Genomic DNA, 144179 nt, shown 5'->3' on the forward strand with positions numbered 1-144179 from the left:
GGTGCCGCCATAGCGGGCACCAGACACTAGAAATTCTCAAGTTTCACACATTCAACCCGAAATCCCGACTATCACCAGAGGCTATCTGCTCACATATCATATAGGCAGTCATCCATAAAAATATGCTACGAACGCACTCGTGGCCTCGGAATTCCCACCGGAGGTCTCGTTGACCGAGTCAACCCCCGATACCTCAAAACAAACTTCCCAACCCAAGTTCCAAAATGCCCCAGAGTGCATTGGGAATTTAACCGAATATACCCATGATGTGGCGTGATTTTACGCCACTATCGATGTTTTTTAACTATAAGTTTTACTTGTTTTTAAGCAAGTCTATGTCATTTTACGTAGTTTTTGTCATGTTGCAGGTAATACGAGGTCCCTAGAGCCTAAGTATGGAAAACAAGCAAAAAAGTTGCAAAAACTGGAAATAACTGGAGGTTCTGGAAATTATTGGCGAAATATTGCTCTGCGCGGTCGCGCAGTAAGTTCATGCGTTCGCGGTCACGCGCGTCCGTGACTCTGCGCGAACGCGCAGTAAGTTCACGCGTTCGCGGTCACGCACGTTCGTGACTCTGCGCGATCGCGATACTTCTTCACGTGTTTGCGATACACAAACGAAGCAATTGCACGCGATCGCGCAGTGACGTGGCGCGATCGCACTGAAGGTTTTTCGGGAATTTTCAACCAGAACCTGGGATTTGACGATTTCTTCCATTCCAGTTCATATAAATAGAAAGTTAGGGCAAAACATCAGATATCTTTGGCTCTACACAAGTTCTTGGAGGCTAGGGTTTCACACCAACACATTGGAGGAGAAGATTGGAAGCACTTTAATGAGATATTCTTAATCCTTTCTTCAATTTCTTGTTTGGTATTGAATATTTATGTGTGTAGTATTTCATTTCAATACTTGAACCATGTTTATGGAAGTATATATTGTTTAAGTTTGGATTGAATCTCTTGTTTTGCTTATGTGTTGAATGATTTTATTCCTAATGAAGTGAGTTATTGTTTCTTTAATAAATCTCATTTTGAATGATTCTTAAGGGAGTAGCTAACCCTAAGACTTGCCCATTTATTTCGGTTTAAACTTGGAAGAGGCAAACTCGGGATTGGGAAAGATTAATTAACAAGAATTTGGGGCGTTAACCGTCATCTAATGGAAATCTACCTAGGGATAGGCGACACCACTTGTAGCCATATTCGGGTGTTCTTAATGCTCCTAATTGCTTTAGGGATATTCAATTAGGTAGTCTAGTTAGTCTTCGGAAGAAGCTAATCTAGAGTCATTATCCGAGGCTAAGTAATATAAACTCACCATTATTTGTAAATCATGAAGTACATTGGATCGTTACTTGAGGGTAGTTTCCCTTGTTTCCATGCTTGTGGCCATTGATCATTTTACTTGCTTTCTAGGGTAGTTTACATTTTTGCATTAGCTATAATTTTCTCTCAAACAAAACCAAAATATTATCCATCGTTTGGCTTTAGCTATTGTTAGTGATAATTCCTAATCTGCTTAAATCACCTACATATTGTTCTCTGTGAGATTCGACCCCAACCTTGTTGGGTTACTATATTTGACAACGTCCGCGTTATACCATTAATAGGTGTAATTTGAGCGTATCAATTTTTGGCGCCGTTGCCGGGGAACAATTGGTGTATTTTGGCTAATCTAGGAAATAAGCTAACTTGCTTTGAACCGAACCCGTAAATATTTGTGTAGTTGCTTTCTGTGTGTTATTTTATTTTATTTTAAAAAAAAATGGCATCTTGGAATGAAAATGGGTTTGATGGTTGTAATCCATATTTTGATGACCCATGTCCATATTGTGGAGGACCCCACTTTTGGCAAGATTGTGAATATGCTCCCGGGAGAGAGATGTGTGCACCGTCTCATTCCTATGATAAGAGTGTTTGTAATATATGTGGTGGTCAAGGTGGACATTGGGGTGATTGTCCCAATTATTTTGTTTCCCCTCCCCCAAGTTGTTCTAACGAAAATGCTAGCTGTGATTTTGAGTTTGACAGGGACAACAACATGACAAATGAAGGACAAAGTGCCGGACATGAAGGCATTATGGCAATGCTCCAAACATACTTAGATCGAGAAGCTAAAATGGAGGAAGAGCGAAAGCTCCTCCAACAATCCATTTTAAAAAATGGAGAAGCCATAAAAAGAATGAATGAGTCATTTGAGGATGCCAGTTCCTCAATTGTCATGGAAATGTCGACTCCTCAAAATGAAATGGTTGAAGAAGAGATTTCAAGTTTACAAGATGAACCCGAAAATTCTTGTGACCACGACGAGAGTTGTGAAATTGAAGAAATGGTTCAACTTGAAGAAAATGAGCTAAGTCATAAAGAAGAAATCTCCAATTCTCGAAAAGAGGAAATTGAGGAAATGTTGAATGGCATTATGGCGAGAAATGAAAAATATGGGAAGATTGTGGCCAATTGGTGGGAAGTAGTTCAACATGGAGATGATGAAACTATCCAAAACAGGGATTTCACCATGATAGGATTTTTACAAGCTTTGGATGATTCTCACCATGAAGAAAAACATGACAAAGAGGAAATTTTGAGCCAAGATTGGCTAATGAATCAAGCTCAACAACTTGAAGCCTATGGAAATCACCGTGAAGGCTTTTCACGGATGATGGAAGAATATCGGAAAATGCATGTTGAGCAAAGTCAAGAAATAGAGTCACTTGAAATTGCTATCCAAAAATTGGAGGCCGAATTGAATGCAATGATTGAGGAATGTAACACTCAATATCAAAAGGCCATGGATAGTAGTTTTAAGTTGGTTTCCAATGAAGAAGTGGTCACTATTGATTTTCAAGAGCTAATGATAAATTACCAACCAACAAATCCAAAAATAGTGACTGATGCCAAGATTGAAGAAATGATACTAGAGTTGCATAGAAAAGTTCATGAAATGATTTTTGAAGACGCTAGTTCATTTTTTGGTGAAGATGCCAACACTCATGCAAATTGGGAATTTGAGCGCGCTGGACCACATTCTAACCATTTTTCAACATTGTGCTTGGTTGATGATATGGAAGTTGAACTAACCGAGCCAATAGAGAATTTTGGATATGAAGAAGAAAGCGTTTTTATTTTAAAGTTTGCTATGCCAAGAAGACAAAATGGCATTCCTCACTCAAAGGCCAAAAAGTGCAAAATGAGACATCCGAGAGTTGGCCTCTTTGTTTTTCTGCCACCGCCCCATGAGCGTCATCATAATCTTGATTCAAAGTTGGGGCGCAAATTCATATGCTCCAAATGGCTAGAAAAGCGGTACTTAAACTCAAAAAATGTCTTCATCATCCAGTGTTGCCCAAGTACCCTTGATTGAATACTATGACACCACCACCTTCCAGTCAGCAAAATGTTCGAAGCTATATGATAGACTGCTGGGAAAGAGCTTCATTGAAGAGAGGGGCTTTGTAACAGAAAATTTGGAAGAAAAGATGCCTGAGTTCTATGGAAGGTTGGTAACAAGCGGCTGGATACGCTTTGCAGATGAACCAATCAGGGCATATCATACCCTGGTGCGGGAATTCTACGCAAATGCTGCAGAGGCAGACATTACACATAGAGCAATTGTCAAAGTCAGAGGTGTGGATGTCCTGTGCAATGCCTCAAGAATAAATGCCTATTACAATCTCCAGGATGGTGACAACAGCGAGATGGCACAGATGTACGAAAACCTGCGGCAACAATGGTTTGTGACCCACCTTCACGGTGGGGAACAACCAAAGTGGCTAAACACAATGCAGAAAAGGATTGACTCTGCAGAGTTCACTGCTGAAGCCAAAACTTGTCTTGATATTGTCACATCCAGGGTGCTGCGTTCAAAACATGATTCAGAGGTGCCACTTGAGAGGGCTAAAGTAATTTGTGCTGTGATGGAAGGATTGCCTGTTGACGTGGGGAGGCTCATTATGCAGGAAATCCGGGAGGTGGTGCTTGAACGGACTAAGAGCTTATTCTTCCCATCATTGATCACTTACTTGTGCTCCACTGATGGAGTACCCACAAGACCAGGCGACAAAGAAAAAGGGCCTGGTGGACCGATTTATCCGTTGAAAAAGAGAGGGCCCCGTAATGTACAGAAGAAAAGGAAGATTGATATAACAGCCTCATCATTTGAGCAGTTCACATCTACTGCATCAGATTCTATTGGTGGGGCATCTGCTCCTCCCATGGCTATACCAATCTTGCCACCACTGCAAGAAGCCGCCAGGCCTTTCCAATATATCTCCACCTAGGTCCATGGGGTGGACAATCGGATTCAGCAGCTAGTGGCTAGTCTCCCTTCGGGCCCACATGGAGAAGGCACATCTACAGCTCTCTCTGTTCCTATTGGTCCGACATTAGCAGGTGTGGTAGAGGACATGAAGCATATGAAAGAAAATCAGGGAAAGATAGAGAGGAGGCAGAAAAAGGCAAGAGAGCACGCCAAGAAGCAAAGCAAATTTCTGAACAAAATGATGAGCATTCTGAGGAGTGTATGCGGAGCACAACATGAAAAGGAGGAAAATGAGGACGATTTTGTCCTGCCAGAGCCCAGCAGCTCCAGTTCAGAGGGTGAGCAGAGATGACCATAGCACGCAGTGCTAGGAGGTATGAAAAAAAAAAGTTTTTCTGTGTTGATGTACTGCAGTGAGGACACTGCAAGTTTTTTAGTTAGGGGTAGGAACCTCCTCGGCTTTTCTTTGCCAAAGTTCTTTTCCTGAGGGGGGTTTTTATTTGTTGAAACTGGCATGTTTAGGATGTTACTTAGGTTGAATAGAGTAATTTTGTTTTATTTGGTACTACTTGGCAACTAATGGCATGTATTGTGTTTTGTTGAAATTTTTAGACCCCTCAAAATTTTGAAAAATGCATACTTAGAACAGTTATTGTCTGACATGATTGATTCTTTATATGACATTTGTGTGTGATGAATTACTACTTAGAAGGTCACAAGTGTAAAAATTATTGTCCTTATGCCGATGTGTGTGTGAGTTGTTAGTTTGATTCTGTTTATGCATGTATAATCTAGAACTTGCCCGGTTGGTCTTGTATGAAATCCGAAAGTTAGTTTGGTTGTGAGATGATCTTAGGCTTTCTTTGTTGAAATAGTCACTTTGCCTAAATAAGCCTTACCAAAAGTGTTAAATACCCTTAGTTTCCCTTTTGAGCCTTTTTGACCTTTTTCTTGGCTAGCCAATTATGAAACCTTACCCTTTGTGAAATTAATCCATCTTCGCACTCGTTCCCTCCTTGATGCTACTAGTTAGATGAGGCAAAATGCCTAAGTTGGGGGTGAACTAAATGTGGAGTACATGTTAAAAACATAAGTTGGGGGGTGGTGGAGTTTGCTAGTGGAGATTCGATGTGGTAGTTGCGTATATATATATATATAAAATAAAATAAAAAAAATCAAAAAATTGTTGTAAAAAAAGATTTGTAAGTTGGTTAGGAGTAAAACCACATCGAGGTTGAAAACTGAAAGAAAATAAAGGGGTGAAAAGAAAAGAGGCGAATTAAGGTGACAAGATGTTATAGTGTTCAAGGAGGGTGAGTCACTAATATCCAAAAAGTATCCGACCCGTCCCTAAACCTACATTAAAAGCCGAAACAAGTCCTAATGTGATCACAACCGAACGAGCCTAGGATGAGAACATAGAAAATAAGGGCAAGCCTATGGTATTTGCATGTGTACATATGAATTTCTTTGTGAGTGTGAGTGTTTTTCTCTTCTCTTTCATCTTCGTCCCATTCTTGTCGTATATATGTGTGTTGGGACATTCTTTGGTCTATGTGAGGGCATAAGGATGAAAATTGAACAAAAGAAAGTGACAGCCTAAAGTAGCGTTTGTGTGCACCATAATATGTTCGATAATATGATGTCATTCATTGAAGCTTCATGGTTAGTCGTAGTGTTCTTGAGTTGTGTATGTTGCTTTAAAACAGAAATTGGGGTGGTCCTTGGAAGAAAAACATGCATGCCGGTAGTTCAGAGGCATAACCAATGTAGACATTGTTATTCTATAATATCTAGGTGTTAGATTGAGTCGTGGTTTGTATGGCTTGCTTGAGGACAAGCAAATACTTTAAGTTGGGGGTGTTGATGTGGCGTGATTTTACGCCACTATCGATGCTTTTTAACTATAAGTTTTACTTGTTTTTAAGCAAGTCAATGTCATTTTATGTAGTTTTTGTCATGTTTCAGGTAATACGAGGTCCCTAGAGCCTAAGTATGGAAAACAAGCAAAAAAGTTGCAAAAAGTGGAAATAACTGGAGGTTCTGGAAATTATTGGCGAAATATTGCTCTGCGCGGTCGCGCAGTAAGTTCACGCTTTCGCGGTCACGCGCGTCCGTGACTCTGCGCGAACGCGCAGTAAGTTCACGCGTTCGCGGTCACGCGCGATCGCGATACTTCTTCACGCGTTTGCGATACATAAACGAAGCAATTGCACGCGATCGCGCAGTGACGTGGCGCGATCGCACTGAAGGTTTTTCGGGAATTTTCAACCAGAACCTAGGATTTGACGATTTCTTCCATTCCAGTTCATATAAATAGAAAGTTAGGGCAAAACATCAGATATCTTTGGCTCTACACAAGTTCTTGGAGGCTAGGGTTTCACACCAACACATTGGAGGAGAAGATTGGAAGCACTTTAATGAGATATTCTTAATCCTTTCTTCAATTTCTTGTTTGGTATTGAATATTTATGTGTGTAGTATTTCATTTCAATACTTGAACCTTGTTTATGGAAGTATATATTGTTTAAGTTTGGATTGAATCTCTTGTTTTGCTTATGTGTTGAATGATTTTATTCCTAATGAAGTGAGTTATTGTTTCTTTAATAAATCTCATTTTGAATGATTCTTAAGGGAGTAGCTAACCCTAAGACTTGCCCATTTATTTCGGTTTAAACTTGGAAGAGGCAAACTCGGGATTGGGAAAGATTAATTAACAAGAATTTGGGGCGTTAACCCTCATCTAATGGAAATCAACCTAGGGATAGGCGACACCACTTGTAGCCATATTCGGGTGTTCTTAATGCTCCTAATTGCTTTAGGGATATTCAATTAGGTAGTCTAGTTAGTCTTCGGAAGAAGCTAATCTAGAGTCATTATCCGAGGCTAAGTAATATAAACTCACCATTATTTGTAAATCATGAAGTACATTGGATCGTTACTTGAGCGTAGTTTCCCTTGTATCCATGCTTGTGGCCATTGATCATTTTACTTGCTTTTTAGGTTAGTTTACATTTTTGCATTAGCTATAATTTTCTCTCAAACAAAACCAAAATATTATCCATCGTTTGGCTTTAGCTATTGTTAGTGATAATTCCTAATCTGCTTAAATCACCTACATATTGTTCTCTGTGGGATTCGACCCCAACCTTGTTGGGTTACTATATTTGACAACGTCCGCGTTATACCATTAATAGGTGTAATTTGAGCGTATCAACCCACAAGTTCTAAAACACCATCCAGACCTCTCAGAATTGACGGATTCTCGAAAAAGTTATGTTTACCCAAATGTCAACTTTGAGTCAACTCTTTTACGCTTTAAGCCCAAATTTTCCAAAAAGTTACTCAAATCATATCCAAAGACCTCGAGAAGCGTGTGAACGGTCCACTCAGGTCAAATGTGAGCTAAACAAGCTCGGGATAGGGTCGAAAGTGTCGAAAGGACTATAATGACCAAACAAATCGTTACAATTACAGAGGTCTAGGGTTATGATTTCCCTAATTATTGGAATCCCTTTTGCTACGTTAACTACAATCTCTCTATTTATTCTTTACGGATCATGAGAACTTGATTTACCATAATTCTCTCTCGAGTAATCACAATAATTTACTGGACGTATTCTCTCGAAGTACTCTAGCTAGAAATTTCTCACTGCTCACTATGACCACGTCAAAGCTTTGCTATCTCTAATCCCGCTTTTAAAACCACAGTATTGATCTCTCATATACTTAGGAGTGATGTTATACAACAACAACCTAAATATGCATTCTTTCTCAAGAAACTCAAAATAAATAGGCACGGTCAATCGATGGCTATTCAATCAACTGAAATAAGCATGTAATTGAACAAGTAGAAAAATTCAATGGTTTAATTATATAAAAACATAACAAGAATTCATCCTACAAAAGGTTCCATCAAAACCCTAGATAAGGAATCTAGCTACTCATAATATTTTTAAGAATATAGCATAGAATTCCATAACAAACAAGTAAACGAATCAAAAAAATTGGAACTTTAAGACGAATCCCATCGCTTCCACTCTGTGCTTGTTCTTGCCTCCAAAATAATAAGTTCATGTTTTGTCGCCGTCCTCTGGGCGTCCCTCCTCCCCTCAAAAATGCATCTTTAGGGGTTTATATATGACCTAGGTTGTGTAGGAGATTATTCAAGCCCATCCAAAGCCTGACAGGAAAAAATGAAGTCACACACCTGTGGGCTTGCTAAGCGAGCACGGTTGACGAGCACCTCTTCGCCATGATTCGGCAAGTTGCACGCTATGGAGGACTCTTTTGGCATGAATTTTCTAATTTGTTTTGCTGCCAATAGCCTGGCTCGTGAGGAAAGCAAATTGGCCTATTTCCGTTCACTTCTATTATTATTGCTTCGATTTCGTGGAAAGTCATTCCTTTATAGCTCTTTCCATCCAAAACACTTCCTGCATACATAAAACAAGTAATAAGCTCAAATTAACCAAATAATACATAAACCGCACAACTATAGTCAAGATATGAGGCGATAATTTACTTGAAATATAGATTTTTTAGCCGAATATTAGTTGCCATTGTACCAGAGGAGTGGGCAGCGGAGGCATTCATTAAAGGATTAAAACCCAAAAAGTTTGAGTGCTTCTTTGAAATTGAAGGAGAACTTGCTATAATTCCGTGCGACAACTTGGGTAGATGTTCACTAGGTCGCTGGGTAGGAATCGGTATCAAGATAAATCAAAGAGAGATGCTGATTCTGATTTAAGATTGTTGAAGGACAGATATCCAACTTATGGCTTCCCAGAAAGGTCCTATTCGAGGTCAGAACAAAGTCGGAGTGGCCAATATGAGAAGTCTGGTTTTGACGAAAGTAGTAATCGCGGCCAAGATAGCAAGGGATTGCAAACGAAGACCTGAATAGGGATGCAACATTCAACAGTGTTGAGAATCCAAGTTTCTCGCAATACTGCTTTAACATTGTGGTCGGGTTGGTTGCAACTATCAAAAATATTGGTGATACAAGATGGCCCAAACCTATCAAGTCAGAAGGACCCGAATTCAGTTTGTGATTTTCACAGTACTCATGGGCATGGGACCACTGATTGTCGATATGTCAGGTATGAAGTTGCGCAGTTGTTAAAGAATGATCATTTAAGGGAGTTCTTGGGTGATAGAGCCAAGAATAACTATAGCAAGAACAGGGATTCAAGCAAGCAGCTGGATCAAATTGAGTCGAATCATGTGATCAACATGATAATAAGCGAGTTGCAGGGACAACCTTTGTAATGAAGAGGACTAATTTGTCAATAACTCAGGAAAAAAGATCCCAGAATTTTGTTCCAGATGAAGCAATCATATCCATCGACGAGGAAGTGAATGACGTCACTTTACCGTATAATGACACATTGGTAATTTCTGTAACAAATAATTATTTTCAAGTTAAAAATATTTTGATTGATCCAGGTCGCTCGGCAAACATCATCCGTTGGAGGGTCGTAGAGCAACTGGCGATGCTGGGCAAGCTTATACCTTCCACAAGGGTTCTTAATGGATTTAACATGGCTAGCGAAAAGATGAAAGGAGAGATCGTGCTGTCAGTTAATATGGAAGGAATGATCAAACAAATAAGGTTCTATGCCATAGATAGTGACATGAGATATAATGCTATATTTGAGAGACCTTAGGTTCATGATACGAAGGCAGTGCCTTCAACGTTGCATTTGCTTCTTAAATTTTTAACTCCGGAAGGGGATCGATCAAATTCGGGGTGAGCAATCAGCAGCTAAGGAAATGTTCTCCATTGAAGCACCTGAGAAAGAAAAGGAGAAACCTTTACAGGTAAAGATATCGTTGTGGAGGAGAAAAAAGAGAGATCCAAAAACAAATAGCAGTTAAAGGAAATTAGGCCAGCGGATATTAAAGCCACAGATTCGCATATGTTACACCTCATAGCTTTGTACGTTAAGATTCGTTCAATGATAGTTGTCCTAGTCTTGGACACCGGAGTTAACTTCAAGGTTATATGAGATTATACATGCCTATCTTATATTTATGAGGGTTTAAGTTCATGTTTAGCAAGTTATGGAAGGATTGGAGAACAAGCGAACCAAAGAAATTAAGTGTCACAACCCAGCCCCGTGGGCCATGACTAGTGCCCGAGCTGGACACCCATATGTACCTATCAAACATAATAGAACTGGTACTATAGGTCCTCAATCAATCACATCGTAATAACATACGCAATCCAACGAGGCTGCCACCGTATATATAATTATACTACGCAAGCCGACAAGGCTGCCACTACATATCAGTATATTACGCAAGCCGACAAGGCTGCCACTACGAAATGATAATATATGCAAGCCGGCAAGGCTGCTAAAATGACAGAACATCCACAATAACTATATAGACACAACTGATCAAATCTGTATACAACCCACATACATGTCAACAGACCTCTAAGAGTTTCAACAGTGAAATATGACGGGACAGGGCCCCGTCGTACCCTTAGACAAACATATATATATATATATATACATCATAAGGTCTGTACCAAAATCTAGGCTCCGGAACAACGGAGCTCTCCAAGACAGCTGAAAGGGAATCCTAAGCTGGGGGACCACCAAATCGAGCGTCTGTACCTGCGGGCATGAAACGCAGCCCCCTCGAAAAAAGGTGGTCAGTACGGAATATGTAATGAGTATATAAAGCATGAAATACCGTAAAAAGGATCATAACTGAAATAGGGGGTACAGAAAACAAGTACAATGTCAAGAATACCAAAACAATTGCCCTTTTGAAACATAAATCATGCATGTCAATATTATATATCATACCCGGCCCATTATGGGACTCGGTGAACATGGTCACCACCCAGTCTTTGGCGCCATAACAAAGCATAACTCCATAAACACATCATAACGCCATAACATAACATAACTCCATAAACACATCATAACGCCATAACACAGCATAACTCCATCATATATATATATATATATATATATATCATATTCCAGCCCTCTAGTGAGGGACTCGGTGAACAATGCAGTGAAACTGTGCACGATAACATACCCGGCCCGGGACTCGGTGAAAGACATATTGAGGCATGCACGAGCAGAGTTGTGAGCAACCATATGCAATTTAAAACATTATCATGACTCAAGCAGAATAAGAAGAAGGGATTTACACCTGAGTATCAATAGCGACAATCATATCAAATATCCCTCGAACGTCATCATAAATAATATCAAAAGAGCCTTAGGAACCATAGACATATGTTAATATAGTATGAAACAGCTTATAGAAGACAACGACATCAGTTATCGTAGAGTTTCGAGGAATAGGAGCTTATAGATATCGACTATTATCCACGTATAGGAAACTGGAGAGGGAAGCTCAATCACTTAAGAGTTATAACATCAAGAAGTGAATAAGAATCATGAATCACACTCAAGACTTATGAATAGGATTACCCCAAAGCTCATATAATTCATCACTTAAATCTAAGACATGCCAAAAGAAAAAAGGGACAGCTTCACATACCTGTTAACGAATAATCGCAAACCCGTTCGCTTCGACGTCCCTTTATCCTATTTAATATAAAAGTATCGCTATCGTTAGTACTATACTTTCTAGTTCATAATTCCGCAGCTCGTCACTTATAGAACTTATTCTTTAACTCATACTTTCTCGTTTAGGGTTTTTCATTAGCTAAGGACTTAACGAAAATCGGGCAGCATTTCCCCTATATATTCGCCTAACCCGAATTTTAAATTATTCTCCTGTTATCACAGAAATACCAACAATAGAGATATACATACAAAATTCTTACAATTCAGCCCATAATAATTCTAACAACCCAGCAACCTTTCTGAATCCATTTCAACCCACAATCTCATATAACAACAATTTTATGCATTTTCTTACTTCCAATTTCGTCCAATCCAATTTTAATAATTCCATTACAACACTATTAACACAATTACACCACAAAATAAGAAAATCTTACCTAAATTTTCTCGGAGGAATTTCTACGCTCAAATGGTCCAATTTTACAATTTCTTCTTCCCCAACTTAATATCAAATGTTGCTATCACCTCCTTGAACTTGTAATGCACTTGGAACTTGATCAAAACATTCAAGAATCAAAAAATTTCTTCAACACCATGGCTGGCCGAGAGCAGCCATGGATGATTTGTGATTTTTTAAGCTAATTTTCTTGAAAATGAAATCAAAGTGTAAGTTTGCTCACTATTATTCATATATATAGGCTTGTTTATAGGGTGACACATGCCCCCTCCCTTGTGACTCACTAATCCACTTCTTGAATACATATATTTTTTATTTAATACGGGTGGGGCCCACTATAGTAATTAGGCTTAATTTATTTTAATTAATTCGTAATTCTCACTTAGTAATATAATCACAATTAATTAGTCCCTAATCTCTAATAATATTTCTATGCTAAATGAAATTTATAAACAATTTATGTTTTAATTAAAAATTGAAAATTAAAGTTTCCTATTTCGTATCCGAAAATGATCCCGTCTTTAACTTGAGTCGATTCTCTTGCGAATAACTCAACGTATCAAAATACGGGCTATAACATCCTTCCCCCCTTTAGAACATTCATCTTCGAATGTTTAATTGGTCCCGTAAGGTTTTATAAGAATTTGGGGAAGTCTCCCTTATCGTTATAACATATAGTATCCTCGGTCAATCAATATAATCAAGTGAGGACTTTAAGTTACCTGTAGGCGTAGGGAACAAGTAAGGGTACTTATCCTTCATCTCCTCCTTGGCTTCCCAGGTCATCTTTTCTCTATTGTTGTTTCGCCATAATACTTTGACGGAAGCCACGTCCTTAGTTCGCAACCTCCTGATCTGCCGATCAAGTATGGCTATAGGCTGCTCCTCGTAGGATACCTCCTCTGTCAGCTGGACATCATCTACAGGAAATACTCTGGAAGGATCGCCTATACATTTGCGAAGCATTGACACGTGAAAGACTGGATGTACTGCTTTAAAATCAGACGGTAGGTCCAACTCGTAGGCAACCTGGCCTACCGTACGGATAATCTGATAAGGCCCAATGTACCTCGGGCTTAGCTTCCCTTTCTTGCCGAATCTCATGACACCCTTCAAAGGTGATACCTTTAAGAACACCCAATCACCCACCCGAAATTCTAAGTGTCGACGTCGATTATCTGCATATGATTTCTGTCGACTCTGGGGTGCCAGTAATCTCTCCTGAATAAGCTTCACTTTATCGACAGCTTGCTGAACCATGCCTGGGCCTATTAATTTAGTCTCACCAACATCAAACCAGCCAATAGTTGACCTACACTTCCTCCCATACAAGGCTTCATACGGTGCCATCTGAATACTCGAATGGTAGCTATTATTATAAGAAAACTCGATAAGTGGTAAATGATCATCCCAGCTACCTTTGAAATCAATAATATAGGCCCTTAACATATCTTGTAGTGTCTGAATAGTATGCTCGGCCCTTCCATCAGTCTAACGGTGGAATGCTATGCTAAGACTCACTTGTGTCCCCAAATCCCTCCTGGAAGGATCTCCAGAAGTTAGCTGTAAACTGAGCTCCTCTGTCGAAAATAATAGCTGTGGGGATCCCGTGAAGTCTCACTATCTCCTTGAGGTATAACTTAGCATAGTCCTCAGTACTACTTCTATCCCGATAATTTAGTTCAAACCATTTTTCACCTTTCCTTGTCATACCCACGTTGTTGTTACTGAATTTTTACCCTTCTTATCAAGTACACGCTTGGTCTCATTCTTAACATACCAATATTCGTAGATTGCATAACTATTCTTGTACAACTTGTATAAAGTATATCCAATCTTAGTCATAGTCCTTCCTTCTCCTGGTTCATCCTGCTTTGCATATCTTATTTGTACTAAAGCTCAGTTGCGGTCTATCTTGTCATGCTCCTTTCCCTTCCTTTATTCACCATTTGATTTTCTTATATCCTACTATAGGAGATTTCCTATCCTTTCTCGTTTGCTACTGATAAGTTACAATATCATTAGCAAGTAACCCCATTGCCAACGTCTTAACCTTTAATCCAGTATTACATTGCTATCCCTTATAATATCTCTTAAGTTACTCGTTATCATTTTCTTGTCGTTTCTTCCTTTTTATAAGCATCCACTTTATAATGTCGTATTTTCTCGAATCTTTACCAATAATTCTCAGCACTGTCTCAAATACCATCCTGAATTCTATCCATTGATTGTTGGCTTTCAGATCTTATTAACTTGTTTCGGCAAGAGATCCCACCTGAAATTTAAGTATCCATATCAAATATATTGTAGTCTCAATTGTTCCCATCTTATACCTGTATTTCTTTTTGTCCGCTTCCCCCCTTAACGGTGTACCTATACCAGTATCCGTTTATATTCCGCTCTATGTCCCTATCTCTAATCTCAACTTCACTCGATCCTTTTTCCCTATTTACTTGGTATATTGTACCATACTCACGTCTTTCTCTATAACTTATAACTTGATTATCCACGTACGAAACCTTAATCAAAGTCAGGAAGCGACGAGAACCTTTCGATGTATAGTACAAAATCGTATTTGATAATTTGTACTCGAGTAATGTAATCAATGTAGCAATTCACCCAAGGCCACATTCCACTTACTCCAATCCATAATTAACTATTACTTGTAGTCATTCCAAATTCTCAATTAGCTAGCGTTTATATTATGATGATAAGTATCCAAGGCTCTCTTGTAAAATTATTTTTATCCCAACTTGTATCGTATGTTTCCTATAATAAATTTACCTAGCATTATTTGTTCCTCCGGCTTACAGTCCTTGTCCTTCATGGATTTCACTGTTTCCGAGGTAAAGTCATGTATATGCAGCACTCCTTTATGTCTTATGCTCTTTACTTTTGTTGTGTACCCAACACTGACTTCTAACTTACTTAAAATCATATCAAGTTTGTCTTAATAGTGGTCTTGTCTTATCACTTTGTCTCCGCATTGCACCTTTAAGTTCGTAGCTATATTTTTCCCTTTTATTTATACTCGTACTCAATTAATTACGTCTGTCTTGGGTGCTTCCTTTAGTATTCCTTTCATTTCTCCAGTCCATGTCCATCTTTTATTTTGTGCACGAGGAATTTCATGCTACTCCTGTATCCTTCGGAAAACACTACTTCTACATAACCCCTTTTTCATTATCAAAACATATTCTATTCATCCTTATTTGTTTTTATCATACCAGTCATTTCTGGCATTCATTCTGTCTCGTTGCTCATCTTCCCTTAGTTCGGTCTTTCACAATTCTGTCGCTTATATTGCTCATTTTCTCAGCTATACACGTCATAACACATCGCTACACTGTAATCCCACTCGCTTTCTTCTTATCTTATTTCTTCTATTAACTCCTTCTCTTCCTATGCTCGCTTTCACTTTCGTTACCACTTGATCTCTATTCTGAACTTTCCCTATAAGACTTGTAGGTCTTTCTTATTCGTTCTATGCCCTGCCTTTCCATTTCATATTTCCCTTTATACCTTAGTCGCATAGATCACGTCATATCTTTTAGTCACTTCCTCACCGGGCTTTACTCATTCTTATAACAATCCTCCAAACCACCATAAGAAGGGGAACTAGAATCCGACTAGCATCACGGGGCTCCTAATGCTTGATTTACATAGTTTACTTCTAGATTTGTTCTTGGGTCGTGAGCGAACCATTTAGTTCATAAATTACTTACTGTATGCTTCATACTCTTCGAATAAAAGTGAAACTTAACTGCTAGACGTTTTTGTTCTTCAACACGAGCTTTTTCTGAGGTAAAATGCGGCTGGAAAGTATCTGGTCCGTTCAAATGAATTCCAAACTTTGCTACTCATATTTGCTTCTTCGAAATCAAATTTTCCAAATAGGAATGATGCCCCTTACGGTTGACATGGAGGGTATCTCTTAAAGCCTTACTCCAACATGATAAATTTACCATATCAATGTCTACCTTATATTTACTATTATTATCAATTCAACCGTTAACTTTATTTCTCGAAGTCAGACGTACTTGTGACTTAGTTAAACCTTATCGTTATTGTTGACACGACCTTTCAAAAATATTACGAACTTATATGTCATTCTCTTTTTATTTCTAAGAAAATTTTGGCAGAGATTCCCCTGTATTTCTTGTTATCTCGAAACCTGCACGCAAGAAATACCAACAATACCTGACAGGGCCAACATATATACGCATATATCATATCGTATCATAGCCACACAGGGCTCCCAATTTCCAGTAAAAAGTATAAAGGTGTCGGAACTTACCTCACATATCGCACCTCGAGACGTACCTGATCCTTTAACGATCTGTCCTGTTATACCTTCCTATCTACCTCCCCTTCCCTTCTTTAACTGCAGGTTCGAAACATACCTGCAGCATTCATACTATGTCTAACATATATCCTACTTACAGTTACTGATTCCTTTAGCTTCTTCTGTGCAGACTTTCTAACTGCACTTATCTACAATATATATACATTCCGCCCATTTCTTTGCTATACTTACCATAACTCACCATAATGATTGCCAGTTTTCCATTTCGTATATACAAATTCTCATTACGTAACCTTGATATCCAACTTTCACCTGTACGTACAACTATTTTCCATCTTAGATTTTAAAATTCCCCATGGTGATAGGAACTCCTTGGTCGCTGTTACTTATAAATACTTGGTTGTCGGCTCCTTTGATTTCCGCTCGCCGCTATTAGGTAATAATCTATAGAAAATGCACATACATAGGAAATTTCAATAAAGTGTCATATACCTGTAGTCGATCGGTCTCTAGTCGTATCTGGTGATCTAGAAGGTGAAGTGTGCTCCTCGTCATCATTTGCCCGCCATCTACTCATCTGGCCTTCATCACCTTCCTCATCGGACTCCGGGCAATGTAGATAACCAGGTAACTCCTGGGTTACCGATGACCAGGATAGGGGGCTGGAGTAATCTGTAACGCTTACCGGGGTAGCCGGTCTAACGTGGTGTCTTGCCATAGGAGCAACTGGTACGACCTCGGGGACCGCCTCCCTAGATATCAAAAAATCTGGAGGAATTGTCGCTGGGTCCTCCGATGGGTCAGTCTCGATAGAATAACTGAAGCTCCTCCTGCTCGGTCCTGGAGCCTAGGTCCTGCATTTACCCTAGGGGCCTTCTTAGCACCCCCACTATCTGAAGCTGGCCTCTTCATCTTTCGCAATTCTGCACCTACCTACAGGAAAAGAGGTCAGAAACAATCTTTCCTAGACTCTGGCTCTATCGCACGATCTAAGACAGAAGGAAAGATAATATCCTAAATGTAATGTAGCTTCCTATTTATAGATGTGGTGCACAACACACCGATAATAAAGACTTTACTAGACACGGTCTGTAGACACTCCGAGGATGAACTGCTCTGGTACCACTTTTGTCACGACCCAGCCCTGTGGGCCATGACTAGTGCCCGAGCTGGACAACCATATGTACCTGTCAAACATAATCAGACTGATGCTATAGGTCCTCAATCAATCACATCGTAATAACATATGCAAGCCAACGAGCCTGCCACTGTATATATCATATATACTACGCAAGCCGACAAGGCTGCCACTACATATCAGTATATTACGCAAGCCGACAAGGCTGCCACTACGAAACGATAATATATGCAAGCCGACAAGGCTGCTACAACGACAGAACATCCACAATAACTATATAGACACAGCTGATCAAATATGTATACAACCCACATACATGTCTACAGACCTCTAAGAGTTTCAACAGTGAAATATGACAGGACAGGGCCCCGTCGTACCCTTAGACAAACATATATATATATATATACATCAGAAGGTCTGTACCAAAATCTAGGCTCCGGAACAACGGAGCTCTCCAAGACATCAGAAAGGGAATCCTAAGTTGGGGGACCACCAAATCGAGCGTCTGTACCTGCAGGCATGAAACGCAGCCCCCCACCCCTCCCCGAAGAAAAGGGGTCAGTACGGAATATGTACTGAGTATATAAATCATGAAATGCAGTAAAAAGGATCATAACTGAAATAGGGGGTATAGAAAACAAGTACAATGTCCAGAATACCAAAACACTTGCCCTTTTGAAGTATAAATCATGCATGTCCATATCATATATCATACCCAGCCCATTATGTGACTCGGTGAACATGGTCGCCACCCCGTCTTTGGCGTCATAACACAGCATAACTCCATAAACACATCATAACGCCATAACACAGCATAACTCCATCATATATATATATATATATATATCATATTCCGTCCCTCTAGTGAGGGACTCAGTGAACAATGCAGTGAAACTGTACAGGATAACATACCCGGCCCGGCACTCAGTGAAAGACATATTAAGGCATGCACGAGCAGAATAGTGAGCAACCATATGCAATTTAAAACATTATCAAGACTGAAACAAAATAAGAAGAAGGGATTTACACGTGAGTATCAATAGCGACAATCATATCAAATATCCCTCGAACGTCATCATAAATAATATCCAAAGAGCCTTAGGAACCATAGACATATGTCAATATAGTATGAAACAGCTTATAGAAGTCAAGGACATCAGTTATCGTAGAGTTTCTAGGAATAGGAGCTTATATATATCGACTATTATCCACGTATAGGAAACTGGAGAGGGAAGCTCAATCACTTAAGAGTTATAACATCAAGAAGTGAACAAGAATCATGAATCAAACTCAAGACTTATGAATAGGATTACCCCAAAACTCATATCATTCATCACTTAAATCTAAGACATGCCAAAAGAAAGAAGGGACAGATTTACATACCTGTTAACAACTAATCGCAAACCCGTTTGCTTCGTCGCCCCTTTAGCCTATTTAATATAAAAGTAACGCTATCGTTAGTACTATACTTTCTAGTTCGTAATTCCGCAGCTCATCGCTTATAGAACTTATTCTTTAACTCATACTTTCTCGTTTAGGGTTTTTCATTAGTTAAGGACTTAACGAAAATCGGGCAGCATTTCCCCTACATATTCGCCTAACCCGAATTTTCAATTATTCTCCTGTTATCACAGAAATACCAACAATAGAGATATACATACAAAATTCTTACAATTCAGCCCATAACAATTCTAACAACCCAACAACTTTTCTGAATCCATTTCAACCCATAATCTCATATAACAACAATTTTATGCATTTTCTTACTTCCAATTTCGTCCAATCCAATTTTAATAATTCCATTACAACACTATTAACACAATTACACCACAAAATAAGAAAATCTTACCTAAATTTTCTCTGAGGAATTTCTACGCTCAAATGGTCCAATTTTACAATTTCTTCTTCCCCAACTTAATATCAAATGTTGCTATCACCTCCTTGAACTTGTAATGCACTTGGAACTTGATCAAAACATTCAAGAATCAAAATTTTTCTTCAACACCATGGCTGGCCGAGAGCAGCCATGGATGATTTGTGATTTTTCTTAAGCTAATTTTCTTGAAAATGAAATCAAAGTGTAAGTTTGCTCACTATTATTCATATATATAGGCTTGTTTATAGGGTGACATGTGCCCCCTCCCTTGTGACTCACTAATCCACTTCTTGAATATATTTCTTTATTTAATACGGGTGGGGCCCTCTATAGTAATTAGGATTAATTAATTTTAATTAATCCCTAATTCTTACTTAGTATATAATCACAATTAATTAGTCCCTAATCTCTAATAATATTTCTATGCTAAATAAAATTTATAAAAAATTTATGTTTTAATTAAAAATTGAAAATTAAAGGTTCCTATTACGTATCCGAAAATGATACCGTCTTTAACTTGAGTCGATTCTCTTGCGAATAACTCGACGTATCAAAATACGGGTTATAACATCAAGTTTGTTAAGACTTTGGGAAAACTTGACAGAATTTGAGATGGGATTTCGGGTCCAACTGGAGAGAGGTATATCTCCTAGCATATGAGGAGTTATGGGGTGAATCAACTATCCAAATTGAAGTTCATTGAGTCTAGTTTTCAACGCAATAAAATGTTTGTCGATACAACATCGAGTAGGAAGTTATGGGCGTTTCAAGACAGACTATTTGAGTAGTGCATTTTGACTGTTCCGTGAAACTTGACGGTACAACTTGACGGCCGTCAAGTAACTTGATGGTCTTTCAAGTGAACCATCAATATTGAGGCAATGGAAGAGGACTGTATTTGTGTAAAGTGATTCAAGCATGATTTGATCCTCATTTCTTCATTCCATCAGACCCGTAACACTCCTAAAGCTCTCCAAATATCCCCGTATCAAATTAAGTAAAGATTAACCTAGAAATCCTAAACTAGTTCGTATAGTGATAGCTATTGTTGCCATTTAATTTTTGGATGTTAAGCTTGAAAGAAGGGTTTGGATTTAGAGTTTCTAGACCAGAAAAGGTATGTTCTTCATCTTAAATTTGATATTAAGTTGTTTTTGGAAGATTTTAATGGTTTAAAGTAAAGGAAAACATAGCATAAAGGTCGTAGGTGGATATATTGGTGTTGTTGGCTTATGGACGGATTTTCGAAGAAATTTTGGATGGATTTATATACGTTTATAATGTAGTATCTTAATTACGTTGTTGTTGATGTTGTTATTGATGTTTGAGAACTGTTGTGGAATTGCTTCGGAGTAGATAATATTAGGGAAATGTTGTCCAAATTCTGTTAACTTATTAACTAGTTGAGTTTGAGCATTTAAGTGTTCATATAGCCTGATTGTTGTATGAATTATCTTGCATGTAGATTTATAGGGTCGGAAGGTAAATTTTGAGTAGCTAAGTGAGCGGTGAGGTATGTTAAGGTTGCCCCTTTCTTTCTTATGGCATGATCTTATTAATACAAACCCACACAAATGATATCCATAATGTCCTTATTCCTAGAAATACTAGAAGCTTATGTTTCTTGATATTCTTATGACATTGTTGATCTTTACCCCATTGCTATTGATCTTGTTTATTGATGTTGATCTCATCCTATGGTCATTGATTCCTTTAAGGTGAGACAAGTCGACGATGAAAGTTTTGTAATGGTAATCAGAAGTATAATGACCTTACATCACTCTGATAGGGCTGTAATGTATATATATATATATATATATATATATATATATATATGCCATGCTAAGGGGAAAGGTTAGGACGCATCCAGAAGTGAACTAAGGTCAAATAGCCAGGAAGCAATCTTAAGGACCCGAAATTGTGCTTAAGGATTTTATGAAATCATATAGGTTCTAACGGGTAATGGATAATCATAAGGAGGGTGTAGAATTGCTTTGCAAGTTATAGTGTTTATGTTGATGGTAGTTACCACTCGTCTACGGCCAGTCGAGAAACTATCTATCCTTATTTACCAGTGAGTTAAGGCCGATTAAGCAGTTACCATTGATCAGTCGGGCAGTTACGACATGCGCTCTACCATCGGGAGATAATCGGATGGATAATTACCACCGAGCTGCGGGCGGTTGGGCAGTTACCACTGATCAGTTGGGCAGATAGCACCATGATAATAAGTAGGTCAGGGCCACAGTATTGTACATAGATGTAGTTAAGCAGATAGGAGTATAGAGAGACATACATGCTAGATTCTTATTGGTAAGTTAGAAGTGCCATGTCAACTCTTATTCTTTTTCTTTACAGTATATGTTTATTATGTTATATTTTTACCTTAAATAGTACATTATTCATACTGACGTCTTTTTGTTTGTGGACGCTGCGTTTATGCCCGTAGGTATAGGCAGACGAGACGAGGACCCTCCACAGTAGGCTGCCTCCAGGTACCAGTTTTGATTGGTGAGCTCCACTTCTTCCTAGAGCATTGCCAAGTCAGGGATTATATATGTATTTTTGTGTCATGGGTATGTCAGGGGCCCTGGCCCGACTTATATACTTTTTTCATGTTCTTAGAGACCTTGCAGACAGTTTCCTGTATACATATTAGTTATGTCTTGTCAGTTGATATGTCGGCCTCGTGGGCCCATTGTGTTTGCGTGTATATATATATATACATATATTGGTTTGCTAGTTACTGAGACGTATGTTGGCCCAGATGGCCAAGTGTTTACTTATACATGGTAATATGTTCATAGATAGTTTGGCTCGCTCAACCCTAGTAAGGTGTCGGGTGCCAATCACGCCTCACCAAGGTTGGGGTATGAAAGCATGAGGAAAAGGTCGCAGGTCCCAAAAAAACAAATCGAGGAAGAGGATTCCCTTTGTTTGTAGTATCGGATGACTTAGATGCTAAAAAATCGACTATAGAGGAACTGGAACAGGTTGTCTTGTTCGTGCAATGGCCCGTAAAAAAGGTAGATCTGGGCACCAAATTATTTTTGGAGCTCAAATGTAAATTAATTGAATTTCTTAAGGCTAATGTCGATTGCTTTGCGTGGTCCCATTTAGAGATGACAAGTATCTCGCCGGAAGTTACAACTCACAAGCTCAGCTTGGACCTAAGGTTTTCTCCGTTGAAACAAAAAAAGGAGACCTATTGCAGAGCATAAAAACAGGTTTGTCAAAGAAGATGTAACCAAGTTATCGAATATAGGATCAATTAGGGAGGTAGAGTATCCCTAATGGTTAGAAAATGTATTGGTAGTACTACCAAAAAAAGGGAATAAGTTAAGAATGTGTAGAGATTTAAAAATTTAAGTAAAGCATTCCGAAGGATTCATTTCCTTTACCGCACATCGATCGAATGATTAATGCCACGGCCGGGCACAACATGCTGAGTTTTCATGTCGACTATAGTTCATTTTTTTCATATATAATTCGTATACCCTTCGTTTTATTTCATTTTCTCCACTTCCCCTGACCTCCAATATTCTAGGAAACTCTCTCCAACACTATGTAATCAATTCCTAAGAAACATCAAGGATCAAAAAGAGAAGATTAAGTGTTTAAAGGGTCTAAATTGATCATGGAAGCATGTTTCTCCTCTTGGTAGGGGTTTTGGAGGATACTTCAAGGTGAACCACTTTTGGAATTGATGTGTTCTTCAGTTTTGAGGTAAGATTTTATCTTAACTCCATGTTTATGAGTTTATATAATGGTTATGCTAGGTTTGGAGGGAAAGGAGTTGGAAGAAAGGTTCAAACTTGAATTTAAGTATATGTTAAGATGCAATCTAACTTGAGTCATGTTGTAAAAGTGTTTTTAAGCTAAAACCTTCTTGTAAGAATAATAGTTGGTGTTGAGATTGTATTGAGGATGTTATACTCAGTATAACTGGAAGAAAAAAGTGTATAAGTGTTGTATACAAAGCATATATTGGGCTGTTTTGATGTAAATCTTGGGGTGAGTAGTGATGTGGAATTAAAGAGACTTATATGAGGTTTCTGTTATGTTCTTGGCTGCTAGGTGTACTATAGTGACTAAGGAGATTGGAATACTTGCCCGACAATTTCATTATGGGTTTTTGTTGATGACTTGAGGTATGTTAAGGCTAACTTTCCTTCTTTTAGCAAGATCCTCAAGAAAGGAACATAAATGTAACGCTACTCCATAATAATTCTATTTTTAGAAGCTAGGGATGTTCCATGTTGATTCATGTTCTAGAATGTTGTTTTCCGTAAGACATTCTTTAGATTCAGTATGATTCATAGAGTCACTTGTTAATGAAAATGTTATCTCATAACAATGTTTAGAGGTGTAATGACCTTACGTCACTCCAACAGATTCAGGATATACTCTTATCATATTCATGCATTGCAATATATATATGGGGAAGGTAACGACGTTATATACACACTACCACTTGATCAGCTGGTCACATGATGATGTTGATGATGATGCCAATAGAAGCCGATATGACATGATGGGATGCCCACAGAGGCTTGACGGGCATTTTATATGCATATATATATGTATGACCCCCATACATGCATGCATAGTATTTATGCATATCATTGGCCCGCAGAGGCAGTTCAAACATACATGTTGCATTTAGTTTATCTTATGTACTTTTATGTCTCTTTCATGTTACTTTCATGCCTTGCATACTCATTACTATCTCCATACTGACGTCCCTTTTCTGGGGGCGCCGCATTTCATGCCCGCAAGTTCAAGTAGATAGGTTGATGATCCGCCCCTGTACGTTGCTGTTCAGCAGATATTAGAGCAATCCTCTTGTTCCCGAGTTTCTGTTGTGTTTTTGGTATGTTATACTTTTGTGTGCATACGGGTATAGCGGGGCCCTGTCCAGACCTTATTATGACATATTTTGCAGTAGAGGTTTGTAGACATTCATGGTTTAGTTAGACATTGTATGGCCCCCTCGGTCTATATTTTTGCTACATAGTATTTCACGATAGCCTTGTCAGCTTGTACAGTTTTGTCCAGCATAGTTCTATAGTATGTCTTTTAAGGCTCATCCCCTTTTCAACATATTTCTGTCACGACCCAGCTAGGGGCCGTGACGGGTACCCGGGGCTAACCACCGAGCACCTCTCCTGCCATCACTTATTAAGCTTATTTAGCAATCATTTATCCGGTTCATGCTTAATTTATAATAAAATCCATTTTCATTTAGAAACGAAATGCTTTTATACGTACGAGCCCTTAGGCTAGCAAAATAATATACGCACACACATATATATATATATATATATATATATATATATATATATATATATACATAATGACCATGCCATAAAAACACACAACCCACGTCGAATTTCTACGAGCCTCTAAGAGATGACATCTACAACTGTACACAAAAGAATCATCATAGGAACCTACGAGACAATGGAGGGCTTCCAATCAGCTAGCAGCCTCTAAGAATCCAGAGCAAGATCTCCTCCCTGTCTACCTGTAGGCATGAACACAGCGTCCATAGAAAAAGGACGTCAGTACGAATATTGTACTGAGTATGTAAGGCAAGAATGAAATAAACAAACATAATAGAAAGATCATGAGTCATGGGACAAACATATAACCTGCACACATGTCATAGGAAATCGTATTACTATCATATTTCACATTTTACACAATCATAGTACATATGTTATCACATCCCATACATCATCACGTACGTCCTCATATACATCATCACATCGTAATCTGTATCGTTACCCGCGTCCGGGTAACCCTCATATGCCGCCCACTAGTGGTGATCATTCCCGGCCCTCTCGGCTCGCTGCGATTAGCGGTGACATGCCCGGCCATATAGGCGCGGTGGAATCGTACGCAGCCCGCATTAGTGGTGACATGCCCGACCATATAGGCACGGTGGAATCTTATCATCACAATATCAATCATAACACGTCATTAGTATACATCTCAAGCCATAGCATCCTGTTATCATTTCTTAGTGTTCCATGTATCCCATAGTGTTACAAGTTAGCATTACTTATCATCTTATTGTCATAACATACAATAGCATTAAGAGCATTCATTAGGCTTTAAGACAACCACACTATGTCGGGGTGACGTAAGGTCGTGAACCCCTGATTGTATTATGGACATTTACGAGTATCATGCCTCGCCTTGAAGGGAATAAAACATAAGGCAAGTGTTAACAATAATAACATCATTAGCATTGTATGAACATCATGCCACAATTTCTCGAGTCTCTAGACTCTAGCTCGTTGTCATCACTATCATGCTCATAGGGGATTTAATATATAGAAGGACTCTGAAGCTTTATCTTATAGAAGGATTTGTGGAAAGCTTGAAGGATTCATGCCTTTTGAAAGAAGAGTTAAGCCTCACATACCTTTGTCGTTTAAGAAATTTAGCGTTTGCTTATTCTCCTTCAATGTCACGCCTCTACCCTCAAAAAGAGGATTCGTACGGTCGTTAGTTAACCAACTATAACAACGCACTACTATTTCTAGAGAAAATTGGGCACCACTTCCTTTGTTTATACTACTTTTCCCGTATTCCATATCAACTCCCAATCACCCACAATAACAATCACAATATAGCAAATCACAATTATCATTCATGTACAATGGCCATGATCCACCATTTCTCTTCATTTTTCCCACGTTTTTGGTTTTGGGTTCGCTATTGTATTTTCCCATGTATCACACTTATCTCATGGTCTACATGTCATTTATAACATATTCATACTCACAACACACTAACATTCATGATTCAATTCAACTACCACTCACTCATGACACTATTCACTCTTGAATGACCCATTTGCTATGTTCTTCTACAATTCGGGTATCTTAACCTTCCAATACCTTAAACAACATAAAATGGTCATGAAACTTACCTTGGATAATGGTTGAACAAGTCTTGAGTAGAGTTTCTCATCTAGCTACAAAACCATATCTCACCTCTTTTGGTTTTCTTTGAGGAGGATGAACTTTACTTGGGTTTCACACTCTTGTTTTCATGAACTTGGTGTGGTTGGTCATGGATTCCCTTTGAATCTTAGTGAATGAGGGATAAGGAATGTTCTAGAGTTTTATTGACGAGAGGAGAGGGGAGATGAAATGAAAAATGAATGAAAAAGATCCCTTACACTTAAATTTAAAAGCTGCCAGACCATGTTATACGGACCAACATACGGTCCGTACTATTTATACGGATCATATGTATGGCCGTACATTTGGTCCAGAATGTTATCTTCATTTTGGCCAATTATACGGTCCAACATACGGCCAGTATAATTTAAACAGACCGTATGTTTGGCCGTATAATGCCAAGTGAAGCAACTTCCGTTTTCGTCGACTCGTTTGATCTCCGATCCTTATGGAACCTTCTTAACACTTGTTTAACACTTCAATACCCATCTAAAGGACGTTATTTCTTATCCCTAAGACCTCATTATGCCATCACCAAATCGTTGCTTGTTATTCTTATCCGATACACCACGTATGATTCATTTTCCTTAGCAACTTTCTTTCCTTGCATTGTATGCCTTTAGAATCTCGTCGAGGGTCATCTAATACTCTTTATTGCTCGTCAAAACATTTCATACGCTACGCTCTTGGTTAGCTTATTCACTGTACATATACGGGGGATTTTCCAAGGTGTAACATTCTCCCCCCTTTTGGAACATTCGTCCTCGAATGTTAAACACTCGACATTCTACAAAAATTTCGCCAGAGTTTCCCCTTTAACTTGGCACTACCAACCTGTCGCAACAACCCATAATATCATTGCCTCACAGGGCTACATCACAATACCATCATATCTATGGCCTCACACGACTAAAAACATAAAGATAAAGCATACATAGGACTTTGACTAAGTGCGGATACTTGGACCTCATCTTCTCTTCTGCCTCCCAAGTCATTTCTTCCCGATTGTTGTTTTTCCATAGGACTTTGACTGAAGCTACCTCTTTATTTCGAAGCTTTCGCACTTTCTATCCAAGATGGAAATAGGCACCTCTTCATAAGTTAGCCCTTCTGTTATCTGCACATCGTCTATCGGGACAATCTTTGTGGGATCTCCAACACACTTGCGGAGCATCGAAACATGAAATACTGGATGAACTGATTCTAGCTCCGAAGGCAATTCCAATTCATATGCTACATGTCCCACCTTGCGAATGATTTTGTAGGGTCCGATGTACCTAGGACTTAGCTTCCCCTTCTTCCCAAATCTCATTACCCCTTTCATTGGTGACACTTTCAAAAATACCCAATCGTTAGTTTGAAATTCCAAGTCTCGCTGGCGGTTATCCGCGTAAGACTTTTGGCGACTTTGGGCTGTTAACAACCGATCTCGAATCACCTTGACCTTTTCTACTGCTTGTTGGATCAGTTCAGGGCCCACTAATTGTGCTTCTCCTATTTCGAACCATCCAATTGGAGATCTACATTTCCTTCCATATAACGCTTCATACGGAGCCATTTGTATACTAGAATGGTAGCTGTTGTTATATGCAAACTCAATTAATGGCAAATGATCAACCCAGCTACCACCGAAATCCAACACACACGCCCGTAGCATATCTTCTATGGTTTGAATGGTATGCTCGTCCTGCCCGTCAGTTTGTGGATGAAATGTCGTGCTAAACTTCACTTGTGTGCCCAAACCTTCTTGAAAAGACTTCCAGAACTTAGCTGTAAACTGTGTTCCTCTATCCGTGATAATGGACAATGGAATACCATGGAGTCGCATTATTTCCTTGAGATACAGCCTTGCATAGTCTTCTGCTGAGTACGTGGTTCTAACTGGAAGAAAATAGGCTGCTTTTGTCAATCTATCAACGATCACCCATATAGAATCATATTTACCATGAGAATGAGGTAATCCCACGATGAAATCCATGTTAATCACTTCCCATTTCCAAGTGGGTATTTCTATCGTTTGCAATAAGCCTCCTGGCTTTTGATGTTCCACTTTTACTTGTTGGCAATTTGGACATTGTGCTACAAATTCTGCTATGTCTCTCTTCATGCCATCCCACCAATACATCATCTTGAGATCATGATACATCTTGGTTGAACCCGGGCAAATAGAATATCGAGAGCAATGTGCTTCTTCTAGAATTCGTCGGCACAATTCCGCCACAGTCGGCACACACAACCTACCTCGGTATCTAAGAATTCCATCACTAGAAACTTCAAACGGAGACTTTTCCTTTCCATGCGATGCGTCTCTATAAAAACATAACTGAGGATCTTCATACTGCCGTTCCTTCACTTCCAGATCCAAGGACGAAATTTTGGAATCTTTGATACTAATACTGCATCACCTGAATCAATTACACGCACACCAAGATTAGCCAATCGATGAAGTTCTTGAACCATCTCTTTCCTTTCCGGAGGGATTTCACATAAATTGCCCATTAATCGACGGCTAAGTGCATCGGCTACTACATTCCCCTTCCAGGGGTGGTATAAAATGTTCACATCATAATCTTTTAATAATTCTAACCACCGCCTCTGCCGCAGGTTCAACTCCCTTTGCTTGAAAATGTACTGGAGGCTCTTGTGATCTGTATAGATATCAACATGCACACCATACAAATAATGCCTCCATATTTTCATGGCATGAATAACCGCAGCCAATTCAAGATCATGCGTCGGATAGTTCTTTTCATGTTTCCGCAATTGTCTCGAAGCATATGCAATAACTTTATCATGCTGCATCAACACGCATCCTATTCCCACACCGGAAGCATCACAATACACAACGTAGCCATCTGGCCCTTCTGGAAGTGTTAAGACTGGAGCTGAGGTCAATCTGTTTTTCAACTCTTGGAAACTACGTTCACAAGCGTCATTCCATTGGAATTTATCCGACTTCTGGGTTAACTTCGTCAATGGGGCTGAAATGGATGAAAAGCCCTCTACAAACCTTCTATAATAGCCTGCTAAACCCAGAAAACTACGAACTTCTGTAGGTGTCGTAGGCCTTGGCCAAGTCTTCACTGCTTCCATTTTCTGAGTGTCGACTCGAATACCGTCATTGGAAATAACATGGCCTAGAAATGTCACAGAATTCAGCCAAAACTCGCATTTCAAAAATTTTACATATAGCTCCCGGGCTCGAAGAATACCAAGAACGATCCTCAAATGATCTGCATGTTCCGATTCCGTGCGAGAATATACCAGAATATCATCAATAAATACAATCACAAATAGTTCCAAGAGAGGCCTAAATACGTTGTTCATCAAATTCATAAATACAGCCGGAGCATTAGTCAACCCGAATGACATCACTAGGAATTCATAGTGGCCATATCTCGTTCTGAAGGCTATTTTTGGAATATCCGCTTCCCTAACTAACACTTGATGGTAGCCCGACATCAAATCTATTTTTGAAAACCACTTGGCACCTTGCAATTGATCGAATAAATCATCAATCCTTGGAAAAGGGCATCTGTTCTTTATCGTCACTTTGTTCAATTGCCTGTAGTCGATACACATTCAAAGAGATCCGTCTTTCTTTCTCACAAACAAGACTGGTGCTCCCCACGGCGATGAACTGGGTCTAATGAATCCCTTCTCGAGCAAGTCTTTCAGCTGCACCTTTAGCTCTTTTAATTCTGCCGGAGCCATTCGATAAGGAGGAATAGAAACAGGTTTTGTGTCCGGCAATACATCAATAGCGAAATCAATTTCCCTTTCTGGTGGAAGACCTGGAAGTTCATCTGGAAATACGTCTGGAAACTCATTCACCACCGGGACTGACTGAAAAATTGGTGGCTTTGCCTCGGTATCATGAACCCCAACTAACTGGTAAATATATACCTTGGCTATCATCTTTCTTGCCTTGAGGTAGGAAATAAACCTACCTTTCGGAGATGCTGTATTACCCTGCCATTCAAGCACGGGCTCTCCCGGAAATTGGAATCGAACCACTTTTGTACGACAATCAACATTTGCATAACACGAGGCCAACCAATCCATACCCATGATTACATCGAAATCTACCATTTCCAGCTCCATCAAATCAGCCTTGGTCTGTCGATCGCATATCACAATAACACAATTTTTGTACACTTGTCTTGCTATCACAGGATCACCAACTGGAGTGAGTACCTCAAAGGGTTTAATTGACTCGGATTTTACCCCGATATAACCAGCAACGTATGAAGTAATATAAGAAAATGTAGAACCTGGATCTATCAATGCATACACATCACGGGAGAATATAGACAATATACCTGTGACTACATCCGGAGATAACTCGAGATCTTATCGTCCCGCTAAAGCATATACACGGGGCTGAGTGGCACCCGAAGTAGATGCTACCCCTCGGCCTCTGCCTCGGCCTGCTGTCATCTGGGAAGTCTGCCCTGTGCGGCGTGCTGATGAGGAACCCGCTACTGAGCCTGTGGGCTGAACCCCACCTCTACCATACCGTGAGGGACAATCTCGCATCAAATGTTAGGTCTGCCCACAAACATAACAACCATCGGTGTCCTGACGACATGGCCCTGAATGTAATTTGCGGCACTGACTACATCGTGGAACTGGCGGTCGTCTCTGACTGTAATCACCCCCAAACTGAGAACCCGGAGCTCTCGAGCTCTGACCCTGTCCCAACGGAAAAGAGCGATCAAATCCCCTGTCCGCGAACCGGGGAGGTGCACTAGTCACTGACTGGCCTGAATGTCGGGAATAAGCCTACCTCGATCCCCCTCTATAATCACCACCTGTGCCCTAAGATCTAGCCCTTTTGTTTTGCCTCCTATCACTGTCGTGATCGCCCCTTTGTTGTCGTTGTCGCCTCTCTAAATTCTGAGCATGGGCCTGTATCCTGGAAATGTCCATTCTGTCTTGCAAAGAAGCCGTCAGACAATCTTTAAATAAATGCGGTCCTAGACCACTCACAAATCTATGTACCCGATCTCCCATGTCGGCCACCATAGTCGGAGCATATCTAGCCAAAGAATTGAATTGCATGTTATACTCCCGGGCACTCATGTTTCCCTGTCTCAAATTCAGAAATCTATCCGCTGTAGCTCGGTGGACCTCGGGTGGCAAATAGTGGCGAATGAAAGCATCTACGAACTCTTGCCAAACTGGAAGAGGCGTATTCTCCCCTCTTGATAACACCCAATTATTATACCATAACACCGCCACATCCCGGAGTCTATAGGATGCCAACTCCACGGATTCTGTTTCGGAGGCATGGACAATCTTCAATGTCCTCAATATTTCATCAATAAAACCTTGTGGGTCTTCCTCCGGCTTTGACCCAAAGAATTCCGGGGGATTTAGACTCATAAAATAACGGGCCTTTGTACTTGCTGCCCGGTCACTTGAACCCACATTTTGTCATTGTGCTTGCGCGGCAACTAATTGGGTCAATAACTGAATAGCCTCGGTCATTTGTTGACCCGAAGCAGCCGGCGGAGGAATTATAGCTGGGGCTCCTCCTTGCTCTTCCACATTAGGCGGGGTAGAAGAAGTATTTGACAAGGCCTCGTTGAGCGATTCGCCTTCTTCTATATTCATCGGAGGCTCTCTTTCTACCCGCCTCTTTCTTGTAGGCTTGCCCTTCTGGGCGGCTATAGCTTTTCCCTTTGGCGGCATTCTGAAATCATAACACACTATTAGGGACGATAACATCTTATACACGGCTCTATCGCACGATCTCATAGAAGAAAGATGGTCATTTTTCCTAAATTCCCGGTAGCCCCTTGTTTATTGATGTGGTGCGCTACACACCATAAACAAGACTCTACTAGACACGGCTCGTAGACACTTCCTAGGACCGAACTGCTCTGATACCACTTTTGTCACGACCCAGCTAGGGGCCGTGACGAGTACCCAGGGCTAACCACCGAGCACCGCTCATGCCATCACTTATTAAGCTTATTTAGCAATCATTTATCTGGTTCATGCTTAATTTATAATAAAATCCATTTTCATTTAGAAACGAAATGCTTTTATACGTACGAGCCCTTAGGCTAGCAAAATAATACACACACACACACACACACACACACACACACACACACACATATATATATATATATATATACATAATGACCATGCCATAAAACCACACGACCCACGTCGAGTATCTACGAGCCTCTAAGAGATGACATCTACAACTGTAGACAAAAGAATCATCATAGGCACCTCCGGGACAATGGAGGGCTTCCAATCAGCTAGCAGCCTCTAAGAATCCGGAGCAAGATCTCCTCCCTGTCTACCTGTGGGCATGAACACAGCGTCCATAGAAAAAGGACGTCAGTACGAATATTGTACTGAGTATGTAAGGCCGGAATGAAATAAACAAACTTAATAGAAAGATCATGAGTTATGGGACAAACATATAACCTGGACACATGTCATAGGAAATCGTATTACTATCATATTTCGCATTTTACACAATCATATTACACATGTTATCACATCCCATACATCATCACGTACGTCCTCATATACATCATCACATCGTAATCTGTATCGTTACCCGCGTCCGGGTAACCCTCATATGCCGCCCACTAGTGGTGATCATGCCCGGCCCTCTCGGCTCGCTGCGATTAGCGGTGACATGCCCGGCCATATAGGCGCGGTGGAATCATACACAGCCCGCATTAGCGGTGACATGCCCGGCCATATAGGCACGGTGGAATCTTATCATCACAACATCAATCATAACACGTCATTATTATACATCTCAAGCCATAGCATCCTGTTATCATTTCTTAGTGTTCTATGTATCCCATAGTGTTACAAGTTAGCATTACTTATCATCTTATTGTCATAACATACAATAGCATTAAGAGAATTCATTAGGATTTAAGACAACCATACTATGTCAGGGTGACGTAAGGTCGTGAACCCCCGATTGTATTATGGCCATTTACGAGTATCATGCCTCGCCTTGAAGGGAATAAAACATAAGGAGAGTGTTAACAATAATAACATCATTAGCATTGTAGGAACATCATGCCACAATTTCTTGAGTCTCTAGACTCTAGCTGATTGTCATCACTATCATGCTCATAGGGGATTTAATATATAGAAGGACTCTGAAGCTTCATCTTATAGAAGGATTTGTGGAAAGCTTGAAGGATTCATGCCTTTTGAAAGAAGAGTTATGCCTCACATACCTTTGTCATTTAAGAATTTTAGTGTTTGCTTATTCTCCTTCAATGTCACGCCTCTACCTTCAAAAAGAGGATTCGTACAGTCGTTAGTTAACCAACTATAAGAACACACTACTATTTCTAGAGAAAATTGGGCAGCACTTCCTTTGTTTATACTACTTTTCCCGTATTTCATATCAACTCCCAATCACCCACAATAACAACCACAATATAGCAAATCACAATTATCATTCATATACAATGGCCATGATCCACTATTTCTCTTCATTTTTCCCCTCATTTATGGTTTTGGGTTCGCTATCGTATTTTCCCATGTATCACACTTATCTCATGGTCTACATGTCATTTATAACATATTCATACTCACAACACACTAACATTCATGATTCAATTCAACTACCACTCACTCATGACACTATTCACTCTTGAATGACCCGTTTGCTATGTTCTTCTACAATTTGGGTATCTTAACCTTCCAATACCTTAAAAAACATAAAATGGTCATGAAACATACCTTGGATGATGGTTGAACAAGTCTTGAGTGGAGTTTCTCGTCTAGCAACAAAACCCTATCTCACCTCTTTTGGATTTCTTTGAGGAGGATGAACTTTACTTGGGTTTCACACTCTTGTTTTCATGAACTTGGTGTGGTTGATCACGGATTCCCTTTGAATATTAGTGAATGAGAGATAAGGAATGTTCTAGAGTTTTCTTGAAGAGAGGAGAGGGGAGATGAAATGAAAAATGAATGAAAAAAATCACTTACACTTAAATATAAAAGCTGCCCGACCATGTTATACGGACCAACATACGGTCCGTACTATTTATACGGACCGTATGTATGGGCGTACATTTGGTACAGAATGTTATATTCATTTTGGCCAATTATACGGTCCAACATACGGCCAGTATAATTTATACGGACCGTATGTTTGGCCGTATAATGCCAACTGAAGCGACTTCCGTTTTTGTCGACTCGTTTGATCTCCGATCCTTATGGAACTTTCTTAACACTTGTTTAACACTTCAATACCCATCTAAAGGATGTTATTGCTTATCCCTAAGACCTCATTATTCCATCACCAAATCTTTGCTTGTTATTCTTATCCAATACACCACGTATGATTCATTTTCCTTAGCAACTTTCTTTCCTTGCACTGTATGCCTTTAGAATCTCGTCGAGGGTCATCTAATACTCTTTATTGCTCGTCAAAACATCACATACACTACGCTCTTGGTTATATTATTCACTGTACATATACGGGGGATTTTCCAAAGTCTAACAATTTCTCATATGATCTAGCAGATTTTCATCTGATGACCATCGTGGTCCACCCTTTTATGATTATGATATGAAAGCATGATTAGCGGTGTTGTGTAAGTAGGGTCCGGGTTCCCGTGATGACCCTCCGGTTTGAGTCGTGACAAACTTGATGTCAAAGTAGTTACATCCTAGAGTTGTCTAAAGGTCGTGTCTAGCAGAGTCTTGTTTATGGTGTGTTGTACACCACACTTATAAACAAGAGGCTACAGGTCATTTAGGAAGACTGTCCTTCTTTCTTATCTTAGATCGTCCGTTAGAGCCATACGTAAATGATTTCTTTTCTAATAACGTACTATGATTTCAGTGATGCCTGTGACGAGGAGAGATTCAGCTGGCCAGAGAGGCAGGGCTGCGACAGCTGAGGGTACCATTTGGGTGCCACCTATAGATAAGGGCCAGGGTGAGTCCGATAGTGGGCCCCATCTCAGTCTTCTCATAGAATTTTCATCCCAGCGGATCCCAGAGGGGCTGCAACTACAGCGCCCCCCCCCCCCCCCCAAAGTTCATCCACATGATGCATCAGGCCAGGAGATGCGAGATGCTATTCGGTTATTGACTCAATTAGTGGCCGCTCAGTCCTAGTGTCAAGGTACTGGTTATGTTGACAGGGTTGTTAGTGACAAGGTTCGAGACTTTATCAATTTGGAGCCTCCAATATTCTTTGGATCAAAACCAGATGAGGACCCGCAGAATTTTATAAATCGGATGCTGATGACACTGAGGGTAATGCATCTTTTGGATACTAAGTCAGTAGAGTTGGCTTCCTACCGTTACGAGATGATGTTGTACATTGGTATGAGACTTGGGAGTTTTCTAGAGGGGCTAATGCACCTCCAACAGTATGGTAGGAGTTCACTGAGGCCTTCTTTCGACATTATTTGCCAGCAGAGGCCCGACAGGCTCGAGTCGATAGATTTATAAATTTATGCTAGGGGAATATGAGAGTGTGGGAGTACAGTCTTATTTTTAACTCACTAACTAGGTATGCTCCCATGATTGTAGCTGAGATGGAGGATCGCGTACACCAATTTGTGAAAGCAACAGCAGTGAGCTGATCGAGAGTGTGATAGAGGTCAGACCAAGGGAGTAAGATCTTCTAAGTCTTATGGTGAGTGCGGAGGTGGTCATAGACAGTAGTTCCCTGGGCGTTCAAGCCTATTCAGTGGCTAGTGCGCCTTAACATTTTCCCTGGCTGAGGTTTGACTGACCTACTTATTCTAGGCCAGCCAGAGCTCCAGGGCTTCCAATTCCCAGTTTAGAGGTGATTCTATCCAGATGTGGCCATCTCTACCACGATACGCTTAGTATGGTAAGTTTCGCAGTGGACAATTCCGTTTGGGTTCAGATGTGTGTTATACCTGCGGTCAACCGGGCCACATTATGCGAGATTGTTCGTCGAGATGTGGTGGAGGTGTAGTTCAACTGCCAGGATCTGCAGCTAATTTTTCATCATTGGTACGCCCTACGGGGCAAGGCTCGCAGATATCAGCTGGTCGTGGTAGAGGCAGAGATAGAGCGTCCAGTTCGAGCAGTCCTCAGAACCGCATTTATGCTTTGGTTGGTCGACAAGATCAGAGGGTTATTGTTACACCTCAGACTTTTAGAGCATGTGCATGCCACGTACTTCACCATATTAATGGATTATTGGAAACAACCCATGAAGTTTTAGGAGGTACAAGCCATGGGAAGTACGTAACAATGAAGCACAAGATGAATTATGATCTCTTAAGTCGTAACCGAGAAGGAAAACCTTGGAACCAAAATGAAATTACCATTATCAAGTATGATTAAAGATAAATATCACGTATGGAGAGTTTCAGAAGATTCCGGGACCAAGAAAATCAAAAAAAATAAGTTTGTCGAAAATTTGAAAAAAGTTGGCAGAATTTTGGGTCAACTTTGGAGGGGTATATCTCCAGGTATATTAGGAGTTTTAAGGTGTTTCAAAAGCCTAAAATGAATTTCGTCAAGTCTAGTTTCCAACGCAATAAAATTCTCGTCAAAACTACTTTGGAGTAGGGAGTTATGGCCATTTTAATATAACCCATCCAAGCTGCCAAATGGCTTCCGCGGGTCCCACTTGGGAAAGTCGGTTGAACCGACTTATAAGGGGTATAAAAACCCAATCGACCCCAGTTTTTCATCATTTTACACACACATGTGTCCTAGAAACCTCCTAACACATCTGCCAAACATTTATAGCCCATAAAATCAAGAATTTAACAAGATTACACCAAACTAGTCCATGAAAGATGATTGTTCTTGCTTCTACTTGATGTTGTTGTGAGTTTGGTCTTGAAGAAAGTTAGTGTTACTAAATTTCTTCAAGTATAAGGTATGTTCTTAAACCTATCTCTTATGTTGAGTTAATTTGAAGGTTGAGCAAGTCTTAAAAGTGAAAATAGTTATGGAGGAAAGGTCATAAAGTGTTGTGTTGTAGTTGTTGAGTTGTGGACTGCTTTGAGCATGTTGTAGCCACGTTGTTGGGCGGATTACGAAGTATATGGATAGTATCTAATGTTGTTGGTGTGTTGATGAGATTATGCTCCTTGATTGGGAAGAAAAGAAGTGTATATTATTGTTGTATGTTGATAAACATCGCGTGGGATGTTTTATGGAATATTTTGGTATTGATGATGATGTTGTTGATATTAGTATTGCTATTGTTGTTATTTTGTTGGTATTGTGATTTTGGGCTAGGGATATACACAGGGGAGAAACTGCCGAATTTCGGCAGATTTTAAAAGGAATTAATTTGAAGGCTTAAGACAAGAATTTGATCATAAGCCTAACAATAGTATGACTGGTTTTATATGTAGATTTATGAGACCACGAATGGTCTTATGTAGATTGCAAGACGGGAAGTACGTTTGAAAGTCGAGAAATAAGCTTCCGGATATGTTAAGGTTGTTCCTTCTTTTCTTTGGCATGATTTCTACTATTGAGCCACCTTTGACTATTCGCACCAGGATGTTCTATTCATGAAGATTATACTCAGGTTACCATAGCCCTAGTGTAATAATTAACTCCAGTTAAGGACAGGTATAGGAATAGTTGGGTTATATAAGATGATAGAATGACAAAAGGAATTACTAGTGTACATGTTGTTTATAGGCTATTATGTTGCCTTTAAGTTATCATTATATGTTTGTATATGCCTGGCCTATGAGCCATGGAGTTGTTGCCTGGCTTATAGGCCCTGGTGTTGTTGCCTGGCCTATGAGTAATGGAGTTGATTATACCCGAATTACGGGTTATGGAGTTGTTCCCTGAACTACGGGTCATGGAGTTGCTTATACCTGACCTACGGGTCATAGAGTTGATTATACCTGGCCTGTGAGTCAAGGAGTCATCTATTCCTAACCTTCGAGTCCCAGAGATATATTTATAGAGTTATGTTATCTATGCCTGACCTTCGAGTCACGGAGTTATATCTATAGAATTATGCTATCTTGCCTCAGATGAGAGGCAACCCAGGTAGAGTACCTCCAGATGCTTTCTTGAGATATCCAGAGTACAGTTTGTTATTTCATTTCGGTTGTTATCTTGCCTTACATACTCAATACATTGTTTCGTACTGACGTCCCTTCTTATGGACGCTGCGTTCATGCCCATAGGTAGAAAGGTAGATGGATCTGATCCATAGGAGCTTCATCAGTGGAATCTCAAGAGTGCTCCACTTGCTTCGGAGCTGCAGTCTATTGGTATCGGTCTTCATGGTCACTTGTATTCTATGTAGTGGCTCGTGGACACGTGTGTACAGTTAGATGTTCCATAACCTTACAGGGTCATATCATTGTATAATCTTAGATTGACTTGTTTCTCATCTTAAATCGTGCGGTAGAGCTAAATTATAGGATGTGATATCCCTGATTCTAATCCTAAATGTTTTGATTGTGGATGAGCAGTTGATTATGCCGCTATAAGGTAATTGATGGGAATTGAAATTGTTACTCCGAAAGGAATGTTTCCTGCCTTATTAATATTGATAGACTTTGATATGAGAACTCGAGCTAGATGTTACGAGTATTTGTGATCTCCCTGTGAAGCATTGGATGTGTTTTCTGGGCTTTGTGCCGGAATGAGGCTGTAAGAAGTATAGAGGAAACTCTGTCAAAATTTTTACAAATTGAATTGTTTGAATTCCTATGCTATAGAGAAAGAATGAAGGAAAAATGTGACAATCAGATGTTTGATAAGTCATGATTGAATGAACAATTATGAGATGTTTTCAAAGAGAAGTTTTAGAATGATTATAATTTAATTTAAGGGGAGAACCCTGGAGGGGGAAAATGATTACTAATTAAAGGAGTTGGAATGAGTGCATTCGAGATTTCGGAAAATTGAGATTTATGAAAGATAGAGGGAAAGTTGACACTAAGAATTCAAATGCAGTATTACGATTTATAGATTGGTGAGTAAGAGATAACGAAAAGATATTGATAAGGGGAAAGGAAGTTAACGAATAGGGGAAAGTTTTACTGTTAGAGTTTATATATATATATACACATAAGGTCAGGACGGGTTGATGACAGGCACACAGGCTTGTTTATCAGACTTTTCTATATGATGTGGGTTTACAATGGGATTTGTAAGTCACCAGTCATTCAACTTCAAGAGGATTCTGAGTATTTGATAGTTGGTACTATTTGAGAATCATTATGGCCAAGTTAGTTTGGGTATTAATGGCGACCTTGAACTCAAGAATGAGAAATGGATAGCCCTTGATGAAAAGCCCTCGTTGCTACAAGCTAAGTGGGGCCCACACACCGGAGTTTTATAAATGACATATGAAGAGAAATATGAGTAGTACATGGAAATTTGAGCGAGTCCTAAGAAGGACCCTTAAGCCAAATATGGGCATAAGCCCTCCAAAAGAACGATTTAAGGAAACATTTTCGGATAATCTGACTTGGAGAGGCCAAACCGATATTATAAGTTTGGAATTTCGAAAAACACCAAGAATGAAAGTTGTAGATAATTGAAATATATTTCCAACCATAAGTCGGGGGCCCTCACACGATGTCAGGATAAAGATTTATGATCTTTTTACTGAACGAACGGGCAGGCAGCGAAAGAGGCCTGCGCGAACGCGCCCAAGTCCCACGCGAACGCGCTGGGCAATTATTATGTTGGTCTGGGCAGACCCCAGAACCTTATAAAAAGGGGATTATCCCCTTATTTCCTCATCCAATATCCTAAAACCTTCTTCAAAATTCTGGAGAATTCCCCCCCAATTCCCAAGACCAAATTTTGAGCCCAAATCAGGTATAATTCTCGAATTCTGGTCCAGACAGCGTATAGTTGCGACTACAAAATTGTGTATTGAGGCGTTGTGGCTTATGTTCAAGGTGGAGGAGTGAAGATATAGCATTTTTAGCGAGGGAAAGATGAATCTCTTTCTATTTGTGTTAATACCGGTTTATTTACGAAGAAAGCGTGGTTAAATAATTGTATACTGAGTTGATTAGTTATGGAAGTTGGAAAACAGCGTGTGGGCTGTTCTATGGAATACTTTGGAGTTGGAAATGATGCTATTGATGTTGGTATTGTTATTGTTGTTGTTGGTTGTTGAATTGAGAATCCGGGCTAGGCATATAAACAGGGGAGATGCTGCCCGATTTCGGCAAAATATAGAATAGTTTGATTTGAAACTTGGAATAAGTGTGCGATAAAGAGGCTAACGTTAGTGTAAATCCTCTTAAATGTAGACTTGCTAGGTCGGACGAATAAGCGTAGCTAATAAGAGATGGAATAGGTATGTTAAGGCTCGGCCCCTTTCTTTCAAAGGCATGACTCCTATATTGTGATACCATAAATGTTTCCATAATATCCCTAGTGTCAAAGTTGGAAGTTCTTGACTCAAAGGAATGGCTCCTTTTTCTAATAATCCATAAATGTTTTCTAAATGCCCGTATTTTCCAAACCAAAGGTTTATGATTATGTGAACTCTTATGATAACAACGATGAGCATGTTTTCCCATGATGACAATGATGCCAAAGAGGAGAATATTTCTACGATGACTATGATGTGAACGATTTCATGTCTAAAGGATTCCAATTTATGATTTCAATGACGATATGAGAATATTGAGCTATTTCCTGATCCTCAACCTTATTCTTTGATAATGACTATTCTTTCAAAAGACTTCAAAGTAGTATATGAATTGATGCCTCATGAGATTTATGATCTTATTCTATGTTCTCTTAATGCTATTCTTAATTGATAGTCTCACCTTATAATAATTGTTCCTTTAAGGTGAGACAAAGCGATGATGATTATTCCATAAAATAATCGAAGGTTACGGACCTTACGTCACTCCGATAGAGACATAACTTTCCTTGGGCTCTCCTGCATGCTTCTTATATGATATATGTATATGATACATGAACATAATATATGTACGTTATATATGAACATGATACATGTATATGTATATGGGAAAGAGGGCCAGAGCGCTATAGACGCGTAACCACCTGATCAGTTGGTACTATATAACATGATATCATCCCGGACGTGAGATGCCCGGACGCGGGACATATGTGGCTAAATGGATCGGAGCTGACGCCTCGGTAACATGATATGTTCTATTTTATGTATACATGAACAAGAAATGTTTTTCAATGAAAGTTAAGCATGCATGGCATCCGCCCTAAGAGGCACTCATATGTACAGGTTACTTTTTTATCTTACGATATGCTCTATATTTCCTTTATGTTATTATTCATGACATGTATCCCTCATATGTTATTATTCATGCCTTACATACTCGGTACATTACTCATACTGACGTCCCTTCTTGTGGACGGTACAATCATGCCCGCAGGATCAGGTAGCTAGTCGGACGATTCATAGTAGTAGGACCTCCCCTCAGCGGCAGTCGGTACGCTCCATTGATCCGGAGCTTCAGTCCATTTGGTATGCCATCTTGTTCCGTACATATATGGGTACGGCAGGGCCTTGTCCTGTCCTTTCTACAGTTTGTATTCTATAGAGGTATGTAGACAGCGATATGTAGTCGTGTTGTTATGCAGCCTCGTCGGCACTTATTTTGTTGTATAGTGTATATGTAGCGGCCAAATTGACTCGCGTTGTTACTCTCAGCATTTGTGTTTATATGTATGTGTTGGCCGTGAATTCCCGATACGGTGTCTCTTATGTTGATTGTTCAGGAGACAGTTCAGCTCAGTTACAGATTATGTATGGGCCCAGGACAGTCAGTAACAAGTAAATGGAAGCATAGGAGTGCTTGGCCAGTAGTGGTTGGGTACTTGTCACGGCTCATCGGTTAAAGTCGTGACAAGAGTGGTATTAGAGCACTTCGTCTTATGGATTGTATACAGACCGTGTCCGGTAGAGTGCTGTTTATGGGTGTGTAGCCGGCCATACTTATAAACAGGAGGCTGCAGGGGATTTAGGAATCATTGGCCTTTCTTTCTATCTTAGAAAGTGCGATAGAGCCAGAGTCTAGGAAAGATCGCTTCTAATCCTTTTCCTGCCGGTAAGTACAAAATGACGAGAGATGAAGTGATCAGCTTCAGATAGTGGGGATGCTAAGAAGGCCCCTAGAGTATCTCCAGGACCCTAGGCTCCAGGACCGAGCAGAAGGAGTCTCAGTTATTCTATTGAGACTAATCCCTCAGAGGACCCAGCGACGATTCCTCCAGGGTTGTTGACTCCCAGGGAGGAGGACCCCCCAAAGGACAGCTATGACACAGATCCGTCCGAGTATTCGTCTAGGACACCGAAGGAGGAGATTCCCGAGGCCATACTAGCTGCTCCTATGGCAGAGCACTACGTCATACCAGCCTCCCCGTTGAGTTTTACGGATTACTCCAGCCCCCTATCCTGGTCGTCGGTAAACCAGGAATTGCCCAGTTATCTATATCCCTCGGATTCAGATGAGAGAGATGCCGAAGGCCAGACGAGCAGATGGTGGGTAAACGATGATGAGGAGCACACTTCACCTTATAGTCCACCAGATCAGACTAGAGACCGATCGACTACAGGTATATGAGCCTTTATTGGAATTTTCTATGTATGTGTATTTGCTGTAAGATTATTACTTAATAGCAACGAGCGGAAATCCAAGGACCGATAACCAAGTATTTATAAGTAACGGCGATCAATATGTTTTCTCCACCATCGGGAATCTTGAAATCTAGGATGAAAGGTAGTCATACACATAGGTGAAAGCTGAATATTGAGGATTGGAAAGGCTAAAATAGTAATTGTATAATCAGAAGAGTAAAAGACCCTTTCTAATTCGGAGGGAGATGCGTTACGAGAATGTTTTGGAATTTGTCAAGGATTCAACTTGCTCTAGATAATATGATGAAGGTGATGCAGTAAGGTCGATGCAATCATGCCAGCATTAACGTACCGGATTTCATCAGAGTTTCAAGGTTAAGCGTGTTGGGGTGAGAGAAACCCTAGGATGGGTGACCCCCTGGGAAGTGTATTAAAAGTCCTATAAATTCAAACATAAGAGACAAATGAGAAGCTAGAGTGACCTAAGGGAAATTAGAGTGTGCAGAGTGGTTGGAAACCTTAAGAGGTCGCGTGGGACGAGGCAGACTAGACTGGTAAAGAGAAAGAAGGCGCATCACAGCTCTAGAACTAGGATGAGGTTAAGTAGCGTTTGGGAATACCTTGTAAGCGAGGCGTTAGAAATATATATATATATATATATATATATATATATATATATATATATATATATATATATATATATATATATATATATATATATATATATATATGTGTGTATGATATCCCGTATGCGGCTGTATCAACGGGTAGGTGTAGCCCAGCAACCGACGTTGTGGTATATTGAAGGCATTGATCGAACAAGCTAATGAAGTGCAAGTGACGGAAGAACGTTACCAGATAAGCTGATGTTACTTTCACTACAGGTAAGGCTTGGAAAGTTCTAATGCAATGGCATCTGGAACGGACAGAAAGTGAATATATGGAAGGTAAGGAGATCAAAATGTCAAAAGTAAGAAATATGAGTGAGTGGAGCCTCCAAGAGAGACGATAGGCAAAGCACGAGACTATTTGGGTAAAAATTCGAAGGTAGGCATGTGAAAAGGATAAAATGTGGTAGTATGGAATAAAAGAGGAATGTGTGGGGTTCGAGAACCGAATTCGATAAGTGGGGCTAAAAGGATAGTGACCACGACAAGGAATGTGAAGTACGAGAAAGAATGATTAGGCCTTGCAACGATGCTAAGAGATTTCCAACTCTCAAAAGATATATTTATAAAGGGATAAATATGTAGCCATATTGATATGGTTGCCTCGGACATGGAGAAGCTTTCCTAAAAAGATGACTTAAGAATAGAACAGATTTGCACATTTAAAGGAATGTCTCACGAACTTCAGGGTCGATATTGTAAATAACAAGAGGAGAAGGGCGCTCAGGAAGGAAGGATCCTAAGGAAGGTTAAGGATGAAAATTGGGAAGGTATACTAACGGGTTGATCGAAAAAAAAGGAGAGCATTTAGCAGCAAAGTAACTGGAAATCTTTAACGATGAGAGTAAGAAGGATACTTTAACGAGTTGGCAGTAGGAAACCGATCAATCACTAAGATAAGAATGAGGATGATGGGGTGACCCATGGGATTAGAATACTAATGATATGAGGCAAGAACTTCCGTAAAGACCGAGGGGTTCTATTATAAAGGAAATAAAATGAAATTTAAGGAACGTGCATGGAAGAGAAGACAACCTGACCGTGACAGCAGAAGGACGGATAAAGGCTCGATGAACGAGGATGAAGAGAGTGCACATTGTAAGAATTCCGTGCTAAGAGCAAGAAGTAGCAAGACACTCGGAAAACATGAATGCGCAGCTGCAACACAAATGCGTAGGTATGAAGAATTATAAGTAAGTGAGCTAAATAGGCGAAAGGACTATTAGTGGATGGAAGGGTATGGAAATATTGACAAGAAAGACGATATAGACATAAATGGAAGAAGAACTCAGGGTAAGCAGTTTTAGATATGTTATGAGCAAAGTCGGGAAGAAAGACGGGGAGTAAGGTATAATCGAAGACTTCATAAAAGGACGTGGTGAATCTCGATGTCCCCATTAACTTGTGGGTCCAGGACACCATTAGTCATAAAAGACAGAAGTATGAAAAGACGAAAAAGAAGGCATCGGAATTGGATACCCTTACGAGTATTCCAATTGAACACAAGAGTGTAACTAGCAAAAATGAGAAATAAGGCAGACCATACGATGACAGAACCTCGACCTTGAGAAGGCCGTGAAGGGCGGCAGATAATTGTCGAAGACGTTGGATATTCGAAAGCTATTGGTGTATTAGGACCTCCTTAATAAGGGGGGAAGAACATATTGGACTTGAAAGGAATTATGACATTCTTATGCTCCAGAAGGAGAAATTTATTAGCTCGGGGCCAGAGTTCGAAACACATCGGCATATCAGGAAGGTATCAGAAAGAAGCAGAAACGAATTGACAATAAGTGTACCATGAGGCAGACATAGGAAGAAATTATGGAAGACACCGTAAAAGAATGCTTCAAGCCAATATGAACTACGATATTTCTAGACCTTGATTTGAATCCCTCGCATCAGGTAAAATTGTGCCGTACCTAAGTATGTAGTGATATGCCTAAAAGGGTAGTAAAGAGAGCAAGAACAGGTTCCAAGTCATATTCACAAGGATGACAGATCCAAGGATGACAACAAAAGGGGATTTTACACCGGAAGGGATAATAATTGTAACAAATGCAACAAATATTAGTAGTTTGGTAATTTTCTGAGGAAAGGAAGAACACTGCTTTTGTGGATGGAAATAAAAGAGTTCACCGGATATTAGAAAACACTTCATGGATCGCTAATTATACAGAATATGAGAGTATATGCTATGGAATTATATGAACAATCAACGTGAAGCTATGCCCAACTATCATTGCAAAAAGGTCATTTCAGAAAGCCAATAAGGAATAACGACAGATGAAGTGATCGCCGGTACAAAGAAATCGAAGCTAGATATATATATATATATATATATATGTTGTAAGAGAGTTGTAGTGGAGTGAGAATTGACGTAATCCTATGCTTCTGGGTTTGTATCGCGAGATTTGGGAGTAGGAAGCTAACAAAAAAGTTATGGCAAGAGCCCCAAGGATTTAGCTTGAACTCGGATTATATGTTTTCCATAAGTACAATGGTATTCAGAAGGATAGTAAAGGGTGAAGAACCACTATGTATATATGTACTTTGGATCGATAGAAGTGGTCTTGGAAAGGAACTGGGAGGAATAGTTTAAGAAACACAGCCATTATGCCCACTAGCGACAAGGTCATGTTGGATAAACACTCGGAATGTAAGGGTAAGAGAGATGGTGACAAGGATGTAAGGACTAATGAAGCTGACCAATGAACTACAAGGAGTCAGTACAGTGTATATCCAAGACCAACAGATATCAAAGAGAGTAGCCCGAGATGGTACCGAAGGGATAAACGCAGAAAGGGCACTGTATATGAGAAAGGTAGTGGGTCATTAACAAGGAAACAAGGAGCGAGAAAAAGAGAAATACTTATGGGCCGATGAATAGTTATGACACGATAAGTCAAGACTAAAATAATGGAGAAAAAATGAGAGCGAGATGCGAGTTAATTTTCGACCATGTACATGAAGACAAAGAAGTAAAAGAAGCTGACTGAAGGCAATGAAAGAGTTAAGGGAAGATAAGAAGAGACTGAACCAAGTTATAGTCTAAACAAACGGTAATCAGACCCTAAGGGAAGAATAACGGTTCTAAGGAATAACATATGGTGTTGTGGGTTGGAAATACTGCAACATTCGAGGGCGAATGTTTCTAAAGGTGGAAGGATGTTACACCCTGTAGTTTCTGGACATTGAGATTCGTTAGGTATTAGCTACTCAATTGCAGACATCAGAGTTATTGTCGAGAAGATACAAGACCATAGGTGCTTGTGTTATGATTATAAGAGTCCGAGTTCGCGTAACAGGTTATAGGAGGATTGGAAAACCAGTGAACTAAGGAGATTAAGCTTCTGAGGCTTGAAGGAAAATTAGGCAAGGTTTGGTACGGAAATTTTGGTCAAACTGGAAGAAAGAATATGTTTTAGTATATTAAGAGTTTTGAAGTGAAGCAAAAGTCTAAAGTGAAGTTCGTGAAGTCTAGTATTCAATGCAACAAACCGCTCCTCAATAGGACATCGGTGTAAGGATATAAGGACGTTACAAGTCGGGCTGGCAAACCAGGGAAATGGTCTGCGCGAACGCACAGAAGGCCAAGGGCCAACACAGCGCGAACGCTCCACTACGAGGCGCGAACGCGCTGAGCAATTTTGAGGCCCGGGTTTGGGATGAAGGTTATACTATAAGAATGTAATAATAACCTATATATGACATTTGGAGACCATATGGGGTGAATTGGTTCATATGAGACTTGATGAAAAGCCCTCGTTGCTGCATGCTAAGTGGGGCCCACACACCGGAGTTTTATAAATGACATATGAAGAGATATATGAGTAGTACATGGAAAGTTGAGAAAGTCCTAAGAAGGATCCTTAAGCCAAATATGGGCATAAGCCCTCCAAAAGGACGATTTAAGGAAATATTTTCGGATGATCTAACTTGGAGGGGCCAAAATGATATTATAAGTTTGGAATTTGGAAGCACACTAAGAATGAAAGTTGTAGGTAATTGAAATATATCTCCAATCATAGGTCGTGGGATCTCACACGATGTCGAGATCAAGAGTTATGCTCTTTTTACTGAACGAACGTCCAGGCAGCGAAATAAGCCTACGCAAACCAAGACCCACGCGAACGCGCTGGGCAATTATTATGTTGGTCTGGGCAGACCCCAAAACCTTATAAAAAGGGTCCTATCCCCTTATTTCCTCATCCAACATCCTAAAACCTTCTCCAAAATTCTGGAGAATTCCCCCCAATTCCCAAGACCAAATTTTGAATCCAAATCAGGTATAATTCCCGAATTCCGGTCCAGACAGCGTATAGTTGCGACAACAAAATTGTGTATTGAGGCGTTGTGGCTTACGTTAAAGGTGTAGGAGTGAAGATATAGCATTATTATCGAGGTAAATGTATGAATCTCTTTCTATTTGTGTTAATACCAGTTTATTTACGAAGAAAACGTGGTTAAATAATTGTATACTGAGTTGATTAGTTATGGACGTTGGAAAACAGTGTGTGGGATGTTCAATGGAATACTTTGGAGTTGGAAATGATGCTATTGATGTTGGTATCATTATTGTTGTTGTTGGTTGTTAAATTGAGAATTCGGACTAGGCATATAAACAGGGGAGATGCTGCTCGATTTTCGGCAAAATATATAATAGTTTGATTTGAAACATGGAATAAGTGTGCGATAAAGAGGCTAACGTTAGTGTAAATCCTCTTATATGTAGACTTGCGAGCTCGGATGAATAAGCGTAGCTAATAAGAGGTGGAATAGGTATGTTAAGGCTCGCCCCCTTTCTTTCAAAGGCATGACCCCTATATTGTGATACCATAAATGTTTCCATAATATTCCTAGTGTCAAAGTTGGAAGTCCTTGACTCAAAGGAATGGCTCCTTTTTCTAATAATCCATACATGTTTTCTAAATTCCTGTATTTTCCAAACCAAATGTTTATGATTATGTGAACTCTTATGATAACGATGATGAGCATGTTTTCCCATGATGACAATGATGCCAAAGAGGAGAATATTTCTACGATGACTATGATGAGAACGATTTCATGTCTAAAGGATTCCAATTTATGATTTCAATGACGATGTGAGAATATTGAGCTATTTCCTAATCCTCAACCTTATTCTTTGATAGTGACTCTGCTTTCAAAAGACTTCAAAGTAGTATATGAATTGACGCCTCATGAGATTTATGATCTTATTCTATGTTCTCTTAATGCTATTCTTCATTGATAGTCTCACCTTATAACAATTGTTCCTTCAAGGTTAGACAAAGCGATGATGATTATTCCATAAAATAATCGGAGGTTACCGACCTTACGTCACTCCGATAGAGACATAACTTTCCTTGGGCTCTCCTGCATGCTGCTTATATGATATATGTATATGATACATGAACATGATATATGTACGTGATACATGAACATGATACATGCATATGTATATGGGAAATAGGGCCAGAGCGCTATAGACGTGTAACCACCTGATCAGTTGGTACTATATAACATGATATCATCCCGGACGCGAGATGCCCGGACGCGGGACATATGTGGCTAAATGGATCGGAGCCGACGCCTCAGTAACATGATATGTTCTATTTTATGTATACATGAACAAGAAATGTTTTTCAAATAAAGTTAAGCATGCATGGCATCCGCCCTAAGAGGCACTCATATGTACAGGTTACTTTTTTATCTTACGATATGCTCTATATTTCCTTTATGTTATTATTCATGCTATGTATCCCTCATATGTTATTATTCATGCCTTACATACTCGGTACATTACTCGTACTGACGTCCCTTCTTGTGGACGCTGCGATCATGCCAGCAGGATCAGGTAGCCAGTCGGACGATTCACAGTAGTAGGACCTACCCTCAACGGCAGTCGGTACGCTCCATTGATCCGGAGCTTCAGTCCGTTTGGTATGCCATCTTGTTACGTACATATATGGGTACAACAGGGCCTTGTCCTGTCCTTTCTACAGTTTGTATTCTATAGAGGTATGTAGACAGCGATATGTAGTCGTATTGTTATGCAGCCTCGTCGGCACTTATTTTGTTGTATAGTATATATGTAGCGGCCAAATCGACTCGCGCTGTTACTCTCAGCATTTGTGTTTATATGTATGTGTTGGTCGTGAATTCCCGATACGGTGTCTCTTATGTTGATCGTTCGGGAGACAATTCAGCTCAGTCACATATTGTGTATGGGCCCAGGACAGTCAGTAAGAAGTTAATACAAGCATAGGAGTGCTTGGCCAGTAGTGGTCGGGTACTTGTCACGGCTCATCGGTTAGGGTCATGACATATATATATATATATATATATATATATATATATATATATATATATATATATATATATATATATATCTAGGAGGTACACACCTCATTGTCACATCACAGGCCACTCCCTCACCCCCTGTCAAGTGTGCCTTTCTCATGTATACACTCTAATATCATAGGTCACCCCTGGACCACTCATAGGCCACACCTGCACCCCCTGTCAAGCGTGCCTTTCACATGTACAACGTAATATCACAGGTCACAACCTCACTCCCTGTCAAGTGTGCCCTTCACTGTACCCCTGGGAACTGAAAGTGAATGCATAGTGCCAGTAGAACTGAACGACAAGATTCTTAAAACAATAAAATGATAGTTTGCCTCTCATAGGCCTTACTGGACTCATACTACTAGGACAAGAAATCACAAGGTCTGAATATGGGGAAATACCATAGCCGGGGTACGGGAACATCAAAACTGTATTTCTCTTAGTAATTATAAAAATAGAGTAATATGGAAACTCTTTTACTCGTTTATCGGTTCATATCATAGGATCATGCCAAAAAAAGAAGGAATAACGTTAACATACCTAGAGATAAATTCAATCGTCCAACTCTTATTCCGTGAACTCGTAAGTCTACAATTAAGATAACATAGGCCTTAATTAGGCTATTCACCTTACTCACTAATCATCATAATTACAAAAGAGCTTAACAACTATAGACAAAATATTCCTCAATCATCTCTTGACATAACCCCAAAAGCACTATTTAACCTTTCATTGACTTATCACTTTCATAGCTATCTTCTCTTCACATGAACCACCAAAACTCTTAGTAAATAACTTAAATACACGGGTAGAAATCATTTACATACCTTGAGGGGTCGAGAATCCCACGAATCACTTTAACTTCAACTTCCTAAGTTTCCTATTCTCTGAGAAACAACCTTCTTCTTCACAAGCTCGGGTTTATGGGGTCCGGGTCTTGTCAAATCTTCACTACTATGCCATAAATATTGGGAGAGAAAAATATTAGGGTTTTCTGATCTCGGAATGAGAGAAATAAGACATAAATTCGTGGACCACGTATTTATACTCGGAGAATTAAATGCTTCAGTGGTCCGATTCGACGTGCTCGTCGACCTGCGCCTGCTGAATGAAGGGCTACGGAACCCTATCGACGATGCACAATGACGGCCCGTTGACAAGCTCGACGACTCGTCGATCTTGACTGGTGTCTGTAGACTTTTCTAATTCGGTTCAGGTCGCATCGATTCTTTCACTTTTAACCCTGTAAATCTCCAGGAATTCCTGCTGTTACCATTGCACACGGGTAAGACACTTTCTATCTCCAAAACTCAAGCTCGAGTCTCAAATCCCAAGGCATACCTAACTAAGAAATCATAAGTTCTACCACTACGAAGACGAGGGGTGTAACATTCTTTCCCCTTTAGGAACATTCGTCCGCGAATGCTCGAACAATCCTGGGTTATAAACATTTCGGCATTTCGTCCCCTGTACTTATATCAATTCGTCCTGTACACAACAACCCAAAATTATGCCTCACAAGGCCACATACTATTACATACGATGCTAGGGCCTCACACGACCAATCACGATAACTGAAAGGAAATAATACCTTAGAAAAGTGATGCCTCCGACTGCACCCCCTGTACTACTGGGAACAGATGCGGGTACTAAATTTAACGGAGGCTACATCTTTGGTTCGCAATCGACGGACCTGCCTGTCCAATATAGCCACTGGATACTCTTCGTATGATAACTGTTCGGTCACCTGAATATCATTCACTGTACAACTCTTGAAGGATCTCCGATACACTTAAGAAGCATAGATACATGAAATACTGGATGCACCGACTCTAACTCCGAAGGAAATTCCAACTCATATGCCACTGTACCCACTATACGAATGATCTTATATGGCCCAATATATCAAGGGCTCAGCTTACCCTTCTTACCAAACCTCATCACTCCCTTCATAGGCAAAACTTTCAGGAATACCCAATCGCCCATCTTGAACTCTAGCTTACGTCGCCGATTATCCGCTTAGGATTTCTATTGACTCTGAGCTATTAGCAATCTCTCTCTAATCATCTTCACCTTATCAACCGCTCGCTAAATTAATTCTAGGCCTACTAACTGATTTTCCCCAACATCAAACCATCCTATGGGTGATCTACACCTCCGCCCATATAAGGCCTCATAAGGAGCCATTTGAATACTGGAATGGTAACTGTTGTTATATGCGAACTCGATAAGAGGCAAATGATCCTCCCAATTTCCCTATAAGACAAGCGTACAAGCACTAAGCATATCCTCAAGGGTCTGTATAGTACGCTCTGCTTGATCGTCTGTCTGTGGGTGAAATGCGGTGCTGAGACTCACCTGGGTCCCCAATCCCTGCTGGAAAGACTTTCAGAATCTGGCTGTCAACTGTGCTCCCCTATCTGAAATAATAGTTGAAGGAACACCATGGAGTCATACAATCTCCTTAAGATAAAGCCTCGCATAATCCTTGACTGCATAAATAGTTCTGACAGGTAGAAAGTGAGCTGACTTTGTGAGCCTATCAACTATGACCCATATCGAATCACACTTTTGCTGAGTACGGGGAAACCCTGTAATAAAGTCCATATTAATTACCTCCCACTTCCATGTCAGAATCTCCATAGCCTGCAATAGACCTCCAGGTTTCTGGTGCTCTATTTTAACTTGCTGACAACTTGGACACTGATCGACAAATTCTGCTATATCTCTTTTCATACCATCCCACCAATAAACTTCCCTAAGATCATGGTACATCTTTGTTGAGCCTGGATGAATAGAATAGCGGGAGTAATGTGCCTCTCCCATAATCTGCTGCCTATCCTGCAACACTAGGGACACACAATCTACCTTGATATCTGAGTGCCCCATCACCTGTGATTACAAAGGGTGTCTTTTCTTTCTGAGGTTCTGTATCTCGGTAATGAACTAGAATATGATCCTCGTACTGACGCTCCTTTATCTCAACTACCAAGGATGATATCGTTGTGTCTTGAACAGTAACCCCTGCATCACCTGAATCTATCAATCGAACTCTGAGGCTAGCCAATCGATGAACCTCACGAACCATTTCTCTTCTCTCTGGCGATACGTGAGACAAGCTACCCATAGATTTATGACTGAGAGCATCGGCTACAACATTAGCCTTCCCGGGATGATACAGAATATCCACATCATAATCTTTTAACTTCTCCAACCATCGCCTCTGTCGCAAGTTCAAATCCCTCTGCGAAAAGATATACTGGAGACTCTTATGATCTGTATAAATATCAACATGGGCACCGTACAAGTAGTGCCTCCATATATTCAAGGCATGAATCACTGCTGCCAACTCAAGATCGTGGGTTGGATAATTCTTCTCGTGCTTCTTCAACTGCCTAGAAGCATGGGCGACAACTTTACCGTGTTGCATCAATACACAACCCAATCCAACACCTGAAGCATCACAATATACCACATAGCTATTTGCTCCTTCTGGAAGAGTCAAAACTGGTGCGGAAGTTAACTTATCCTTCAACATCTGAAAGTTCTACTCACAAGCGTCCGTCCATTGGAACTTAACTGATTTCTGAGTCAATTTGGTCAATGGGGCTTAAAGAGAGAAAAATCCTTCTACAAACCTTCTATAGTAACCTGCCAAGCCCAAGAAACTACGTATCTCCGTTGGTGCCGTGGGCCTTGGCCAATTCTTCACAGCCTCAATCTTCTGGGCATCCACTCTAACGTTTTCTTCTGAAATAATGTGACCCAGAAAAGCCACAGAGTTCAACCAGAACTCACACTTAGAAAACTTGGCATACCACTCTTTACCTCGAAGAATCCCCAGCACTGTCCGCATATGTTCTGCATGATCGGCCTCTGACGGCGAATAGACCAGAATATCATCGATGAACACAATCACGAACAAATCTAAAAAGGGACTGAATACACGATTCATCAAGTCCATGAATACAGTCAGGGTATTAGTTAGCCCGAACGACATAACACGGAACTCATAGTGGCCATATCTAGTCCGGAATGCCGTCTTCGGAATGTCTTCTTCCTTCACCCTAACCTTGTGGTATACTGACCTTAAGTCTATCTTCGAGAAATACTTGGCGCCTTGCAACTGATCAAATAAATCATCAATCCTCAGGAGCGGATACTTATTCTTTACAGTCACTTTATTCAACTGCCTATAATCAATACACATTCGCAAAGAACCATCTTTCTTTCTCACAAATAACACTGGGGCTCCCCACGGTGATGTACTAGGCCTAATAAATCCCTTCTCAAGCAAATCTTTCAACTGCTCCTTCAATTCCATCAACTCCGCAGGTGCCATCCTATGAGGAGGAATAGATATTGGCTGAGTGCCTGGCAATAGGTCAATAGTAAAATCGATCTCCCTCTCTGGGGGAATGCCTGGAAGCTCATCTGGAAATACTTCTGGAAACTCATTAACCACAGGAACAGACTGGAAAGTTGGCGACTCTGCTTGCACATCTTGAACTCGAACTAGGTGAAAAATATACCCTTTTCTGATCATCTTCTCCGCCTTAAGGTAGGAAATAAACCTGCCCCTCGGTGAAGCAGCATTACCCTTCCACTCTAGGACTGGCTCGCCGGGAAACTGAAATTGAACAATCTTTGTTCTGCAATCAACATTAGCATAACAGGAAGCCAACCAATCCATTCCCATAATAACGTCGAAATCTATCATATCTAGCTCAATCAAATCCGCTACAGTGTGGCGATCATAAATTATAACAACACAGTCCCGGTATACTCGCCTAGCTATAATCGGATCGCCAACTGGTGTAGACACCTCAAATGGTTTAATCGACTCGGGCTCTATCCCAAACTTACCAGCGACAAATGGAGTAACATATGATAAAGTGGAACCTGGATCAATCAGTGCATAAACATCATCGGAGGAAGCTGATAATATACCTATAACAACATCAGGAGACGTCTCACGGTCCTGTCTTCCAGCCAATGCATACACGCGGTGCTGAGGACCGCTAGAGCTGGACGCTCCACTCCTCCCTCTACTTCATCCTATCGGTGACTGAAAAGCTTGTCCCGAAGGGCGCACTGCAGAAGAAGAAGAACCAGGTATAGACCCTGCAGGCTGAACAGTGGCCATGCCACCACCGAATGGATAATTCCTCATCATATGACATGATCGGCCACAAGAATAACAGGCATTCGATCCCAATAAGCACTCCCGACATGTAACCAACCACATTGGGCACACTGTGGTAAGGGTGGCCTCATATGTCCTGACTCTGGTCTGTACTGGGAGCCTGATACTCAAGAACTCTGGGCCGCTCTGGAATAAGAAGACCGATCAAACCTCGGGCCTGAAAACCGCGAAGGTGCACTCCCTACCGAATGATATGAATACTGGGAATGCTGCTGCCTCTGTCCTCCCCTGCACTCACTTCCAATGTCGAAAGATTTATCCCTCTTACCATGGCCTCGCTCACGGTCATGCTCTGCCCCCCTCTGACGTTTGCGATCTTCCAAATTCTGTGCATATGCCTGTATACGGGAGATATCCATGTCTTGCTGTAATGTAGCAGTCGTACAAGCATCTACCAAATGTGGCCCTAAACTAGCCACAAAACGGTAAACTCTATCCTCCGTCTCAGCCACCATGGCTAGGGCATATCTAGCTATAGAATCAAAATACACACAATACTCTTGGACACTCATGCTGCCCTGCTCAATATGTAGAAATTTGTCTGCTCGGGCTCGCCAAACCTCAGGAGGCAAATAATGGTGGTTAAAAGCATCTGCGAACTCTCGCCAAACAGCCGGAGGAGCATTCTCTCCTCTAGATAACTCCCAAGTCGGATACCACTGCACTGCAATATCACACAGTCTAGACGAAGCTAACTCCACCGACTCAACCTCACTTGAATGCATAACCCTCAAAGTCCTCTGCATACCATCAATGTAATCCTGGGGATCCATATTCTGCTTTATCACTAAAAATTCTGGAGGATCTAACTCAAGGAAAGTCTTAACCCTCAAACTACCAGCTCCCTGCCGCTGAACCTGAGCGACTACTAAACATTGACTGAACGACATCCTGCACATCCTGGCCTAGTGCATTTGGCTGAGGAACATGGTGGGTGCTGGAGACGGTGTATGCGATGTCTCAGATAGGCTCTCACTCTGAATCTCATCCTGAGCCCTAGTGGCCTGCCGAGTACGGCTAGTGGCCTCTCCTGTGGCTTTCTTGCCTTTCTGGGCAGCTGTAGCTTTCTTGGGAGGCATTGCTGAAATCATAGCAATTTATCAGAAAGCGAACGCCTAACACATGGCTCTATCATACAATCTTAGAGAGAAAGAATGACATCACCCTAAATGTCATGTATCCTCCTGCTTATAAGTGTGGTGCACAACATGCCCATAAACAAGAGTCTACTAGACACGGTCTGTAGACAACCCTAGGACGGAACTGCACTGATACCACTTCTGTCACGACCCAACCCGATGAGCCGTGACGGGAGTCTGACCTCTAGCGACCAACAACCTCTAAATACTAATCTGAAACATGCTAAACATCAATAGCCCATAAATGGCACAAACTCATCTCATAATGAGGGAACATCCAAACTCTACACACAATCTGCATATATATACAACATGCGGAAGAATAGTGCAAGCTAGCTAGGCTGCTATGTATATTGTACATAAAAGAATATACGCTCACAAGGCTACAACGTCTGACTACTACATACAACTGTCTACAGACCTCTACTGGAATGGAAACTGTAGAAAAGACAGGTCAGGGCCCCGTCGTACCAATCTATATACATCTCAAAACAATTGCTTAGTAAAATAGACTACAACTCCAGATCGAATGGAGTGCACTGATCGCTGCTGGATAAGGGTCCTACTGAGCTGGACCACTTCCCTGTCTACCTGTACTTGCGGGCATGAACGCAGCCCCCCGAGCAACAGGGAGTCAGTACGGATAATGTACTGAAAATGTAAGGCACAAAGACAACATGTATATATGTATAGAAATCATGAATAAAATCTGAACTCATAAGCTGGAATGACTATCTGTATAAACTAGTATGTGTCTACCTCTGACTAAATCTGTATGTCGGAAAACATGGACATGAGGTACACACCTCATTGTCACATCACAGGCCACACCTTCACCCCGTGTCAAGTGTGCCTTTCTCATGTATACACTCCAACATCATAGGTCACACCTGGACAACTCATAGGACACACCTTCACCCCCTGTCAAGCGTGCCTTTCACATGTACAACGTAATATCACAGGTCACACCCTCACCCTTTGTCAATTGTGCCCTTCACTGTACCCATGGGAACTGAAAGTGAATGCATAGTGCAAGTAGAACTGAACGACAAGATTCTTAAAACAATAAAATGACATTTTTCCTCTCATGGGACTTACTGGACTCATACTACTAGGACAAGAAATCACAAGGTCTGAATACGGGGAAATACCATAGCCGTGGTACGGGAACATCAAAACTGTATTTTTCTTAGTACTTATAAAAATAGAGTAATATGGAAACTCTCTTACTCATTTATCGGTTCATATCATAGGATCATGCTAAAAAAAAGAAGGAATAATCTTAACATACCTGGAGATATATTCAATCTTCCAACTCTTATTCCTTGAACTCGTAAGTCTATAATTAAGATAACATAGGCCTTAGTTAGGCTATTCACCTTACTCACTAATCATCATAATTACAAAAGAGCTTAACAAATATGGACAACATATCCCTCAATCATCTCTTGACATAACCCCAAAAGCACTATTTAACCATTCATTGACTTATCACTTTCATAGCTATCTTCTCTTCACATGAACCACCAAAACTCTTAGTAACTAACTTAAATACAAGGGTAGAAATCATTTACATACCTTGAAGTGTCGAGAATCCCAAGAATCACTTTAAGTTCAACTTCCTAAGTTTCCTATTCTCTGAGAAACCCTAGAAACTACCTTCTTCTTCACAAGCTCGGGTTTATGGGGTCCGGGTCTTGTCAAATCTTCACTACTATGCCATAAATGTTGGGAGAGCAAACTATTAGGGTTTTCTGATCTGGGAATGAGAGATATAAGACATAAAGTCGTGGACCACGTATTTATACTCGAAGAATAAAATTTTTCAGTGGTCCGGTTCGACGAGCGGGTCGACGACCCGTCGACGGTCCGTCGACGTGCTGGTCGACCTGCTCCTGCAGAATGCAGGGCTGCGGAACCCTATCAACGCTGCACAATGACCGTCCGTTGATAGGTTCGACGACCCGTCGATCTTGACTGGTATCTGCAGACTTTTCTAATTCGGTCCAGGTCGCGTCGATTCGATTCGTTCACTTTTAACCCTGTAAATCTCCAGGAATTCCTACTGTTACCATTGCACACGAGTGAGACACTTTCCATCTCCAAAACTCGAGCTCCGGTCTCAATTCCCAAGGCATACCCAACTAAGAAATCATAAGTTCTACCACTACAAAGACGAGGGGTGTAACAGAGCCCATAATATAAGAGCATGGAGATCAGCAACTAAAGGAGGACGACCATTTCAAGAAATTAATGATAGCATCATAAGCTCACAGACTACAACATTCGAACACGAATGTTTCTAAGGGGAGAAGGATGTTACACCTCGAAATTTCAGAGCATGAGCATCCCACGTACTTCACCGTATTAATGGAGTATCGAAAACATCCCATAAAGTCTTGGGAGGTACAAGCCAAGGAAAGTACGTAACAATGAAGCACAGGATAAATTACGATCTTGTAAGTCGTAACCGGGAAGGACAACCTTGGAACCAAAGGACATGACCATTATCAAGTATGATTAATGATAAATATCATGTATGGAGAGTTTCGGAAGATTCCGGGACCAAGCAAATCGAAGAAAATAAGTTTGTCGAATATTTGAAAAAAGTTGGCAGAATTTTGGACAGAGTTTTGGGTCAACTTTGGAGGGTTATATCTCTAGGTATATTAGGAGTTTTAAGGTTTCAAAAGCCTAAAATGAAGTTTTTCGAGTATAGTTTCCAACGCAACAAACCGCTCGTCAAAACTACTTCGAAGTAGGGAGTTATGTCCATTTTAAGATAACCCATCCAAGCTGCCAAATGGCTTCTGCGGGCCCCACTTGGGAAAGTCGGTGGAACCGACTTATAAGTGGTATAAAAACCCCTTCAACCCCCATTGTTTCATCATTTTACACACACATGAGTCCTAGAAACCTCCTAACACATCCGCCAAACATTTATAGCCCATTAAATTAAGAATTTAACAAGATTACACCAAACTAGTCCACGCAAGATGATTGTTCTTGCTTCTACGTGATGTTGTGGTGATTTTGGTCCTGAAGAAAGTTGGTGTGGCTAAAGTTCTTCAAGAATAAGGTATGTTCTTCAACCTATCTCTTATGTTTAGTTAATTTGAAGGTTGAGCAAGTCTTAAAAGTGAAAATAATTATGGAGGAAAGGTCATAAAGTGTTGTGTTGTAGTTGTTGAGTTGTGGACTGCTTTGAGCATGTTGTAACCACGTTGTTGGGCTTATTTCCATGTATATGGATAGTATCTAATGTTGTTGATGAGATTATGCTCCTCGATTGGGAAGAAAGGAAATTTATATTGTTGTTGTATGTTGATAAACATCGTGTGGGATGTTTCATGGAATATTTTGGTATTGATGATGATGTTGTTGTTGATATTAGTATTGCTATTGTTGTTGTTTTGTTAGTATTGTGATTTCGGGCGAGGGATATACACAGGGGAGATACTGCCCGAATTTTGGCAGATTTTAAAAGAAATTAATTTGAAGGCTTAAGACAAGCATATGATGATAAGCCTAACAATAGTATGACTGGTTTTATATGTAGATTACGAGACCACGAATGGTCTTATGTAGATTGCAGGACGGGAAGTAAGTTGGAAAGTCGAGAAATAAGTTGGAAAATTGAGAAATAAGCTTCCAGGTATGTTAAGGTTGTTCCTTCTTTTCTTTGGCATGATTTCTACTATTGAGCCACCTTTGATTATTCTCACCAGGATGTGATATTAATGAATATTATACTTAGGTTACCACAGCCCTAGTGTAATAATACTCTCCAGTTAAGGACATGTATAAGAATAGTTGGGTTATATAAGATGATAGAATGACAAAAAGAATAACTAGTGTACATGTTGCTTACAGGCTATTATGTTGCCTTTAAGTTATCATTATATGTTTGTATATGCCTGGCCTATGAGCCATGGAGTTGTTTCCTGGCCTATAAGCCATGGAGTTGTTGCCTGGCCTATGAGCCATGGAGTTGATTATACCTGACCTACGGGTTATGGAGTTTTTACCTGACCTACGGGTCATGGAGTTGATTATACCTGCCCTACGGGTCATGGAGTTGATTATACCTGACCTACGGGTCATGGAGTTGGTTATACCTAGCCTACGGGTCGTGGAGTTGATTATTCCTGGCCTATGAGTCAAGGATTCATCTATGCCTGACCTTTGAGTCTAGGAGTTATATTTATAGAGTTATGTTATCTATGCCTAACCTTTGAGTCACGAAGTTATATCTATAGAATTATGTTATCTTGCCTCAAATAAGATGCAACCCAGGTAGAGTACCTCCAGATGCTTTCTTGAGATATACAGAGTACAGTTTGTTATTTCATTTCGGTTGTTATCTTGCCATACATACTCGGTGCATTGTTTCGTACTGACATCCCTTCTTGTGGACGTTACGTTCATGCCCGCAGGTAGACAGGTAGACGGATCTAATCCATAGGAGCTTCATCAGTGGAATCTCAGGAACGCTCCACTTACTTCAGAGCTACAGTCTATTGGTATCGATCTTCACGGTCACTTGTATTCTATGTAGAGGCTCGTGGACACGTGTGTACTGTTAGACGTTCCATAACCCTACCGGGTTATATCATTGTATAATATTTTAGTAGCCTTGATGGCTGGTGATGATGGACATAATTGTTGAAGATTATACAGAGATGTGTCATTTTGTTGTGATATATGTCCTTACAGATTATGATATCCATGATCTATCTTTATGGTCCACCCAGAAATGTTTATGAGATGTATGTTTAATTCTCTGTCTTTTATCCATGCAGCTAATTTACATTCTTACATTACTTATATCGTTCTTGTCGTAGTAGTTACACTTTCATCTAGATTATTGCTAACTTGTGTTTTAGTATTGATTCCTGCCAGTTTGAGTAGTTTATATTTGCTTTAGTGGCTTTGGTAGACGATGGTGGACTAGGGTCATGTTCTCGGACGGGGGAGAGGGTTGGAGGGGGTAGGTGGGTTGAGGGAGTCTCTAGTCTGCGAGTAGGATCTTGGAATATTGGGACTCTAATGGGGAAGTCCATCGAACTAGTTAAGATTCTTAAGAAGAAGAGGATAAATATAGCTTGTGTCTGGGAGACTAAATAGGTAAGATCCAAGGGTAAAGTGTCACGACAAGTCTAGGGAGCCATGACGGGTTCCCGGAGCTGACTATCGACCACAACTCATTACGCTAGTCACCATACTCGTCCTGAACACATATAAACTACAAGGCAGAACATAAATATCCATAAGCCCTCGCTGCTGCAAAAATGATATACAAATATACAATGTAGTCTTCATGGAACATCGACTACCCACACGTACGTATCTACAAGCCTCTACTAGAGTACTAAGACATAAGGACGGGACAGGACCCCGTCGTGCCCAATTATATACACAAACGAATATGACCATAAGTAGCACCTCTAGAGTAGTGGAGTGCTCCTGTGAATCCGCTGATAAGCTCCTACTGGTCAGCACCGTCTCCCTGTCTACCTGTGGGTATGAACATAGCGTCCCAAAGAAAAGGGCGTCAGTACGAAAAATGTACTGAGTATGCAAGGCATGAATAATACTAACATAATAAAGAAATAATGAAACATGAGGCGAAGATATAACCTACTTAGCTTTTAAGAGAAAACACATATCATACATATCAAATATACCATCATCATTAACCCGCGTCCGGGTAACTATCATACGCCGCCCACTAGTGGTGTCATGCCAGGCCCTTTAGGAACGGTGTAATCATAAACCGCCCGCCTTCGCGGTGTCATGCCCGGCCCTCTAGGCACGGTGTAATCATAAGACGCCCGCCTTTACGGTGTCATGCCCAGCCATCTAGGCATGGTGTAATCATATCATCATATACTTATCATAGAGCATGCATTAGAACTCAATTACATACTACAGCTCTATCGCGGTGACGTAAGGTCGAGAACCCCCGATTCCATTATGGAGTAGTCATGATCATCATGTCTCACCTTGAAGGAACTAGCATTATAAGATGAGTCTAGCAACAATGAATGATATCAAGGAATCGTTAGCTTCAGACGAATATCACATCATAGGTTTTGGAATTTCTAGACTTAGGCTCATCATCATCATTGTCATATTTATAACGCATCTCTTGTCTTTATTTCTTGAGAAGCTCTTATTAATCATAGGCTCAGAGTTTCCGAAATGTAAGAGAGTCATGGAAAGATAAGGAAGTCATATTGCAAGGATCATGGCTTAGGAGAAGGAAGGGACTAGCCTTAAATACCTTGACGTCACTCTAACTTTATCAATTAAGCGCTTTCCTCCAATGTTCACGATTCTACATTCAAGAGAATTCGTACCAAGATTAGATAATCGGAACTATACTTAAGCTTAAGCTAAACCTAACAAAAATTGGCAGCATCTCCTTTGTTTCTACAACTTCCTCCATATGATATAACAACTCCCAAACATCCATAACAACATTCATAATATCGTAATCAACAACTTCTTCAAGTTCGACATTATTCGGTTCCCACAAATTTCTTACCAAAATGATTCATGACCATAACTATAGCATAGCACCGTATTCGTTCTCATATTATATTTCCTTAACATCATTTGTATCATCTACAACAATATTTTACTCATAATATATCAAGAGTCATGATTCATGTCAAGCTACTATTCAAGAATACCATTATTTCCATATTTGAGCTCTATATTCTACTTCCTTCCATAATCTGAGTCTTTCAACCCTTCAATATTCTAATAATCATGAAATGATCATAAAACTCTCCTTTGATTGTGTAGGAATGGGTTTTGGATAGAAATGCTTCACTTGAAGAAAACCCTAACTTCAAATTCAAAAAGATTCTTGACTTGTAACAACCCTCGAGAACTCCCTTGCACTTGATTTCCTTGGATTGATGATATTGATCTTTGATTTCCCTTGAATTTTTGTAAATGAAGTGTGTGGAATGTTCAAGAGGTGTAGAGAGAAGTCGAGAAGTTGAAAGAATGAAAATTTAGAAGTGGGAACATGTATTTATAATTGGAAATTATTCAGCCCGTCGGGACTTATACGGTCCGTATAAGTGTCCATATTTCACCATCAGGGAAAACATCTTTTCGGTTTGGTTATACGGACCGTATAAAGTTATACGAACCGTATAAGTGGTCGTATAACTCCACTTTTCTGAAATTATTTCCATCGTTTCGTTTGATATTTAATCCTTATGGAACCTTCTTAGCACTTGTTTAGCACTTCATTAACAACTTAAGGAGAGTTATAAATTTTCGTCAATACATCGTTAGATCAGCATTAGCTCAGTACTTACAACCCCTTTCAAAACACGACTTATACTTAACATTCTTCAACGAACTTTCTTCTCTTGCTTCAAACTTCTTTAGATTCTTAATTAGAACCGTTAAGTAACCTTTCTTACTTGTAGGGACATCGCATACATCTCACCCTGCGTTAGTCTATCTACCACATAACGACATGAAATTTTTCCGAGGAGTAACACTCTTCCTGCCTTTTAAAAACATTCATCCTCGAATGTTAAGTTCTCCGGAATTCTATAGAAATTTCACCAGATTTTTCCCTCTAATATGGAACTACCATCCTGTCACAACAGCCCACAATAACAATGCATCACAGGGCTACAGCACAATAGCAAGAAATTATGGCTACACACGACCAAAAGCATTAAAAAGAAAGCATTTCGTACCCCATATTACCGATGTCTCATCTTGAATCTCTTCCAGGGGTGGAAACAAGTGTGGGTACTTGGACTTCATGTTTTCTTCCGCTTCCCAAGTCATTTCTTCTCGGTTATTGTTTCGCCACAAGACTTTGACCGAATCCACCTCATTATTTCTAAGTTTCCACACTGGCCTATCTAGTATGGCAATGGGCACCTCTTCATAAGACAATCTTTCCGTAACTTGAACATCATCTACCGGCATGATTCTAGTACGGTCTTCGATACACTTACGGAGCATTGATACAAGGAAACTGGATGGACTGATTCAACTTCTGGGGGTAAGTCCAGTTCATAAGCTACTTGGCCTATCTTGCGGACAATCTTATAAGGTCCAATATATCGATGACCTAATTCTCCCTTCTTACCAAATCTTATCACGCCTTTCCTCGGTGATACCTTTAAGAACACCCAATTATCCACTTGGAATTCTAAGTCTCGCCGACAGTTGTCCGCATAAGATTTCTGGCCACTTTGGGATATCAGTAATCGATCTCAGATGAATTCACCTTTTCCACCGCTTGTTGAATCAATTCTGGGCCTATTAGCTGTGTCTCTCCTACTTCAAGCCACCCTATTGGGGATCTGCACTTTCTTTCATATAGGGCTTTATATGGGGCCATCTGAATACTGGAATGATACCTATTATTGTATGCAAACTCAATAAGAGGTAAGTGGTCATCCCAACTACCACCGAAATCTAGCATACATGCCCGTAACATATCTTCCAGGGTTTGAATAGTGCATTCGTCTTGCCCATCAGTTTGTGGATGAAACACTGTGCTTAGTCTCACTTGAGTACCCAAACCTTCTTGGAAAGACTTCCAAAATTTAGCTATAAATTTTGCTCCTCTATCTGTGATAATAGATATCGGGACACCATGAAGTCGCACAATCTCCTTAAGATACAACCTTGCATAATCTTCTGCTGAATATGTAGTTCTGACTGGAAAAAAATGAGCTGATTTCGTGAGTCTGTCGACGATTACCCATATGGAGTCATATTGTTTCCGGGAACGAGGTAAACCTACAATGAAATCCATGTTAATCACTTCCCATTTCCAGGCTGGAATTTCCATGGCTTGTAACAATCCTCCTGGCTTTTGATGCTCAATTTTCACTTATTGGCAATTTGGACATTGAGCTATAAATTCTGCTATGTCTTTCTTCATTCCATCCCTCCAATACATTAACTTGAGATCGTGATACATCTTTGTCGCTCCTGGGTGAATGGAATACCGAGAATAATGAGCTTCTTCTAGAATCCGACGCGTAGTCCTGCAATATTTGGAACACATAGCCTGTGTCGGTACCTAAGAACTCCATCCTCAGAAACTTCAAATGGTGACTTTTCTTTCTCTGGAAATGTATCTTTGTAACGACTCAACTAGGGATCTTCATATTAGCGCTCCCTCACCTCCATATCTAAGGATGAAATAGCTGGATTGCGAATACCAATTCTTGCATCTCCTGAATCAATTAGACGAACTCCAAGACTAGCTAGCTGGTGAAGCTCGCGGATTAATTCTTTCTTCTCCAAAGAAACCTCACATAGACTACCCATTGATTTGTGGCTAAGTGCATCAGCTACTATATTTGCCTTTCCGGGGTAGTATAAAATACTCACATCATAATCCTTTAATAATTCTAACCACCGCCTCTGCCGAAGATTCAACTCCTTCTGTTTGAAAATATATTGGAGACTCTTGTGATCTGTATAGATATCAACATGAACACCATGCAAGTAGTGTCTCCACATCTTTAGTGCATGAATAACCGCAGCCAATTCGAGATCATGGGTCGGATACTTCTTCTCATATTTCTGCAACGGCCGGGAGGCATAGGCAATGGCTTTACCGTGTTGCATCAACACATAGCCTAACCCAACACTAGAGGCATCACAATACACAACACAACCATCTGGCTCTTCTGGGAGTGTCAGGACTGGGGCTGAAGTTAATTTATCCTTCAATTCCTGGAAACTGCGTTCACAAGCATCAGTCCATTGAAATTTCACTGATTTCTAAGTTAACTTCGTCAATGGTGCTGAAATAGAGGAAAACCCTTCCACAAATCTTCTATAGTAACCTGTCAATCCTAGAAAACTACGGACTTCTGTAGGCGTTATAGGCCTTGGCCAAGTCTTCAGAGCCTCAATCTTCTGAACATTTACTCGAATAGCATCAGCTGAGATAATATGGCCCAGAAAAGTCACAGAATTTAGCCAAAACTCGCATTTTGAAAATTTTGCATACAATTCTTGAGTCCGAAGAATTCCAAGGACAATACGCAAATGGTCTGCGTTCTCCGTTTCTGACCGAGAATATACCAAGATGTCATCGATGAACATGATCACAAACAGGTCTAGAAAGGGCCTGAATACGTTATTCATTAGATTCATAAACACCGCCGGAGCATTATTAAGCCCAAATGACATCACCCGAAATTCATAGTGACCATATCTCGTTCTGAAAGCTGTCTTGGAAATATCTTCTTCTCTAACTCTCACATGATGATACCCCGATCTTAGATCAATCTTGGAAAACCATTTGGCACCTTGTAATTGGTCAAACAAATCATCAATTCTTGGAAGTGGATATTTATTCTTTATCGTCGCCTTGTTCAATTGCCTATAGTCAATGGACATCCATAGGGAACCATCTTTCTTTCTCACAAATAGGATAAGTGCTCCCCACGGTGATGAACTAGGCCTAATGAATCCCTTCTCAAGAAGATCTTTCAGTTGTGCCTTTAGCTCTTTCAACTCTATAGGAGCCATTCGGTAAGGAGCAATAGAGATTTGTTTAGTATCCGGTAACACATCAATAGCGAAGTCAATCTCTCTTTCCGGAGGAAGGCCTGGAAGTTCATCTTGAAATACATCTGGAAATTCATTCACTACCGGGATGGATTGAAAAGTCGGTGGCTTTGCTTCGGTATCATGAACTCGTACTAGATGGTAAATATAGCCTTTGGCGATCATCTTCCTCACCTTGAGGTAGGAATTATACCTACCTTTTGGAGACGCTGTATTACCTTTCCATTCAAGCACTGGTTCTCCCAGGAATTGGAATCGAACTATTTTCATTCTATAATCCACATTAGCATAATAAGAAGTTAACCAATCCATGCCCATAATCACATCAAAATCTAACATTTCCAGCTCAATCAAATCAACTTTAGTCTGATCATCACATACTGCAATCACACAATTTCTATACACTTGTCTAGCTACTACGGGATCACTAACCGGAGTAGATACTTCCAAAGGTTTAATTGGCTCGGGTTTCACCCCAATACAACCAGCAATATAGGGAGTAATATAATACAACGTGGAACTCGGATCAATCAACACATAAACATCATGAGAGAATAAGGATAGTATACCTGTAACCACATCCGGAGAGGACTCAAGATCCTGACGTCCGACTAAAGCATAAATACGGGGCTGGATACCGCCTAAACTGGATGCTCCCCCTCTACCCCTACCACGGCCTGCTGGAATCTGTGGAGTCTGCCCTACGGGGCACACCCATGAAGAATAATCGGCTACTGATCCTGTGGGCTGAACCCCACCTCTACCGTACTTCGAGGGACAATCGCGCATTACGTGCCCAGTCTGTCCACAAACATAACAAGAATCTGAACCTTGGTGACACGGGCCCAGATGTAACTTTCTGCACTGACTATATCGTGGAACCGGTGGTCTGCTCTGGCTAGGATCACCTCCAAACTGGGAGCCTGAGACCCTCGAACTCTAACCCGGACCAGAATAAATGGGGCGATCAAATCTCCTACCCCTAAATCGAGGAGGTGCACTCATCGTGGACTGGCCCGAGTATCTGAAATACTGTTGTCGCTGAGCCCCTCTATATTCACTACTAGCACTGGCCGATCTGGCCCTCTTGGTCTGTCCTCTACCGATATAACGCTCACCCCTCTCCGACTGTTGCTTCTCCTCTAGATTTTGGGCATTGGCCTGAATACGGAAAATGTCCATCCCCTCTTATAGTGAAGCCGTCAGACAATCCTTGAACAAGTGTGGCCCTAAGCCACTCACAAATCCATGCACTCTATCTCCCATGTCAGCCACCATAATCGGAGCATACCTAGCCAATGAATTAAAATGGAGGCTATACTCCTGGGCACTCATATTCCCCTGCTTAAGATTCAAGAATTTATCAGCTCTGGCCCGACGAACCTCGGGTGGAAAATAGTGGCGGATGAAAGCATCTACGAATTCTTGCCAAACTGGGGAGGTGCATTTTCCTTTCTTAAAGATATCCCGTTATTATACCAAAGAACCGCCACATCCCAGAGTCTATAAGATGCCAACTCCACGGATTTCGTATCGGAAGCATGGATAATTCTCAACGTTCTCAGCATCTCATCAATAAAACCTTATGGGTCTTCATCCGGCTTTGACCCAAAAAATTCTGGAAGATTTAAACTCATGAAATCACGAGCTCTAGCACTAGTCGCCCTGTCAACTGGACCCGCACTCTGCTGCTGAACCTGAGCGGCAACTAGCTGTGTCAGTAGCCGAATAGCTTCGGTCATTTGTTAACCCGAAGCACCCGGTGGAGGAACTGGAGGCATAGGAGCCGGAGCTGAAGCTCCCTCTTGTTCTTCTAAAATAGGCGGAGTGTGAGAGGTATTGGATAGTGCCTCATTTTGGGATTCACCTTCTTCTACATTCGCTGGCGGCTTCCTTTCTATCCGCCTTTTTGTCGTAGCCTTGCCCTTCTGGGAGGCTGTGTCTTTTCTCTTTACCGGCATCGGTGAAATCATAACACACAATTAGGGAAAGAAAATCTTATAACATGGCTCTATGGCACGATCTAATAGGAAGAAGAATGGTCATTCTTCCTAATTTCCCCGCAGCCTCTTGTTTATAAGTGTGGCGCGCTTCACACCCATAAACGAGACACTGCTGGACATGGCTCGTAGACACACGCTAGGACGGAACTGCTCTGATATCACTTTTGTCACGACTCGACTAGGGATCCATGACGGGTACCCGGAGCTGACTACCGAGCGCCACTCATTACGCTAGTCACCATACTCGTCCTGAACACGTATAAACTCCAAGGCAGAACATAAACATCCATAAGCCCTCACGGCTGCAAAAAGGATATACAAATATACAATGTAGTCATCATGGAACATCTACTACATATACGTACGTATGTACGAGCCTCTCCTAGAGTACTAAGACATAAGGATGGGACAGGACCCTATCGTGCCCAATTATATACCCAAAAGAATATGACCATAAGTAGCACCTCCGGAGTAGTGGAATTCTCCTGTGAATCTGTTGATAAGCTCCTACGGGTCTGCACCGTCTCCCTGTCTACCTATGGGCATGAACACAGAATCCCAATGAAAAGGGCGTCAGTACGAAAAATGTACTGAGCATGCAAGGCATGAATAATGCTAACATAATAAAGCAATAATGAAATATGAGGCGAAGATATAACCTGCTTAGCTTTTAGGAGAAAAAACATGTTATACATATCAAATATACCATCATCGTTAACCCGCGTCCGGGTAACTATCATATGCCGCCCACTAGTGGAGTCATGCCCGGCCCTCTAGGCACGGTGTAATCATAAGCCGCCCGCCTTCGCGGTGTCATGCCCGGCAATCTAGGCACGGTGTAATCATATCATCATATACTTATCATAGAGCATGTATTAGAACTCAATTATATACTACAACTCTATCGCGGTGACGTAAGGTCGAGAACCCCCGATTCCATTATGGAGTAGTCATGATCATCATGTCTCACCTTGAAGGAACTAGCATTATAAGATGAGTCTAGCAACAATGAATGATATCAAGGAATCGTTAGCTTCAGACGAATATCACATCATAGGTTTTGGAATTTCTAGACTTAGGCTCATCATCATCATTGTCATATTTATAACGCATCTCTTGTCTTTATTTCTTGAGAAGCTCTTATTAATCATAGGCTCAGAGTTTCCGAAATATAAGAGAGTCATGGAAAGATAAGGAAGTCATATTGCAAGGATCATGCCTTAGGAGAAAGAAGGGACTAGCCTTAAATACCTTGATGTCACTCTAACTTTATCAATTAAGCGCTTTCCTCCAATGTTCACGATTCTTCATTCAAGAGAATTCGTACTAAGATTAGATAATCGGAACTATACTTAAGCTTAAGCTAAACCTAACAAAAATTGGCAGCATCTCCTTTGTTTCTACAACTTCCTCCATATGATATAACAACTCCCAAACATCCATAACAACATTCATAATATCGTAATCAACAACTTCTTCAAGTTCGACATTATTCGGTTCCCACAAATTTCTTACCAAAATGATTCATGACCATAACTATAGCATAGCACCGTATTCGTTCTCATATTATATTTCCTTAACATCATTTGTATCATCTACAATAATATTTTACTCATAATATATCAAGAGTCATGATTCATGTCAAGCTACTATTCAAGAATACCATTATTTCCACATTTGAGCTCTATATTCTACTTCCTTCCATAATCTGAGTCTTTCAACCCTTCAATATTCTAATAATCATGAAATGATCATAAAACTCACCTTTGATTGTGTAAGAATGGGTTTTGGATAGAAATGCCTCACTTGAAGAAAACCCTAACTTCAACTTCAAAACGATTCTTGACTTCTAACAACCCTCGAGAACTCCCTTGCACTTGATTTCCTTGGATTGATGATATTGATCTTTCATTTCCCTTGAATTTTTGTAAATGAAGTGTGTGGAATGTTCTAGAGGTGTAGAGAAAAGTGGAGAAGTTGAAAGAATGAAAATTTAGAAGTGGGAATATGTATTTATACTTGGAAATTATTCAGCCCGTCGAGACTTATACGGTCCGTATAACATTATACGGTCCGTATAAGTGTCCATATTTCACCATCAGGTAAAAAATCTTTTCGGTTGGGTTATACGGACCATATAAAGTTATACGGACCGTATAAGTGGTAGTATAACTCCACTTTTCTGAAATTATTTCCATCGTTTCGTTTGATCTTTAATCCTTATGGAACCTTCTTAGCACTTGTTTAGCACTTCATTAACAACTTAAGGAGAGTTATAACTTTTCCTCAATACATCGTTAGATCAGCATTAGCTCGGTACTTACAACCCCTTTCAAAACACGACTTATACTTAACATTCTTCAACGAACTTTCTTCTCTTGCTTCAAACTTCTTTAGAGTCTTAATTAGAGTCGTTAAGTAATCTTTCTTACTTGTAGGGACATCTCATACATCTCACCCTGCGTTAGTCTATCTACCACATAACGACATGAAATATTTTCGAGGTGTAACATAAAGATGTGGACGAGTATAAGTTATGGTTCTCATGTAGGTCGAGGGATAGGAATGGGGTAGGAATTTTAGTAGGTAATGACTTAAGAGACCAGGTTGTAGGGGTTAAGAGGGTCAGTGATAGGTTGATAACGATTAAGTTGGTCGTTGGAGGGTTTATTTTGCACATTATTAGTGCTTACGCGCCGCAAACGGGCTTGAGCGAGGAGGAGAAAAAACTTTTTTGGGAGGATTTGGACGAGATGATGGAAGGTATACCGCCCACTGAGAAGCTATTCATCGGAGGAGATTTCAATTGGCATATTGGGTCAATTTCGGGGGAGATATGACGATGTGCATGGAGGTTGTGCTTTCGGGGACAGGAACGGAGGAGGAGTTGCACTGTTGGATTTTGCAAAATCCTTTGGGCTGGTGGTTGCCAATTTGAGTTTCCCAAAGAAGGAGGAGCACTTGGTAACCTTTAGTAGTTCGGTGGCTAAGACGTAGATAGACTTTTTACTCCTTACGAGGGACGATAAAGGTCTTTATAAAGACTGTAAGGTGATTCCTAGTGAGAATCTAATGACCCAGCATAAGCTCTTGGTGATGGATTTAGAAATCAAGACGAGGAAAAGAAAGAGGGTCGTGGATGAAAGGCCTAGGATCAAATGGGGGAGTTTGACCATGACGGGTGCCCTAGAGATAGGGGAGAAGTTGAGGGCTATGAGAGCCTGGGCGAGTAATGGGGAGGCGATTGACATGTGGGATAGGACGGCTAGTTACATTAGGGAAGTAGCTAGAGAAGTGCTGGGGGTCTCGAAGGGTAGCCGGGGTCGGCACCGAGGGGACTGGTGGTGGAATGCAGAAGTTCAAGAGAAAGTGAAAGCAAAGAAGGTGGCGTATGCGAAGTTGGTAGATAGCAAGGATGATGAAGAGAAGAGAACGAATAGGAAATTGTATAAGATGGCAAGGAAGGAGGCTAAGTTAGCGGTTACAATAGCAAAGACAGTAGCTTTTGAACGCCTGTATACAGAACTAGAGGATAAAGACGGGGATAACAAGTTGTACCGACTAGCCAAGGTGAGGGAGAGGAGGGCGCGTGACTTGGATCAGGTGAAGTGCATCAAGGACGAGGATGCTAGGGTACTAGTGGAGGACGCTCTTATTAGACGGAGATTGCAGTCATACTTCCACAAACTCTTGAACGACGAAGAGGACAGAGATATTGTGTTGGGAGATTTGGAGTGCTTCGGGAGGTGTCATGATTTTGGATATTGTAGAAGTATAAAGGTTCAGGAAGTTAAAGCTGTTGTTTGTAGGATGAGTAGGGGAAGAGCGACCGAGCCCGATGAGATTCCTGGGAAATTTTGGAAGACTGTAGGCAGGGCAGGTTTGGAGTGGTTGACTCGGTTATTTAATTTCATCTTTAAGACGACTAAGATACCAGAAGAATGGCAATGCAGTAAAATGATTTCATTTTACAAGAACAAGGGCGACATTCAAAGTTGCAACAACTACAGATGGAGCAAGTTGGTAAGCCACACGATGAAAGTGTGGGAAAGAGTAGTGGAGATGAGGGTGAGGAGAGGCGTGTCTATCTCAGAGAACCAGTTCGGATTCATGCAGGGCGCTCAATTATAGAAGCTATTCATCTTATACGGAGTCTGGTGGAGCAGTATAGGGAGAGGAAGAGGGACTTGCAAATGCTACTCATCGACCTAGAAAAGGCATATGACAAAGTGCCGAGAGAGGTTCTATGGAGATGCTTGGAGGCTATAGGTGTACCTGTGGCGTACATTAGAGTGATAAAGGACATATATGATGGGGCCAAGACCAGGGTAAGGACTATGGGAGGAGACTCAGAGCACTTTCCAGTGGTGATGGGATTGCACCAGGGATCAGCTCTTAGCCCTTTTTTTATTTTCCTTGGTGATGGATGGATTGACGTGGCGAATTCAAGGTGAGGTGCCATGGTGTATGTTATTTATGGATAACATAGTCCTGATTGATGAGTCTCACAGCGGAGTTAACGCTAAGCTGGAGGTTTGGAGACAAACTCTGGAGTCTAAAGGGTTCAAGTTGAGTAGGACCAAGACAGAGTACCTGGAGTGAAAGTTCAGTGATATAGTGCATGAGGCTGATATGGAAGTGAAGCTTGGCACCCATGTCATACCAAAATAAATATAGTTTCAAGTATCTTGGGTCTATTATACAAGGAAATGGGGAGATTGATGATGATGTCATACACCGTATTGGTGCAGGTGGATGAAATGGAGGCTTGCCTCTGGAGTGTTGTGTAACAAGAAAGTGCCACCAAAACTTAAAGGCAAGTTCTACAAAGTGGTGGTTAGACCAACTATGTTGTATGGGGCGGAGTGTTGGCCGATCAAGAAATCTCATGTTCAGAAGATGAAAGTGGCAGAAATGAGAATGCTGCGATGGATGTGTAGGCACACTAGGAGCGATAGGATTAGGAATGAAGTTATCTGAGACAAGGTTGGAGTAGCCACACTGTAAGACAAGATGCGGGAAGCGAGGCTGAGGTGGTTTGGACATGTGATGTGAAGAGATGAAAATGCCCCATTGCGGAGGTGCGAGAGGCTGGCTAGCAACGGTTTCAGAAGAGGTAGAGGCAGGCTGAAGAAGTATTGGGGAGAGGTTATTAGACAGGACATTGCGCATTTCCTACTTACCGATGACATGACCTTACATAGGTGGGTATGGAGAACTCATATTAGGGTAGACAGCTAGTAGGTAGTCACGTTTATCCTTCCTTACGAGTAGTTATATTGCTCTATAGTGTCTTGTCTCTTGATTTCTGCGAGTATCTGTTGGTTGATAATGGCTTATTTACTTTCATTGTTTTCATTTTCATAATTGCTTTGATTTGTTTGCCCGTATCTGACCTTTCCTATGCTTTTTCTCGAGCCGAAGGTCTTCCGAAAATAGTCTCCCTACCTAAGGTAGGGGTAAGGTCAGCGTACACTCTACCCTCCCTAAACCTCACGTTATGGGATTCACTGAGTATGTTGTTGTTGTTTTTGTTGTATGTTAAGACGTGCTCGGCGTGTTAGCTTTGGGTGCCCGTCATGGACCTTTGGTTGGGTCGTGATAGTTATGCTATCTATTGTGACGCTTCAGGCGTCGGATTGGCTTGTATGTTGATGTAGCACGGTAAGGTTATTCCTTATGCTTCAAGGCAGCTAAGGAAGCATGAGAAGAATTATCCGACCCATGATTTGGAGCTACCTGTAGTGATTCATGCACTTCAGGTTTGGAGACATTATTTATATGGTGTTCACGTTGATGTTTAAACAGATCATAAGAGCCTTCAGTATATCTTTAAGTAGAAAGAGTTGAATTTGTGTCAAAGGCGATGGTTGGAGTTGTTGAAGTATTATGATGTTAATATTTTATACCATCCAGGAAAGGAGAATGTAATAACCGATTCCCTTAGCCGCAGATCTATGGGTAGTTTGTCTTACTTGCAAGTGGAGAAAAGGATCAGTCAGCTAGCCTAGGAGTTCAATTATTGGACTAAGGTGATGCGGGAGTTATAGTTCAGGATACTGCAATGTCATCTTTAGTAGCTGAGGTTAAAGAACACCAGTATGAGGATTTTTCTTTCATTCGATACAAGGAGACAGCCTCACAAAAAAAGAATTCACCCTTTGAGGTTTCCAGAGATGAAGTTCTGAGATATCGATGCAGATTATGTGTTTCGGATGATGCAGGGTTACGTCAGCAGATTATGGTAGAAGCTCATTATTCTCGCTATTCTATTCATCTACGGTCGACGAAGATGTACCTTGATATCAGAGAGTTTTATTGGTGGAATGGTATGAAGAAGGATTTAGCGGAGTTCTTGGCCCAAAGCCCTAATTGTCAGCAGGTAAAATTTGAGCATCAGAAGCCTGGTGGATTTTTGCAAGACATAGAGATTCCGACTTAGACATGAGAGGCAGTTAATATGGATTTCATTACAAGCTTACCTCGTTCCTAGTGCATGTATGATTCGATATGGGTGATTGTTGATAGGATTACGAAGTCAGCACATTTTCTACCTATTAGGACTACTTATTCCACCGAAGATTATACAAAGTTATATATTAAGGAGATAGTGCGACTTCATGGGGTTCTAGTATCTAGTATTTCAGACATAGGTGCACAGTTTACAGCTAACTTCTGAAAATCTTTCCAAAAGGGTTTGGGGACACAGGTGAACCTCAGTAGAGCGTTTTATCCCCAGACAGACGGGCAGGCTGAGCATACTATTTAGACGTTCGAGAATATGCTATGAGCATGTGTGATAGACTTCGGAGGTAGGTAGGATGATCATTTGCCACTTATTGAGTTTGCATGTAATAATAACGACCATTCAATTAACCAAATGGCCCCATACAAGGCCCTATATGGGCGGAAGGGTAGATCTCCTATCGGATGGTTCGAGGTCGGAGAATCAAAGTTGATAGGGCTTGATTTGGTTCAGCAGGCGATGGAGAAGGTTCATCTCATTCAAGAGAGATTGCTAGTAGCTCGGAGTCGCCAGAAGTCTTATGCAAATAATAGACGACGAGACTTGGAGTTCCAGCTAGATGACTGAGTTTTTATGAAGGTATCACCTATGAAAGGTGTCATAAGATTCGGTAAGAAGGGCAAGCTTATCCCTAGATACATCGGTCCCTATAGAATTGTGCATAGAGTAGGCCAAGTATCCTATGAGTTAGATTTACCTTCAGAATTAGAGTTTGTACATCCGATTTTCCATGTATCCATGCTCCGCAAGTGCATCGGAGATCCTTACGGGATTGTGCCAGTAGATGATGTCCAGGTTACAAAGCAGTTGTCTTATGATAAAGTCCCTGTTGCTATCTTAGGTCGCCAGGCTCATAGGTTACGAACCAAAGATGTTGCTTCTATAAAAGTACTTTGGAGAAATAAATATGTAGATGAGATGACTTGGGAAGCCTAGGAAGATATGACGTCTAGATACCCTCATTTGTTTTCTGCTCCAGAGCAGATGCAGACTACGACACCATCGTCTTCAAGTACGAATTAATTATCAGTTACTCTCGTTGGTCATGTGGACCACTGTAGACCCCTAAGAGTGCAAACATTCGAGGACGAATGTTTCTAAGTTAAGGAGGATGTTACACCCAATACATTTATACGTTAAATTTCTTCTTGAGTTGACTGTTATATATTTGGAAAGAGGAATTATATTTGAGCTCATATCAGATTACACATGTCTATCTTGAGTATATAAGAGTTTAAGACCATGCTTAGTAGGTATTGGAAGGTTCCAGGATCAAGCGAATTGAAGAAATTATATTTCTCGAAACTTTGGGAAAATTTGGCAGAATTCTGGACAGGATTTTTGGTCGACTTTGGGGAGGTATATCTTCTAGTCTATTAGGAATTATGGAATGTATAACCTATGTAAATTCAAGTTCAGAGAGTTTTTCCTAATGCAACAAACAAATCACAAACCCGAGGAGTACGGTGCAAAATATGGCCCTACAAAAATATACGATTTCAAGTACGGGCTGTATTTCCCTTGCCAGAAAGGTAAATTTGTTACACCCCGTAAGAGTCTGTGCTATTTTAATTAAGACAAGAAAGAATGAGTTAAGAAAGTTCAAGGAAAGTTAATCGAGTTAGTAAGAATATCGTTATATATATGGTTGCCTTAAGTATCCCGAGGTGACATCGTAACCTAAAGGATTTGAAATCGCGTTATGAGCGTATATGAGGTAATGTGAGTGCCCTTTTAAAGTATTTGAGATTATTAGTAATGATATAGAAGATGGATAAAAGATATGAATATATTTTTGCGATTGGAGTTTCATCGAAGCTTCGTAAGTTCTCCAGTTACGTTTAAGGTTATGGTGATTCTCCGGACCCTTCGAGACGTGTATGGATTGTTATGTATGTATATGGGTATGTATATGTATGTATAAGAGGTTACATGAGAGTTGGAAGAGGATTAGAAGATAAACGAATCTAAACAAAATGAATCGGAACAACTTCAGTAAAATCTCGGACCAGATATTTAGCCTATATTGTTGGGGGCATATCTCCTAGTATATGAGGAGTTTTAAGGTGTTTCAAAAGCCTAAAATGAAGTTCATCGAGTCTAGTTTCCAACGCATCAAACCGCTCGTCAAAATGATATTTGGATAAGGAAATATGGACGATGCAATTTGGGTTGGCAGGGCAGCAAGTTTGGACCCGACCCAAACACTAATGTTTCGGCCCATGAGGCCCATTAACGTTAATATATATGGCAAATTCACTTGAGGGCTAATAATTTTCAGCTAATATCCTCCAAAAACATTAGAGAGAGAGATAGAGAGAGATCCTAGGCTAAGGAAGCCATTTTGATCAAAATCCGAGCTCCGAATCCCGAAGCTCATGAAGAGAAAAACGTTGTACGTTGCGTTGCCTTCAATTTGAGATAAATATTGGTCTTGGGGGATGAAATTTTCGTGGTGGAGCTTCTGATAAGGTATTTATAAAATTCATTTTATGTTATTAAAGTGTTTATTTAGAGTTTTAACGAATTAGAACGGAGAAAACAACATTATAAACTCGTTTGTTGTTTTGTTGAAATTTATGGGTGAGGGGATGTTTTAATTGAAATTGATGGACTGATTTGAATTAATATTTTGGTTGTTGTAATCATGGATATGTGAGGAGAGTGAAGGAATTTAATGGTTAGAGTTGGAGTTAAATTGTTGTGGGTTGTTGTAAGGATTATAGAGATAATAATGTGGTTTTATTGCACATGAGTAGATGATGTGGTGTCGAGTGGATGCTGTTGTATTTCCTTGAAATTTTCTGAAAATATTGCATGAAATAAGGTATAAGAAGTGCATATGGGCTGCTTGGTGTATTGCAAGTGTTCGTTAGAATTTCGGGCATCGTTATGTTACAGTTGGGGGCTGTTTTGATATGTTGTTGTTCTTGTTGAAATAAAAGAATTGAAGATATGGTTGTGTCCATATGTTATTGTTGGTATTTCTGTGTCAACAGGAGAGCAATTGGAAATTCGGATAGACGAGTTTATAGGGGAAATGCTGCCCAAATATTTGTAGACAAGTGATGAGTTAAAGATTGAATACCAAAAGCCTTATAGTTAACAATTGGTAAAAATGACCATTTGTAGGTTTTGGGCGAAACGGAGATTGAGTTTGGACAAGCGTGAGTAGCGCGAAAGGTATGTAAAGCTTATCCTTTCCTTCTTTGGCATGCCCTAGGTCTACTAGGTTGAGATTTCGGCCTCAGGGACCATCCTGCTCATCGTAACCCGAGATTAGTTTTCGTTACTATTCATTCAATAGAATTGAATTATAAAAGGTGCATTTTACTAGAAAAGTGGTTGGACTTCCAAAACGTTTACAAATGTAACCTGATCGTTCTAAAACTTTCCTGGATGACTCCGTAGAGTCTAATGGGCGTGATTCTCATCCGCCGCCTCGACTTGGCCCGAGGTGGGCCCGCTATCCCCGATGCCTCTCTTATTGTTCTGTTTGTCTTATTCCCGTACGGTAAGTCAAGGGAACTCATGGTTATTGTTCCGACTACTAAACGGGAGATATTTTATCTATCCCGAGACGGATTTTAATGATTATTGACCCAATTGTGGGGACCGAAACCCTGACATGTGATGTACGGCTTTAGCCAATGTACTCTTGTCCGGAGTTCGCAGGTAACTCCTGGTTATTATGCTGTTCACTATATGATAGGTGTTATGACCACCTTCATGAGCATTATAAAATGTTTTTGACATCTAAAGCGTTTTTAAAAATCTTACCCTGAGATTCTGGACAAACTACTTATTTTCTTTATTTTCCGATATACGATTTTGGTATACCTGAGTCCTGTGTGATGCATGATCCTGGCATGTGTGATTATGTTTGGAAAGTGATAATTTGGCATTTTGTCTGGTTATCTTCTGTGTTACCGAGTCCCGGGCCGGTTATGTGAATATGCGCATATGTGATATTGGCCGCTGGACCTTCGACCGCGGCGTGCCTAACATTGACTGCTGGACCCTTGACCGCGTCATGCCGGACGTGTGGCATTGACTGCTGGACCCTTGACCGCGTCTGCCGCACTTGTGATTATGCCGACATAGACCGCTGGACCCTTGACCGCGGTATGTCGAACTTGTGATATAAAACCGCTGGATACTTGACCGCGGTATGTGTGATTGTGACCGCTGGACTTATGGCCGCAGAAATTGTGCGTTGATTCTTCTATGTGTGTGAAACAAAGATGTTTTCCAAAAGAAAGCAAACATTTTGTTATCCCGATTGTCGTGTTGATTTCTCCGGAACTTCTTTTGCCTGTTGTACGCCGGATACGACTCCTTAGTATGCTGGCTATTGTGCTCGCTTTCTATATATCGTATTTCAGTTGTGACTTTGCTTTCTGTGTCGTATGCTTTACATACTCAGTACATATTTCGTACTGACCCCCTCTTTTCGGGGGGCTGCGTTTCATGCCGCGCAGGTACTCCCAGGTGAGTTGAAGACAGTATAGAAGATGTTCCAGTGCAGATGGCAAGCTCCATTTGTTCCCGGAGTGCTGCCGAGTCAGAGTTGGTATGTTATGCTTTCTGGATTACGTTAGAGACTTTGCAGATAGCGTCGTGGGTATTGGTTGTCAGTCTGTAAGCGGCTCCGTCAGCCAAAATGTCGGTCTGTGTTATGTACTGAATTTTGTATGATTATTGATTCGTTATGCTTGGAAGCTACGTGAAAGAATATTTCTGGAAATAAAACAATTTACGATGTATTTCATCTCATTTGATTTGAAAAGTTTGACATGATTTTAAGTGCAGCAAGAGTCTGAGGGTTCGCTCGGCCCTAGGTAAGGGTCGGGTGCCTATCACACCCTAGCGGAATTAGGGTGTGACAAAATTTTTATACTGAGAATTACTGTTACACCTCGGAAAATTTTCCGTCGATGCACAGTGAATAGACTAATGAAGAGCACGAGTATACGGTATTCCAATAAGTAAGGAATGACATTTGATGACCCTAGTTAAGAATTCAAAGACGTTCGAGATAGGGGAAGAAAGTTTGCCAAGAGAAAGCAAGGCATACGATAGGTATCGAAAAAGATTTACGAGTAACAAGTTAACGAGGATTTAATAATTCTTTGGAGAAGATTTATAACGTCTCTTAGATTGTTAATGAGGTGATAGACAAGTGCTAAGAAGGTTCCATAAGGATTGGAGATCAAACGAATCGACGAGAGCGAATTTCGGAAAACTGGGCATTATACGGCCAAACATACTGGCCGTATAAAACATACGGACCGTATGTTCAACCATATAATCAGCCCAGATTATCATCCCTCTCTGGACCAAGTCTACGGCCAGACATACGGTCAGTATAATTTATACGGACCGTATGTTGGTCTGTAGAAACTGGTCGAGACAGATTTGTGTTATTAATAAGGGATCAAGTCTCATTTTATTTCATTTCCCTTTCACACCCCTTCTCTCTAAAACATCTCTCTACACTTCTCCCATGAGAATTCAAGAGATACTAGTGATCAAATACATCAAACTAAATGAATCAAGCGTAAGAAACCCCCTAAAGTTCATCCAAGGCAAGGAATCCAAGTGAATGTGAAACTAGGGTTTTGCTCAAGTGAGGTATTTTCACCCAAGGTTCATCCCTACACCATCTAAGGTAAGATTTATAGTATTTCCATGTTGTTTATGGTATTTGAAAGTTGAAACACATGGATTGTAGAAGGATATAGAAAAATGGGTCATGAATGTGGAAATAGTGTCATTTTGAGTAATAGCTTGAATTGAGTCATCCTTCTTGATGTGTTATGATATGGTTATGTTATAAATGATGTTAAGAACATTGGATAGACATTGTATATGAATGAATGTAATTGTGTGTTATGACCATGAATATGGATAATTGGAAGTGAATTGAGAGATATGGATAATGTGGATGAATAAAGACTATTGTTATGATATTGTGAATGTATTATTGATGTTTGGGAGTTGATATATGATATGGAGGAAGTCGTATAAATAAAGGAGATGCTGTCAAATTTTCTCTAGTTTTAATCGTGTATGCTAGCTATCGATTTTTTAATGATAGTATAACTCTAATGAAGGTAGAAACATGAGCATTGAAGGAGAACGTGCAAGTGATAGAATAGTTGAACGGAAAGGTATGTAAGGCTAACCCTTCTTTCATAAGGCATGGTTCTTTGGCCAAGTATCTAATCTTCTATGAGCCTACGTTGTCCTCCAAATTATGCTATCTTCAAAGGCTGCTAAGCTTATAATCCTCGATATGTTATGATTGTACTAAGTTCCTCACATGACGAGTAATCCTATAAGGATAGATGTAATGAACGACGATAATAGTGATGATACCAAAGATTTCTATGAGCTTATATGTATGTGTGCCTATGTATGGCTATTATGAAACCCCGAGCTTATATGGCCGGGTAGAATATATAGATGTATATATATGACGATGCGCGCGCACCACTACAGTTGGGTACAGATAACCCTGAGCCTTGGTAGGGCCAGGTATGTGTAACCCTGAGCCTTGGTCGTCCAGGTATGTATGATAATCGAGCCTAGCCATGGCCGGGTACGTGAAACACCGAACCTTTATGGTCGGGTATGCTATGTAAGTGATATGTATATAATATGTCTATGTATATGTTATAGATATGAATATGATACGAATATGACTACGAATATGTATATGAATATGACTATGGATACGAAATGTAAATGAGTACGGATATGCGTACGGATACGAATACGAATGTATGTACAAAAATCTCGCATTAGAAATGGAAAGTCCCTATGAAAAGCAAGTAAGTGCTTATGAGGATGATACTACTATCTCCCATCTTATGTTATTTCATATGTTGGTTATGATGCTTCTATAATGATATTGATCATGCTTTACATACTCAGTACATTCCTCGTACTGACGTCCTTTTGTTTGTGGACGCTGCATCATGCCCGTAGGTGGCCAGGGAGATAGGCTTGCTCTATAGCTATATTTCTCAGGGACTACATAGGGGAGCTCCCTTTCATTCGGAGCTATAGCTTTTGGTATTGATTCTTTTGTGTACATATTTATGGGCATAGCGGGGTCCTGTCCCGCCTATATAATATGACATACTCTCCTTAGAGGCTCGTAGACATGTGTATATGGTTAGGTGTGTTTGGCCTTGTCGGCCTATATTTTGGATATCATTTTGTTAGCCTCGTCGGCTTATGTACATTGATAAGGGCATAGTTGCTAATGATGATATAAATGTATTGATTGTCTAGTGGGATTAGTATGATTGATGGATAGAATGTATAATTTAATGTGTGGCTCACCTAGATGTAAATGTAAAGGTATGTTAAGAGGTGCCCGGGTGGGCTAGCACCGGGTGCCCGTCGCGGCCCTCCGGTTGGGTCGTGACAAAAGTGGTATCACAGCAATTCTGTCTTAGGATGTGTCTACGAGTCGTGTCCAGTAGAGTCTTGGTTATGCGTGTGTTGCGCACCACACTTATAAACAAGAGGTTGCGGGCATTTTTAGGAATGAATGACCTTCTTTCTTCATAAGATTGTGCGATAGAGCTATGATATAAGAACTTCTTTTCCTTAATCATGCATGTGTTATGTATTTCAGAAATGCCTGTAAAGAGAAAGGCTACGGCATCCCAAAAGGGCAAGACAGTGGCAGAAAAGCGGGATGAAAGAGCACCGCCAACAGTTGTAGAGGAAAGTGAGTCCCAGAATGCGGCTAAATCTCAGTCCGCCCAGTCAGTGCCTGTTTCTGAGGAGCGTGAGGGAGCCTCAGCCCCAGCTCCAGCACCTCCGGCTCCTCCATCGGATGATTCAAGCCAAGATGTAAAAGAGGACATTCATTTGCTTACTCAATGTGTTGCTGCTCAGACTCAGCGGCAGAGTACAGGGCAAGGTGATAGGGTTGTTAGTGCAAGGGCCCGTGATTTCATTAGGTTGAACCCTCCGGAATTCTTTGGATCAAAGCCGAATGAGGACCCTCTGAATTTTATTGATGGAACGTTGAGGACACTTCGCTTGATACATGCTTCGGACTCCGAATCGGTGGATTTAGCGTCCTATAGATTGAGGGATGTCGCGATCCATTGGTATACGGTTTTGATGGCTTCACGTGGAGCCAATGCGCCTCCCCCGGTATGGGAAGAATTTGTTGATGATTTCCTCCAACATTATATGCCTCTAGAGGTTCGGCGAGCTAGGGCCAATAAGTTTTTGAATTTGAGGCAAGGAAACATGAGTGTTTTAGAGTAGTCTCCACTTCAATTCTTTGGCTAATAGTAACGGATATGGGTGACCGAGTGCATCGATTTGTGAAAGACCTAGGGCCACATTTGATGGATAGGGGCTTGACTACGTCCCTTCAAGACAATATGGATATTTCACGCATTCAGGCCCATGCTCAAAATTTAGAAGAAAGCCTATAACAACAAAGAAGTGAGCGTGACTATAATAGGGGACATAGCAAGAGAGCCAGATCTTCGGGTCCGATGAGTGAGTTAAGAGGCCGGCACAGACAACAGTTTTCGAGGCATTCAGGACATTTTATGACTAGTGCGCCTCCACGATTTTCAGGCCAGAGATTCGATAGATCTACTCATTCCGGGCCGAGTCAGAGTTTTCAGGATCTCAGTTCAGAGGTGATTCGGGTCAGGCGAGGCCACCCGTACCACGGTGTTCCTAGTGTGGGAAGTTACATTAGGGTTAGTGCCGATTGGGTTCAGAGGTTTGCTATTCATGTGGTCGACCAGGCCATATTATGCGTGATTGCCCCTCCGTTGGTGGTAGAGGTAGGACCCATCCTTCAGGGTCGGTAGCCGGATCTTCATCATATGTACGACCTATGGGACCAGGTTCACATGCGCCAGTCGGCCATGGTAGAGGCAGAGGGAGAGTCCTCAGTTCTAGCGGTCCTCAGCATCGTATTTATGCTTTGGCTGGACGCCAAGATCTTGAGTATTCTCCTGATGTGGTCACAGGTATATTATCGGTGTTTTCTCATGATGTATATGCTTTGATAGATCCGGGCTCCATATTGTCATATGTTACTTCGTACATTGCGGGTCGGTTTAGAGTCAAACCGGAGTCGATCAAATCTTTTGAGGTGTCCACACCTGTTGGTGAATCGGTAATAGCTAGTCGAGTATATAGAAACGGCATAGTTGTGATTTGTGACCGTCATACTATCATTGATTTGCATGAGTTAAAAATGGTAGATTTTAATGTTATTATGGGCATGGATTGGTTGGCTTCTTTCCATGCCAATGTTGATTGTAGAATGAAAATAGTTCGCTTCTAATTTTTGGGAGAACCAGTTAGAGAATGGAAAGGGAATACTGTGTCACCAAAAGGTATGTTTATTTCCTACCTAAAGGAAAGGAAAATGATCACAAAAGGGTGCATTTATCATCTAGTTCGGGTTCAAGATGTAGAAGCTGAACTGCCGACTCTTCAGTCAGTTCCTGTAGTAAATGAGTTTCCGGATGCATTTCCGGAAGAGCTTCCAGGCCTTCCTCCCGAGCGGGAGATTGATTTTGCTATTGATCTGTTTCCAAACACCAAGCCTATATCTACTCCTCCTTATAGAATGGCTCCCGCATAATTGAAAGAGTTGAAGGAGCAATTGAAAGACTTGCTTGAGAAAGGCTTTATTAGGCCTAGTTCATCCCCGTGGGGAGCGCCCGTATTGTTTGTCCGAAAGAAAGATGGATCCTTGAGAATGTGCATTGACTATCGACAACTGAATATGGTGACGATTAAGAACAAATATCCTCTTCCGAGGATTGATGACTTATTTGACCAATTACAAGGTGCCAAATGGTTTTCAAAGATAGATTTGAGGTCCGGGTATCATCAAGTGAGAGTTAGGGAGAAAGATGTCCCTAAGACAGCCTTCAGAACAAGATATGGCCATTTTGAGTTTCGGGTAATGTCATTTGGGCTAACTAATGCACCGACAGTATTTATGGATTTGATGAACAATGTGTTCAGGCCCTTCCTAGATCTATTTGTGATTGTGTTCATCGATAACATCTTAGTGTATTCCAGATCCGAGGCAGAACACGCGGATCATTTGCGTACTGTCCTTAGAATTCTTCAGACTCGAGAGTTGTTTGCCAAATTTTCTAAGTGTGAGTATTGATTGAACTCAGTGACATTTTTGGGGCACATTGTTGCAGCCGATGGTATTCGGGTAGATAGTCAAAAGATTGAGGCCGTGAAGACTTGGCCAAGGCCCATAACTCCTACAGAGGTTCGTAGCTTTCTGGGTTTAGTAGGTTATTACAGGAGATTTGTTGAAGGTTTTTCTTCTATTTCTGTACCACTCATAAAGTTTCAATGGATAGATGCTTGTGAACGTAGTTTCTAAGAGTTTAAAGATAGGTTGACTTCTGCCCTAGTCCTGACACTTCTAGAGGGATTTGAAGGTTATGTTGTTTATTGCGATGCTTCAGGCATTGGGCTAGGCTGTGTGTTGATGCAACATGGTAAGGTGATTGTGTATGCTTCAAGGCAATTATGAAAACATGAGAAAAATTATCCAACCCATGATTTAGAATTGGCTGCAGTGATTCATGCATTAAAGATGTGGAGACATTATCTATATGGCATCCATGTGGATATTTATACAGATCATAAGAGCCTTCAGTATATCTTCAAGCAGAAAGAGTTGAATTTGCGGCAACGACGATGGTTGGAATTGCTAAAAGATTATGATGTTGATATCCTATATCACCCTTGGAAGGCAAATGTTGTGGCTGATGCTCTTAGTCGCAGATCCATAGGAAGTTTGTGTGATGTACGACCAGAGAAAATAGAAATGGCTCGTGAGCTCCAGCAGTTAGCTAGCCTGGGAGTTTTAGTAGTAGACTCAGGTAGCAGGGGAACTACCATTCAAAATTCAGCAGTCTCGTCGCTAGTAGCGGAAGTGAAAGAGCGACAATACGAAGATCCCATGCTAATGCATTACATAGATACACTCCCTCAGAAAGAGAAGTCATCATTTGAGATTGCAGGAGACGGAGTTCTCCGATGCCGAGGCGGATTATGTGTTCCTGATGTGGCATATTTACGCCACCAAATATTGAGAGAAGCCCATTGCTCCCGTTATTCTGTCCACCCCGGAGCAACGAAAATGTACCATGATCTTAAATCTATATATTGGTGGAATGGGATGAAGAAAGATGTAGCGGAATTCGTAGCTCAATGTCCCAACTGTCAACAAGTGAAAATCGAGCACCAAAAGCCGAGCGGATTGTTGCAAGCTATAGAAATTCCAACTTGGAAGTGGGAAGTAATTAACATGGATTTTATTACAGGCTTACCCCCATTCTCGATGTAAGTATGATTCTATATGGGTGATTGTGGATAGGCTCACGAAGTCAGCTCATTTCCTACCAGTCAGAACGACATATGTGGCAGAAGATTATGCAAATCTTTATGTTAAAGAGATACTGCGACTCCATGGTGTTCCAGTATCTATTATCTCTGATAGAGGAACTCAGTTTACAGCTAATTTTTGGAAGTCCTTCCAAGAGGGTTTGGGGACTCAAGTGAGCCTTAGCACGGCATTTCACCCGCAGACTGATGGACAATCGGAGCGTACCATTCAGACTCTTGAGGATATGTTACGGGCATGTATGATAGATTTTGGAGGAAATTGGGATGATCACTTACCCCTCATTGAATTTTCTTATAACAATAGTTATCATTCTAGCATTCAGATGGCACCGTATGAGGCTTTATATGGGCGAAAGTGTAGATCCCCAATTGGGTGGTTCGAGGTAGGAAGGACTAAATTAATAGGGCCAGATTTGGTCCAACAAGCCATAGAGAAAGTTAAGCTCATACAAGATCGGTTATTAGCAGCCCAAAGTCGTCAAAAGTCCTATGCGGATAATCGTTGAAGGGACTTACAGTTCCAAGTGAAAGATTGGGTATTCTTAAAAGTGTCACCAACGAAGGGTGTAATGAGATTTGGCAAAAAGAGGAAGCTTAGTCCCCGGTACATTGGGCCTTATGAGATTTTGTGCAAGGTAGGCAAAGTGGCCTATGAATTAGATCTACCTCCTGATTTGGAGTCAGTTCACCCAGTTTTCCATGTCTCGATGCTTCGTAAATGTGTTGGAGATCCTACTAGCATCGTGTCAGTAAATGATGTTCAAGTGGCAGAAGAGTTGACTTATGAAGAGGTACCCATTGCCATGCTAGATAGGCAAGTACGGAGGCTTAGAAACAAAGAAGTGGCCTCAGTTAAGGTTTTATGGAGAAACAATAAACGAGAAGAAATGACATGGGAAACGGAAGAAATTATGAGATCCAAGTACCCACACTTATTTCAGCCCCTAGAAGAAATCATAAGGTATGTATGTTTTCTTTTTTTATGCATTTGGGTATTCTATTGCTATTATGTTGTGGCCCTGTGAGGCATTGTTATTATGGGCTGTTATGACAGGGTGGTAGTGCCATATTACAGAGGAAACTCTGGCGAAATATTTATACTGAGAATTACTATTACACCTCGGAAATTTTTCGTTGATGCACAGTGAATAGACTAATGAAGAGCACGAGTATACAGTATTTCAATAAGTAAGGAATGACATTTGATGATCCTAGTTAAGATTTCAAAGACGTTCGAGATAGGGGAAGAAAGTTTGCCTAGAGAAGGCAAGGCACACGATAGGTATCGAAAAGGATTTACGAGTAACAAGTTAACGAGGATTTAATAATTCTTTGGAGAAGAGTTATAACGTCCCTTAGATTGTTAATGAGGTGATAGACAAGTGCTAAGAAGGTTCCATAAGGATTGGAGATCAAACGAATCGACGAGAGCGAATTTCGGAAAACTGGGCATTATACGGCCAAACATACTGGCCGTATAAAACATACGGACCGTAGGTTCAACTGTATAATCAGCCCAGATTAGCATCCCTCTCTGGACCAAATCTACGGCAAGACATACGGTCAGTATAATTTATACGGACCGTATGTTGGTCTGTAGAAACTGGTCGGGACAGATTTGTGTTATTAATAAGGGATCAAGTCTCACTTTATTTCATTTCCCTTTCACACCCCTTCTCTCTAAAACATCTCTCTACACTTCTCCCACGAGAATTCAAGAGATACTAGTGATAAAATACATCAAACTAAGTGAAGCAAGCGTAACAAACCCACTAAAGTTCATCCAAAGCAAGGAATCCAAGTGAAGGTGAAACTAGAGTTTTGCTCAAGTGAGGTGTTTTCACCCAAAGTTCATCCCTACACCATCTAAGGTAAGATTTATAGTATTTCCATGTTGTTTAAGGTATTTGAAAGTTGAAACACTTGGATTGTAGAAGGATATAGAAAAATGGGTCATGAATGTGAAAATAGTGCCATTTTGAGTAATAGCTTGAATTGAGTCATCATTCTTTATGTGTTATGATATGGTTATGTTATAAATGATGTTAAGAATATGGGATAGACATTGTATATGAATGAATGTAATTGTGTGTTATGACCATGGATATGGATAATTGGAAGTGAATTGAGAGATATGGATAATGTGGATGAATAAAGACTATTGTTATGATATTGTGAATGTATTATTGACGTTTGGGAGTTGATATATGATATGGAGGAAGTCGTATAAATAAAGGAGATACTGTCCAATTTTCTACAGTTTTAATCGTGTATGCTAGCTATCGATTTTCTAATGATAGTATAACACTAATGAAGGTAGAAACGTGAGCATTGAAGGAGAACGTGCAAGTGATAGAATAGTTGAACGGAAAGGTATGTAAGGCTAACCCTTCTTTCATAAGGCATGGTTCTTTGGCCAAGTATCTAATCTTCTATGAGCCTACGTTGTCCTCCAAATTATGCAATCTTCAAAGGCTGCTAAGCTTATAATCCTCGATATGTTATGATTGTACTAAGTTCCTGTCACGACCCGACAAGAGGGGCCGCAACGAGCACCCGGTGCTAGCCCACTCGGGCGCCCCTTGGCTTACACTTACACTTACATCTAGGTGAGCCGCATAATTAAACACATAATTCTATTCATTCTTCATGATAGTCCCATTGGGCGACAATGCTTTTATATCATCGTTGGCATCTACGCCACGTCAATGTACATGAGCCGACAAGGCTAACAAAATGATATACAAAATATAGGCCGACAAGGCCAGACATATCTAACCATATACACATGTCTACGAGCCTCTAAGGAGAGTATAACATATCACATAAGCGGGACAGGACCACTCTATGCCCATAATTATATACACAAAAGAATAAGTACCCAAACGCTATGGCTCCGAATGAAATGGAGCTCTGCTATGTAGTCTCTAAGAATGTGACTATGGATCAAGCCTGTCTCCCTGTGCACCAGCGGGCATGACGCAGCGTCCACAAACAAAAGGACGTCAGTAAGAAGAATGTACTGAGTATGTAAAGCATAATCAATATCAATATAGAAGCATAATGAACGACATGGGAAATAGCACAAGATGGGAGATAGTAATATCATCATCATAGGAACTTACCTGCCTTACATAGGATCTTTCCATTTCTAATGTGTATTTACGTACATACCTCCATATCCGTATCCATAACCGTATCCGTTCCATATCTGTACTCGTATTCGTATACATACCCTTATTCACATTCATATCGTATCATGTTCGTATTCATATTCGTATCCATATCATATACATAATCATATCATACACATAGCATTTACATAGCATACCCGACCATGCATGATCGGTGTTTCATACATACTTGGCCAACCAAGGCTCAAGGTTGCACATACCTGGCCCTACCAAGGCTTCAGGGTTACATCGACCTGGCCCTACCAAGGCGTCAGGGTTATTCGTAACATCTGCAGAGGTGTGCGCGCATAACATAATCATATACATATTTACTTACATATCTTACCCGGCCTCATAAGCTCGGGGTTCCATAATAATCAAACATAGATACATATACATAATAGCTCATAAGCATCTTTACTATTATCATTACTATCATCATCGTCATCGTTATCCTCATCGCTATTACCATTATAGTCGTCATCAATATCATTGTCACTATTATCGTCATTCATCACATCTATCTTTATAGGCTTACTCGTCATACGAGGAACTTAGTACAATCGTATCATATCAAGAATCGTGATCTTAATAGCTCGAAAGATCGAAGCATTTCTGAGACATCATAGACTTATGGAAGATTTAGATAATTGGCCAAAGGACCATGCCTTATGAAAGAAGGGTTATCCTTACATACCTTTTCCGTTCAACTATTCTACACTTGTGCGTTCTCCTCCAATGCTAGCGTTTCTACCTTCATTAAAGTCATACCATCATTAGAATCGATAGCTAGCATATATATGACTAAAACTAGGGAAAATCGGACAGCATCTCCTTTACTTATACGACATTTCTCCATAACGTATATCAACTCCCAAACGTCAATAATACATTCACAATACCATAACAATAGTCATTATTCATCCACATTATCCACATTTCTTAATTTACCTTCAATCATCCATATCCATGGCTATAACACACGACTATGTCCATTCACGTACATTGCTCATCTCATGTTCTCAACATAATTTGTAACATATTTACATCACAATACATCAAGACTCATAACTCAATTCAAGCTAATTCTCAAAATGGCACTACTCCACATTCATGACCCATTTTTCTATACCCTTCTACAAACCAAGTATTTCGACCCTCAAATACCTTAAACAACATGGGAATACCATGAATCTTACCTTAGATGTCGTAGGAACAAGCATTGGTTGATAATACTCCACTTGAGCAAAACCCTAGTTCATCTCCATTGGGATTTCTTGACTTGAATGATCTTTGATGGGTTTTCTTACACTTTATTCACTTGGTTTATGTTGTTGATCACTAATAATCCTTGAATTCTTGTGGAATAAATGTATAGAGATGTTTTAGAGAGAAGGGGTGTCATGTAGAAGTGAAATGAAATATAACTTGGCCCCTTTATTTATTTCCCCAAATCTGTCCCGACCGTATATACGGACCAACATACGGTCCGTATAATTTGTACGGGCCGTATGTTTGGCTGTATATTTGGTCCAAAAACCTTTTCCTTTCTGGGCTGATTATACGGTCCCAAACATACGGACCGTATAATTTATACGGCCAGTATGTTTGGTCGTATAACCCCCAGTGGTTCCGAAGTTCGTTTCGTCGATTTGTTTGATCTCCAATCCTTATGAAACTTTCTTAACACTTGTTCAACACTTCAATACCAATCTAAGGGATGTTACCACTCTTCTCCAAGACATCATTAAAGCCTCGTTAACTCATTACTCGCATTTCCTTCCCGATACCTATCGTATGGCTTGCCTTCTCTTGGCCAACTTTCTCGTCTAACATCGGATGCCTTTGAAATCTCACTTAGGGTCATCAATTGTCATTTCTTACTCACGGAAATATCGTATACTCGTACTCTTCACTAGCCCATTCACTTATGCATCAACAGAACATTTTCCGAGGTGTAACATTCCCCACCCCCCCCCCCCCCCCCCCCCTTAAGAACATTCGCCCTCGAATGTTAAAGTCCTCGGGGATTCTATAAACATTTCGCCAGAGTATCCCCTATAATATGGCACTACCATACTGTCACAACAACCCATAATAACAATGCCTCACAGGGCCACAACATAACAGCAATAGAATTTGGCCAAACACGACCCAAAAGCATAAAAGGAAAACATACATACCTTATAATCTTGACGTCTCATCTTGGATCTCTTCCAAGGGCTGAAATAAATGTGGGTATCTGGATCGCATACTTTCTTCCGCTTCCCATGTCATTTCCTCTTGTTTACTTCTTCTCCATAGAACCTTAACTGAGGCCACCTCTTTGTTTCTAAGCCTCCGTACTTGCCTATCTAGTATGGCAATGGGTACCTCTTCTTAAGTCAACTTTTCTGTCACCTGCACATCGCTTATTGGCACGATCTTAGTAGGATCTCCAACGCACTTTTGAAGCATCGAGACATGGAAAACTGGATGGACTGACTCCAAATCCGGAGGTAGATCTAATTCATAGGCCACTTTGCCCACTTTGCGCACAATCTCATAAGGCCCAATGTATCGGGGACTAAGCTTCCCGTTTTTGCCAAATCTCATTACACCCTTCATCGGTAACACTTTCAAGAATACCTAATCTTTCACTTGGAACTCTAAGTCTCTTCGACGATTATCCATATAGGACTTTTGACGACTTTGGTCTGCTAACAACCGATCTTGTATGAGCTTGACTTTTTCTATAGCTTGCTGGACCAAGTCTGGTCCTATAAATCTAGCCTCTCCTGCTTCAAACCACCCAATTGGGGATCTACACTTTCACCCATATAAAGCTTCATACGGTTCCATTTGAATGCTAGAATGATGACTGTTATTTTAAGCAAATTCAATGAGTGGCAAATGGTCATCCCAATTTCCTCCAAAATCTATCATACATTCCCGTAACATATCCTCAAGAGTCTGAATGGTGCGTTCAGCTTGCCCATCGGTCTACGGGTGAAATGTCGTGCTAAGGCTCACTTGGGTTCCTAAACCATCTTGGAAAGACTTCCAAAATTGGATGTAAACTGAGTCCCTCTATCAGAGATAATAGATACCGGAACACCATGGAGTCGCACTATCTCCTTAACATAAAGCCTTGCATAATCTTCTGCCACATAGGTCGTCCTGACCGGTAAGAAATGAGCTGACTTTGTGAGCCTATCTACGATCACCCATATAGAATTATACTTGCATCGGGAACGGGGTAAACCTATAATGAAATCCATGTTAATCACTTCCCACTTCCAAGTTGGGATTTCTATAGTTTGCAACAATCCACCTGGCTTTTGATGCTCGATTTTTAATGCTGGTAGTTGGGACATTGAGCTACGAATTCCGCTATGTCCTTCTTCATTCCCTTACACCAATATATGGACTTAAGATCCTGATTCATTTTTGTCGCACCGGGGTGAACAGAATAACGGGAACAATGAGCTTCTCTCAATATCTGGTGGCGTAAACCTGCCACATCGAGAACACATAATCTGCCTTGATATCGGAGAACTGCGTCTCCTGAGATATCAAATGGTGACTCCTCTTTCTGAGGGAGTACATCTCTATAATGCATTAGCATGGAATCTTCGTATTGTCGCTCTTTCACTTCCACTACTAGCGACGAGACTGCTGAATTCTGGATAGTAGCTCCCTGCCTACCTGAGTCCACTACTCGAACTCCTAGACTAGCTAGCTGCTGAAGCTCACAGGCCATTTCTCTCTTCTCAGGTCGTACATCACACAAACTTCCCATAGATCTGCGGCTAAGAGCACCAGCCACAATATTTGCCTTTCCGGGGTGATATAAGATATCAACATCATAATCTTTTAGCAATTCCAACCATCGTCGTTTCCGTAAATACAACTCTTTCTGTTTGAAGATATACTGAAGACTCTTATGATCTGTATAAATATCCACATGAAAACCATATAAATAATGTCTCCATATCTTTAACGCATGAACCACTACAGCCAATTCTAGATCATGGGTCGGATAATTCTGCTCATGTTTCCGTAATTGCCTTGAAGCATACGTGATTACTTTACCATGTTGCATCAATACACAGCCTAGCCCAATGCCTGAAGCATCACAATAAATAACATATCCCTCCAATCCCTCTGGAAGTGTCAAGACTGGGGCGGAAGTCAATCTACTTTTCAACTCTTGGAAGCTATGTTCACAAGCATCTGTCCATTGAAACTTTGCCAACTTCTGGGTCAACTTTGTGAGTGGTGCAGAAATAGAAGAAAAGCTCTCAACAAATCTCCTGTAATAACCTGTTAAGCCCAGAAAGCTACGAACCTCCGTAGGAGTTGTGGGCCTTGGCCAAGTCTTCACGGCCTCAATCTTTTGACTATCCACTCGAATACCATCGGCGGCAACAATGTACCCCAGAAATGCCACTGAGTTCAACCAAAACTCACACTTGGAGAATTGCGCAAACAACTCTCGAGTTCGAAGAACTCCAAGGACAGTACACAAATGATTCGCATGTTCTTCCTTGGATCTAGAATACACCAAGATATCATTGATAAATATGATCACAAATAAATCCAGGAAAGGCCTGAACACATTGTTCATCAAATCCATAAATACCTCCGGCGCATTAGTTAACCCAAACGACATTACCCGGAACACAAAATGACCATATCTTTTTCTGAAGGCTGTCTTAGGAATATCTTTCTCCCTAACTCTCACTTGATAATACCCGGACCTCAAATCAATCTTTGAAAACCATGTGGCTCTTTGTAATTAATCAAATAAGACATCGATCCTTGGAAGGGGATATTTGTTCTTGACCGTCACCTTATTCAATTGCCGATAATCAATGCACATTCTCAAGGAGCCATCTTTCTTTCGGACGAACAATATGGGTGCTCCCCACGTGGATGAACTAGGACTAATAAAGCCTTTCTCAAGCAAGTCCTTCAACTCTTTCAATTCTGCGGGTGCCATTCTATAGGGAGGAATAGATATAGGCTTAGTGTCTGGCAACACATCAATGGCAAAATCAATCTCCCGCTCGGGAGGAAGGCCTGGAAGTTCTTCCAGGAACACATCCGGAAATTCATTCACTATAGGAACTGACTGAAGAGTCGGCGATTCAGCTTCTACATCTTGAACCCGAACTAGATGATAAATGCAACCTTTCGTGATCATTTTTCTTGCCTTTAGATAGGAAATAAACCTACCCTTTGGTCACGCTGTGTTCCCTTTCCATTTTAAAACTGGTTCTCCCAGAAATTAGAAACGAACCATTTTCATTCTGTAATCAACATTGGCATAACAAGAAGCCAACCAATCCATGCCCATAATAACATCAACAACTACCATTTCTAACTCAGGCAAGTCGATCATGGTACGACGATCACAAATCACAATTACACAATTTCTATATACTCGGCTAGCTATTGCGGATTCACCAATGGGTGTAGACACCTCAAAAGGCTTGATCGACTCCAGTTCAACTCTAAATCAACCCGCAACATACGGAGTAACATATGACAATGTGGAGCCCGGATCAATAAAATTATATAAATCATGAGAAAATACCGATAATATACCTGTGACCACGTCAGGAGAAGACTCAAGATCTTGGCGTCCAGCCAAAGCATAAACACGGCGCTGAGGACTGCTAGAACTGGGAACTCTCCCTCTGCCTCTACCATGGCCAACTGGCGCCTGTGAACCTAGCCCCATAGGGCGTACAGATACTGAAGATCCAGCTACCGACCCTGAAGGCTAGGTCCTACCTCTACCATGAACTGAGGGGAAATCACGCATGATATGGCCTGGTCGACCACATGAATAGCAAACATCTGAACCCAATCGGCATCGACCCTAATGCAACTTCCCACACTGGGAACATCGAAGTGTGGGTGGCCTTGCCTGACCCGAATCATCTCTAAACTGAGACCCCGAATAGCTTTGACTCAGCCCGGAACGAGTAGATCTGTCGAATCTCTGGCCTGAAAACCGCGGAGGCGCACTAGTCATAGAAAAGCCTGAATGCCTGGACATTTGCTGTCTGTGCCCGCCTCTGAACTTACTCACCGGACCCGAAAATCTGGCCCTCTTACTATGACCCCTATCCTGCTCACGTTCACTTCTCTGTTGTTGCAGGCTTTCTTCTAAGTTCTGAGCATGAGCCTGAATGCGTGCAATATCCATATTGTCCTGAAGGGGCGCAATCAAGCACCTATCCATCAAATGTGGCCCTAGGCCCTTCACAAATCGGTGTACCCAGTCGCCCATATCGGCTACCATGGCCGAAGCATACCTAGCCAAAGAATTGAAGCGGAGACTATACTCTAGAGCACTCATGCTACCTTGCCTCAAATTTAAGAACTTATCGGCTCTAGCTCACCGAACTTCTGGAGGGATATAGTGTCGGAGGAAAGTATCAACAAACTCTTGCCATATCGGGGGAGGTGCATTGGCTCCCTGTGAAGCCATCCAAACCGTATACCATTGGATCGAGACATCTCTCAATCTATACGATGCTAACTCCACCGATTCACTGTCGGAAGCATGTATCAATCGAAGCGTCCTCAACATACCATCAATGAAGTCCTGAGGGTCCTCCTCCGGCTTTGATCCAAAGAATTTCGGAGGGTTCAAAGTAATGAAGTCACGGGCTCTTGCACTAACAGCCCTATCACCTTGCCCTGTACTTTGTCGCTAAGTCTGAGCAGCAACCAACTGAGTAAGCAAATGTATGGCCTCTTTCACATCTTGGCCCGAAGCATCCGGTGGAGGAGCTGGAGGTGCTGGAGCTGGGGCTGAGGCTCCCTCACGCTCCTCTAATATAGGTACTGATCGGGAGGACTGAGATTGAGCCGCACTCTGGGACTCACTTTCCTCTACTACCGGTGGCGGTGCTCTTCTGGCCCGCTTTTCTGCCATCGTCTTGCCCTTTTGGGCAGCTGTAGCCTTTCTCTTTACAGGCATTTCTGAAATACTTAACACACAGTTAAGGAACAAGAATTTCTTATATCATACCTCTATCGCACGATTCTTATGAAGAAAGAAGGTTATTTATTCCTAAAATGTAAGCAGCTTCTTGTTTATAAGTGTGGCGCGCAACACACCCATAACCAAGACTCTACTAGACAAGGCTCGTAGACACACCCTAGGACTGAACTACTCTGATACCACTTTTGTCACGACCCGACTAGAGGGGCCACGACGAGCACCCGGTGCTAGCCCACCCAGGCGCCCCTTGGCTTACACTTACACTTACATCTAGGTGAGCCGCATAATTAAACACATAATTATATTCATTCTTCATGCTAGTCATATTGGGCGACAATGCTTTTATATCATCGTTGGCATCTACACCACGTCAATGTACATAAGCCGACAAGGCTAACAAAATGATATACAAAATATAGGCCAACAAGGCCAGACATATCTAACCATATACACATGTCTACGAGCCTCTAAGGAGAGTATAACATATCACAAAATCAGGACAGGACCCCGCTATGCCAATAATTATGTACACAAAAGAATAAGTACCCAAAAGCTATGGCTCCGAATGAAATGGAGCTCTGCTAAGTAGTCTCTAAGAATGTGACTATGGATCAAGCCTGTCTCCCTGTGCACCTGCGGGCATGACGCAGCGTCCACAAACGAAAGGACGTCAGTACGAAGAATGTACTGAGTATGTAAAGCATAATCAATATCAATATAAAAGCATAATGAACGACATTAGAAATAGCACAAGATGGGAGATGGTAATATCATCGTCATAGGCACTTACTTGCCTTACGTAAGATCTTTCTATTTCTAATGCGTATTCATGTACATACCTCCATATCCGTATCCATAACCGTATCCATTCCATATTTGTACTCGTATTCGTATACATACCCTTATTCACATTCATATCGTATCATGTTCATATTCATACTCGTATCCATATCATATACATAATCATATCATATACATAGCATACCCGACCATGCAGGATCGGTGTTTCATACATACTTGGCCAACCAAGGCTCAAGGTTGCACATACCTGGCCCTACCAAGGCTTCAGGGTTACATCGACCTGGCCCTACCAAGGCGTCAGGGTTATTCGTACCATCTGCAGAGGTGTGGGCGCATAACATAATCATATACATATTTACTTACATATCCTACCCGGCCTCATAAGCTCGAGGTTCCATAATAATCATACATAGATACATATACATAATAGCTCATAAGCATCTTTACTATTATCATTACTATCATCATCGTCATTGTTATCCTCATCGATATTACCATTATAGTCGTCATCAATATCATTGTCACTATTATCGTCATTCATCACGTCTATCTTTATAGGCTTACTCGTCATACGAGGAACTTAGTACAATCGTATCATATCAAGAATTGTGAGCTTAATAGCTCGAAAGATCGAAGCATTTTGGAGATATCATAGACTTATGGAAGATTTAGATAATTGGCCAAAGGACCATGCCTTATGAAAGAAGGGTTATCCTTACATACCTTTTCCGTTCAACTATTCTACACTTGTGCGTTCTCCTCCAATGCTAGCGTTTCTACCTTAAATTAAAGTCATACCATAATTAGAATCCATAGCTAGCATATATATGACTAAAACTAGGGAACATCGGACAGCATCTCCTTTACTTATACGACATTCCTCCATAATGTATATCAACTCCCAAACGTCAATAATACATTCACAATACCATAATAATAGTCATTATTCATCCACATTATCCACATTTCTTAATTTACCTTTAATCATCCATATCCATGGCTATAACACACGACTATGTCCATTCACATACATTGCTCATCTCATGTTCTCAACATCATTTATAACATATTTACATCACAATACATCAAGACTCATAACTCATACCCTTCTACAAACCAAGTATTTTGACCCTCAAATACCTTAAACAACATGGAAATACCATGAATCTTACCTTAGATGTCGTAGGAACAAGCCTTGGTTGATAATACTCCACTTGAGCAAAACCCTAGTTCATCTCCATTGGGATTTCTTGACTTGAATGATCTTTGATGGGTTTTCTTACACTTGATTCACTTGGTTTATGTTGTTGATCACTAATAATCCTTGAATTCTTGTGGAATAAATATAGAGAGATGTTTTAGAGAGTAGGGTGTCATGTAGAAGTGAAATGAAATATAACTTAGTCCCTTTATTTATTTCCCCAAATCTGTCCCGACCATATATACGGACCAACATACGGTCCGTATAATTTATATAGGCCGTATGTTTGGCTGTATATTTGGTCCAGAAACTTTTGCCTTTCTGGGCTGATTATACGGTCCCAAACATACGGACCGTATAATTTATATGGCCAGTATGTTTGGCCGTATAACCCCTAGTGGTTCCAAAGTTCGTTTCATCGATTTGTATGATCTCCAATCCTTATGGAACCTTCTTAACACTTCAATAGCAATCTAAGGGACGTTATCACTCTTCTCCAAGAAATCATTAAAGCCTCGTTAACTCGTTACTCGTATTTCCTTCCCGATACCTATCGTATGGCTTGCCTTCTCTTGGCCAGCTTTCTCGTCTAACATCGGATGCCTTTGAAATCTCACTTAGGGTCATCAATTGTCATTTCTTACTCACGGAAATATCGTATACTCGTACTCTTCACTAGCCTATTCACTTATGCATCAACGAAAGATTTTCCGAGGTGTAAAAGTTCCTCATATGACGAGTAATCCTATAAGGATAGATGTAATGAACGACGATAATAGTGATGATACCAAAGATGTCTATGAGCTTATATGTATGTGTGCCTATGTATGGCTATTATGAAACCCCGAGCTTATATGGCCAGGTAGAATATATAGATGTATATATATGCCGATGCGCGCGCACCACTGCAGTTGGGTACGGATAACCACGATCCTTGGTAGGGCCAGGTATGTGTAACCCTGAGCTTTGGTCGACCAGGTATGTATGATAATCGAGCCTAGCCATGGCCGGGTACGTGAAAGACCGAACCTTCGTGGTCGGGTATGCTATGTAAGTGTTATGTATATGATATGGCTATGTATATGACATAGATATGAATATGATACAATTATGAATAAGAATATGTATATGAATATGACTATGGATACGAAATGTAAATGAGTACGGATACGAATACGGATGTATGTACAAAAATCACGCATTAGAAATGGAAAATCCCTATGAAAAGCAAGTAAGTGCTTATAACGATGATACTACTATCTCCCATCTTATGTTATTTCTTATGTTGCTTATGATGCTTCTATAATGATATTGATCATGCTTTACATACTCAGTACATTCCTTCTACTAACGTCCTTTTGTTTGTGGACGCTGCGTCATGCCCGCAGGTGGCTAGGGAGACAGGCTTGATCCATAGCTATATTTCTCAGGGACTACATAGCGGAGCTCCTTTCATTCGGAGCTATAGCTTTTGGTATTGATTCTTTTGTGTACATATTTATGGGCATAGCGGGGTCCTGTCCCGCCTATATGATATGACATACTCTCCTTAGAGGTTCATAGACATGTGTATATGGTTAGGTGTGTTTGGCCTTGTCGGCCTATATTTTGGATATCATTTTGTTAGCCTCGTCGGCTTATGTACATTGATAAGGGCATAGTTGCTAATGATGATATAAATGTATTGATTGTCCAATATGATTAGTATGATTGATGGATAGAATGTATGATTTAATGTGTGGCTCACCTAGATGTAAATGTAAAGGTATGTTAAGAGGTGTCCGGGTGGGCTAGCACCGGGTGCCCGTCGCGGCCCTCTGGTTAGGTCGTGACAATTACGGCCAAGAAATACGGACCATATTTAAAAATACGGTCCGTACCATATTTTTTATATCGGCTGCAGTTCATTTTTTTATATATATAATTTGCATACCTTTCATTTTATTTCATTTCTCTACTTCCCCTGACCTCCAACATTCTAGAAAACTCTCTCCAGCACTATCTAATCAATTCCTAAGATAAATCAAGAATCAAAAAGAGAAGACTAAGTGTTTAAAGGGTCTAAAGTGTTCATAGAAGCTTGTTTCTCCTCTTGGTAAGGGTTTTGGAGGATACTTCAAGGTGAAGCACTCTTGGAATTGATGTGTTCTTGAGTTTTGAGGTAAGATTTTATCTTAACTCCATGTTTATAAGTTTATATAATGCAAATGCTAGGTTTGGAGGGAAAGAAGTTGGAAGAAAGTTTCAAACTTGAATTTGAGTATATGTTGTTATGTAACCTAACTTGAGTCATGTTGTAAAGGTGTTTTTAAGCTAAAACCTTGTTGTAATGATAATAGTTGGTGTTGAGATTGTATAGAGGATGTTATACTTGGTATAATTGGAAGAAGAAAGTTTATAAGTGTTGTATACAAAGCATATATTGGGTTGTTTTGATGTAAATCTTGGGGTGAGTAGTGATGTGGAATTAAAGAGACTTATATGAGGTTGTTGTTGTGTTGTTGGTTGCTAGGTGTACTGTAGTGACTAAGGAGTTTGGAATACTAGCCCGATAGTTTCATTATGGGTTTTTGTTGACGACTTAAGGTATGTTAAGGCTAACTTTCCTTCTTTTGGCATGATCCTTATGAACGGAACGTAAACGTAACGCTACTCCATAATGATTCAACTTTTATAAGCTAGGGATGTTCCATGTTGATTCATGTTCTAGAATGTTGTTTTCAGTAAGTCTTTCTTCAGATTCAGTATGATTCATAGAGTCACTTGTTAATGAAAATGCTATCTCGTGACGATGTTCGATGGTGTAATGACCTTACGTCAATCCGGCAGATTCAGGATGTACACTTGTCATATTCATGCATTGCATTATATATATATAGGGAAGGTGACGACATTAAATACGCACTACCACCTGATCAGCTGGTCACATGATGATGGTGATGCCCACAGAGGCTAATATGATACGATGGGATTCCCATAGAGGCTTGACATGCGTTATTTATGCATATATATATGTATGACCCCATGCATACATGCACAGTATTTATGCATATCATTGTCCTACAGAGGCAGTTCAGACATACAGGTTGCATTCATTTTATCCTATGTACTTTTATGTCTCTTTCATGTTACTTTCATGCCTTGCATACTTAGTACTTTGTCCGTACTAACATCCCTTTTCTGGGGGCACTGCGTTTCATGTAGGCAAGTTCAGGTAGATAGGTTGACGATCCGGCCCTGTAGGTTGTTGTTTCGCAGATATTAGAGCACTCCTCTTATTCCGGAGCTGTTGTTGTGTTTTTGGTATGTTATACTTTTATGTGCATACGGGTATGGCGGGGCCCTGTCCCCACATTATTATGTCATATTTTACAGTAGAGGCTTCTAGACAATCATGGTTTAGTTAGACGCTGTATGGCCCCCTCAGTTTATATTTTTGCTTTATAGTATTTCATGATGGCCTTGTCAGCTTGCACAGTTTTGTCTAGCATAGTTCTATAGTATTTCTTTTCGAGCTCATCCCCATTTCAGCATATTTCTCATATGATATAGCAGATTTCCATCTAATGACCCTCGTGGTCCATCCTTGTTTATGATTATGATATGAAAGCATGATTAGCTGTGCTCGACAAGAAGGGCCCAGGTGCCCGTCATGACCCTCCGGTTTGGGTCATAACAAAGTTGATGTTGAAGTGTTGCCAGGCTCAGTTGAAGATGTGATCACAGTGGTTTGAAATTGACCGCCTTCTTCATCTGCAATTTTAACCTTCTCGACCAAATAATTAGTATCATCTGATATTACATGAATAGATTCTTCAATAGATAATGTACGCTTATTGAAAACTCTATATGATCTACTGTTAGGAGAGTACCAAAGAAAAATACCCTCATCACTTCGTGGGTCAAACTTACCAAGATTGTCTTTGCCATTATTGTGAACAAAACATTTACATCCAAAAGGGTTAAAGTAACTAATATTAGGCTTCTTACCACTCCATAATTCATAGGGAGTTTTCTTCAAAATAGACCTTATGAGACACCTGTTTAGAACATGACAGGCAGTGCTTACAGCTTTTGCCCAAAAATGAGCTGGTAGTGTTCCAAGATCATTGTTCTATCCATGTCTTGCAGGGTTCTATTTTTACGTTCTACAACACCATTTTGTTGAAGATATCGAGGTGAAGAGAATTTATGGGTGTATCATTGCTCACTGCAAAACTCTTCAAATGCCCTGCTATCAAATTCTCCTCCATGATCACTTCTAATAGAAGTGATGTAATAGCCCTTTTCACACTGTACTTTCTTACAAAAGAACTTAAAATTCTTTAGAGTATCAACTTTGTGATCAAGAAATATTACCCAAGTAAATCAAGAAAAATCATCTATTATAACAACAACATACCTTTTTCTTCCAATGCTAGCAGTTCTAGTAGGACCAACGAGGTCCATATGAAGTAGCTACAGTGGTTTGGTCATAGACACAATATCTTTTGAATTGAAAGAGTTTCTAGTTTGTTTACCTTTTTGACATGCATCACCTATGTGATCTTTTGAATAGTTCAATTTTGGCAGTTCCAACACAAGTTCATGTTTTGCCAATTTCTCAATTAAGCGCATACTTACATGTCCAAGTTTCTTGCGCCATAACCATGGATCTTCTCCCATAAAGGCTAGGCATATATGTCCCACTAAACTTTTGATAGAATCCAGCACATACACATTCTTGTTTCTGCTACTAGGTAAGATGGTTTTGCCAGATAAATCTTCAATAACACACCCTGTTTTTCTAAATCTTACCTCAAGGTCAGAGTCACATAATTGGCTTATGCTCAGAAGATTGTATTTGAGTCCCTTCACCAAATAGACGTTAGTAGTATCACAAGAATTATTGAAGGAAATAGTTCTTATACCAATTACTGTGCCTGTGGAGTTGTCTCCAAAAGTTACTAGTCCTCCATCAGAGTCTGCGACTAATTTGAATAATCTTTTGTCGCCTGTCATGTGGCTAGAACACGCACTATCTAAATACCATTTTCCCTTTGCCTTCTCCTTGTGGTGTTCCTGCAAAACAATGTTATACTTTCTTTTAGGTACCCAACCTTTCTTGGGTCCTTGAGGGTTAGCTTTTTGATAATCATCTTTGGGTCTCCAAACCCAACCAGGAGCAGCTGCATAATGAAATCTACATTGAAAATGTTTATGACCAATTTTACCACAACAAAAACATTCTTGAGAAAAATTGTAACACCTCAAAACCTTTTTTTAAATCTAATACTTGAATTTTTGATTGATCATATCTTTATAGTAAGGATATATTTACTTCGCACTCCCTACATGAATTTGACGATAAATGAAAATTGCTTACTTTAGATTGTGTTAATATTTACAAGGAAGTTTCATGATGTTGTTATTTTTACCACTTATCGTCCTCTTGATAAATTTATTGTCACAACCCAACCCGTGGGCCATGACTAGTGCCCGAGTTGGACACTCATACATACTCACTTACCAAATTGGCATATCAATGACTTATCCATATTCAGCGTACATCGGCTTACACAGACATGAAGAGCAGATGTCGTCTTAAGCGGTCACATATAACAAACATATCATACAGAAGCCACCAAGGCTGTCGTAAAACATATCGCCAAAAACATGTACATACGTATACATACATACTAGCCGTTAAGGCTGTCATAGCAAATAGAACCGCTTAAACGCAAGCCGCACAGACATAACTGAACCATAATGACCCATGACCCACATACATGTCTATAGGCCTCTACGAATAACAACAGATACATAAGACGGGACAGGGCCCCGCCATACCCCTGAATATATACATACATATATACAACGGAAGAGTCTGTACCAAAATGTAGGCTCCAGAACAAGGGAGCACTCCAAAGCAGCAGAATAGATGGCCTAAGCTGTCGGGTCACTCACATGAACGTTTGTACCTGCGGGCATGAAACGCAGCCCCCGAAGAAAGGGGGTCAGTACGAAATATGTACTGAGTATGTAAGGCATGAAGTACAGTACAGGGGATCATAACCAAAATAGAAACTTACCAGAATCAGTATGATTGTAAAAAAAAATCATCAATACATTTTTCTTATGAAATGAAAGTCGTGCATTTCAAGATCATGAATCATACACACATACATAACGTGTCCCGGCCATTTAGTGAGGGACTCGGTGAATAAGGTCATGCATATCAACCTCATATATCATGTATACATATAACGTGTCCCGGCCCTCTAGTGAGGGACTCGGTGGATAGGATCATGCATGTCAATATCTTATATCATGTATGCATAACGTGTCCCGGCCCTCTATTCAGGGACTCGGTGGATAGAATCATGCATGTCAGCATCATATACCATATATACATAACGTGTCCCGGCCCTCTATTGCGAGTCTCGGTGAATAAAGTCATCATATGCCATCCTGGCCGCCATCCCCGTATCATCATATCATCATATACATATACATATAACGTGTCCCGACCCGCAAGTGAGAGGGACTCAGTGAACAATGCAGTGGAGTACGCACGAGAACGTATCCTGGCCCGGGCTCAGTGAGGACATACAGAGGCTTGCAGGAACAGAGTAGTGCGAAACCATATGCACATAAATCAAGACTCGATAGACAAGTATACTTACCGACACCTGAAGGCTCAGAAACAAGTTTCGGGTCAATCCGACTTAGTATAAGAAAGTTATAAGCGTTTGAAGTATAGAACCTTCTATGAACGTTTCAGAAGCCATTTTTGGAAAATCAAAGCAACAATCATGTTAGGTACCTTTCGAATATCGTTATGGATCAAATCAGATAGAGCTTTTGGAACCATATGTACGTATCAAAATACATCACAGACTCAATGGAATAATCAAACGTGCTATCATTTGAAAACCAAGACATTAGTCATATCAATTATCTCTCGAATGCCATTCGGAAACATATCAACCGAACTTCGGACATCATAGATACGCATCAAACCATATGAGACAGCTTATGGAAATCAAGAACGTTAGCCATCCTAGTGGCTCTAAGAATAGGAATCTCTTTGAAGTCATACATATACATCATTTGCTCGTTTCATAAAGATCATGCCAAAAGAAAGAAAGGGTGAGCCTTACATACCTTGCCCGCTTTCTACGCTAATCCAAACTTAAGTCTTTGGCTTCGCAAGATCTACAATAATATTAATGTATACCAAACATTAGCTATAGATACTTAGAAGTTCAATCTTCAACCAACACTTTATTTACAGAAATTTCGGCAGCATTTCCCCTGTAAATACAACCATCCCCGAGAATCCAACTCGGCTAAATCATCAACCGCAAATCCGAGAATTTAACTCGGCCAAATTATCAACAACAATACCAACAGTTACTCTAACAATATCCACAATCAATTCAAAACGCATACTAACGTTAGCAACTTCTTTCTACAAACTTTGACGACTTTCCATTTACGTTCAATTCATAATTGCTTACATATTCAAGTTCTAATCTGCAACCATTCAAACAATATTCAATAATACTTCAAACAATCCGTACAATATTCAAAATAATCCAACCAATATGCCATTCCACCCGAAACCTTCCAAATGGAACAAGAACAATAACAACACATTTCCTTCCTTCACATTCATGAACTACACCAACAATTCACACACTAACGACATTGTTTTCCATAAATACAAGAAATGGCTTTTAACATCACATTAGCTTCTAAACAACTCTCCAACGCTTACAACTTCAACTAGAATCATTAAACTTTCATTTTCATCATAGATTCCATTACAACAACAATCAAAATACTATATAAAATTGATTCATTCTCTTCTATACCACATAACAACCACATGGCCACAACACTACATCCATATTTTCATGAATTTCACTCATTTCTACACACTACAACATACACAACCATCCATAACATATAAAAGAAGATTAATTCTTACCTTTTTCCCTTAACTTCTCACTTGGCTATGATTATGAACTTGCAACAAAGAGAGGTCTTCTTGCTCTAACAATTATACCATGTTAAAGAGGACCTTCAAATTAGTGGGAATACTAGAAGAAAATATTTTTTTGGATCAAAATTGAAGTCTCCAATTTTTGCTTGGTTTGGCCGAATGGCCTTGCTTCTTGCTCCTCTCCAAGCTTCTTGAAAATTCTAAGGATGAAATATGAGAAATGGGCTCTATTTGTCATCTTTTGTGTGTTAATATTAAGTTCCCATGTGGGCCTTGGCCCACTTCTTTTGGCCGGCCACTTGGCCCATAAGTTCAAGCCCACTTTTTTTTTTTTTGTAATTCATGATAATTTATTTTCCAAATTCCAAATTTTCCCTTAGCCTTCCTCCATATTTCTATGAGTCATCTTGCGATTTCCCTTTTTACCCCAGCCATTCTTAATATTTCCACATCAAAATTTTCATAAGCAACTTGTTTATTAAACAAGATAAAAAATATAGCCTTGCTCTTAACTTCCCGCAATTATCTTGAATTATCCGAAAGTACAAAATACGGGATATAACATCCTTCCCCCCCCCCCCCCCTTTAAAACATTCGTCCTCGAATGTTAGACTGACCTCATGGGGTATTGTAATACTTCGGGGAGGGTCCTTTGTGGAAGACTTGATGTACCGCTTCCAATTCGGTGGTAACTCTTATTCATGGGTGATTTTTCCAATACATGGACAATTCGATAAGGCCCACTATATCTTGGGTTGAGTTTTCCCTTCCTGCCAAGCCTTATTATACCTTCCATAGGTGACGTCTTCAGGAATAGCCATTCGTCAACCTGGAACTCTAAACGTCGACGTCGATTTTTGGCCCTTAAATATTCTTCTTTTCTCGGTCCTTGTTACCTTGCTAATAGGCAGTTACCCTATTCATACATGGCATATTCTTTGTGTTTATCTCTTCGTACCCCTTTCGGGCTTTTCCTCTAAATCTTACATTCTGAGTGTTTATCCAATCATGACTTTGTCACTAATGAGAATAATGATTACGTTCCTTTCCGAGGCCAGTTTATCAGTATCCAAAACGTATATACATGATATTGCTTTGCCATCTCTCATTCTTCGCAGTCCAATTATACTTATGACAACTTGGGATTCAAGTTCAGTTAATTTCGTAACTCGCAATATCTTTGGGTTCTTGCCACAAATTTTTCCCTATATCTACCTCATAGTACACTCGTTGTTACTTTATTTCTACATCCTTTCGTAACCTTTACGATATGCCAACATACCCCAAACTCTGGCCTCGAGCTAATAAGTCTCCTTTTCTATATACGCCTATGCCCTTTTAGTAACTATCGCTTTCCGCGATCTTCTTATAATTGAAGTTCCTTCATTGCGGAGTCTGTCCTGTCTATCTCCTTGCTAACTACGTTCTCGTATTTAATCTGGATACTTATAAGGGCTTCCATTTCCAACACTTTCCTTTTTTTTCCATTCTGACATACCTCTGTCCTTTATGTCTAACAATGTCATTAACCTTTTGGTGCGTATCCGTTTCCAGTTACTTTCTTCCTAACCACTCTCTTTTTCCTTTGATCAAGCCATCAGTATCCTTAATCTTTCTTAGGGAGTAACTTTCTTCTCTTGTTGTTTGTAGCATCAGCTCTGAAGTTCGCAAGGTATTCTTTTATACGCGCAAATCGATTTCATTCTTAAGTCACCCTCCAGGAAAGCCTCTCTATGTTCAAAGCAACCATATTGATATGGCTATGCATTTATCTTTTAGTAATGATATCCTTCCTCAATAGAGGATTCGGCCAAGTTATCCTTTCCTTCATATCCGTTCCTTATCTTTCATTCTGTTTTCTCGATAATCGAATTCCTCGGTCTTCGCATGAATCCTCATTCCATGTCATAGGTTTTCTTATCAATTGAACCAACTCACTATCCTTGTCCTTTCCTTGGCAAGTAATCAATTTGCTATCACCAACTTATTAAAGTATCCTTTGTACTCCCATATGCTTGTCCTATTTCCACCGTTAATCTCCCTCAGGTTTGTTCCTCTTTTGTCCTATACTATCACATTCTAGTTCTTTTACAGACCTGTCCTTCAAATTTCTACGCAAATAGTTTCATGCTTTGCTCGTCGGCTCTTTTGGAGGCTTTTCTCACTCATATTCCTTCCCTTTGACATTACCGACACTTCAGATTTCCTTACCCTCCACATTCTCACTTTCGTTCTACTTCTGGATATCGTTGTAGTAGGACTTTCCAACTTTAACCAGTGATGGAACCAGTATGAGTTTACCTTATGATATCTGTACAATATCTTCCGCTTTGTCTCTTAAATTCCGTTCAGTTAATGTCTTCTGTACATCGTAACACTGGTTGCTAGGTTTCACCTATCGATCGATACAGTCATAAATGAGATGTCATATGCATACATATACATTTACTACCACTTCGCTTACAAAACATTTTCAAATGCTATTCAAACTTACTCTGATTCCAGAGTTGTGTTGCGCTTTCTTCCTTTTCACCAGTCTAGTCCGTCTCAGCCTACGCGACTTCTATAAGGTTTCTAACCACTCCACATACTCTAATTTCCTTTAGGTTGCCCTAATTTCACATTCGTCTCCTATATCTACATTTATGGAAATTTTAGTACACTTCCCAGGGGGTCACCCATCCCAAAATTGCTCTGGCTCTAGCACGCTTAACCTCGAAACTTTAATGCATTTCGATGCGTTAATGCTGGTATAATTGCATTCACTTCCCCGCACGACCTTTATCACGCAATCTAGCACAAGTCAGGGTCTTAATAACTTCCAGAAGGTTCTCGTAACGTATCTCACTCCGATCTAGAGAGGGTCTTATACTCTTCCGACTATACAATTACCGTGTTAGCCTTATAAATCCTCAATATTCACCTTTCATCTGTAGGTATAGCTACCTCAAACGGTTCTAGAAATTCGGGTTTTTATCCCAATTCTACTAGCAACCAGGGGGGGGGGGGGGGGGGGGGGGGGGGGGGGGGGGGGGGGGGGGAATATATCTATCAAAGCATATACATTTCGGAAGAAGATAAGTAGTATACCTAAAATTACATTTGGTGACGCCTCCTGATCCTGCCGGCTGGCCAAAGCATATATGCGGTTCGAAGGACCACTAGAACCGGGAGCTCCGCCACCACCTCTACCGCGGCCTTCTAGTGTCGGCATACCCTGCCCCGTAGGGCGCATGGCTACAGAAGGGGAAGATGAACCAGCAACTGACCCGGTGGGCTGGGATGAACCACCTGGACCACCCCTAAACGGGCACTCCCTCATAACATGGCCTTGACGGCCACAAGAAAAATAGGCACCGGTAGCGAGACGACATTCCCCCGGGTGGCGCCTGCCGCACCGAGGACACTGAGGCATAGATGGCCTCGTCTGACTGAACCCTCTGCTCGACTGCGAACCCGAGGCCTTGGAGCTTTGACCAGCTCCTGAATATCCTGTATTATCGAGTCTCTTACCAGTAGACTGTGGGGGTGTACTCCGTGCTGGCTGAGAAGGATGCCTGCTATACTGCTGCTGAGGCTGGCCGCCTCGAGACTCCCCAAAATATCCAGCTAATCTAGCCCTCTTGGGCTGACCGCTATCACGATCTTTGTCGGGCTGGCGCCCTCTGTGGCGATCCTCCATTCCTTGCGCATATGCCTGCACCCGAGCAATATCCATCCCAGGCTGAGATGCCACTGCCATATAGCTATCCACCAGATAATGATCCAGCCCCATCACATATCGGTGCATCCTGTCGGTCATATCAGCTACGATGGTGGGCGCATATCTGGCTAGGGAGTCAAACTCTAGGCTGTACTCTCGAACACTCCTGCCCCTCTGTCTCAACTGTAGAAATTTGTCAACCCTAGCTCGCCACACCTCGGGAGGCAGGAAGTGACCAAGAAAGGCCTCTGTAAACTCGGCCCACACCGCTGGGGGAGCATCCTCACCCCTAGACAGCTCCCAGGACTCATACCAATTAACCGCTACATCACGCAATCGATATGAAGCCAGCTCGACAGACTCAGTCTCGAAAGCTCTGACTAACCTCAGCGTACGCTGCATCTGTCGAATAAAGTCCTAGGGATCTTCCTTGGGCTTTGACCCGTAGAACTCTGGGGGATTACAAGTCAAAAAGTCACGAACTCTCAAGCTATCATATCTATTCACATCATCACCCTCTAGCGCGCGTATGCAAGCCTGCCCTGCTACTAATCTCGTCAGCAACTGTACGGCATCTCTCATCGCCCTGTCCTCTGCTCCTGGCAGAGGAGCTGGAGGCTCTGGCGCTGGAGCCTCTGGAGCTAATGGTGGAGCCGCCCCCTGATCCATAGCGGCAGCGGCTGCTGCTCTAGGCTCCTCTGATAATGGTGGCGTAACTGAGCCCGCTGACTGGGGCATAATCTCGGGCATAGTCTGGGCAGGGGCCCTGGTAACTCTCTAGGCCTGGCTAGTCTCTCCAGCTGCTGCTGACTTGCCCTTCTGGGCAGCTGTCGCTTTTCTCGAAGGCATCGCTGAAAACATAACATTTCGTCAGAAAGGAACCATCCTAATAATATAGCTCTATCGCACGATCTAAGATCGAAAGAAAAGGTGACATCCTAAATGTCCTGTAGCCTCCTGTTTATAGATGTAGTGTACCACACACCGATAAACAAGACTCTACTAGACACGGCCTGTAGACATTCCGAGGACAAACCGCTCTGATACCACTTTTATCATGACCCAACCCCGTGGGCCATGACTAGTGCCCGAGTTGGACACTCATACATACTCACTTACCAAATCAGCATATCAATGACTTATCCATATTCAGCGTACATCGGCTTACACAGACACGAAGAGCAGATGTCGTCTTAAGCGGTCACATATAATAAACATATCATACAGAAGCCACCAAGGCTGTCGTAAAACATATCGCCAAAAACATGTACATACGTATACATACATACTAGCCGTTAAGGCTGTCATAGCAAATAGAACAGCTTAGACGCAAGCCGCACAGACATAACTGAACCATAATGACCCATGACCCACATACATGTCTACAGGCCTCTACGAATAACAACAGAAACATAAGACGGGACAGGGCACCGCCGTACCCTCGACTATATACTTACATATATACAACGGAATAGTCTGTACCAAAATGTAGGCTCCAGAACAAGGGAGCACTCCAAAGCAGCAGAATAGATGGCCTAAGTTGTCGGGTCACTCACATGAACATCTGTACCTGCGGGCATGAAACGCTGCCCCCGAAGAAAGGGGTCAGTACGGAATATGTACTGAGTATGTAAGGCATGAAGTACAGTACAGGGGATCATAACCAAAATAGAAACTTACCAGAACCAGTATGATTGTAAAAAAAATCATCAATACATTTTTCTTATGAAATGAAAGTCGTGCATTTCAAGATCATGAATCATACACATATACATAACGTGTCCCGGCCCTTTAGTGAGGGACTCGGTGAATAAGGTCATGCATGTCAACCTCATATATCATGTATGCATATAACGTGTCCCGGCCCTCCAGTGAGGGACTCGGTGGATAGGATCATGCATGTCAATATCTTATATCATATATGCATAACGTGTCTCGGCCCTCTATTGAGGGACTTGGTGGATAGAATCATGCATGTCAGCATCATATACCATATATACATAACGTGTCCCGGCCCTCTATTGTGGGTCTCAGTGAATAAATTCATCATATGCCATCCTGGCCGCCATCCCCGTATCATCATATCATCATATACATATACATATAACGTGTCCCGGCCCGCAAGTGAGAGGGACTCGGTGAACAATGCAGTGGAGTATGCACGAGAACGTATCCTGGCCCGGGCTCAGTGAAGGACATACTGAAGCTTGCACGAACAGAGTAGTGCGAAACCATATGCACATAAATCAAGACTCGATAGACAAGTATACTTACCGATACCTGAAGGCTCAGAAACAAGTTTCGGGTCAATCCGATTTAGTATAAGAAAGTTATGGGCGTTTGAAGTACAGAACCTTCTATGAACGTTTCAGAAGCCATTTTTGAAAAATCAAAGCAACAATCATGTTAGGTACCTTTTGAATATCGTTATGGATCAAATCAGATAGAGCTTTTGGAACCATATGTACGTATCAAAATACATCAAAGACTCAATGGAATAATCAAATGTGCTATCATTTGAAAACCAAGACATTAGTCATATCAATTATCTCTGGAATGCCATTCGGAAACATATCAACCGAACTTCGGACATCATAGATACGCATCAAACCATATGAGACAGCTTATGGAAATCAAGAACGTTAGCCATCCTATTGGCTCTAAGAATAGGAATCTCTTTGAAGTCATACATATACATCATTTGCTCGTTTCATAAAGATCATGCCAAAAGAAAGAAAGGGTGAGCCTTACATACCTTGCCCGCTTTCTACGCTAATCCAAACTTAAGTCTTTGGCTTCGCAAGATCTACAACAATATTAATGTATACCAAACATTAGCAATAGATACTTAGAAGATCAATCTTCAACCAACACTTTATTTACAGAAATTTCGGCAGCATTTCCCCTGTAAATACAACCATCCCCGAGAATCCAACTCGGCTAAATCATCAACAGCAAATCCGAGAATTTAACTCGGCCAAATTATCAACAACAATACCAACAGTTATTCTAACAATATCCACAATCAATTCAAAACGCATACTAACGTTAGCAACTTCTTTCTACAAACTTTGACCACTTTCCATTTACGTTCAATTCATAATTGCTTACATATTCAAGTTCTAATCTGCAACCATTCAAACAATATTCAAGAATACTTCAAGCAATCCGTACAATATTCAAAATAATCCAACCAATATGCCATTCCACCCGAAACCTTCAAAATGGAAAAAGAATAATAACAACACATTTCCTTCCTTCACATTCATGAACTACACCAACAATTCACACACTAACAACATTGTTTTCCATAAATACAAGAAATGGCTTTTAACATCACATTAGCTTCTAAACAACTCTCCAACGCTTACAACTTCAACTAGAATCATTAAACTTTCATTTTCATCATAGATTCCATTACAACAACAACCAAAATACTATATAAAATTGATTCATTCTCTTCTATACCACATAACAACCACACGACCACAACACTACATCCATATTTTCATGAATTTCACTCATTTCTACACACTACAACATACACAACCATCCATAACATATAAAAGAAGATTAATTCTTACCTTTTTCCCTTAACTTCTCACTTGGCTATGATTATGAACTTGCAATAGAGAGAGGTCTTCTTGCTCTAACAATTATACCACGTTAAAGAGGACCTTCAAATTAGTGGGAATACTAGAAGAAAATATTTTTTTGGATCAAAATTGAAGGCTCCAATTTTTGCTTGGTTTGGCCGAATGGCCTTGCTTCTTGCTCCTCTCTAAGCTTCTTGAAAATTGTAAGGATGAAAAATGAGAAATGGGCTCTATTTGTCATTTTTTGTGTGTTAATATTAAGTTCCCATGTGGGCCTTGGCCCACTTCTTTTGGCCGGCCACTTGGCCCATAAGTTCAAGCCCACTCTTTTTTTTTTTTTTTTTTTTTGTAATTCATGAAAATTTATTTTCCAAATTCCAAATTTTCCCTTAGCCTTCCTCCATATTTCTATGAGTCATCTTTCGAATTTCCCTTTTTACCCCTAGCCATTCTTAATATTTCCACATCAAAATTTTCAGAAGCAACTTGTGTATTAAATAAGATCAAAAATATAGCCTTGCTCTTAACTTCCCGCAATTATCTTGAATTATCCGAATGTACAAAATGCGGGATATAACATTTATTATTAAATACAATAGATATACAAAAGTTGGGCAGCCACCTTTTTATTTTTCTATTTTTTTTATTTCTTTTTTCATCCTTATCCAAGTATTATATATATCTTTTTGGGCTCTTATCCTCTCCACCACTACCAATTTCATTTTCTCCAAGAAAATAAAACCCCAAAACCCCTCCACTCATCAAATTCTCCCACTAAATCAATCAACAAGACTTTCTTTGGTTGAGCCACAAACAACTCCACGCGATTGAAGTAAGTTACAAAACCGAACTGGACAGTTGTTAGTGTTTTCATCATATCTCCTTGTATAAAAGTTAGTTTTAAGTGATCCAAAATGTTCTAGAAATCTATTTCATAGGCCTACAACTTTCGTTCAGGCTCCAAAACCCAGTTTTGCTTTTATTTACTGGAAAAGGGGTGATGAAGTATAGAGCAGGTGCTGCCCAGATTTCTGTTTTGCAAACCCTACATGTACTACTTTTAGTATTTTGAGCATATATTTTTGTACAAAACTACTATAGGAGTGATTTAAATTTCTATAGAACCCCAAGACATATATCTACAACTTTCATTAAGACCACACAGTCTATTTTTGTCGTTTACCCCTTTGAAACCGAGCCACAATACAAGACAGTAGTACTGTCCAGAATTTCTATTTTGATAATTTAGGGTAATTTTCACTGATTTTATGTTTAGTTTTGACGTGCTGAAACCATTGAACTTAAACAGATATTTGATTGTGTATTTAAGGTATATATGCTCTTGTACAAGCTAAGAGGAATTGTTTGACGAAGTAGACTTTGGTTGGTCTATGGTGTAGACGATTTAAACTCCTCGAGTTGTGGTAGAACTTGTTGTGCGGTAAAACACCAAGGTTTTTGTATAAACTTGAACTTGGAATATCTTTATTTTCTGGAATTTTTGAAGTATCTTGATGTGTTGTTTCCTTTCTCTTCATCTTATATCATTGTATGGTTATTATCTCAAGTATTGCAAAATATTCGCTATATCGCCCACTTGTACGAAATGCTTGATCATTTTGCATTCTTGTTGGGACTTTGTCATTCTTGTTGCGGTGAGTTTGTCACCGATATCGGAATGCCTCTTGATTCGGATCTTGCCCATCTTGACTTTGGATTTACATTTCATCTTGATAATGGACTTTTGTCCATTTTCGAGTATGAGTGGAAAGCTACTTTCAACATGGCTCTTGATTCTCTTGATTATTGGGTGACGACCCTTATTTGGGGCTTCGGTCCATCTTGATATTGATTGTGCTTGGTGTGATGGCATGACATACATATTGGGCAAAATTGGTTATTTGACAAACTCTCTTGAATTGATTTATAAGTTTTCTTGACACTTGAGCCTTTGAATATTGATTTCGACATTTGGAAACTCTTCAAGGTTTTGATATTTGATACTTTGATATACTTGTTTACTTGATTTATTACTATCTTATTCAGCTACCCACGACGGATAAGGGAATTTGGGAATCTAATGGCACTTCAGTCACGACCCAAATTGATGAGCTGTGACGAGGGCTTGATCTCCAATGACCAAACACCCCTGCACTCATATCTGGATAATACTGAATAGTAAGGGCCCATAAATAACTCAGACTGAAATTATACTGACTCGTGAAAGGATGACATCATGAACTCTATACAATCTATATATATTCATATATATGTATATATATATATGCTGAAAGAACAAAGCAAGCTGACTAGGCTACTGCATACGCCGGACACAAAAGAACAGGAGCCATTAAGGCTACATCATCTGTCAAATACACACAACTGTCTACAAACCTCTACTGGACTATAAAGTTGTAGAAAGGACGAAATAGGACCCCGTCAGACCCATATGCATGTACATCTCCACAAAATGGCATGCCAAAATAGACTGCTGCTCCGGATGAAGTGGAGCGCTTTGACCACCGCTGGATAAAGGTCCTACTGAACTGGACCGTCTGTTTGTCTACCTGAACCTGTGGGCATGAACGCAGCCCCCCGAGCAATAGGAGAGTCAGTACGGATAATGTACTAAGTATGTAGGGCATAAGAGTAACATATACATAAGAATCATGAAAGGAATCTGAAACTTCTAAGCCAACTGACTGTCTGAATGCTTCTGTATAACTGAAAGTGCCTCTGAGGGCGTATGATATGCATGCTCTCTTTAAAAATCATATGCATCTATATATAAAGTAGATTGCCCGACCATATAGTTACGGTGTTATCATCAAATAAGTAGTATACTACCCGTCCATATAGGTACGGTGTTATCATCATATCCCGCGTCCGGGATGATATCATAAGCTGCCCACTGCAGTGGTGAGTCTGCTCGGCCATGTAGGCATGGTGTAATACTGCCCAGCCATGTAAGCACGGAGTTTTACTACCCGGCCATGTAGGCACGGTGTAGGAAATAACTGCACATATATGTGTGTATATATATAATGCATGAAAGACTCATAAAAGGTATACTCCGGATTACTCTAGATAACAAGAGATTTCTAGAAGTCATGAACATAAACATAAGAAATCAAGGATACGATAAATGTTGTACCATCTAAGAGTAGAGTCTTTGGAACTTGCTCGCTTACTGTGTTCGTTTAGATAATAAGGATCATGCCAAAAGAATAAAAGGGATAACCTTAACATACCTAGAACTCACTTTCCAACTTTCCAACCTATTTCCTTGTTACACCTCACACTTTCAGAGCACGAGCATGCCACATACTTTACCGTATTAGTTGAATATCGGATACGTCTCATGAAGTTTTGGAAGGTACAAGCCATGGGAAGTGCGTAACGATGAAGTAAAGGACGAATTACGATCTTGTAAGTCGTAACCGGGAAGGACAACCTTAGAACCAAAGGACATGACCATTATCAAGTATGATTAATGATAAATATCATGTATGGAGAGTTTAAGAAGATTCCAGGACCAATCAAATCGAAGAAAATAAGTTCGTCGAAAATTTGAAAAAAAATTGGTAGAATTTTGGACGGAATTTTGGGTCAACTTTGGGGGTGGGGGGGTATATCTCCAGGTATATTAGGAGTTTTAAGGTGTTTCAAAATCCAAAAATGAAGTTCATCGAGTCTAGTTTCCAAAGCAACAAGCCATTCATCCATACGACATCACAGTAGAGAGATATTCGCGTTTCATGAGACTACGTAGTCGTCCTCGCTAGGACCTACTATGGCGGTAGGCGACCTTCTTGCATATTAAACACGTTTTCAAAGGCCATTTTAAGTCATTTTAACTTGAAACTTTTGTCATAAGCTTTTAAGACCCTCCCAAGTCAGATCATAAAGACCCTAAGTCAAAAAAGTAGGGTTTCACCCAAGTTCTATCTCAAGAGTTCCAAGAGAGCAAGAAGAAGCACTCTTAAGGTGTTGCATGCAAGTTGAAGCTTGAGTTCTTGTTGTTGTTGCCGGGTTTAGAGGATTTTTAGAGGTGAAGTAAACTTAGAAAAGCTAAGAATATTTCTCTTCTCCATGTATTTGAGCCTATAAAAGTCGTGACTAACTTGTACGGTTGAAAACTTGTGAAATAAAGCTCGAAAATCGTAGTTGTGATGTTCTTAGTTGCTGAACTGTTTTGAAGTTGTTCTTTTGGTATTTTATGGCTGGAAATTGATGGAATAACTTGGACATTCTGTTGTTGATTTTGTTCTTATTGTTTTGGTGTTGGTTTGAATTGGAAAGAGGTAAAAGATATAGGGGAAGTGCTGCCCGATTTTCTGAAAATCATAGATATGTTGTTCTTGTGTTGTTGGACTATTTTGAAGTATTATGTACATGTTATTGTGGCTAGAAATTAGAGTAGATAATATGAATATGGTGAACTTGATGTTGTGGAACATGTCCATGTGCTTATATGAGGATTTGATGGAAGAATTAGAAGTAAACTTGAAATAGAATTTATAGACTAAGATGTGGTGCACATGGGCTACTTTGGAAAAATCTATCAGATGGCTTTTGATTTAACTTAGTATGGCAACGTGAATATGAATATGAATTATGATTGATGTGGTGTTGTTGTATTGGATTGAGTTTAGTTGAGTGAAAGTGAATTCCAGCAGATTGTAAGAGGGTTTAATAAAGACTTAAGATAGGCATATGACAATAAGTCTAACAGTAGTATGATTTCTCTTGAATGTAAAATTACGAGCTCGGAAGAATAACTGTTAAGTAATAGGGGATCAATCAGGTATGTTAATGCTAGTCTCTTTCTTTCAAAATGCATGATTCCTATGTTATGATTCCATATATGTTTCCATAACCTTCTTACTTCCAAAAGTTAGAATTTCATGATTCTTAAAAGCTTCTTATGATGTTAAAGATGAGAATGTTTCTATGATGATTATGATGATGATAATGATTCCATCCTTGGAGATTCCAAAGCTTATGGATTTGACGTTATTATGAGATTATTGAACTTATTTCATGATTTCCTTGATTTTATTCATTATTATTGATCTCACCTTATGATAATGGTTCCTTCAAGGTGCGATATAGCGATGATGATTATTCCATAATATAATCGGAGGTTACCGACCTTACGTCACTCCGATAGAGTTGTAGCTTTTAATTGGGCTCTCATGCAGGCTTATTTTTATGTATGATTACACCGGGCCTAGTTAGCCCCGCAGACACCACTACGGTGGGCGTAGTGGGTGGCTTATGATTACACCATGCTAGTTGTCCTGGCAGACACCACTAGTGGGCGGCATGAGATAATTACCCTGGACGCGGGAGGCCCAGACGCGGGCTAGTGATGATACTATGTTATATATGTATGAGAAATGTTTTTTTTTTAAAGAAAGCTAAGCATGCATGATATCCGCCTTATGAGGCAATCAGATGTACATGTATCTCTTTATCTCATGTTATGTTCCATACTTCTTGTTATGTAGTTATTCATGCCTTAGATACACAGTACATTGTTCGTACCGACGTCCTTTCTTGTGGATGCTGCGTTCATGCCCGCAGGCTAAGGTAGTCAGCCAGACGATCCACACCAGTAGGACCTCCCCTCAGCCGCAGTCAGTGCGCTCCATTTGGTTCGGAGCTGCAGCCTTTTTGGTATGCTATCTTGATATGCAGTTATGTGGGTATGACAGGGCCTTGTCCTGTCTTTTCTACAGTTTATATTCCATGGAGTTTTGTAGACAGTTGTATATAGTTGGAACGTCGTGCAGTTCTGTCGTCTATTATTTTCTGTACAGCACATGTAGCGGCCAAGTTGGCCTATGTTGTTATCCTTAGCACATACGCTTGTATATCCATGTGCATGGTTTATGGGTTTCGATGTAAAGTTTGTTGTATAAATTTTACAGAAGTTGGCATAGCTCAGATATAGATTAAAATGGGCCATCAGGTTACTCAGTATCGTGCAAGTACGACTTTAGGGGTGCTTGTTCAGTAGTGGTTGGGCACTTGTCACGGCTCATCGGCTTGGGTCGTGACAAAAGTGATATCAGAGCAGTTCGTTCTAGGGTTGTCTACAGACCGTGTCCAGTAGACTCTTGCTTATGGGTGTGAAGCGCGCCACACTTATAAACAGGAGGCTGCGGGGTAATTAGGAAAGTTTGACCATTTTGTTTTCTTAGGTTGTGCGATAGAGCCAGAGTCTAGGAAAGATTGTTTCTGACCCTCTTTCCCTTTAGGTAAGTGCAGTTTGACAGAGATGAAGAGATCGGCTTCAGATAGTGGGGGTGCAAGGAAGGCCCCCAGGGTGGATTCAGGACTACACACCCCAGGACCGAGTAACATGATTCCTAGCGATTCTATTGAGACAGATACTTCCGAGGACATCGACACGGTCCCCCAGAGCTTGTGACTTCCATGGTGGAAGATCTGTCGGAAGATAGTTACGAGATGGACCTGTCTGAGGGTTCGTATGAGACGCTGGTGGAGCAGGAGGCTCCCGAGGCTGCACCAGAGTTGACCCCTCCAGCTTCTCCTGTGATGGAGCATTATGTTAGGGCAGCCACGAGTGTGAGTGTTACCGAGTATTCTATCCCTCTATCTTGGCCTTCGGTAAATCAGGAGCTGCCAGAATATTCATATCCCTCGGACTTAGATGGAGGAGATGAGGAGGGCCAGACCAGTAGATGGTGGGAGGAAGATGAGAAGGATGCTTCACTTTACAGCCCTCCAGACCAAGATCAGGACAGGCCGGCTACAGGTATATGGGTCTTTTACTAAAATTTCTTATGTGTGTACAATAATTGCAGGATAGCATTTAATAGTTGACAGATAGGAATTCTAAAGGAACCGATAACCAAAGTATTTATAGGTAACTACGACTAAGATGTTTTTACCACCACTAAGAGTCTTGGAATTAGGAATGGAAAGCAGTCGCGTGCGTTGATTGATAGTTCTTATTGGGAGTTCCAAAGGTTAAGATAGTATTTGCCTAGCCAGGAGAATAAGGGACTTTTCCAACCTGGAGGGAGATGCATTACAGAATTTTACTTGGGATCCATTAGAACTTCAAATTGTGTGTTTTTTCTAGGTTATGTGATAAAAAGGCTACGCAGCAAGACAGATGAGATTCTTATAAGTAGGGGCACCTCAAATTATTAGACAAAGGTGATAAAGGTTATTTGGCAAAAAAAAAGTGATGTCGGCTTATGAATAAAAAGGAAAGTAAAAAATCCATGTTTTTAACATTGAAATCGAAGCATAAAGTCCATTCGACGCTCTCTTCTCTCTCCTCCCATGCAAACCCTAACAGTGCTATGGCCACTCCGGCCACTAGCCAGCCGCTGCATCTGGTGGTTGGTCAGTCATTACCTCCTCAATATTTCCCTCCCCTCTCCCTCATCCCTCCTATCTCTTCGTCCAGCAATGCTTAACAGCCACAAACAATAATCCCTAAGTCCACAACACAGAACTATCGTCAAACCCTAATGTATGAAACTGGTAAAAATTCCATGCAAATGTGTGAATCCATTCCTATGAAGATGGTTGAGATTATAGATCGTAAACACGTTGTTAGATGGTCCTTTTCAGAAGTATTACGAATGGAAAGGATTGAAAACCTACATTATGCCATTGTTGGTAAGTTTTCGTGTGGATGGCCTGAACTAGAAGAGTTGCGATCTATTATTCCTCATCAGTGTGGCATAAAGGGTAATGTTCGTGTAGGGTTTTTGAGAGATAGGCATGTTTTGATAAGATGTGATCTAAGGGAAGATTTTATTGACCTATCATCAAAAAGTTTCTTTTGGTTGAAGTCAAAAGATGTCCATTCATATCAAATGAGGCCATTAATATATGATTCTAGATTCAGCGTGGACAAGGAAACTTCAATTGATATGGCTTGGATTTCGTTTCCAAACCTTCTTCCTACCTTTTTTGTCAAGGAATCCTTGTTTACGTTGGCTTCTGCTGTAGGTAAGCCAATCCAGTTAGATGCTACTACCATCAATAAGACCATGCCAAACTGTGCAAGAGTGAAAGTGCAGGTAGATTTGCTTGCAGACATGCCTAAGTATGTGTGGATAGAGATTGAAGATGATGTTACAACGGATATCAGGTCGATTAAAGTTAATATTCAATAAGACTACTTACCAAAGTATTGCACAAAGTGCTTGTTGCAAAGTCATTCCACTGATGAATGTTGGGTGCTACATCTAGAACTGTTGGAAAATGAGGTGGTAGATAATGGGGTAGGGTCATAGAACAAAGGAAAGGCTGCAGTTATAGTTGATGAGCCTGGAACTAGTAAACAAGGGAAAATCCAACAAGGAAGATATAGAAGAAATAGGGGGTGGAAAAAACCAGTGCAACAATATTTACCAAACGCATTATCTAGTGGTACTGTGGTAACTTACCCTGGAAACAAAGGGCAGTACAAGAACAATGTGAATCCACCTAGGACGGATGATGGAAACAAAGAAGTTAAGGTATCAAACAAAATTGAGATATTGAACCAAGGAGTACAGGATGTTGATGTCACTGAGGAAGGTGTGTTTATAGAAGAAGGGGTTATAGCTGAATATATAGATGGCAAGAAGGAGCATAATCAGGTGCATGCTGGTGTGGATGCCACAAGCTTGTTCCTAGATAAACATCAGGCTCCACATGGAGTCCAGTCTCTAGAAGAGGGTGAAGTTTATGAGAATGAAACTGCTAAGGTGCACAATAGTGAAGCTGATAATCATACTGTAGTTGCTAATGCCAAAATACAGCAGCCTAATGATAATCCTGGGCAAAAAGGCATTAATAGTCGACAGCTGGATATCAAAGCAGACTTTCTGGAGGTTAATGAGGCTTATGGTTCAGAGAAGTCTCATGACTGTCAAGAACATGAAAATACTGAATTAGATGCAGATGATCAAAAGTCTGAAATGGTGCAAAGAAGAGTTGATGAAGATGATCAGCAACTAGGAGTTGAAAATAGGGGTAGTAGGGATGCAGATGAAGTTGCTCATCAAAGTACTGATAGCAACAGGAGTCATTATGGAAATGAGGCCTTTGAAGTAAATCAGATGTCTGAATGTACTCAAGCAGGTGATCTGTATTTGAATGATGGTTGTGTTGAGAAGATGCAAGATATGACTGGTTCCATGGATGAGGAAGAGTCTGCTCAGGCACTAATGCTGAAGGATATTGCTAATGGGGAGGTACATAGCTCTAACTGTAACTTGCAGTTGGTTAGCTATTATCCAGACAAAGTTGCTGATGCAGAACAAAGGAATTTAGCTTTGGCCATTTTTCCTAATATTAGAGATATGCAGCCTCTGAATGTTGCTGTAAGGGTATCACCTAACAAAGCTTTACATGATGTAGTCTCTCACAAGTTACAGGAGGAACCTGATAAGTTGAATTTGATCAATAATCAGAAGGAAGATGCTGATGGTTCTGCTATTGATCTGAAACTAAAGCAGATATGTGTGGAGGCAGGAGTATCTCCAAAATCACAAAGAAAAGGACCAAGAAAAGGAAGAAAACAAAATTCTGAGGTTCCACAAACTGTGAGGTATTCAACAAGGAGTAACCTTAAGAAATCTGTTAAATGATTGTTAAAACTTTATTCTAGAACATAAGATCAGTGAAGTCCCAACAAGCATTTCATAGATTTCAAATGTTAAATAAGCACCACAAGTTCTTTTTGATAGCTTTGATGGAACCTTTTCAGCATCAGAGACAAATTCAGCAATATAGAAGGAAACTTGGAATGCCTTATGCTAAGTCGAACTGTAATGGAATAATCTGGTTCTTTGTGCAACACAATGTTGATGTTGAGGTTCTATTGGATACAGAGCAATCCATTACTGTAAAGCTGAAGTTTCAAGATTTCAATAAAGATATGGTAGTTACAATGGTGTATGCTAAATGTTCAGGAGTGGAAAGACTGTAGTTGTGGGACAGTTTATACCTCTTGACTAGTAATATGACATCTCCTTGGCTGGTTGGTGGAGATTTTAATGTTATGATGAATGAAGAGGAAAAAATAGGAGGTTTACCAGTTTTGCCACAAGAATATGAGGATTTTGCTTATTGTCTAAATTCCTGTGAGGTGCATGAGATGCCTTTCAAAGGGAGTCATTTCACCTGGTGGAATGGTAGGGCGGCTAATGACTGTATTTTTAAGAGATTAGATAGGATTTTATATAATGATACATTTCAGAATTGGTTTGGACACTTAGAGGTGGAACATTTGTCAAGGACTGGTTCTGATCATGCACCATTACTGGTATCATGTGGGGATCAAGTGGAAAAGTTTGTAAAACCGTTCAGATTTCTCAAATTCTGGGTGGAACATGATGTTTTGCTTGATTTGGTTAAGCAGCAATGGGAAACAGTCTTAACTGATGATGTATTTCTGTCATTTAAGCTCAAGATGAAGAAACTGAAAACTGCTTTAAGTACATGGAGTAAGACTACTTTTGGTGAAATTTTTAAACAACTTGTTATCAGAGAGGAAATAGTTAAGATTAAGGAGCAGTTGTTTGAGGCAAATCCATCTGAAGAAAATAGAATGGTCATCTAGAGGGCACAAGCAGAACTTAACCTGTATCTTCATTATGAGGAGGAATTCTGGAGACAAAAAGCCAGGATGGACTATTTTTCTGAAGGTGATAAGAATACTAGATACTTCCATAGTCTGGTAAAAGGTAGAAGAAAAAAAATCCAGATTAAGAGGATTAAAGATGATGCTGGTAATTGGCTTGAGGATGTTGATAGTGTTGCTGCTCAGGCTGTCAACTTTTTCCACAAACAATTTACTCATGAAGAGGTTAGTGAAGATTCTCCAATTTTTAATCATATTCAAGAGTTGATCAGAGAAGAGGATAATATACTACTTGCTGAACAACCTACTATGGAGGAAGTACATAAGGCAGTATTTGAATTAAATGGGGATAGTGCCTGTGGCCCTGATGGATTTTCTGGTATATTTTATCAGAAGTGTTGGGAGGTGATAAAGGATGATGTATATGGGGTTGTTAAAGCTTTCTTTGAAGGACATAGTCTTCCCAAGTCAATCACTCACACAAATCTGGTTTTACTACCAAAGAAGACTGTTGTTGAGGCATTTTCTGATATGAGACCTATAAGTCTTAGCAACTTTATCAATAAGGTCATATCAAGAGTAGTTCATGACAGACTTGATAAGCTTCTTACAAGGGTGATCTCTCCAAATCAAACTGGTTTTGTTAAGGGCATGAATATAATTGAGAATGTGTTGTTGACACAAGAAATTGTAACTGATATAAGGAAGAGAGGAAAACCAGCAAATGTTGTGATTAAATTAGATATGGCAAAAGCATATGATAGGGTCTCATGGTTGTAACTATGTAAAGTGATGGGAAAAAAGGGATTTTCTCTATTTTTCATTGACCTGATTTGGAGGTTGTTGGCCAATAATTGGTATTCTGTTCTCCTAAATGGCCAGGCTCATGGTTTCTTTCATTCTACAAGGGGTGTCAAGCAAGGGGATCCACTATCTCCTGCTCTTTTCATTATTGCTGCAGAAGCCCTTTCAAGGGCATTAAATTTTTTGTTTGATCAGCCTGGTTTTGTTGGATATGGGATGCCAAAGTGGAGTGCTGATTTCAATCATCTGGCATATACAGATGATACAATCATTTTTTCTGCAGCACATAACCAATCTTTACAGATGATCATGGATACTCTTCAGGAATATGAGAAAGTATCTGGACAGCTGATAAACAAGAGGAAAAGTTTTTTTTATATGTTCAACAAAGTATCACAGGAGTTAAGTCAGCAGGTTGCAACAATAACAGGATTTGTGAGAGGTCATTTTCCTTTTACATATCTTGGAGTACCAATTACTCGTGCCAGGAAAAGGAAAGTGGATTATACTGCATTATTGAAGAAAGTCAAAGACAGATTACAAACCTGGAAAGGCAAGTTGCTGTCTTATGGAGGAAAAGCAGTGTTGATTACAAGTGTCCTTCAAAGTATTCCAATTCATGTTTTATCTGCTATAAGGCCTCCTAAATGTGTTATAAAGGAACTACACAGGATCTTTGCCGGATTGTTTTGGCATAATAAGGAGGAAGGAAGATGCAGACACTGGGCAGCTTGGCTTAACATGTGCATTCCCAAACAAGAAGGAGGTTTGGGTTTCAGGTCTATCTATGACACATCCAAAGCTTTATGTGCTAAACTCTGGTGGAAGTTTAGAACCACTAGTTCTCTCTAGGCTAATTTTATGTGGAATAAATACTGTAAAAAACAAATTCCTCCGGTGGTTCAATGGAAGGGAGGGTCACAAGTCTGGAAGATGATGTTGGAAGCAAGGGAAAATATAGAACAGGAAATCTGGTGGGAGCCAAATATTGGAAGTTCAAACATTTGGTTTGACAATTGGACTAAGCTAAGTGCTCTTAGTTATGTGGTTCCCCAGTCCTGGCAAATCAATGAGCATGCTGAAGATGTTTCTGAACTAATGACAGATGGAGGCTGGAATATCAGCAAACTCATGCAGCTGTTTCCTGTAGATATTGTGCAGCATATAATATAGGCAATTGACATTAAATATGCATCAAATGAATGGGATAGACCTTGGTGGATGATGACAAGTTCAGGCAAGTTTACAGTAAGTAGTGCATGGCAGTTACTGAGACAAACAACTAATGTAACAGTGCCATTTCAGAATATATAGATCAAAGGTGTGCCTTTTAAAATTTCATTCTTCCTGTGGAGATTGTGGAAGTTTAAAGTCCCAATTGATGAAGTGGTGGCAAGTATTGGCATTCCTTTAGCTTCAAAGTGTTGTTGCTGTCATAATGCTCAGATGGAGACAATAAACCATCTGCTTCTGTGTGGAGAGTTGGCTACAAAGGTATAGAGATACTTCAAGATGGGGGCTGGATTGAGCATGAATTGTGTTCAGGTCAAACATGCTATAAGATGTTGGTGGGAAGCAAAATGCCATTTCAAAATGAAGACCATATATAAAGCAGTGCCTGCTTTTATTGTGTGACAAATATGGAAGTGGAGAAATAATAGGCTTCATGGTGGTACAATGAATCTGAATAGAGTGATATATGACATAAATATGAACATTCATATGTTATGTAAAGTTCAGTTTCCTGGGTTGAATATTCCAACTATATGGCATCAGATTGTGCAATTCTTTGAAGGATATAAGCCTACTGTTAGATGCAGAATTATTAAATGGAGGAGACCTGCATCTGGAGTTTACAAGTGTAATACTGATGGAGCTGTTAATGGAAATCCAGGTCCAAGTTCTGCTGCTTTTTGTATAAGAAATGATGAGGGAGATTTGGTGTATGTAGCTGCTAAAAATTTGACAGATGGAACAAATATTGTGGCTGAGACTGAGGCTATTAGGATGGGACTGAGGTACTGTTTCCATTGATCTTAGAGACTGATTCCATGACCATGAAGATGATTTTAAAGGCTGAATGGAAGGTCCCTTGGAGCATTTCAATGCTGGTGGATGATAACAAGAGAATGATGGATGATCAAACAGTATCTGTGGGGCATATACATAGAGAAGGCAATGGGCTTGCAGATTTTTAACTAACTTGGTTTTTGATTTTGCAGGTCCAGTTCAGTTTCATAATTTTCAAGAATTGCCAAGTCAAGCTAAGAGGATTCTGAATATGGAGAAGAGAGGAATTCCAAACTTGAGAATAAGAACCATTCAAGACAAAGCACCAGACTGACATCAGAATTGCCACTATTACTGAGTACAGTTTGCCAACTGATGGTGAGCATTTGCAGCATCTGTATTAGGGTGGTATCAGTGTGGTAGGCATGCTCATTCCTTAGTATAAATGGTTTGATGCTCATGATCTAGATTGCAGACTGTACTAACCAAGGATCAAGTATCATAGAGACCTGGTTTCATGCAAAGGATTAAGCTAGGGACAGGTTGAACATTGAAAGAATATTACAGCTTTTGAAGGATCACCATGCTGATAAGCAAGATATGTACAAGAATCACATTCAAATGTTGCATGAAATAGTATGTACAGTTACAGTAGTTATATGCTACATATGTCCAGGCTAGGATTCATGCTCTTTGGACAATGGTACAATGTTTGAAAGTGTTTTGCTTCCATACAGATGATGGTTTGCTCAGAAGATCATAACTCTATTTAAGTGGCCTGAAGAATGATTCAACTGATTTGAAACATGCCACCTGTGAGACTTTGAAGGTGTGATAGATGTTTTCAAGTCAAGGCCCTTGGATTAATAGTTGTTACTAGTCTGTCTTAAACCAAAATCTGTAATTCCACTTTCCACTTATTCATTTTTCTTTCTGTTGTTGTTCTTGTTATTTGATCAATCACTTTTGGATTGATATGTACATATTTTCTTTATCAATAAATTACCACCTTTCTGGTGGCTTTGCTAAAAAAAAAAGAATAAAAAGGAAAGTAGAGTTGGTGTTCGACTGGAGATCTATTATTAAGCCTATATTGCCAGAAATTCATAATCAAGGACTTAGGAAATGTGTTAAGAAGTCCTACAGACTTAAGACATATGAGAAATATGAGGAAATAAAATAGCCCAAGGGAAATTAGAAGAATGTGAGACTTGTGGTTGGAAATTTTAAATGATTGCGAGATGTAAGATGGGCTTGCTTGGCGAAGAAAGAGAAGATGTGTTACAACCACAGATTTAAGACAAGTTTAAGTAACATTGGGGGTACTTCTTAAGTAAGGTGTTAGTAAACGATATACATGATAACTCATGTGTGATCACGTTAACCAGTATGTGTGCCCTGATAACCGATGTTACGATATGTTAAAGGTATTGATTAGACGGGGTATTGAAGTTCAAGTAGCAAGTGCTACAGGGCAGGTTGACATTGTTTCCTCTAAAGGTTAAAGTTGGATAATCATGATGCAAGAATATCAGGGAAGAGAAGGAATTAAGTAGACAAGAGTAAGAAGATTATGATGTCTTGAGAAGAGAAGAAGTGTGAGCAAGGGAAGTATGCTGCTAACAAGGGTCAAGTAAAGCTTCTGAGAGAAAGTTTAGGACGACGGTAGAGGCAAAGGACCATTTGGGTGAATCTCAAAAGTAAGTATACGGAAAGAATAAAGTATGGTAGTATGGAACAAAAGACGAATGCACGGGGTTCGAAAACAGATGTTGATAAGAGTGATTGAAGGGCAATAACAACGAATAGGGATGTGAAGTGGGAAAGAATAAGCAGGCTTTGCGAAAATGTTAAGGGGTTTCTAACTCTTGAGGGGTATCCGAAGAGATGAATGCGCAGTCATACTGACACGGCACGACTACCTCGAAAAAGAAAAAGCCCTCCCAAAATATGACTTTAGAAATAGAACGGATTTGTACTTCTAATGGGACATTCTACAAACTTTAGGGTCAATACTATAAAATGGCAAGTGAAGAAGAGCACTTATGAGCAGGGGAAATCAAGAAAGGCCCTGAAAGCAAAAGTAAGAAAGGTACACTAATGGATTGGTTAAAGAAAGTCAAGCAATCACCAAGGACAGGAGGGAAGATAATAAATTAACAAATCTAGCCAAGAGGCTAAACATCAGTAACACGGGATAAGAATCTTGATAAAGAGTATAGGGATTCGATTATAAAAGAAATAGAATGATGTATGGGGGATATGCATGAATACGAACCAGCCATAGAGTCAGAAAGAAAAGTGAGAACTCAACGAAGAAAGAAAGAAAATGGTGTATTTCGTGAGGATTTCATGGTAAGGACGGGAGCCGGTAGAAGATCAAAAGGGCTATGATTCCTAGCTATGATGCAAAAAAGTATTTAAGAAGAATTACGGGACAAAATGAGCTAAGCTAATGAAAGGACGAGGCGTGAGAATGGATGGTGTAGAATATCAACTTTTAATGGTGTATTCTAGACATAAATCGGAATTGGGAACCTAGAGCAAGTATAATTTCAAGGATATTAAGAAGATAGTCGCGGAAAAAGACTAGGATAAAAGGAGCATGGTATAGTCGGACACTCCGTAAAGGGCCTAATGAATTCCGATGTCCCAATTAATTCACTAGCCCAGGGAACTACTAGCCATGAAAGGTAGAAGTGAAAAGATAATAAAGAAGGCATCTGAATTGGATCTGATATGTATCAGCATTTTGATTCGATACAAGACCTCAACTAGCAGAAAGGAAAATAAGTTAAACCATGCGATGAAAGGAACTTCGACATTATCAGGAACAGAGGAGTGAAGGATCATTAAGGTCAACCAGATGATTATCAAAGACGATTAACATTCAAAGGTTACTGGTATATGAGAACATCTTCTAAAGGGGGAAGAACAAATTCAGTTCTAAGATGAGCTACGATATTTCCAAGCTCAAAAGAGGGAAATATATTAGATTGAAGGATTCAAATTTCGAGATGAACCGATATGTCAAGAATGTGCTAAAGAAAAGTGAGAACGGATTAAATGCCGGTATATTATGAGACAAATATGGGAAGGAGAATAAGTTTCGCCAATGTGATACGTTGCATTCCGGACTACGACTCGAATCACTCGCGCTGAAGAAATTTTAGGTACATTTAGATATATAGTAAAGTACTCCAAGGGGTAGCAGAAGGAGTGAGGAAGGCCGCATGTGACCAGGGATAAGTATAAGGGACAATCGGGATTACAAAAAAAAATTGTAGCACTAGAAGAGATGAAAGCTTTAAAAGAGGAATATTTATAGGAAGTTCAATAATTTTCAAAGGAAAGGAAGATAGTGTGCCTATGGATAGTAAGACAGCAGTACTGCCTGAGATTAGGAAGTACCTCGTAAGCTGTGAAATTCCAAACTGCTGGTTATATCAATTGTGAGAGTGTATGACATAGAACCATATAAAGAATCTCCATGATGAAGTGGCTAACAGAATGGTGTAAGGACGACAATAAGGAGTCGAAGAAGAATGGAGGCTAGTTTAAGTCTTAATTAGTCACCGGTATATGAGAGCCAAGGACTTAAGGTGTTATACCCCGTATATTTATACGTCAAATTATTCCCAAGCAAGTTGACTCAAGTTAAAGGCGGAGTCATTTTCGGACACGAGATAGAAACATTTAAATTTTAATTTTAAATTAGAACATAAAATATTTATAAATTTTATTTGGTGTGGAAAAATTATGGGAGATTAGGAACTAATTAATTATGATTAAATTATTAAGTAGGGATTAGGGATTAATTAATTAATTAACTTAATTATTAAGTGGGCCCCACTGAATTCTTTTAAAAAAAAAGAAATAAATAAGCAAACACAAAATGAAATGAAATAAGAATGGATGATTCATCAAAGAAGGGCACGTGCCACATGATTAGGCAACATATATAAGTTTGCAATTCATGACTAATGTTAGTCATATTTGAATTGCAATTCAAGTGAAGTGGAGAAAAAGAAATACACGACCATGGCTACTAAGCTTCAGCCATGGCATCCCCGTTATATAAAAAAAATTGTTCTTGTTAGATTAATTCTAAGGTGATTAGCAAGTCCAAGGAGGTGATAGCAACATTGGATATTGAATCGGGGAAGAAGAAATTGGGAAATTGGAGCAATTAAGAGTAGAAATTCCTCCGAGGAAATTAAGGTAAGATTTCCTTGTTTATGATGTAATTGGGTTAATAGTATTGTAATGGAATTATTAGAATTGGATTGCACGAAAATGGATTTAGAAAAAGCCTGGAATCGATGTCATAGGAAATTGTGGGTTGAAATGGATTCAAAAGGGTTGTTGGGTTGTTAGAATTGTTATGGGCTGAATTGTGAGGATTTTATATGTATATCTCTGTTGTTGGTATTTCTGTGTTAACAGGAGAATAATTGGAAATTCGGGTTAGATGAATATATAGGAGAAATGCTGCCCGATTTTCGTTAAGCCCTTAACTAATGAAAAACCCTTAACGAGAAAGTATAAGTTAAAAAATAAGTTCTATAAAGCGATGGGCTACGGATTTACGAGCTAAAAAGTATAGCTACTGACGATAACATTACTTTTATGTTAAATAGGCTAAAAGAACGACAAAGCGAATGGTCTTGCGATTAGTTGTCAACAGGTATGTAAAGTTGTCCCTTCTTTCTTTTGGCATGTCTTAGATTTAAGTGATGAATGATATGAGCTTTGGAGTAATCCTATTCATAAGTCTTGAGTGTGATTCATGATTCTTATTCACTTCTTGATGTTAGAACTCTTAAGTGATTGAGTTTCCCTCGAGTCCTCTATACGTTGGATGGTAGTTGATGTGTAAGAGTTCTTATTCCTAAAGACTATATAATGATTAATGTCCTTGACTTCCAATAGCTGTTTTGCATTATCTTGGCACATGACGTATGATTCCTGAGGCTCTATTTGATATAGTTCTTATTGACATCCATACTTACCATGACTATTGTCTTGATATTTGAGTGTTAGTTAGTCCACTGATTCTATTGAGTCTCAGATGATGATGTAGTGGTATATGGTTGCTCATGATATTCTACTCGTGCATACTGTTATTGTATCATTCACCGAGTCCCGGGCCGGGTATGTATTCGTGCACAGTTTCACTGCATTGTTCACCGAGTCCCTCACTAGAGGGCCGAGTACGTTATATGATGATATGATGATATGATGATGTGATGATACGATGATATGATTATGGCACCGAGTCCCATGATGGATCGGGTACGGTATACGTGTACACGACTTTATTCACCGAGTCCCTCACTAGAGGGCCGGGTACGGTATATGTATATGATGATATGATGATATGATGGTATGATGATACGATGATATGATTTTATTCACCGAGTCCCATAATGGGCCGGGTACGGTATATGATAATGATATGCATGATTTTGTTTCTTAAGGCACAGGTACAGTGATTTCTTGATTATCATACTTGTCTCCTGGAATCTCTACTTCAGTTATGATCTTCCTTATTGTATTTCTTGCTTTATATACTCAGTACATATTCCGTACTGACCCCCTTTCTTCGGGGGGCTGCATTTCATGCCCGCAGGTACAGATAGTCAATTTGGTGACCCTTCAGCATAGGACTTCTATTCAGCTGTCTTGGAGAGCTCTGTTGTTCCGGAGTTTAGACTTTTAGCACAGATCTTATGGTATATATATGTATATGTTATCCAGGGGTACGACGGGGCCCTGTCCCGTCATATTTCGCTATTTGTACTCTTAGAGGTCTGTAGACATATGTGTGGGTTGTGTATAAGTTATGTTCAGTTGTGCCTGTACGATGTGCTATGACATGATGTTCGTCTGTAGTGGAAGCCTTGTCGGCTTGCATATGATATTGATATGTAGTGGCAGCCTTGTCGGCTTGCGTATCATTTCATGATTTGATTAGTTGTGACTCCTCAGGAGACAGTGTATCTGGATATATATGTACATGATAACGTTGTGAACCTTGAAGTTCTTTTGCAAGTTTCCATATTGTTCTTAGGTTCAGTTTGAATATATCCAAGAGGCACGTGTATGGGTGCCCAGGTCGGGCACTAGTCATGGCCCACGGGGTTGGGTCGTGACATAAGGAGAGAAGCATACTCGTATTGGGAGAAAATTGTGATTAAATAGGATTTTATCTTAGTTCCATGTTCATGAGTTTATTTTGTAATTATACAAAAACTGAGGAGAGGAAATTAGAGAAAAATTTCAAATATGAATATGATGATATTGTAAGGAGTTAAGGGCGGTTCGACCAAGGAATTAAAAGGAGGTGATATGGTATGTATATAGGGTCGACTTGTACAAAAAGGGATGATTTAAAATAGCACCAGAGAAGCAAGCAAGGAAAAGCGCCATATCTGAACAAGAGAGTTTGTCTACTAGTAGAGAAATGAGGAGCAAGGCAAGATTACAACAATTAAGAGTGCTCACAGATCAGCAGGGAGCCATACCAATCATGAGAGACCATCTTAATGGCAACAGGTCCCAGGACCGTAGCTAGCTATCAGTTGACCCCTGGGTACATACATAAGAACATAAGGATATGGAACTAATGAACGAGTTCGACGAAAAAATTGGGAGAATATGAAAGAAGACTAATGAGCCCATAGTAAAAGAGCATGGAGATCAGAAACTAAATGAGGACAACCATTTCAAGAAACTAATGATAGCATTGTACGCTCGCAAGCTATAACATTCGAGGATGAATGTTTCTAAGGGGGGAAGGATGTTACACCTCAAACTTTCAGAGCATGAGCATGCCACATACTTTATAGTATTAAGGGATTATCGGAGACGTCCCATGAAGTTTTGGAAGGTACAAACCATGGGAAGTGCGTAACAATGAAGTAAAGGATGAATTACGATGTCGTAAGTCGTAACCGGGAAGGAAAACCTTAGAAACAAAGGACATGACCATTATCAAGTATGATTAATGATACATATCATGTATGGAGATTTTAGGAAGATTCCGGAACCAAGCAAATCGAAGAAAATAAGTTTGTCAAAAATTTGGAAAAAAGTTGGCAGAATTTTGGACGGAATTTTGGGTCAACTTTGGAGGGGTATATCTCCAGGTATATTAGGAGTTTTAAAGTATTTCAAAATCCAAAAATGAAGTTCTTCAAGTCTAGTTTCCAATTCAACAAACCGTTAATCCATACGACATCGGAGGAAAGAGATATTCGCGTTATCGCGAGACTGCAGAGTCAGCCTCGCTATGACCTACTATGGCGGTGGGCGACCTTCTTGCATATTAAACACGTTTTAAAAGGCCATTTTAAGTCATTTTCACTTGAAACCTTTTCCATAAGCTTCTAAGACCCTCCAAAGTCATATCATCAAGACCCCAAGCCAAAAATATAAGGTTTCACCCAAGTTCTATCTCAAGAGTTCTAAGAGAGCAAGAAGAAGCACTCTTAAGGTTTTGGATGCAAGTTGAAGCTTGAGTTCTTGTTGCTGTTGCTGGGTTTAGAGGATTTTTAGAGGCGAAGCAAACTCAGAAAAGGTAATAATATTTCTCTCCTCCATGTATTTGAGGCTATAGAAGTTGTAACTAACTTGTACGGTTGAAAACTTGTAAAATAAAGCTCGAAAATCGTAGTTGTGATGTTGTTAGTTGTTGAACTATTTTGAAGTTGTTCTTGTGGTATTTTATGGCTGGAAATTAACGGAATATCTTGGATATTCTATTGTTGATGTTTTTTCTTATTGTTTTGGTGTTGGTTTGAATTGGAAAGAGGTAAAAGATATAGGGGAAGTGCTGCCTAATTTTCTAAAAATCATAGGTATGTTGTTCTTGTGTTGTTGGACTGTTTTGAAGTATTAAGTACATGTTATTGTGTCTGGAAATCAGAGTAGATAATATGAATATGGTGAACTTGATGTTGTGGTACATGTCCATGTGCTTATATGAGGATTTGATGGAAGAATTGGAAGTAAACTTGAAATAGAATTTATAGAATAAGATGTTATGCCCATGGGCTGCTTTGGAAGAATCTATCAGATGGATTTTGATTTAACTTAGTACGGCAACGTGAATATGCATTATGATTGATGTGGTGTTGTTGTATTGGATTGAGTTGAGTTGAGTGGAAGTGAATTCCGATAGATTTTAAGAGCGTTAAATTTAAAGACTTAAGATAGGCATATGACAATAAGTATAACAGTCATATGATTTCTCTTGAATGTAGAATTACGAGCTCGGGAGAATAACCGTGACGCAGTAGGGGATCAATCAGGTATGTTAAGGCTAGTCCCTTTCTTTCAAAAGGCATGATTCCTATGTTATGATTCCTTATATGTTTCCATAACCTTCTTACTTCAAAAAGTTAGAAGTTCATGATTCTTAAAAGCTTCTTATGATGTTAAAGATGAGAATGTTTCTATGATGATGATAATGATTCCATTCTTCCAGATTCCAAAGCTTTTGGATTTGACGCTATTATGAGATTATTGAGCTTATTTCATGATTTCCTTGATTTCATTCATTATTGTTGATCTCACCTTATGATAATTATTCCTTCAAGGTGAGATATAGTGATAATGATTATTCCATAATATAATCGGAGGTTACCGACCTTACGTCACTCCGATAGAGTTGTAGCTATTAATTGGGCTCTCATGCATGATTATTTTTATGTATGATTACACCGGGCCTAGTTTTCCGGGCAGATACCACTATGGTGGGCGTAGTGGGTGGCTTATGATTACACTGTGCCTAGTTGGCCGGGCAGACACCACTAGTGGGCGGCATGAGATGATTACCCCGGACGTGGGCTAGTGATGATACTATGTTATGGATGTATGAGAAATGTTTTTTTTTTAAAGAAAGCTAAGCATGCATGATATCCGCCTTATGAGGCAATCAGCTATACAGGTTATCTCTTTATCTCATGTTATGTTCCATACTTCTTATTGTGTAGTTATTTCTGCCTTACATACACAGTACACTGTTCATATTGACGTCCTTTCTTGTGGACGCTGCGTTCATGCCCGCAGGTTCAGGTAATCAGTCCATCCAGACCAGTAGGACCTCCCCTCAGCCGCAGTCAGTGCGCTCCATTTGGTTCGGAGCTGCAACCCTTTTTGGCTTGCTATCTTGATATGCAAATATGTGTATATGTCAAGGCCTTGTCCTATCTTTTCAACAGTTTATATTCCATAGCGTTTTGTAGACAGTTGTATATAGTTGGAACGTCGTGCAGTTCTGTCATCTATTATTTTGTGTACAGCACATGTAGCGGCCAAGTCGGCCTACACTGTTATCCTTAGTACATACACTTGTATATCCATGTGCATGGTTTATGGGTTTCCATGTAAAGTTTGGTTTATAAATTTTACAGAAGTTGGCATAGCTCAGATATAGGTTAAAATGGGCGATCAGGTTACTCAGTATAGTGCAAGTACGAGTTTAGGGGTGCTTGGTCAGTAGTGGTCGGGCACTCGTCACGGCTCATCGACTTGGGTCATGACACTCCTGTCTTGCAATCTTCTAAAGATCATTCGTAACCTCGTAATATACATATAAAGCCATTATACTATTGTTAGGCTCATCATCATATACTTATCTTAAGTCTTCAAATTAAACTTCTTTAAAAGCTGCCAAAATTCGGGCGGCATCTCCGCTATATTATCTACTTCCTCCAAATACCAAAACAACTCCCAAACAATGCCAACCATATCAACAATAATATCATCAAGATTCAACAAGATAAATATGTATGATTTCATCCAAAACTATCTTCAAACTTCAATCCATAAGCCAACAACACCAACACAATAACTATAACTCTTATTCTCATAAATATTCCCAAATCAGCGTTAATAAAAAGAGATTCATACCTTATACATACTAGAATAACAAGACCTTCAATCTTTGTGTTTAATTCGAATCAACTCCGTCGCAAAACAAAACTATAATCGCCAATACACGTTACCCGAGCATCGATTAATACTCCGTGAATGGGTACGAAGATTTGGGACAAATTGCTATCAGAGCCCTAGGTTAGTTAATCTCATCAATACAAGGACAATGTCTATTAGAGTCTTGCGAATGGGTACGAAGAGCTCCGTACTTATCCTCGGGAGGCTATACGACATTTAGGAAAATTCTCATCTTTATTTCCTTATCATGTGTAATTACATCTAATGTGTTCTAAGACTTCTTTGTTTCATTCTCTCACTGATGGTGAGAACACGGTCTACAGCATTAGGTGGTTAGGGTCCAGCACCAGCTCCCGTACCTGCTCCCCAAGCTATTAGGGGAGGTAGGGGATGAGGTAGAGGTCGAGGCCGAACTGGAGCCCGTGTTGCTAGAGCGCTAGCAGCCGCTCATGATCCTACCCGTGAGGCATCTCCCGAGCTAGAGGGCGGTGACCAGGTCGAGGGTAGGATACCTATAGAGGTACCGGGTAAGGCTCCTCCAATTCTCGTTGCTGCAGAGTTTCCTCAGGATGCTATGGCTCCCCTTTTGAGTTACTTTGATTGGATGTCTCAGGCTGGCATGATCCCGACTGTTTCTGAAGGATCCCAGACTCGGGTAGGAGTACAGTCTCCCGAACCGATAGCCGCAGGTTTCAGGACTCCAGGAGTGAGGCCAGTCGCCGTTGTGGCTCCTCAGGATTTTTGAGCCCTAGTTACAGGTGTTGTCACTCCGGGTATAGCTTTTTCGTGTATTGCTGTAAGGCCAACGGTTCAGCCTACTATGACTGTTGATGAGCAGAAGAGATGGGATAAGTTTGAAAGGATGAAGTCGCAGACTTATGATGGACATCCAGATGCTAATGCTTATGAGTTCTTGGTTAGCTGCCACGAGAGATTGGACACCCTTGGGCTAGTGGATTCTAATGGTGTGGGGTTTGTGGCGATGCAGATGATTGGCCCCGCCAAGCAGTTGTGGAGGGCATTCTTGGAGACTAGGCCCATTGGATCACTTCCGCTCACTTGGGAGGAGTTTTCGAGAGTCTTCTTAGAGAAGTTGGTCCCTTTCAGCTTGCGTGAGAGGTTTGACCATCTTGACCAGGGATCTATGAGTGGTACTGAGTATGAGATGGAGTTTCATGCCTTGTCCCGTCATGCCTTGACTATTCTACCTGATGAGGCGGAGAGGATCCGTAAATTCATTTGAGGTTTATCGTATTATCTCAGGGTTGCTGCTATGTTTGCTTCCTCTTCAGGCAAGGACTTTCAGGGTGCTGTTTATGCTGCACAGTGTATGGAGACCCTTAGGTGCTAGGACTTTGGGGATAGGTCTGGGAAAAGGCCTTGTTCTTCGGGAGGTTTTAGAGGTTCCTTTTCTGGAGATCGTGATCACCACAGTAGAGGCCATTGTCCTCAGTTCAGTCAGCCAGTCCAGGCAGCTATCCAGCCTTCTCAGGGTGGTACTTTGGGTTGTATTGGTGCATATAGTCTAGGACAGAACTCTCAGTCATCATATTCTTGGCTAAGCGGTCGTGGTGGTTATTTCGGTTTTTCTACTCAGCCAGCACCCCATAGTAGATGTTTTGAGTGTGTTCAAGTTGGGCACTATGCCAGGGATTTCCCCAGAGCTGGAAAGGGTGGTTCACGCCCCAGTTCTCAAGTTTCTACTCTGAGGCCAACTAGTCGGCCATCGAGAGATGGTTCCTATAGTGGTAGAGGGAGTTCTTATTCAGGTAGGGGTAGCACCCAGACTGTCTGTGGGAATGGTCGTACGGGTCCACAGTCTGGTAGTGGTGGAGCCCAGTGTTATGTATTTTTGGGTAGACCAGAGGCAGAGGACTCAGATGCTTTGATTACTAGTACTATTTCTGCTCGTCACCAGTCAGCTATTGCCTTATTTGATCTGGGTTCTACTTATTCATATGTGTCTACTTACTTTGCATCAGGTCTAGATATAATGTGCGAGTCTCTTGATGTTCCTATTTATGTTTTTACTCCAGTAGGAGAGTCTGTAGTGGTGGATCGGGTGTACCGATCCTGTGTAGTCACTATGATGGGGTATGAGACTTAGGTTGATTTGATGATTCTAGATATGACCGATTTTGATGTGATTTTGGGCATGAGTTGGTTATCCCCATACCATGCAATCTTGGATTGTCATGCCAAGACGGTTACTTTTTCTATGCTTAGGATTCCAATGTTAGATGAAAGGGTTTGATTAGTCACGCGCCTAAGCGGACAGTATCTTTTCTTAAGGCGCATCAGATAGTCGAGAAAGGGTGTCTAGCTTATCTTACTTATATCCGTGATATCAGTGTCGAGACGCCTTCGCTTGAGTCGGTACCGGTTGTGAGAAAGTTTCCTGAGGTGTTCCCTACTAATCTTCCTAGTATTCCTCTGGACCAGGATATTGATTTCCATATTGAGGTTGAGCCAAGAACCAGGCCCATTTCTATTCCCCCTTATCGGATGGCTCCTGCAGAGTTGACGAAATTGAAAGAATAGTTGAAAGATTTGTTGAGCAAAGGATTTATTCATCCCAGTGTGTCCTCGTAGTGTGCACCGGTATTGTTTGTGAAAAAGAAGGACGGATCCATGAGGATGTGCATTGATTATAGACAATTGAACAAGGTCACTATTAAGAACAAGTATCCTATTCCCAGGACTGATGACCTGTTTGACCAACTTTAGGGAGCGTCAGTCTTTTCCAAGATTGACTTGCGATCCGGATATCACCAGCTTAAGATCCGGATCGAGGATATTCCCAAAATAGCATTTCGTACTCGTTATGGTCATTATGAGTTTTTGGGTTGACTAATGGCCCTACAGCGTTTATGGAGTTGATGAATGATGTCTTTTGACTGTATTTGGACTCCTTTGTGGTTGTATTCATCGATGATATTTTGATCTACTCTAGGACTAAGGAGGAGCACGAGAGGCATTTGAGAATTGTTCCTGCGACTTTGAGGGAGAAGAGGCTTTATGCCAAATTCTCCAAGTGTGATTTCTGGCTTAGTTCTGTGGCTTTTTGGGGCACGTGGTGTCCAAGGATGGTATCATGGTTGACCCATAGAAGATTGAGGTTGTTCGTGATTGGGGTAGGCCTACTACAGTTTCAGAGGTTCAGAGCTTTGTTAGTTTGGCTAATTACTATCGACGATTCATTGAGGGATTTTTCGCTATACATCTCCCCTTACCAAATTGACCCAAAAAGTTGTTTCTTTTCAGTGGTCAGATGAGTGTGAGATGAGCTGCCAAAAGCTCAAAGCCTTGTTGACTTTAGCTCCCATTCTGACTCTTCCCGTGGAGGGAGAGGGTTTTACAATGTATTGTGATGCGTCGAGGTTGGGTCTTGGCTGTGTTCTCATGTAGAAAGAGAATTTCATAGCCTATACTTCCAGGCAGTTGAAGGTCCACGAGAAGAACTACCCCGTTCATGACTTGGAGTTAGCGGTGGTAGTGTTTGCTTTGAAGATTTGGAGACACAGTCTCTATGGCATGCATTGTGAGGTTTTCACCGATCATAAGAGCCTTCAGCATATTTTCAACCAAATGGATCTAAACATGAGGCAACAAAGATGGTTAAAGTTACTCAAGGATTATGATATATCTATCCTTTATCATCCGGGCAAGGCCAATGTGGTCGCAGATGCCTTGAGTCGGAAATTAGTGAGTATGGGTAGTCTTGCCACGGACTTTGGGTAAGTTTGATTCTGTTTGGGTGATTGTAGATCATTTGACTAAGTCAACTCATTTCATTCCTGTTCAGATGACTTAGACTTCTGAGAAGCTGGCTAAGATCTGCATTGGTGTGGTTCTTCATTTGCATAGAGTGCCTGTTTCCATTATTTCTGATAGAGGGACTCAGTTCACCTTCTACTTCTGAAAGAATTTGCAAAAGGAGTTGGGTACTCGGGCTGAGTTGAGCACAGTATATCATCCCTAGACTGATGGTCAATCTGAACGTACTATCTAGGTTTTGGAGGATATGTTGAGAGCATGTGAGATTGATTTTGGTGGTCATTGCGACCAATTCCTGCCATTGGCTGAGTTTGCTTACAATAAAAGTTATCATTCAAGTATTGAGATGGCTCTGTTTGAGGCCTTGTATGGTAGGAGATGTCGATCTCCCATTGGATGGTTTGATTCTTTTGAGGTGAGGCCTTGGGGTACGGACTTTCTTAGAGATTCATTGTATAAAGTGAAGATTATTCAGGCGAGGCTTCTCACCGCTCAGAGTGGGCAAAAGAGTTACGCGGACCGGATAGTTCGTGATTTAGTATTTATGGTGGGTGATCGGGTATTGCTTAAGTTTTCACCCATGAAGGGTGTAATGAGGTTTAGTAAGAAAGGAAAGTTGAGTCCCCGTTACATTGGTTCTTTTGATATTATTCAGAGAGTTGGGGATGTTGCTCATGAGTTAGCACTACCTCCTGGTTTGTCGAGTGTTCATCCGATGTTCCATGTTTCAATGCTCAAAAAGTATGTTTCGGATGGTTCTCATGTGATTAGATGGGATTCGGTGATGCTTGATCAAAATTTGTCCCATGAGGAGGAGCCGATTGCTATCTTGGACCATCAGATTCACAAGTTGAGATCCAAAGAAATTGCTTCTGTGATGGTTCAGTGGAGAGGTTGTCCGGTGGAGGAGGCTACTTAGGAGACCGAATTGGATATGAGGGCGAGGTACCTTCAGCTTTTCGATGCCCCAGGTACGTCTTTTCCCTTTTCTTGTCTTTGATGTTCGAGGTCGAACATGTGTTCTAGTGGTGGATGATGTAACAACCCATTGGGTCATTTTAGTTGCTTTCGTGTTTTTACCAATTTTGCCCTCGTAAAACCTCCCTTTTTCTTGTTTTGGGAATTTGTTACGTTGAGTAATCTTTAAGGGTTAGGTTGACATTAGGCATCTTCGGAGGTAATTTTGTCTTTTGGGATTTCTGTTAGTTTCATCAGCTTCGGAACGTCGTATATAGGTTGTTTGAGTGTTTCGTTCAGTTCCCAAGGGTCTTGGAGGCATTTTGGTCATTTGGTTGGAAAGTTAATTTTTGCCCGTTCGGGGTTGACTTGGTCAACAAATCTCTTTTGGGAATTCCAAAAATGCGAGTGAGTTCGTAGCACGCTTTTGCATGTGTATCAGCTTCGGAACGTCGCATATAGGCTGTTTGAGTATTTCGTTCAGTTCCCAAAGGTCTTGGGGGCATTTCAATCATTTGGTTGGAAAGTTGATTTTTGCCCATTCAGGGTTGACTTGGTCAACAAGACCTCTTTTGGGAATTACAAAAGTGTGAGTGAGTTCGTAGCACGTTTTTACATGTGTCTGCATACTCTGTTTGTCCCGGGGAGGCTCCGGGAGAGTTTTGGGATTTCGGGTGTTGAGAGTCAAAAACCAGATTTTCTAATTTCTGGTGTATGCGCAAGTACGAGAGGGTCCCATCCCTGCAGATATGCTCCAGCGAGTGGAGACTCGCAGGAGCGAGACTCTGTCTATTGGGTCACGGTCCGCCCCTGCGAAGCTTTTCCTGCAGAAACGCGTGCACAGCAGCGAGCTTGGCTCCGCCGCTACGGAGCTGAGATAGTTTTGAGGGGTTCACCGAGGCGAGGTTGATTCCACGGTACGAACTTAAGTGCACAGGTGCACAAATCGCTGAACAGAATGTGATTTTTAGTGTGTTCTTCCTTTAGAATCCCATTCGAAAAACCCCTAAGTTAGAGAGCAATATTGAAGGAGAATTGAAGGTAATTCAAGGAGGAATCATTGGGTAAGTATCCTAACTTGATTTTAAGGTTATTTCAATGAGTTAGATCCTTAATCTATACTTAGAATGTTGAGATTAAGAGGTTTATGGAAGGGTTTTGAAAACCCGAATTGAGAATTGGGAATTGACCAATTGAGAATGAATTCGTAATTGTTTATGGATGATTTTTGGTATATGAGTTATATGAAGCATAAGGATCATGATTTTAGGCTCAATTTACTACTTTTCCCCTTTGGGTTCGAAATCCTAATTTTAGGGCTTATTTTGGGGGTTTTGGATTTTATAGCAATATGGATGTTGTTGGACTCGTGTTCTAATGTATATTTCGTATTTGACTAGACTTTGTTCATTTGGAGACTTCTCGGAGTGGCAAGGGGCGTCGTGACTCGAGATTCGGCTTACCAAGCATGTTGAGACCTCGAACTTTTTCTTAAATATGTG

The 144179-nt window shown here is 40.5% G+C and overlaps 1 protein-coding gene across 1 annotated transcript; it reads left to right on the forward strand.

The window, feature by feature from the left end:
• Positions 1-125214: 125214 nt before the first annotated feature.
• Positions 125215-128007, forward strand: LOC132611010 (uncharacterized). Its single transcript, XM_060325421.1, has 5 exons — positions 125215-125859; positions 126052-126752; positions 127014-127119; positions 127339-127467; positions 127621-128007. Exons 1-5 carry the CDS (start codon positions 125215-125217, stop codon positions 128005-128007), a joined length of 1968 nt encoding a protein of 655 aa, XP_060181404.1.
• The last annotated feature ends 16172 nt before the right edge of the window (positions 128008-144179 follow it).

The sequence above is a fragment of the Lycium barbarum genome, chromosome 1 (genome assembly GCF_019175385.1).
Source record: "Lycium barbarum isolate Lr01 chromosome 1, ASM1917538v2, whole genome shotgun sequence".
Lineage (NCBI taxonomy): Eukaryota > Viridiplantae > Streptophyta > Magnoliopsida > Solanales > Solanaceae > Lycium > Lycium barbarum.

Bases quoted from the DNA above. Each gene is read 5' to 3' on its own strand.
- LOC132611010 (XM_060325421.1), top strand. From the start codon at position 125,215: ATGGACTATTTTTCTGAAGGTGATAAGAATACTAGATACTTCCATAGT. The intron at 125,860-126,051 runs GTAACTGATATA...CTAAATGGCCAG, and splicing joins TGTTGTTGACACAAGAAATT to GCTCATGGTTTCTTTCATTC. The intron at 127,120-127,338 runs GTAGATATTGTG...AGATTGTGGAAG, and splicing joins AACTCATGCAGCTGTTTCCT to TTTAAAGTCCCAATTGATGA.